The sequence below is a fragment of the Staurois parvus genome, unplaced genomic scaffold (genome assembly GCF_062004578.1).
Source record: "Staurois parvus isolate SC_StPar_1 unplaced genomic scaffold, SC_StPar_1.0 ptg000027l, whole genome shotgun sequence".
NCBI lineage: Eukaryota > Metazoa > Chordata > Amphibia > Anura > Ranidae > Staurois > Staurois parvus.
Window position 1 is genome coordinate 97,011 of NW_028317823.1, and position 130,494 is coordinate 227,504.

At 42.7% G+C, this 130,494-nt stretch overlaps 1 long non-coding RNA gene across 3 annotated transcripts; it reads left to right on the forward strand.

Moving 5' to 3' along the window:
* Positions 1-28,264: 28,264 nt before the first annotated feature.
* On the forward strand, positions 28,265-118,439 carry LOC149471135 (uncharacterized). Of its 3 annotated transcripts, none has more exons than XR_016307224.1 (4): positions 28,265-28,418; positions 46,278-46,434; positions 106,181-106,238; positions 117,747-118,439. It is a non-coding gene; the product is annotated as an uncharacterized LOC149471135 (long non-coding RNA). The 3 variants fall into 3 exon arrangements; XR_016307226.1 differs by having other exon boundaries at positions 28,271-28,440; XR_016307219.1 differs by lacking the exon at positions 46,278-46,434 and having other exon boundaries at positions 28,267-28,418.
* Positions 118,440-130,494: the final 12,055 nt, after the last annotated feature.

The following is a 130,494-nucleotide window of genomic DNA, read 5'->3' on the forward strand; positions in this document are numbered from 1 at the left end:
TAGATTCGTACATCATATGTATAAATCATCATCTAATCTGTCCGATGATATACTGCATGCTGCTCCGTATACTATGGTTTTAAACAATTTTGTGTATTATTTTTTGTAATAAAGTTTTGTGTAATTTTATACTATATCAATTTGTGGTATATCCAGTTTACTATGGCAAATTCAAAGTCCCTTTTTCTATATTCCTATTTTTTCCCCTATATTGGGAAAGGAAAATAAATTTGCTTCTTAACTTTTGAAGAGACCCTGTCACCAAGTTAAAGCTGCAGATCTGGAAACCTGAAATGGAAAAGCAAATGTACTTACCCAATTCTATGCTCCTACAGGCTCCTCCATGATGCTAGACTGGTCCCCGCAGCATCTTCTCCCCTATGCTTATAAGGTACAGATATCATCAAGACCATTAAAGGGTCCATAGCCCTGTATGGATGTGAGCATGTCAAGGGACAGTCTACCACTGGAGAATGGTGGAGTGCCCTCTACTGAGGAAGCAGAGGATCGGGTAAGTAAAATTGCTTTTCCCATCCCCTAGACTAGGAGTCTCTAAACCGTTCAGTATGAGAGCCACATCTTATGTTTAACAAATATCTGCAGGCCACAAGATCCAGATCAGACCCCTTAAATCAGAGTCTTAGCTATCAGAGTCCTCCCTCACACTGAAGTCCTAATCAGAGTACCCCGTATATCAGAAGACGAGATCATAGACAGTCTGTGCCGACCTTAATCCTCAATCAGTGCACATTGAGGATAGGTCACAAACCCTTGCTCCTTGCTGTGGGCCAGATAAAACCTTGTAGATGGCCGAATGTGGCCTGCGGGCCATAGTTTGGTGACCCCTGCCCTAGCCTAAGTGTTTTTCAGGTTTCCCAGAGTTAAGCTTTAAAGCTGAAGTCTGGGATTTTAGCTATGTGCCAACATGGTACAGTACCACTAAAGACGTGTGCCCCACTGGTGGCTGCTACTTCTTTCCTGAAAAATGTTACTTACATACATCTTCTAACGTGCACGCTTCAGAGGTGAAGCTGACAGTCAAGGCTGGAGCACAGTGACCACACTGTATCATGTGTTGCCCAGCTCTTCCATTCAGAAAATGATCTGTATTCATTTCAAAGACTAAAAGGCATCTGGATTGGGCAGGAGGTCTGAGTGTCATGATCTCTCTTTGTCTAATTACAGAATGCCACTCAGCAGATAGTGGCAACAAACTGCAAGGGAATAAATTGGTAGCCACCTTTATTTACGCAGCAAGGGCTACAATAGCTAACTCATGTATTAGCATTTCAATTGTTCATAGATTCTTTGTATATAATCTGAATATCTTTTACAACTGAAGTGGCTGGCCTCAGGTGATACACAGAGATTAAACAAATCTTCCTACCTAAGTTGTACCTGTTTATCTGCAGTCTTCTCTTCAGCCATTCAAAGTGCCAAATTTATGAAGCTTGTCTGAGAGTTCAGAATAAAGGGGAGAGCTGAAAGTGGTATTAAAGCTTCAGTTTTTTTTTTAAATTAAAATAATAAACATATCATACTTACCTGCTCTGTGCAATGCTTTTGCACAGAGCAAACCTGATCCCCCTCTTCTCCTTGGCTCCTCCCTCCCATGCCCAGTGCTCCCATAGAAACCCACTTTCTATGGGGGCACTCGTTCGGGCTTGCTCCCAAGCTGCTCTGTCTGCGTCTATTGACAAAGACCGTGGGGCTTGGCCCTGCCCCCCGCTCCCTTGTCACTGGATTTGATTGACAGGAGAGGGAGCCAATGGCTCCGGCTGCTATCAATTTGCCCAATGAGGAGGGACAGAGCCAGGAGCAGCTCTCATGCATAACACTGCACGCAGATCGGACTCAGGTAAGTATATGGGGGGGGATGCTCTGCAGCAGAAGGTTTTTTACCTTAACGCATTAAGGTAAAAAACCTTAAGGCTTTAAAACCACTTTCAATTACCCTCTGCAGTGCTCAGTGAGAAGAGCTCTGAGAGCTGATTGGAGGGTTGAAACACCCCCCCCCCCCCCTCCACACAGCTCACAGGAACAGAGCTGAGGCTGTCAACCTGCTGGAAGTCCTTCCCTTGTCACCATTTTTCTCTTGGTGTCAGAAAAATGTATCAGAAGTGATTCATGGGGATAGCAGAGGAATGAGGCAGTAGACAGAAATGATACTTAGTGTTCTTAATTGAGACAGGTACACAGTATAGAAAGATGTGCTTTGTCGATATTTCAGAGGTTTTAAACAACTTTAAAATGGTAGTAAAAATACCTTGTTTACTTGTACCTACAGGTAAGCCTTATTTTAGAGGTACAGTAAATATCTCCTAAACGTGCACCATTTAGGAGATATTTACTATAGGAGCAGCCAGTGATGGCGTGCTGTCCATTGACTCCTGCGTGCATGCATGGGAGTGACATCATTGTGACTCAGCCAGTCAAACAGCCAAAGCCCGCAAATTCCGGAAGGAAGATCGCGTGAAGATGGAAGCCCTGTCAGTGGTGACAGCGCTCCGCTGGAGGACTTCATTCTAAGGTAAGTCTTTCAGGCAATTATATTGCAGGGGTCATTTTTTTGCAAATATTTTTTGGCAGTTTGCTACCACTTTAAACACTTCACGCCCACCCTATAGCAGAAATACTGCTACAGGACAGCACAGGTGCACAAAATCACATATATATACGTGATTTTGCAGTTCCGGGTAGGGGGCGCATTCTACCCGTGTTGCCATTCGCGGCCTCGGCTGTCAATCACCGGGTCCTGGCTGGTGATTATTCACCGGCACCCAGTGATCGCTGAGCAAGGGCGGACTGACCATTTGGAAACTTGGGCACTGCCTGAGGGCCCGTGATCAGTAGGGGGCCCCATGAGATGCCCCTGGTACCTTTTTCATAGGCTTTTTTGAGTTTGGGCAAGGACACAGGCTCCCCATGATCTCCTATTGCCTGGGGGCCCCATGAGTTGTTAGTCCGCCCCTGTCGCTGAGTATTACCAACGGGGGAGAGAACTGTATGTAAACAATACAGTTCTCATCCCTGTCAGCTCCTGCACAAAGCAGAGCATAGCAAAGCCATACAAAGCAGTGTGCTTACAGTTGAAACAGCACACAGTAAACTCTTTGATCGCCCCACATGGTAACCCCTTCCTGACCAATGCCATCAGTACAGTGTCAGTGTGTTTTAATAGCATGATCACTGTATTGGTGTCACTTGGGATGCTATAACTTGCACGTAAACCGATTAATTTACACATATTGGGATTTTTATTAGCAAAGACATGTAGCAGAATACATTTTAGCCTAAATTTATGAGAAAATTTGATTTTTTTATTGGACATATTTAGTAGCAAAAAGTCAAAAATATTGTTTTTTCTCAAAATTGTTGGTCTTTTTTTGTTTATTGCACAAACAATAAAAACGCACAGGCAATCAAATACCACAGAAAGAAAGCTTTATTTGTGGGGAAAAAAAGGACATGAATTTCATTTGGGTGCAGCGTTGCATAACCGTACAGTTGTCAGTTAAACGCAGTGCAGTAATGCAAACAAATGGCCTGGTCAGGAAGGGGGGAAATCCTCTGGAGGGCAAGGAGTTATATTACAAGTATAGGCTAGGATAACACAAACAGAAACACCTTCCAGCAGCAGAGGGCAACAAAGAGCCTTTTCTAGAAAAAGCCATACCGCAGCGAAGGCATTTATATGTCTCAATTTATCAAATATTCCCAAAATAGGAGGAGTATTCCCTATTTCATCTCTGTATGTTCCAATGGCCAAGTACACATTCAGTACTGCTGGTGCTTAGTGCAGATGTCGCCTAATATGATACAGCCATTTATTCCAAAGTGCAAGCAGCTGTTTCAGGCTTTTTGGCTATCATACATGCAGTGTATGGAATCCATAGCTTCTAATGAGTAGGCATATGATTTTCATTGTCCTGAAATTAGATATATTCCTCTTATTTTTTTGGATATGAGACTTGTGAATACCTTCTGTTTTAAGTAGTAGACTTTACTTTGTTACATACTGATTCAGTTGTTTTTTTTTAATTCCTTTAGTCCCCTCTCACCATAGCCTGTACGGTTGGGCCTCCTGCACACGGTACTGATGTTTGAACATCAGCATTTCTGGATATATATTTTCTGGCTTTTACTTTAAGCATTTTTTGCATGCATTCATGCCCTCTATTGGCGTGTATTTGTACATATATGCATGTATGGGTGCTGACCAATGATGATTTATTTCTTTTCTTTTTTTTTACTGATCAAAACAATGCCTGTTTGTACAAGCACATTGTAAATGATGGGCTGTATTTTAGATCAGTAAAAAAAACGCTGTATGCCTGAAAACTTAGCCTATTGAAGCAGCTGTGTGCAAGAGGCCTTTTACTGTCTGGAGCAAGTCAACAGGCATTGTTACCTGTGGCTAGTTTTGTAAAGAGAAAGGAGCGAGTACTGTAGTAGCAATTTTTGGAAAATCGTGAAAACTCCGGACTCGGACTCTTAAGGAATACAACTGATTTATTAAAAACAGCGCTGTTTTGACTCAACAGGTGGCTTGTGCTCTCATCTGCTTAGTGAGTTATAGAAAACTTCTTACAAGCGTATATACCAAGGATTACGTCACATGGCATACATTTCTTTCACTTTCTATACACTCAAACTTCTTCCTAAACTCTACTCTAAACATTGGACAGCAGCTACAGATAAGAACACCAGCTAGAAACTGGTACACATTATACTCACAGGAAATAAGGGAGGGGGGAAGATGAGCCAAAAACCTTGCTTTTACAAACACAGGCTGCTAGAAGTGTTAGAGTTTACCACTTCCAGTCCGGACATTTTACCCCCTTCCTGTCCAGGCCAATTTTCAGCTTTCAGCGCTATCACACTTGGAATGACAATTGCGCGGTCATGCAACACTGTACCCATATGAATTTTTTAGCATTTTTTTGAGACAGATAAAGCTTTATTTTGGTGGTATTTATTCACCACTGGGATTTTTATTTTTTTTGCTATGTAAATGAAATGTCCAAAATTTAGAAAAAAAGTGTTTTTCTTATAAAATTTTGCAAATAAATAATATTTCATCATAAATATTGGCCAAAATTTATTCGGTTATCTTTTTAGTAAAAAAAAATAACCCAAATTAGTTTATAACCAAAAATTATAATTTTTAAACATTTATTTTTACATTTTTATTTATTTATATTATTATTTATGGGGTTTTTTTTTTACACACTGTCACCCTAGCAGTACAGTGTCACCATGGTGACACTACTACTTGTGGGGGGTGATGAAGATTTTTTTTTTTTTTTTACACGGATTGTTTTTACACCCATAAAGGCTGTAAAAGCAATCATTTCTCCTTCTCTCTGGCTGCATTCTTGCAGCCATTGAGAAATGCTGTGTGAGCTGTGATTGGTCACAGCTTGTCACATGGTACAAAGCTGTTGTGAATAACCTTGTACCATGTGATCTCTGTGATCATTCACAGATTTCACATGTAGTAAGGTGATTGTAGCCGTATTAGTGCATTTGCGACAGAAACAATTGAGTACTGTCTGTGACTTTTTTTATTTGCACTAACATACAATTTTGAGGACAAGCTTTCAGGGTATGTCCCCTTCTTCAAAGTCCAAACAGTACTATTTAAACTTTGTGATTTGTAATAGTACTGTTTGGACTTTGAAGAAGGGGACATACCCCAAAAGCTTGTCCTCAAAATTGTATGTTAGTGCAAATAAAAAAAGTATCACGGACAGTACTCACATGTAGTAAGCAATGATGTCAGAAATTACATCTTGCTTACTACTCTGCATGTGATCACTGGTTGGCCAATCAGTGATCACATGATCGGGACCTCGCACAGATGATCGGTGTTCCACTGTGTCTGCAGGACACAGCGGGCACCGGACCGCGGTGCTGCGGTCTCCCAAGGAGCGCGCACAAGCAGAGTGCGGGGAGGCTGTTTAGAAATGGCCACCCGCCCTTGCACTGCCACCGTCCGGCCATTTATATACGTCGGATGGGAGGTGGTTAAAGGGGAACTCTACAATATCTAGGTGCTGCCACACAGTACTATGTGCCTGATAAGTTAAAACTGAGGATTAGAGAATGAGAACAAGTGGAGCTGCTCCCTATCCTGACCCGTCAGGTTTCACCTTTCATTTCATGTAAAGATTAAAGGATGAGTTCACCTCTGTTCACTTTTTTTTTCTAAATTCTAGCTTTGTTACCGTCCAGTATAGCATTAATGTACTTCTTTTGCAGAAATTCAAAAGCTTTCCATTTTTTCTATCCACCTTTATGTCAGTGTCCAGATGGCTGTCCAAAAAGCTTCTCCATTACTTCTGCCTTATTTCCTGCAGAGACTTTAGGTCATGACACAGGAAGTAGTTGATCAGCTGACCTCATTAGCACACACCCTGCATCATCTGCTCTCCGACCTCCCACCCACTTCCAGGTGCACGCATATTAAATGAAAAGCAATCAATCAGTGATCACTGTTCTCACTAAATACAATATTTTTCTACTTTAACTTGCATCTTGTATAGATCATTTTGTCAGATTGTGCTGAGAGATCAGATAACAGCCTATGTGGATAGAGCTGTAGTATTGAAAACAGGAGAATTGTGTTCTGGGTTCTGTAAAGTTCACAAACACATTACAATTTGATTGTACAATCACCTTGACACCCAGTTCACATCTAAGCGGGTGGTGCCACTGCGGATCCGCATGAAAATCTGTGCAGCCACACCACCTGCACAGAGAATTGCGGACCCGTGGGCGGGTGCCATTATTTGTAATGGCACGCCGCCCGCACTGGGAAATGCAATCGTACTGGGAACCGAAGTTCCCGTGCGGGCTGTGCTTTCCAAAGTAGTGCAGGGACTTCTTTCCCTGCGTGTCACGGACACGGTAGTCCATTCAAATGAATGGGCTCTCGTGCCCATGCAAAACGCAGCCGCACAGTGTGAACCGGGGGTTAGATCTACAATCAACTATGTAGTGCAAGGACCTGCCTGATTGGATACAGATTGATTGGGTTGACAAGTAGGGTCCTCCTATTCCATAGCTCTGGAAAATCTAAAAGAAATTGTACAGAGATTGTACAATCAGATTGTACAAGCCCATGTGCTCCTTGTGAAGGCCAGTTATTGATTGGGGTAGTGGCTAATTTTTGTACTGTTAATATGCTGGTGAGGGGTTGCACTGGACACCCTGGTTGCCATTGTGCTATATGCTGGGTGTCCAGTACAATCTTGTACCTTTAAGGAGGAGTGGGCTCCCTCAGGCTCACCTGCCATCAGTCTATCTATTTATACATGTACTTCTACTATGAAGGCCCTCGAAATTTTAGGAACTTTTAGGAGTTAGGAACTACAGAATACTGGGGTGCCGTGAAGAGGCTGTGCAGCTTACGCATGTATTTGCAATTGTTTTCTAACTAAACCCCTGTTTTTATTGCAAACTGTTAGACAGGACAATTTGGTTTGTTCTCATGTTGGTCGGTAAGTTGAGGTGGGAATTTTGCTCTTTTATTGTTTGACTTGGGTCACCCTTCCATGTGCTTCTTGCTGTGAAGGCCAGTTATAGACTGGGGCAGTGGCCATTTTTTGTATTGTCTAGTTACTCTTAACAACAACGTCCTTCCCTTCCAAACCATGTTGACTCTTGAAGAGACTGACATCATTCCCCAGTGTGCTTTAACTGAACCAAGCTTCCGGGGTCTATATGTTTGTTGTGCTAGTTACTTTCATACACCCCTTTAGAATGACTTCAGACCAGGCAGGACAACAGTTTAAAAGGCTTTACTGATAAAACTCAGCATAACAGTTTTACAGGCATGAATCTTTTCCCTAACTAATCCTAAATGTGGATCCCCCAGCATACAGATCGGTCCATATATATATTTGGACAGAGGCACAATTTTCATACTTTTGGCTCTGTATGCCACCAGAATAAATTAAAATGAAACAATCCAAATGAATTTGAAGTGCAGACTTTCAGCTTTAATTCAAGGGGTTGAACATAAATATCAAGCACAACTTTTAGGAACTGCAACCATTTTTATACACAGTCCATCCATTTTCAGGGGCTCAAATGTAATTGGACAAATTAATATAAGCATAAATAAAATGTTCATTTTTAATATTTTGTTGAGAATCCTTTTCTGGCAATGACTGCCTGAAGTCTGGAACCCATGGACATTACCAAAGACTGGGCTTCCTCCTTTCTGAAGCTTTGCCAGGCTCTACCTGCAGCTGTCTTCAGTTGTTCTTTGTTTGTTGGTTTTTCTGCCTTTAGTTTTGCCTTCAGCAAGTGAAATGCATGCATTGAGATTAGGTGATTGACTCGGCCATTGCAGAATAGTCCATTTCTTTTTCTTAAAAATCTCCTGGGTTGCTTTTGCAGTGTGTTTTGGATCATTGTCCATCTGTACTGTGAAGCGCCGTCCGATCAACTTTGCTGCATTTGGCTGAATCTGGACTGACAGTATATCTCTAAACATTGCAGAATTCATCCGGTTGCTTCTGTATTCTGTCACATCATCAATAAACACCAATGACCCAGTGCCACTGGAAGCCATGCATGCCCATGCCATCACACTGCCTCCACCATGTTTTACAGATGACGTTGTGTGCTTTGGATCATGAGCTCTTCCAAGCCTTATCCACACTTTTTTCTTCCCATCATTCTGTTACAGATTTATCTTAGTTTCATCCATCCAAAGAATGCTTTTCCAGAACTGGTCTGGCTTTTTTAGATGTTTTTTTGTCAAAGTCTTATCTGCCTTTTCTATTCTTCAGGCTTATGAATGGTTAGCACCTTGTGGTGAACCCTCTGTATTTGCTCTCATGAAGTCTTCTCTTGAGTGTAGACTTTGATAATGATACTCCCACCTCCTGGAGAGTGTCCTTCACTTGTCTGAATGTTGTGAATGGGTTTTTTTTTACCATAGAGAGGATCCTGCGATCATCCACTACTGTTTTCTTCAGTGGATGTCCATGCCTTTTTATGTTGCTGAGCTCACCATTCCTCAGAATGTACCAAACTGTTGATTTAGCAATTTCTAATGTTGTTGCTATCTCTCTGATGGATTTGTTTAGATTTTGAAGCCTTACAATGGCCTGTTTCTCTCTTACTCCAATTTCGATTTACATACCACACATTAAACCTGAGAGTGTGCACTTTCAGCCCATATCCATTGTACAGTATAACTATAGCTTGAATGTTTTAGTGAATACCTGAAAAATCTAAAATTGTGCCTGTGTCCAAATATATATGGATCTAACTGTACCTGCATAGGTAGCGTCCATAAGTGGTAAGTCCAGAATGAACCCCTGTCCCTTTTATAATAACACATGACCAGTGGGTCGGACCCAGAAAAGCACAGGATACTTACAGGATAAGTTCACCTTTTCAAAAAAATTATAAACGCACACTTTTTTGCAGGTAAACTGTTATTTTATTATTTTTGCCTCTAGGAGCTTGGAAACCATTGCACCAGTGATTAGCAGATCTGTCAGAATATCTGCTTGCCATACAGAATGTATGAGCAAGCAGATATACTGACAGGAAGAATCAATGAACTACTACTGTGCTACACAGCGCCATGCTAGTCCATTGAGAACTACAAGCTGACAACCGCTAAGGCTGTCAGGACTTGTAGTCACTCATTCACAGAATGCTGTGAATGAGTGATTTGGCTGGGTGGGCGGAGCTAGCGAGGGGAGAGAAGATGCCCCGCTAGCTGTCGGGGGCCGGTCACATCGTAACATGTTACACCCTAAATATGGGTGTAACATGTTATGAAAGGTAGGTGAACTTATCCTTTAACCAGCAGAAGGTGGAAAAAACACTAACCCCTTCCCCATGGCTAAGGCAGACATAACTAACATACAGTAGGAAATCTACCTACATACCAGATGGAGTGGTCTGTGTGTTAAAGCAATCAATAAATTGTATTTGAGGCTTTTAAATGTTGAGCGGTTCTCCCCTTTTCTTTGGGAATTTGGATATAGGGGTCCCCCAGTGGGGATACTAGTTTTGGTGACAACCAGGAATTTTGCCACTTTAAAGGGATTTCCTCTTGCTTTCTTTTTTGGCTGTGTAATTAGAAAAGCAGATGCTTGCTGTACTTCTTTTGCCGCGTATGAAAAATTAGTTTTGCTAGTACCACTGCTAGATAGTTATGCCATCCTACCAGGGGCGGACTGACCATTGGAGCACTAGGGCACTGCCCGAGGGCCCAGGGTCAATAGGGGGCCCCATGAGATGCCCCTGGTACCTTTCATTGGCTTTTTCATAGGCTTTTTGGGTATGGGCAAGGACAGAGGGTCCCCATGATCCCCTATTGCCCAGGGGCCCCATGATCCCCTATTGCCCAGGGGCCCCATGAATTGTCAGTCCGCCCCTGCATCCTACTAAAGACTGGGTAGAGGAACAGGTTCCTCCTGACTTCTTCTCCTGCTGCAATGCCACTGTGGCTGAGCGCCACCTGCAGTGGAGAAAGGAGACTGCTCCTGCCTACAAGCAAACAAGATTTCTGCCACAGTCCATGGCTGCCCTATTCAGGTAGATGTGCAGCTAGGGAAGGGGGTAGTTTGAGTAGGGCTAAGCAGGGTAGGTAAGTGTACTTTTGTGAGAAGTACACATACACTTTTATCTGAATTTTATATATTTCATTATACATAGGTTCCGTTGACTGTTCACAATGCCTATGGATTGTTTTGCTGGCTCTTGCTAAAGGATTTAGTGTCATGCCCTCTAATCTTTGTGAATTAAAGTAAGTGTTGCTTGGAACCAGAATGCATTGACCACTATGTTTGCAGGTACAGATTCCAGACCATTCCTGATATGAAGATTGCTGGTAGTTGCACAGGCCATTTTGTAATTTACTGTTATTAAAAATGACCTATTTCAATTTGCAGATGCTGCAATTATCATTTATTTTTCCATAATAGCCTAGAGGTTGGTCTGTGGACTGATAGCATACAGAATGTCCACAGAAATCCAATTTTTTTTTGGTGTAAATAGCTCACTGCTTTTCCCAGAAGCTTTCACTCAGATACAATTAAGGCCTCTTCTGCAACAGGGGTTTCCTTTTTGGTGAGATAGGTTCTAAGGGCTCATGTACACTGCAGCTGATAAACTCACATTTAGCAGCTGTTCAGCGTTTTTTTTTTTTCCAGCAGCCCCTGAACTCACCCTAATGTTTTCCTATATGTCCATGTACACATCTTCGTTTACAGTCGTTTACAGGCATTTGAGTTTACAGTCGTTTTTTGAACACAGAAATCGCAGCAAATCATGTTTATCAGCGTTTGAAACATTTTTTTAACTCTTTCAGTTCCCTATGCTGTCCAGAGCCTTTTTTCATCATGAAAAATGCATGCAAAGCGTTTTCAAGGTACTCAGATGAAACACTGAACACAGGATGTTCCTACCAAGCTTGTCACACATTGTAATGACCAATTCACACCTCAGACCTCTCCCACCCTTGGAAACAAAAGATATGTTAATGACCATTCACACCTCAACTTCCTCATGAAGACCCCTTGCCAGGTGACCTTAATGACTCTCCAGACACCTTTCCCACCCTTGGAATTAAAAGAAATGTTAATGAGCAACTCCGACGTAAGCTAATATCAACACATACTGCTGTCTCTGCTTCTACTCTCTGTATTTCTCTGAAACAGGTTGAAGTAGTTAATCATTTACCACTTTGCAGTGCATTCTGGGCATTTGGGAGGTTTTGTGCTTATCTTTAAAAAACGCTTCTAAACGCAAACGCGTATAAACATGTTATGCGAACAAGGCTAAACAGACATTTTTTTAACCTACATTTTCCAGCAGTTAGTTCCCATCGTTCAGAAGTGTCCCGTGTACATGGGGCCTAAGACTTATCCACAGGAATGCAGGCACTGCAGCTTTTCTCATTACACCTCTAAGATCACCAAGGGGCTTCTAATAAGGACAGATCCTTCCACGTAGTGTGTGAAAGCACATGGTAGCAGTTATCAGTTACTAGTTACTCTCCTTGGATTCCTAAGAGTTAAAAATAGCTGGAAGGTGCCGCCTGTCTTGGTGGAACTCCTCCAACATGCTTGTCATTAGTGCATTGATCACATTTGCTGCTGATTTAATGGAACTACAGGAAAAGCAGGACATCAGGAGAACTCTCAGATGAAGATGCCTAGTTAGAGAGCATAAGAAAGCAGGTGTTAGCCGTAAATCAATACTCCGACAGGCCTGAATGCTTCCAGTTTCATAGTCTCAGTGAATGTCATTCAAAAGTAGATTTCCCAACATGACAGTCAAGAAGGTACTCAATTCTTCAGCTGTGCTGACAGATCAGGATTCTCCCTGGGGACTCAAAGCACTTTATCTGCTGTTGGGGCAGACACCTTGGTTGCACTCAGTAGAATATCATACTAGACCAAGTAACACGCCAGCATGTCTTTGGAGCGAGGAAACTGCATGCAGAGAGCACATGGAAACTGAATGCAGATAGTGTCTTGCACCAAGGACCCCCACTGTTGCAAGGCAAATGTACTAATCATTGTGCTGCCATCACTGGGGTGGTCTCTGACTGCTTCATGGCAAGTACATGATATTTTAACAGTGTCCATTTTTTTAGCTTGAGGCCAGTTTACATTACATACGTTTCAGTTGTTATTTAGCATGAGGGCCAGTTCACATTACATGTGTTTCAGTTGCTTTTTTTCTGTATCCAAAATGCACAGAAAGTAGGTTAAATGGTTGTCAGTGTCATAGTTCACATCAGTGCTTTCTCGTTGCAGAAAAAAAAAAAAGTAGAACAGGCTGCATTTTTTTCTGCACAGAACTGTACTGGAACACGGTAATGCTCCGGAACACCACCAAAACACATAAAAAATGCACTGCGACAAATATGTCACTATTTAAATTGAAGAAAAAGAGAGGGGGAAAATTTAACTGGAATGCATAAAAAAAATGCTTCAAAAACGCACCAAAATGCGTCCAAAAAGGCGCATGTGGAAACGCATCCGGAACGCATCTGGACTGCAGTTCTATAGTGTGAACCAGCCCTGAAAGTTTTTACACATGTTTGTGCTTTCTGAAATTCAATTTATTTGTAACTTTTTTCACTTCCTGTGCATATGTGGCACCAACACTACTGCGTTTAATGTTTGGGTGTACTGCAAAAAGGGAACTGCAGAAAAAAATAAACTAGGTAAATAAACGTATTTCACTTTCAGTACATTTTTATTGTTCAAAGGTTCGTCTCAAAATATTCTGTATAAAAATCGTGAAAGTTTTATTCTGACACTTCATCTTAAAAAGAAGTAAGAATAAAATAGTATCATGGGTGACATATCATAGATATGATTAGCACCAACTGGATGTACATTCAAATGTCCCTTCCTATCATCTCATCAGCAAAGGAAATACTCTGAACAAATACTATATGTAAGATGCTTGTATAATGTCAAATTTTGCCAATGCTTTTTAACCATTTCAATACCGTGCAATTTTACACCTTCCTGCCCAAGCCATTTTTCAGGTTTCAGTGCTCTCACACTTTGAATGACAATTGCGCGGTCATACAACATTGTACCCAAACTAAAATTTTATCATTTTCTTCACACAACTAGAGCTTTCTTTTGGTGGTATTTAATCACCACTGGGGTTTTTATTTTTTGCTAAATTAACAAAAAAGTCCAAAAATTTTGAAAAAAAAAACATGTTTTTCTTTGTTTCTGTTATAAAAGTTTGCAAATAAATAATTGTTCTTCATAAATTTAGGCCGAGATGTATTCTACTACATGTCTTTGGTGAAAATAACCCAAATTAGGATGTATTTTTTAGTTTGTAGGAAAGTTATAGAGTTCACAAACTATGGTATAGATCTGAATATTGATCAATCCTGAAGTACTGACAGCCAATCTAATTTCTTGAGGTCCAAGAATGTCAGAATAGTACAGATATCCCCCATATTTTTGCAAAGTAGACAGTCCGACGTACTTCATAAGAGGCATGGCGAGTTTTTGGAAGTTGTATTTTTTTTGTCATAATATTTCGGAAAATGAAAAAATTAAAAAAATTATTTTCACTATTTTTTTTTTACATATTGTCACCAGTGCAGTACAGCGTCATCATATAACTGGCATGGCGGTGATCAGGGACACTGACTGGTGACAGTGTGAAAAAAGAAAATATATATATATTTTTTTTAATTAAATTTTTTTTCTTTTTTTTACGATTTTTTTTTCATATTTCACTTTTTGCAAAGTAGACAGTCCGACGTACTTCATAAGAGGCATGGCGAGTTTTTTGAAGTTGTAATTTTGTTGTCCTACGTTTTCGGAAATTAAGAAATAAAAAAAATTATTTCCACTATTTTTTTTTACATACTGTCACCAGTGCAGTACAGCGTCATCATATAACTGGCATGGCGGTGATCAGGGACACTGACTGGTGACAGTACGAAAAAAAAATTCATCTTTTTTTAATTTTTTCTTTTATTTTACATTTCTTTCTCTTTTTTTTAAGATTTTTTTTCATATTTCACTATGTCCAAAGTAGTACAATGTTACCATAGTAACATTGTACTACTTTAGGGAAGTGATCAGTATTATTATTTTTTTTTTTTTACACAATTTGCTTATAGCAAAGAATTACTTTGCTATAAGCAAGCATTTACCTGAATGACATCGATTCATTCAGGGTTTTTTTTTTTTTGTGCTTAGCTTTGATTTGGCCACAGCTAATCACATGACATGTGCATGTGATTAGGTGTGACCATTCACAGCTAGACACTAGTATACAATGGATGGCATGAATGAAGCCATCCATTGTATACAACTGTCATGTGACCTGCTGTGATTGGTCACAGCAGGTCACATGGTACCGGCAACGGGGGCCGGTACTCAGATCTGTCATCGGCTGTGTCCGAGGTACACGGCCGGTGACAGATCGCGTCACTGCGCGGCTCTGCAAGTGCGCGAACTGCGCATGTGCGGGAGGACATCATATGGCGGCCTCCCGGAAAGCTAATACATTTTTACGAATGCCATTCGACCATAGGCCGGGCGTCAAATGGTTAAAAAAATTATCTTCCTCCGCAGCTGGAGTGACACCTAAATGTTGGTAGACACTTGTACTTATCAGCCATGTACAATGGTAATGTGGAGCTCCAGGTTCCCCCCCCCCCCCAACAAAAAAAAAAACAGTATTTATAGTTGCTGACTTTTAATATAAGGACACTTAGCTGTCCAGAGATCCAGTGATGTCCTCACCTGAGCTGATTATTCAAATGCAGGAGGGTAGCCTGGCCAGTCCAACCCAAAGGGGAGCGTTCTGAAGATGAAGAAGCAGGCCCTACGCTTTTCCTACTGCTCTGGGACCTCTCCCTACCGCTAATGCTGTCCCTGACGGATGGGTGTGTTGTCCCTACAGTAGTGACTTCGTAAATGTGACCAAAACCAGGGCACAGGGACTTAAAAAGACTCTGCGTGACCCAAAATGGCCACCAGGGTCACCTGGATCCAGTATAGCCAACCAGAATGCTGCCCAGGGGAATAAGGGAATCATAGAGAACCCCATTTTCTCTTGACTTCCTCCTCCAGCTGCATTGCTGTTCCTGGACAAGCACCACCTACAGTGGAGAATGTAGACTGCCCTGCCTACAAGTGGGTCTGCACTTGCAAGAACCGAAACAATGTAGACAGTGTAGACTTTGGTGATTACATAGTGCTATATCATCCCTCCAACTTGATGCGTCCTCCTACACACTATATCATCACCAAGGTCCACCCTCTTGTTACCAGTCCTTGGGGTCCTTGCAAGTGCAGACCCAATGGCAGAGTCACTGGCATAGGTGAGGTAGTGCACCCTCCAACCAGGAATGATTTTAACATTGTACATGGCTGATAGGCACTAGAGTCTTGAAACTCGTTGAAAGTTTTTGACACAATACAAGCATTTACATATATGTTCAAAAGTATTTATTTTTAGATAAAAATGATAATAGTGGACATTTGAATGTACATCTAGTTGGTGCTGATTATATGAATGATATGCTAGCCATGATATTATTTTACTCTTATTTATTTTTAAAAATAAGCATGGAAATAGAAATAAAAAAAAAAAAAATCATACTCAATTAGCTGATTGCAACACCGATTCCAGCTGCATCTTTCCCTCACCGACTCTACCTTGAGAGCTGACGATCAGAAACCACTGATCGCTCAGTTCTCCCCTCCACTCTGAGCAGAGAGCTGTGACTGTAAGTCTCCGGCTCTTGGCTCTTCCCCTCCAGTGCTCACTGGAGCGTTGGACTGTGGAGGGGATGGAAGTGGCTGGCTCAGGCTCTCGGTGACATTCCGAAAGGCTGAGCCAGGTGCTGGTCCAGGCATCAGGGTGGATCCAGACTTTAAAGTCAGGATCTTTCCCAAACCTAGCCCAGCTAAGCGACGTCAGCTGATGGCTGAAAACAGGTCACAGGATTGCAGAACGAACTGCACTCCTGTGATCCATAGAAGTGTTAGCTATACTTCTCCTTTAAGATGAAGTGATTTTTATACAATTATTGGTCTGTGAATTTAAAGATGCCTGCAAGGTCCAAAAAAATTAGAATTTTGCTGTATGATACCCAAAATTACAGGGATGTTGACATAAATATTACCTTTCACTTCATAGATAATTGTAACTCAAAAAATTTAATGCAATGAAGAGAGGAGATAGTAAAGGAAACAGTGTTGTAAGAGAACAAAGAAGAATAGGAGAGGTATGGGAGGGGAAAGGGGCACTGGAGCTCTCCATGTATACCCCTCCAAACTATGCCTCCTACAGGGTAGCAAAGGTTTCCAGGGGGAGTGAGAGGTTGGTATACTGAATCCATGGAGTCCATAGCACAAGAAATGTTCTTCCATGCAGAGTTAGTTTATCATTGATAAAAAAAAAATGTGTCAATGCATTGTCAGAGTAAATTAATGTATTGATGTATGCACACATGTTGTATGCAAAATCATTGGCTGAAACCTGCTGACAAACTCATGCTGTGTCCAATCACAGCAAGGGGCGCTCGCATCCGTGCCTGAAAACCCGGGACCGGGCAGCTATGTACGGGTATATACCCTAGCCCAGGGGCGGACTGACAACTCATGGGGCCCCCGGGTAATAGGGGATCATGGGGCCCCTGTGTCCTTGCCCAAACTCAAAAAATCCTATGAAAAAGGTACCAGGGGTATCTCATGGGGTCCCCTACTGACCCCGGGCCCTCGGGCAGTGCCCGAGTTTCCAAATGGTCAGTCCGCCCCTGCCCTAGCCTGTAGCTGGCGCCTGCCTGCAGTAGATGTACTGTGAGCATAATGTTTGTAATGTAAACAAACATTTGTTAAGTCTTGGTCTAGCCACTCGCTGTTTAACAAATAAGGATGTCCCATCATTTGATGGAAATGAAAATTACCAACCTACAGAGGACTGAATTCAAAGACACCCTGAAAATCAAAGTGATAAAATGATGCAGCAGGATAGTCCATTTTGCTGAAATTTCATTGCAGCAACTCAGAATGGTACTCTGTAGTTTGTATGGCCCCCATGTGCTTGTATGCCTGACAACTTCGGGGCATGCTCCTGATGAGATGATGGATGGTGTCCTGGGGGATTTCCTCCCAGATCTGGACCAGGGCATCACTGAGCTCCTGGACAGTCTGAGTTACAACCTGGTGGCATTGAATGGACCAAAACATGATATCGCAGAGGTGTTCTATTGGATTAAGGTCAAGCGAGCGTGGGGGTCATTCAGTGGTATCAATTCCTTCATCCTCCAGGAACTGCCTACACACTCTCGTCACATGAGGCCGGGCATTGTTGTGCACCAGGAGGAACCCAGGACCCACTGCACCAGCGTAGGGTCTGACAATGGGTCCAAGGATTTCATCCCGATACCTAATGGCAGCCAGGGTGCCATTGTCTAGCCTGTAGAGGTTTGTGCGTTCCTCCATGGATATGATGCCTCCCCAGACCATCACTGACCCACCATTAAAACGGTCATGCTGAATGATGTTACAGGCAACATAACGTTCTCCACAGCTTCTCCAGACCCTTTCATGTCTGTCACATGTACTCAGGGTGAACCTGCACTCATCTGTGAAAAACACAGGGTGCCAGTGGTGGACCTGCCAATTCTGGTGGTCAATGGCAAATGCCAATCGAGCTCTATGGGGCCGGGCAGTGAGCACAGGGCCCAATAGAGGACATCAGGCGCTCAAGCCACCCTCATAAAGTCTGTTTCTGATTGTTTGGTCAGACATTCACACCAGTGGCCTGCTGGAGGTCATTTTGTAGGGCTCTGGCAGTGCTCATCCTGTTCCTCCTTGCACAAAGGAGCAGATACCAGTTCTGCTGATGGGTTGAGGACCTTCTATAGTCCTGTCCAGGGCTCTTGAGACTGTGCTGGGAGACACAGCAAACCTTCTGGCAATGGCATGTATTGATGTGCCATCCTGGAGGAGTTGGACTGCCTGCACAACCTCTGGAGGGTCCAGGTATTGCCTCATGCTACCAGTAGTAACACTGACCCTAGCCAAATGCAAAACCAGTGAAAAACAGTCAGAAAAAGATGAGTAGGGAAAAAATGTCAGTGGCCTCCACCTGTAAAACCATTCCTGTTTTGGGGGTTGTCTCACTGTTGCCTATCTAGTGCACCTGTTAATTTCATTAACATCAAAGCAGCTGAAACTGATTAACAACCCCCTCTCTGCTACTTAACTGACCAGATCAACATCCCAGGAGTTTAACTGACTTGATGCTATACTTGATTAAAAATTGTTCCTTTCATTTTTTTTGAGCAGTGTACATGTTAATGGTAGACACAACAAGCGATGAGCATTCATTAGTTTCAATAGAGTAAATTAATATTCTGGCCAACAAAGTGAATGAACGCCTAAATGCGGCTTTAGGTGAGTTTTTGAAGCTTCTTTTCTCCTGGTATTTAGAAGAGTTGGGGCCTTAAAGTGGAACCTCACCTAAAAACGGAAGATTTGCTTTTCCTCCTCTCCCATTTCTGGGTGTTTTTTTTTTTTTTTCAGGGTGTGGGCACCTATTGGTGGCAGGTACCCACTCTCACTTCCGCTCAATAGAAAATTTGCCAATTGGAAAAACCTCAGCCTCTGGATGCAGATGCTGTTTGGATATTCGAACAACTGCTGTTAGACTACAATAACAGCAGCAGGAGATTTGTCCATGCACTCCGTATATCGAAGATGCAGGAAGCTGCTAGATTTGTTTTGTTCGGCTTGCAGAATGAATGAGAAAAATCTGCATGCATTACCATCCTAAGGATAGGTTCATACCTATACAGGTTGCGTTTGATCTGCTTGTGCAGTGCTTTTTGTGTTTTTGAACATGTATTTTTGGCATGTTTTTGATGCGTTTTGTGTTTAGTTTTTTTTTGGCCAACTTGTTGCTGGGCAGATTAAAAACGTAAAATGCAAAACGCATCAAAAACACACTACATGCATTTATGCAGTGTCTCTAGGGAAGTCTATTGAACCAAAACGCAACGTTTTGCATTTAAAAAGTTCCCGACCCTTTCCAAAAATTGCTAAATTGCAAAAGTGAAAACGCAGAGATGTGAATGTGTCCCATTGGAAATTATGTTAACTGGACTGTAGTTCATTTCTGCAAAATGCAAAACGCACAGCAAAACACTTAGGTGGATACCTAACCTCATGAGGACATAAAGCAGCAAGGTGTTGGCCTTTTAGGAAGCGGGCCATCGGAAAGACAAATACATTTAGTCTTCTTTTTTGCAGGTATAGTTTGTATACAAGTTAGGCCCTTTTCACTCGGGCAAAAAACAGACACCCATGTATTTCTGTGGACTAGAGGATGATTATCTGTTTACATCCGTTAATGTCTGCATCCATTAATATCCATTTTTTTGAACGGAAGAAAACCTTATGACTGCTATCACACGGGCGTTCAGTTTTTTTCATCAGTTCAGTCATGTTATTTCCAAGAAAAAACGGATCAGTTCAAATCAGTTTTTCATCAGTTTATATAAGTTTTTCATCAGTTTATATAAGTTTTTCATCAGTTTATATAAGTTTACATCCATTTTTCGTCAGTTTACATTAGTTTTTCATCCGTTTGCATCCATTTACATCAGTTTTTGTCTGTTTACATCCTTTTTTGTCCATTTACATCCGTTTTTGTCTGTTTATATATTTTTTTGTCTGTTTACATCCGTTTTTTGTCTGTTCCAATTGTTTTTAATGGAAGAAAAATAGGGTTTTGTTCCGTTCAAAAAAACAGCTGTTAACAGATGCTGACATAAACGGATGATCATCCGTTTACATCTGCTAGCCCATAGAAATACATGGCTGTCCATTTTTCATCCATAATGGACAGATGAAAAACAGACATACGGGACGCCCGTGTGAAAGGGGCCTATTTTTCTTCCATTAAAAAACCCAGAAGGGATGAAAAACGGATGTAAACATCTGTAAACGGACGGAAATTAGATGTAAATGGACCAAAATGGTTGTAAACACACGTAAAACGGATTTAAACAAACAAATACAGATATAAACGGATGGAAAACATGTAGACAGACAAAAGCAGATGGAAACAGATGGAAAACATGTAAAACGGCTGTAACATGACAGAAACGGCTGTAAACGGACAGAAAACTGATGTAAACAAACAGATGTAAACGGACGGAAAACATGTACACGGACAGAAACATATGTAAACGGACACAAAACTGTTGAAAAACTGATGTAAACGGGTGAAAAACTGATTTGTTTTTTCTTGGAAAAAACGTGACTGAGCTGATGAAAAAAAACGGAACGCCCGTGTGAAATGACCCTTACTGTGCTTATGTACTTGTGCATTAGGGTCCTTTCACACGGGGTAGACCCATCTAGTGGATCCGCTTGCTCAGCAGGGGATCTCTCCACTGATCCCTGCTGAGCAATCGGATGACAGCTCTGTGTCCGTTCCGCTGCTGCAGAGCAGACAAATAGTGCTCCTTAATGGACGGTCAGATGAAAACGGACCAACTGTCTGACGGACGGAAGGGGAATTGAATCCCCACCCGTCCCTTTTTCAGCGTTTTTCTCTGCGGTTGCGGGAAGGCATGTGATTATACACCTTCCCACACCCACTCAGAAGTGAACCTAGCTTACGTGAAGAGGCAGAAATGTTTACCTGGTAATGGCCTGATGCTAAAAAGCCCTAAAGACTTTCGTTAAGCCTAGGTTCACATTTGTGCATTGTAGGAATGTGCGCAAAATTACTCGCTTAACCGCCTGTTTTTACTGCCCCCCCCCAACTGCCTGTGTGAATGAGCCCTATCATAGTGAAGTGAGCTTTAGGCTCCATTCACACCAATACATTTCTTAGTGCTTTTTGCAGGAACGCACTACAGTCCATTTAACATGGTTTCCTATGGAACATGTTCACATCTATGCTTTTTTGAGCCACTGCGTTTTTGGAAAGGGTCAGGAACTTTTTTTAAAAGTAAAAAGCAGTGTTTTTGCTACAATAACGTTCAATGGAAAATCTGCTGAAATGCATGGTAGTGTGTTTGTGCCACATTTTGCATTTTTATTCTGCCCAGCAAAAAAAAAGGACAACGCAGGTTTTATTTATTACGTTTTGCAGTAAATAGAGATTTATATTCTGACATATGGGATTAGTGAGCCAGATTTTAATACATTTGTAAATGAAAACATTGAATCAAAAACTTACTTTTTTGTTACTTTGTTAGAAGTTTTCCTAAGGTCTGGTTAATATCTATAGTTTTCTGCTCAACTACAGCATTTGAATGGGCTGCTGTACCTCCTGAAAAGGGAAAAGATATCTGCACCTTTTTACTGCACTTTCAACCGCCTGTGTGAATGAGCCCTATCATAGTGGAGTGAGCTTTAGGCTCCGTTCACACCAATACATTTTTTTTAGTGCTTTTTGCAGAAACGCAATACCGTTCATTTAACATGGTTTCTTATGGAACATGTTCACATCCAGGGGCGGACTAACCATTTGGAAACTCGGCACTGCCCGAGGGCCCGGGGTCAATAGGGGGCCCCATGAGATGCCCCTGCTACCTTTTTCATAGGCTTTTTTGAGTTTGGGCAAGGACACAGGGGCCCCATGATCCCCTATTGCCCGGGGGCCCCATGAGTTGTCAGTCCGCCCCTGTTCACATCTATGCTTTTTTGAGCTGCTGCCTTTTTGGAAAGGGTCAGGAACTTTTTTAAAAGCAAAAAACAGCGTTTTTGCTACAATAAAGTTCAATGGAAAATCTGCTGAAATGTATGGTAGTGTGTTTTTGCCACATTTTGCATTTTTATTCTGTCCAGCAAAAAAAAAAAATCACAACAAAAACCCCAAAAATGTTAAAAACCGTCAAAACGCGTTAAAAATAAAAAAAAGTGTCAAAAACGCGTGTAGAAAAATGTAAAATGAACTGCGAAAAGCACTGCAAAACGGACAAATTGCATAGGTGTGAACGGAGCCTTAGCCTGGGTTCACATATATGTGGTTTGGTACATTGCATGTGATTTGCACAGGAACCGCACCGCATTCCTGTGCAAATCACATGCGATTTGTGTGTGGTGTGATTGGAGCCATTTTGTATGGCTCTAATTGCACCGGACCCACACCAAAAAGGTGCAGGACCCTTTTTTTGGTCCTCACTAGAGTCAGATCACATGGATATTCACACCCATGCAATCCGATTCTGCACATCGCACTGCATTTTGCAGACCAATTTCGGGGTGTTGTTAACTTAGCATACACACCTGCAGCGGTTCACATGAATGGGGTGCGATTGTGATGCGGTGCGGAAATCGCACAGAAAACACTGCGAATTCTGCAACGCATCAGTGTGAACCCAGGCTTTGGCTACATGCACATGGTCAGAGGGATTTGAAGTATTGAAGCAAAAGGAACATAGCAACTGCCAGGTGGCAAGCATTTCAAGAAGGATCTGCCATCGATGGAAGCCTCCATATTTATCTCATAAAAGGTAAAGCTCTTCTTCTGCTTGTTATCAGTGAAGGATGACATTTTCTAGGCTCAGGGAACCCCTCCCAAAATTAAAGTGATTGTAAATCCTTAGGCTCCATTCACACCTGTGCAGTTTGGATTTTTTGACCATTTTGCAGTGCTTTTCGTAGTTTGTTTTGTGGTTTTCTTCTCGCATTTTTATTACATTTTGCGTTTTGTTCAGCTTTTTTTTTTTTTTTTGAAGTGTAATTTGTTTTTGCGCCGGGCAAAATAAGAATGCAAAACGCAGTAAAAATGCGACAAAACGCACTACCATACATTTTAGCAGACTCGCCATTGAACTCTATTGTAGCAAAACCACTGTTTTTTGCTATTAACCACCTCCCGCCCGCCATATAGTAATATGACGGGCGCAAGGTGGTTCTCTCGTTCTGGGAGGACGTCATATAACGTCCTGCCATTCTCACCGCGCATGCGCGGCTCCCAGAGCTCGCAGCGCGGCAATCGGCGGTGTGCTGTGTCCCTCGGACTCAGCGGATCACCGACCCACGGAAAGAGCCGAAGATGTCGGCTCAGTCATGTGATCAGCTGTGTCCAATCACAGCTGATCACATGTAAACAGGGAAATGCTGCTTATCGGCATTTCTCTCCTCTCGAGCTGTCATGCTGACAGAGGAGAGGAGAGCCGGTAATCGGCATTCCTCGGAGGGGACATGTACACTGATCATCAGGGCACTGATGATCAGTGTGTCTTGATGATCAGTGTAGCCCCAGCCTCGCCACCTGTCAGTGTCCATCAGTGCCAGCTCTCAGTGCTCATCCATGCCACCTGCCAGTGCCCATCAGTGCCACATTTCAGTGCCCATCAGTGCCACGTCAATGCCACATATCAGTGCCCATCTGAGCTGCCTTTCAATGTCACCTATCAGAGCCTGTCAATGCCACCTATCAGTGCCGCCTATCAGTGCCGCCTAACAGTGCTGCCTATCAGTGCCGCCTAACAGTGCTGCCTATCAGTGGCAGTCAGTGCCGCCTATCAGTGTGCATCAGTGCCGCCTATCAGTGCCCGTCAGTGCTGCCTATCAGTGCCGCCTAACAGTGCCAGTCAGTGCCACCTAACAGTGCCAGTCAGTGCCGCATATCAGTGCCCCCTATCAGTGCCATATATGAGTGCTGCCTTTCAGTGCCCATCAGTGATGCCTGTCAATGCCCATCAGTGGCACCTATCAGTGCCCATCAGTGCCACCTATCAGTGCCCATCACTGTAGCCTCATTAGCGCACATCAGTGAAGGAGAAAAATCACATATTTACAAAATTTTATAACAAAAACTAAGAAAAAACTTTTTTTTTTCAAATTTTCAGTGGTTTTTGGTTTGTTTAAGAAAAAATAAAAAACCCAGAGGTGATTAAATACCACCAAAATAAAGCTCTGTCTGTCACAAAAACAATTTCATATGGGTACAGTGTTGCATGACCGCGCAATTGTCATTCAAAGTGCAACAGCGCTGAAAGCTGGAAATTGGCCTGAGCAGGAAGGCGGTATAAGTGCCATGTAGGATAGTGGTTAAAAAAGTCCCTGACCCTTTCCAAAAACACAGCAGTTTGAAAAAGCATAGATGTGAAGATGTTCCATAGGAAACCATGTTAAGTGGACTGTAGTGCATTTCTGCAAAAAAGCACTAAAAGCGCATCGGTGTGAACGGAGCCTTACATATACCCAGCGAAGTGACTGACCTCAGGTGATATACAAAGATGAAACAAATCCTCCTACATAGGTTGTACCTGTTTATCTGCAGCCATTTGTCCTGTACATCCTTGTAAGACTCAAAGATGAAAAGGATATTTCACACTCACAAAACTGGGCGGGGAACTGTAGTAACACACTAGACAATAACTCTAAGAGATGATTGGAGGGAAGGGACACACCCCCCTTCACACAGCATGTAGGAACAGAGCTGAGGCTGTTAATCTGCTGGAGATCCTCCTCTGTCACCATTTTAGCCTTTGGTGTCAGGAAAACCTGTCAGAAGTGACTCATACTGATAACAGAGGAACTAGAAAACATAGAGAAATACCAGTTAGCGCTCTGGGGAGAGACAAGTACACACAACATAAATATGTGCTTTCTTCAGATTTCATGTCTGAGGTTACAACCACTTTAATTAATCAGGCCAGTAGAAAGAAGGTCCCTTACAACAGCGGTCAAGGGTATAAGGCCCTCCATACAGACAGATAAGAAGGTCATGTCATTCCACTGGCTCATGTCATTACACAGTCCTTTGTTAGCCTATGTGTTCATGTAGAGGCAGGGGCATTTAGGGGGAGAAATCTGAATGCACCAAAATTGCGTTCAGGAGAGGAACATTTGGGCAGAAAAAATGGCCGATGCTCCTAAATACATGAAAACTCATCTTAATGTGTCTAAACGCTAGGTGCATTTAGTATCTGAGTGTTCATTCATTTCAATGGCCAGAGTGAATAAATATTCTGGCTAATGAAATGAATGAACGCCCATACGCTTGATGCACCACAACGCATCTACATGTACCTAAACGCTTTTCAGAAACATGGCTTTAGGTGCGTTGTTTTTAATGCTCATTTATCCTGTAAGGAGAAAAGTGTTCAGAAGAGCTTTGTGCCCATGAGGCTTACAGTGGAAAGTGTGGTCTGAATTATTTATTCAACAGAAAAGAGCAGTTCAGAATTTATACATGAACAAAGCAGTGCAGACATTTAGAATATTACTGCAAGGTATCATTGCAAAGTAAGGTCTATATGACCCAATTACAGCTGTCTTTCCTTTCTAGAGGCCAAACAAGAATTCTGGAAGAGACAATAGAAAACTAGTAGGAGGAAAGTGTAGAAAGATGATTGGAAGAGAAAGAATATAGGGGGAAAGAAGAAGAAGAAGAAGACTAGACTAGGACCAATTGGGAAAGAAAAAAAAGGAAGTAGGGATTGTCCAGATACTCCTGTCCCATCTCAATGTCCAAAGAACCAGTTCTGTGTCTCCTCTCAATGCTCAAAGAATGAACTCTATGTCCCCTCTCAATGCCCAAACAACCAACTCCAATTCCCCTCTCAATGTCCAAAGAGCCACTCCGCATCCCCTCTCAATGTCCAAAGAGCCAACTCCGCGTCTCCTCTCAATGTCCAAAGAGCCAACTCCGTGTCCCCTCTCAATGCCCAAAAGCCAACTCAGTGTCCCCAATCAATGCCCAAAGAGCCAAATCCATGTCCTCTCTCAATACCCAAAGAACCAACTCCGTCTCCCCTCTCAATGCCCTAAGAGCCAACTTTGTGTCCGCTCTCAATGCCCAAAGAGCCAAATCCATTTCCCTCTCAATGCAACTCAGTGTCCCCTCTCACCGCCCAAAGAGTCAACTTCGTGTCTCCTCTCAATGCCCAAAGAGCCAACTCCTTGCCCCTTCTCATTTCCAAACTCTGTGAATATTAATGATAACTAGTGCTCAAGGTGAGGCTTCCAATGAGGGAGTGAGGGGAGTCTGGTCTCCGTAGAAAATCCATGGTCTCAATGTTTGCCAGTGTTTCTCATCATGCTCTCTCAAAGCCATAGTGAGCTGCTACATCTGTTGAATTGCAGAACAATTCAGTCGGAGTCGCACTGTCTCTGAAAGTACCTCATGCACTACTTTTTGCAAGTTCAGATGCGACTTGCATAGACATCTGTGCATGAAGTTGCACAGATGTCTTCCAAATCGCACTGACATCCGACTTTGAAGTCGTGCGATTTCAAGTTGCATGTTTTCAGAGCAGGATTTGGTATGATCGAAGGCTAAATCAGTGTAGGCAAGGTAGGGTTGCCACCTCATCCCTTTAAAACCGAACACATACCAATTACACAGGTCCTGAGGCCACCTTTTTGCAGATAGAGCATTACATGAATTTAATGACCACCTTAATCAGCCCCAGAACCTGTGTAATTAATGTGTTCAGTTTTAAAGGGATGAGGTGGCAACCCTAGCGCAATGCGTTCAAATGCACACAAATGCAATACACTGCAAGGCAAACAAGGGGACCCCCCCCAAACACAACGCATGTAAAATGCTCTCCAACGCATTGCAACTAGGTACCAAAAAAGCAACGTAGCGTGCATGGGTTAACGCATGCATTGTGGTGTGAATGAGCCCTAAATGATAAAGAAGCTGCATGCTCAGTAAGTGACCGCTTCCCGTCCGCCCTACAGCAATAACACTGCTACAGGGTGGCAGGGGTGCGCTAAATCACATATATATACGTGATTTTAAATTTCCGGGTAGAATTTTGCAGCCTTGGCTGTCAATCACCGGGTCCCGGCTGGTGATTACTCGCCAGGGCCCGATGATTGAGGAGCATTACCGACAGAGGGAGAGAACTGTGTATAAACAATACAGTTCTCTCCCCTGTCAGCTCCTGCACACTGCTTTGTATGGATCTGCATAGCGCAGCCATACAAAGCAGTGTGCTTACAGTGAAGCACACACACACACACAGCACACAGTAAAACAGCACACAGTTAACCCTTTGATCACCCCAAATGATCACTGTATTGGTGTCACTGGGGATGCCAGTGACACCAAGTCAATTTATCCCCAGTGTCAAAATACCCACCATAATCCCACTATAGGTTGGTGATCACCGCCACTACTATCAAAAAAAGAAAAAAATCCCAGTATGTATACCGCCATTTGTAAACACTATAACTTTCACGTAAACCAATTAATTTACACGTATTGGGATTTGTTTTAGCAAAGGCATGGAACAGAATACATTCTGGCCTAAATTTATGACAAAATTTGATTTTTTTACATTTTTATACTGGACATGTTTAATAGCAAAAAGTCCAAAATATTATTTTTTTCTCAAAATTGTGAGTCTTTTTTTATAACGCAAAAAATAAAAACTGCACAGGCGATCAAATACCACCGAAAGAAAGCTCGATTCATGAGGAAAAAAGTACGTATATTTAATTTGGGTGCAGCGTTGCATGACCATGCAATTGTCAAGTAAAGTAAGGCAGCGAAGTATTTAAAAAAAATGGCTTGGTCAGGAAGGGGGGTAAATCCTCTGGAGGGCAAGAGGGTACTTTAAAAAAAATGTGAGGGTGAAATGTGAGGTGGAGCAGGCAGTGTATGGATAGAGATGGCTGTGTCCATGCTGTACTATGCTCCTGCTGGGGCACACAACAGGTTAACCTGCAGGACTGAGTAGGAGTGGGCGGGGCCTCTCCTAACGCAGCCACGTCAGCCTTGCACTGTGTGACATGAATAAAGTTTAAACAATTTGAACGGCGCGCTGCGCCTGCTGGGAGTTGTAGTCTGCGGCTGATCCGCTCACGGGCTGCAGGCTGGCACCGAGCTGAGCGCAGGACGAGGGGAGCCATCCAGCCGGGGACGGACGGAGCTGTCGGAGGGAGGTAATGCTGCTACATGGGAGAGGTGTGTGCACACAGACGGCGGGGATGGTGTGTGATCGGGGGGGATGGGGTCGGTGCTGGGTCGGGGAGGGGATCGGACAGGAACGGAGTGCGGGGTCCGGTGTAGTTGTGGGAAAGTTATTGGGAGTGACACCCCGCACCCCCTCCCCTCCCCCGCCTCATCTGCTGTACAGGAGAAGTGCGGGGAGAACTTTGCTGGGCTCTGATTGGCTGATGGGGTTTGGTAGCCTGCAGAGCTCTTCCTTAACTTTTAATTCTCCTTAATCCTGGAGAATCATCAGATCCGACCCGATTCCCTATACATGTACAATATAAATCACTCGTGTGCGCTGATTGGCACAGGTCTGACGCAAAGGCACAGAAAAGAAAAAAAAAAAGATCTCTGCGCATTCTAGCATAGCGTAGGCGCGCATCAACGCAACACGCTTCAGGCTTCGTTCACACTTATCACGTTGCAGGCGAAATGGCGTGTTTTCCAACAACGCACCGGACACATGGTGACTCCCCCTACTCCCCATGCATCTTCCTAATACGCGCACCAAAATGCATGGCGGCCTTTTTTGCAACATTGTCACGTATAGGGCGAGCCATTGAAACTAACGGGCAGCCCTAAACGCAAGGCATGAGAGTGCGCAAAAAAAGCGCGTACACGCAGCTGTTGATTTGAAATATAAAGTATTTTAACTCTTGATTTGACCAGTACAGGAAAAACAATGCTTGTCAACGCTCGTCCGTCTTCTGTATAGTGAGCAAGCCCTATGGCCAGGTTCACTACTGCGTTCTGGGAGCGTGTGCAAAATTGTGCACCTCCCCGTCATGCGCAAAAATTCACTGCTCTTTTACAGACACGTTAAAGTGTTTCTAAACCCAGGACCCTGCATTCACTATATCTGCTCTCCCCGGACCCTGCATTCACTATATCTGCTCTCCCCGGACCCTGCATCCACTATATCTGCTCTCCCCGGACCCTGCATTCACTATATCTGCTCTCCCCGGACCCTGCATTCACTATATCTGCTCTCCCCGGACCCTGCATTCACTATAACTGCTCTCCCCGGACCCTGCATTCACCAGATCCGGTCCCCCTGGACCCTGCATTCACCAGATCCAGTCCCCCTGGACCCTGCATTCACCAGATCCGGTCCCCCTGGACCCTGCATTCACCAGATCCGGTCCCCCTGGACCCTGCATTCACCAGATCCGGTCCCCCTGGACCCTGCATTCACTATATCCGCTCTCCCCGGACCCTGCATTCACTATATCCGCTCTCCCCGGACCCTGCATTCACTATATCCGCTCTCCCCGGACCCTGCATTCACTATATCCGCTCTCCCCGGACCCTGCATTCACTATATCTGGTCTCCCAGGATCCTGCATTCATTATATCTGATCTCCCACAGTACACAGGACATGGAAATGCAATTATCTTAGTACATATAAACTGCTAAAATATCTTTTCTCATCAGCAGTTACAGCAGTCTTGTGACTTCTATCAGTGTCCAGCTGAGCACTGGTTAAAGCTTGTAGGAGGGTGTTTTCATTCTCCTCTGACTGTCCTATGAGGCTGCATGACCCTTGACCCTGTGTCTGGACAGTGCTGATTGACCCTGTGCTGATCACATGCACTCTCCCAAGAAAAAAAAAAAACTCTAGCAATCCACACCAGAGTGCTCCCAAGGTTTTGTTCTATCAGCAGATTGATTTGGGGAGAAGACAGCCTTTTAACACAATGCAGAGGATTATTTATTAGTATAGGTACTTATATAGCACCATCAATTTACACAGCGCTTTACACACACACACACACACACACACACACACACACATCTATCTATCTATCTATCTATCTATCTATCTATCTATCTATCTATCTATCTATCTATCTCTAGTGCATTCACATCAGTCCGTAACCCTCAAGGAGTGTACAATCTCAGGTCCCTAACTTACATTCATACACATACTAGGGCCAATTTAGACAGGATCCAATTAACCTACCAGCATGTCTTTGGAGTGTGGGAGGAAACCGGAGTACCTGGAGGAAACCCACGCAAGCACAGGGAGAACATGCAAACTCCAGGTGGGTGGTGCCGTGGTTGGGATTTGAACCAACGACCCTAGTACTGCCAGGTGGAAGGGCTATTCTTTTAGCCACTGTGCTGCCCGACCCCAGAGGTTCCACAGTGAGTATAACAAGCATGCTTTACTGCATATACAGACTGATTGTACTGTTGTGGGTTTAGTAACACTTTAATTCTTATTGACACCCCCATGCATCTTGGTAACATGCGTCAAAGGCACAGCACTCTTTTTGCACATTTCTCAAACATAGGACAGCCCACTGAAATTTCTAGGCAGCCCTAAACATGATGCATGGAGGATGTACTAAAGCGCATGCGCTCTGCCGCAGCTCCATGGTGTGCAGCCTTTGGGCCCCAATCATTCATGTGAATGGTGCGTGAACGGGCTTTTTTTGGTGTTTTTCACAGAAGCGTAGGGCAGAGCTGGCCTACGAATGACAAACGCGCCAATCATGCTCCTGTGACTTTTTGGGTGTTGAGCTTTGGCCTAATGGTGAGTAGAATTAAGGGTCAGAATTAAGGGTCAGAAGTTGTGTAAATTATATGGGGGGCTCACCTTCTTCAAAAATCTGATCTGTATAATTTTCTCCTTCCTTCCTTTTTCTCCTTCCTTCCTTTCTTTTTTCTCCTTCCTTTCTGCCTTCCTTCCTTTTTTCTTCCTTCCTTCCTGCCTTCCTTCCTTTTTTCCTTCCTTCCTTCCTTCCTTCCTTCCTGCCTTCCTTCCTTTCTTTCTTTCTTTCTTTCTTTCTTTCTTTCCTTTCCTTTCCTTCTCTTTCTTTCTTTCTTTCTTTCTTTCTTTCTTTCTTTCTTTCTTTCCTTTCCTTTCCTTTCCTTTCCTTTCGTTCCTTTCCTTCCCTTTCCTTCCCTTTCTTTCCTTCCTTTTTCTCCTTCCTTTTTTTTTCTCCTCCCTTCCTTTCTCCTTCCTTCCTTCTTTCCTTTTTCTCCTTCCTTCCTTACTTTTTTTACCTTCCTTCCTTCTTTTTACCTTCCTTTTTCTTCTTCCTTCCCTTTTTCTTCCTTCCTTTTTTCTTCTTCCTTCCTTTTTTCTCCTTCCTTCCTTCCTTTTTTCTCCTTCCTTCCTTCCTTTTTTCTCCTTCCTTCCTTCCTTTTTTCTCCTTCCTTCCTTCCTTTTTTCTCCTTCCTTCCTTGCTTTTTCTTCCTTCCTTGCTTTTTCTTCCTTCCTTTTTCTTCTTCCTTTTTTCCTTTTTTTCTCCTTCCTTTCTTCCCTTCCATTTTCTCCTTCCTTTCTTCCCTTCCTTTTTCTCCTTCCTTTCTTCCCTTCCTTTTTCTCCTTCCTTTCTTCCCTTCCTTTTTCTCCTTCCTTTCTTCCCTTCCTTTTTCTCCTTCCTTTCTTTCCTTCCTTTTTCTCCTTCCTTTCTTCCCTTCCTTTTTCTCCTTCCTTTCTTCCCTTCCTTCCTCCCTTTTTTTGCCCCCCTTTTTTTTTCTCCTTCCTTCCTTTTTTTTCTCCTTCCTTCCTTTTTTTTCCTCCTCCCTTCCTTTTTTTTCCTCCTCCCTTCCTTTTTTTTCCTCCTCCCTTCCTTTTTTTCCTCCTCCCTTCCTTTTTTTTCCTCCTCCCTTCCTTTTTTTTCCTCCTTCCTTCCTTCCTTCTTTTTACCTTCCTTTTTCTTCTTCCTTCCTTTTTTCTCCTTCCTTCCTTTTTTCTCCTTCCTTCCTTCCTTTTTTTCTCCTTCCTTCCTTCCTTTTTTCTCCTTCCTTCCTTCCATTTTTCTGCTTCCTTGCTTTTTCTTCCTTCCTTGCTTCCTTCCTTCCTTTTTTCTTCTTCCTTTCTTCCTTTTTCTTCTTCCTTTCTTCCCTTCCTTTTTCTCCTTCCTTTCTTCCCTTCCTTTTTCTCCTTCCTTTCTTCCCTTCCTTTTTCTCCTTCCTTTCTTCCCTTCCTTCCTCCCTTTTTTTGCCCCCCTTTTTTTTTCTCCTTCCTTCCTTCCTTTTTTTTTCTCCTTCCTTCCTTTTTTTTCTCCTTCCTTCCTTCCTTTTTTTTCTCCATCCTTCCTTTTTTTTTCTCCTTCTTTCCTTCCTTCCTATTTCTCCATTTTTTTTTCCTTCCTTTTTTTTTCTCCTTCCTCCCTTCCTTCCTTTTTCTACTTCCTTCCTTTCTTTTTTCTCCTTCCTTCCTTTTTTCTCCTTTCTTTTTTTTTCTTCCTTCCTTCCTCCCTTTTTCTCCTTCCTTCCTTCCTTTTTTCTTCTTTCTTCCTTCCTTTTTTTTCTTTCCTTTCTTCCTCCCTTTTTTCGCCTCCCTTTTTTTTTCACCTTCCTTCCTTCCTTTTTTTGCCTGCCTTCCTTCCTTTTTTCCTCATTCCTTCCTTTTTTTTCTCCATTTTTTTCCTCATTCCTTCCTTTTTTTTTCCTTTTCCCTTCCTTCCTTTTTTTTTCCTTTTTCCCTTCCTTCTTTTTTTTCCTTTTTTCTTCCTTCCTTTTTTTTTTTTTTTTCTTTTTTCTTTTTCCTTCCTTCCTTTTTCTCCTTTCTTTCTTTCTTTCTTCCTTCCAGGTTTTCTCCTTCCTTTTTTCTCCTTCCTTCCTTCCTTCGTTTTTTCTCCTTCCTTCCTTCGTTTTTTCTCCTTCCTTCCTTCCTTTTTTTCTCCTTCCTTCCTTCTTTCCTTTTTCTCCTTCCTTCCTTTTTCTCCTTCCTTCCTTCCTTTTTCTCCTTCCTTCCTTCCTTTTTCTCCTTCCTTCCTTCCTTTTTCTCCTTCCTTCCTTCCTTTTTCTCCTTCCTTCCTTCCTTTTTCTCCTTCCTTCCTTTTTCTCCTTCCTTCCTTTTTCTCCTTCCTTCCTTCCCTTTCCTTCCTTCCTTCCTTTTTTTCCTTCCTTCCCTTTTCTCCTTCCTTCCTTTTTTTCCTTCCTTCCTTCCCTTTTCTCCTTCCTTCCTTTTCTCCTTCCTTCCTTTTTTCCTTCCTTCCTTCCTTTTTTCCTTCCTTCCTTCCTTCCTTTTTCCTTCCTTCCTTCCTTCCTTCCTTCCTTCCTTCCTTCCTTTTTCTCCTTCCTTCCTTCCTTTTTCTCCTTCCTTCCTTCTTTCCTTTTTCTCCTTCCTTCCTTCTTTCCTTTTTCTCCTTCCTTCCCTCTTTCCTTTTTCTCCTTCCTTCCCTCTTTCCTTTTTCTCCTTCCTTCCCTCTTTCCTTTTTCTCCTTCCTTCCCTCTTGCCTTTTTCTCCTTCCTTCCCTTTTCTCCTTCCTTCCCTTTTTTCCTTCCTTCCTTCCCTTTTCTCCTTCCTTCCTTTTTTTCCTTCCTTCCTTCCTTTTTTTCCTTCCTTCCTTCCCTTTTCTCCTTTCTTCCTTCCTTTTTCTCCTTCCTTCCTTCCTTCCTTCCTTTTTCTCCTTCCTTCCTTCCTTCCTTTTTCTCCTTCCTTCCTTCCTTCCTTTTTCTCCTTCCTTCCTTCCTTCCTTTTTCTCCTTCCTTCCTTCCTTCCTTTTTCGCCTTCCTTCCTTCCTTCCTTCCTTCCTTTTTCTCCTTCCTTCCTTCCTTCCTTCCTTTTTCTCCTTCCTTCCTTCCTTTTTCTCCTTCCTTCCTTCCTTTTTCTCCTTCCTTCCTTCCTTTTTCCCCTTCCTTCCTTTTTCTCCTTCCTTCCTTCCTTCCTTCCTTTTTCTCCTTTCTTCCTTCCTTCCTTCCTTTTTCTCCTTTCTTCCTTCCTTCCTTCCTTTTTCTTTCTTCCTTTTTCTCCTTTCTTTCTTCCTTTTTCTCCTTTCTTTCTTCCTTTTTCTCCTTTCTTCCTTTTTCTCCTTTCTTCCTTTTTCTCCTTTCTTCCTTCCTTCCTTCCTTCCTTCCTTTTTCTCCTTCCTTCCTTCCTTCCTTCCTTCCTTCCTTTTTCTCCTTCCTTCCTTTTTCTTCCTTCCTTCCTTCCTTTTTCTCTTTTCTTCCTTCCTTCCTTTTTCTCTTTTCTTCCTTCCTTCCTTCCTTTTTCTCTTTTCTTTCTTCCTTCCTTCCTTTTTCTCTTTTCTTTCTTCCTTCCTTCCTTTTTCTCCTTCTTCCTTTTTTTCTCCTTTCTTCCTTCATTCCTTCCTTCCTTTTTCTCCTTTCTTTCTTCCTTCCTTTTTTTTCTCCTTTCTTTCCTTCCTTCCTTTTTCTCCTTCCTCCTGTCCTTTATTTTTTTCCCTCATTTTTTTTTTTTTTTTAAATTTCTCTCTCTACCCACCACTGGAATTAACTTAAAAAACATTATGTGCCTGATTGTTATCAGCTCACTGGATTTATGCTCGGCTTAATGGGCATTTTGTGCACTTATTGATCAGCTAAAACAATTCCAAGGATTTTAACAAACCTTGTCGCAGATTCCTACCTGTTTCTGCTCTGAAGGAATAGTTCTTTGTTTGACTATGTCCTCTGCGCATTGATTTTAAGTGACCTATTAATTTTAATCGCTGGTGCGATTTTCTGCGATCAGATGAGAAACGTTTCAGTGTCTGCATCCCTTTAGCAGTTTTTAACCCTTGGAGAGTATCTCACTGAAATTGACATTTTTGTTGCAGAGGATTCCTAAAACCTGACATGTATCTTAGTGCAGCTTTCTTTACACAAGCTGGAAACAACCTTCTTGAAGGTACACGAACGGTGTACTGAGCGCCTCCAGGTAGTCATATCGCATTGAATTTTACAGTAAATTGCAGCATTGCAGATTGAAACGGGAAGGGAATTTTTAATAATGTCATATCACGATAGGACTTGTGTCACAATTGTATATGCTATATTATACATGTGTGTGTGTACATGTGTATGTATATGTATATGTGTGTGTGTGTGTGTGTGTGTGTGTGTGTGTATATATATGTATATATATCAGGGGCGGACTGACAACTCATGGGGCCCCCGGGCAATAGGGGATCATGGGGCCCCTGTGTCCTTGGCCAAACTCAAAAGAGCCTATGAAAAAGGTACCAGGGGCATCTCATGGTACCCCGTACTGGCCCCGGGCCCACGGCTGTGCCCAAGTTTCCAAATGGTCAGTCCACCCCTGATAGATAGATAGATAGATAGATAGATAGATACACATACATACATACATACATTTTTTATTTTTTTCCATGAAAGTGGAGTCATCTTTTTTAACATTCAATTTTGGAATGAATGGGCTTTACTGAATGAAATCTACATGTTAGAGATTCATTTGTTCAAGAAACAATTTCCCCACAAATTTTCTTGCCGCTGTGGTCAAAAACAAATGTCAATTTGACCCCACTAAGGATTAGAAAATGAAAACATTTTCTTAAAATTATTTTTTTTTTAACAACATTCCAAGGGTGTATAAGCCAGCTTTAGATCACAGTACCTTGTTTCCTCACTATGAGGTTCACCACCCCCATGGTTGTAGTCCTGTACAACCCTCAAATTATTTCCTATGTGATTCTACTCCTTTCTACCTGAATTTTCAAAATATTTCTGCAACTTGATGTCACTTGAATGTGACTTCTGTAACCTACACTTATATAGGCATTGTATTGTCCTTTTCATTCAAATCTCAATAAACCTTTATTACAAATGAGCGCTCGTTTAGCGTGACCCACCATTAAGCTCAGGATGTGGAGTAAGACTTTTGAGATAAATTCAGACCTGACATTTGTCTATCGGCTTTGGCCAGCTGGAGGCTGATGTTGTCATATCTGCGTGGTCTGATGAAACATGGAATACTGCACAGCCCACCACTACATAGAACTGAATACATTCATAAAAATTACTTTAACCACTTGATCTCTGGAAGGTTTTACCCTTTTTTTTGCTATTCAGAACTGTTCTAATTTAATTGGCAATTGCATGACCATGCAACACTGCATCCAAATGAAGTTTATATAATTTTTCTTCACACTTAGGCTCCATGCACACAAGCATTTTTTAAAGCTCCAAGAAGCAACAATTGTTATCCTATGCGTCCATACACACTATTTTAGGCTAGTAGTATTTTTCAAGCTTCTGAATTTAGGAGCAAAAAAAAAATTGTTTTTAGTAGCGTTTTTTATGGCAGAAAAAAATGCTAAACGCTACTAAAATGCTTCCCCCCCCCATATGTACTGTAAAAATGCTTATAATACACTAAAACGCTACTAAAAACTCTATTATCAGCACTTTTTTATCCAGCGATTTTTGAGCTTAATTAAAAAAACTAAATAAAAAAACACTAGTGTGAATGGAGCCAAATAGAGCTTTTTTTATGGTGGTGTATAATCGCCACTGAGTTTTATTTTCATTTATATAAAGGAAAGAAAAACAGAGTATTTAAATTTTTGTTTATATATATATATATATATATATATATATATATATATATATATATATATATTACAGTGGGGATCGAAAGTTTGGGCACCCCAGCTAAAAATTTGTATTAATGTGCATAAAGAAGCCAAGGAAAGATGGAAAAATCTCCAAAAGGCATCAAATTACAGATTAGACATTCTTATAATATGTCAACAAAAGTTAGATTTTATTTCCATCATTTACACTTTCAAAATAACAGAAAACAAAAAAATGGCGTCTGCAAACGTTTGGGCACCCTGCAGAATTAATAGCATGCACTGCCCCCTTTGCAAAGCTGAGACCTGCCAGTGTCATGGATTGTTCTCAATCATCGTCTGGGAAGACCAGGTTATGTCAATCTCAAAGGTTTTAAATGCCCAGACTCATCTGACCTTGCCCCAACAATCAGCACCATGGGTTCTTCTAAGCAGTTGTCTAGAAAACTGAAACTGAAAATAGTTGACGCTCACAAAGCTGGAGAAGGCTATAAGAAGATAGCAAAGCGTTTTCAGATGTCAATATCCTCTGTTCGGAATGTAATTAAGAAATGGCAGTCATCAGGAACAGTGGAAGTTAAAGCAAGATCTGGAAGACCAAGAAAAATATCAGACAGAACAGCTCGCAGGATTGTGAGAAAAACAATTCAAAACCCACGTTTGACTGCACGGTCCCTCCAGAAAGATCTGGCAGACACTGGAGTTGTGGTACACTATTCCACTATAAGGAGATGCTTGTACAAATATAGTCTTCATGGAAGAGTCATCAGAAGAAAACCTTTTCTACGTTCTCACCACAAAAATCATCGTTTGAACTTTGCAAATGAACATATAGACAAGCCTGATGCATTTTGGAAACAAGTTCTGTGGACCGATGAGGTTAAAATTGAACTTTTTGGCCGGAATGAGCAAAGGTACGTTTGGAGAAGAAGGGGCACAGAATTTAATGAAAAGAACCTCTGTCCAACTGTTAAGTATGGGGTTGGATCAATCATGCTTTGGGGTTGTGTTGCAGCCAGTGGTACAGGGAACATCTCATGAGTAGAAGGAAAAATGGATTCAATAAAATTTCAGCAAATTTTGGATGGTAACTTGATGCCATCTGTGAAAAAGCTGAAGTTAAAGAGAGGATGGCTTCTACAAATGGATAATGATCCTAAACACACCTCGAAATCCACGGGGGATTACATCAAGAGGCGTAAACTGAAGGTTTTGCCATGGCCTTCACAATCTCCTGACCTCAACATAATTGAAAATCTATGGATAGACCTTAAAAGAGCAGTGCGTGACAGACAGCCCAGAAATCTCAAAGAACTGGAAGACTTTTGTAAGGAAGAATGGGCAAAGATACCTCAAACAAGAATTGAAAGACTCTTGGCTGGCTACAAAAAGCGTTTACAAGCTGTGATACTTGCCAAAGGGGGCAGTACAAGATATTAACTCTGCAGGGTGCCCAAACTTTTGCAGACGCCATTTTTTTGTTTTCTGTTATTTTGAAAGTGTAAATGATGGAAATAAAATCTAACGTTTGTTGACATATTATAAGAATGTCTAATCTGTAATTTGATGCCTTTTGGAGATTTTTCCATCTTTCCTTGGCTTCTTTATGCACATTAATACAAATTTTTAGCTGGGGTGCCCAAACTTTCGATCCCCACTGTATGTATATATATATATTCTACTTTCTGTTATAAAATACATCCAATCCAATCGCAAATTTAAATTTCTGCATACATTTAGGCCAAAATGTTAAGTGTTTGGTTTGTTTGAAAGTCATAACATCTAAAAACTATGGTGTATATACAGTGAAGGAAATAAGTATTTTGATCCCCTGCTGAAAAAATGACCAGTCTAAAAATCGAATGGTAGGTGTATTGTAACCCTGAGAGACAGAATAGCAACAAAAAATTCAAAAGAAAGGACCTCCGTGATCCAGCGGTGTGACGTCACGGTGTGCAGGCTCCTCCTTCGTGACGTCACGCCCCCGGATCATGGAGGTCCAGTGGCCATATTGGAACTCCAGCTGATCAGTTTACTCAGCAGCTTTATGCTGCATGTATTACCTACTCTTGCCTATGTATGTGGATATATGGCCTTTTAACCTAGAATACCATTAAAGTCATACCTAATTACTACACTATGGGCATATTCCCTTTTTGCTCTGCACCGAGCGCTTAATCCCCCAGCAACTCCTTGGTGACCATCCCAGAGCCTGGTAGAGGTTTATTCACTGTGTCACAGCCTGTCCTTAAAGGGGACCTCTGACTGACTACCATCCTATAATCCAGATGAAGGCCACCTAACTCAGGCTGCATACGGTACCACCTAGAAGGGATTCCTGGCAGACCATCATTTACTGTATACACTGCGCTTTATTAATGCGCATCTGGTGAGTGTGGTGGTATTTTTAGCGCTGCACAATTATCTTTATTTCTTTGAAGGCATATGGTTTTTCTTTTTAGTGCAATAGCTGCTTCTTTAAGTGCTCGCTGAGTCCTTCTATATAAGTATTTGATCCCCTTCACAAAACATGACTTAGTACTTGGTGGCAAATCCCTTTTTGGCAATTTCAGATGTCAGACATTTCCTGTAGTTGGCCACCAGATTTGCACACATCTCAGGAGGGATTTTGGCCCACTCCTCTTGGCAGATCCTCTCCAAGTCATTGAGGTTTGGTGGCTGACATTTGGCACCTCGAACTTTCAGCTCCCTGCACAGATTTTCAATCGGATTAAGGTCTGGAGACTGGCTAGGCCACTTCAGGACCTTAATGTGCTTCTTCTTGAGCCACTCCTTTGTTGCCTTGGCCGTGTGTTTTGGGTCATTGTCATGCTGGAACACCCATCCACGACCCATTTTCAATGCCCTGGCTGAGGAAGAAGGTTCTCACTCAAGATTTGACGGTACATTTCCCCGTCCATTGTCCCTTTTTGATGCGGTGCAGTTGTCCTGTCCCCTTATCAGAAAAACACCCCCAAAGCAGAATGTTTCCACCAAGTTTGACAGTTGGGATGGTGTTCTTGGGGTCATAGGCAGCATTCCTCCTCCTCCAAACACGGCCAGTTGAGTTGATGCCAAAGAGCTTGATTTTGGTCTCATCTGACCACAACACTTTCAACCAGTCCTCCTCTGCATCATTCAGATGTTCAGTGACAAACTTCAGACGGGCCTGGACATGTGCTTTCTTGAGCAGAGGGACCTTGCGGGCACTGCAGGATTTCAATCCTTGTCGGCATAGTGTGTTACCAATTGTTTTCTTGGTGACTGTGGTCCCAGCTGCCTGGAGATCATTGACAAGATCCTCACGTGTAGTTCTGGGATGATTCCTCACTGTTCTCATGATCATTGACACTCCACGAGGTGAGATCTTGCATGGTGCACCAGACCTAGGGAGACTGACAATTGTTTTGTGTTTCTTCCATTTGCGAATGATTGCACCAACTGTTGTCACCTTCTCACCAAGCTACTTGGCGATATTTTGGTAGCCCAGTCCAGCCTTGTGTAGGTCTACAATCTTGTCCCTGACATCCTTGGACAGCTCTTTGGTCTTTGCCATGGTGGAGAGTTTGGAATCTGAGTGTTTGATTGCTCCTGTGGACAGGTGTCTCTTATACAGGTAACAAAATGAGATTAGCAGCACTAACTTAAATAGACTGCTTCTAATCTCAGCTTGTTACCTGTATGAAAGACAGCTGGTAGCCAGAAATCCTGCTGAATGATAGGGGATCAAATACTTATTTCCCTCATAAACATGCAAATCAGTGCATCATTTGTTAGACATGCATTTCTTTAGAATTTTGTGTTGCTATTCTGTCCCTCTGTGTTACAATACACCTATCATTGGATTTTTAGACCGATCATTTCTGTGTGAGTGATCAAACATTCAAAATCAACAAAGGATCAAATACTTATTTCCTTCACTGTATACTGGAATTTACACAGCTATGACGCTATACTGGTAATGGCAGTGATCACTGACTTATAGTGGGACTGTGATACGGCAATCTGACGCTGGCTGGAAGGGACACTAATGGACTAACTGACACTAATACAGTGATCAATGCTAATACTGTACAGTGTACTAATGACAATGGCTGCTGATCTGTGTAGAGCCCTGTGTGTTTGCAAACACAGGGCTCTGCACTGTGACTTGCTACAGCCGATCAGCAGGTCTTGGCGATAAATCATTGGCTGGGACCTGCTGACAAAATTCTGCTGTAGCCAGTGACTGCGGGGGTTAGCAGTGGGTGCGCCCATGCGTGCCCCTAACCCAGAACAGACTGGATGACGTACATAGGCTGGTTCACGTATATCTGTGCCGCCTGCAGTAGATGTACTGTGGGCAGGCTGGGAGCAGTTAACCAAAAGGGGATCGATGTCCTTTTTAAAGGTTGCTTGATGTATGTAATTTCCTTAGGTCCAGTCCCAAAGAATTGATCTCTTTTTACACTTGTGGCCAAGGGGCGGTACAAACAGGCGATTGAGCCTATTTTTACCTCCTCTTTTAAACTGTAAAGGAAGGCTGATGGGGATGTACACAGGCCACGGCAAAAGCGATCCCCCCTTCTTGATTAGAGGACAGGACTGCTGCCAAATGCAACCCATCCAAGTAAACTGATCGATGCTTGCAGTGTGGTGGTTCAGTATTTACAGGGTTAAAAGAGGTGCTAAGGAGGCAACATATCACCTCCCAGCCACCTGTCCAATGCCTCTGAAAAGCGAGCCACTGCAGATTGCTTTCCAAAGTGCAGCAAGTGTAAACTTATGGAGGCCCTAGATGGATGGAAAATTCGAGCAGACAGTTGAATGAAATTTTCACATGGTCGTTCAATAACACATTTGATTCTGCACTCACTGAGTCAAAAAATTTAGAACGAACATCCATACTTTTTCTTTCTGTCTCAAAGCATGGCCTACTGACAAAGTATGACCTGATAGACGTTTTCCATCTGTCGAATAACCTGCTCGCCATTAGAAAATCGCTTGTGCAAAGAAAATTTGCCAGTGTGACTTCATTTTTTTTTCGATTGCAAAGTGGAAACTGATGAGCAAAATAAACACATTAATCATTGGAATAATAAGCGATTGTTCCGACAACAAAAAATGTTGCTATATTTTCCATATATGGCCACCTTTAGCCTAATAGTCGTCATCTCAAAATCTGAGCTTTTAATCCCCATTCACACTCAGCAGGAGTATAGCCCGGCGATTTAAAGTGATTGTAAACCTCAGACATTACTATTATTATTATTATACAGTATTTAAAAAGCGCCAATAGTTCACTCAGCGCTGTACATTACAAAGGGGGACAGAACATGTGACAGAACAATACCAATACAATGCAAAACATGAGGGGATTGAGGGCCCTGCTCTTTCGAGCTTACAATCTAGGAGGGAGGGGATGGTGGCACAGGAGGAGATAGCTGTGGGGGATGGAGTGGTAGGAAGAGTGGAGGAGGTCGGCAAGTTAGCAGGGGGTGGGGTAGGCTTCCCTGAAGAGATGGGTTTTCAGGGTGCGCCTAAAGGAGAGGAGAGTAGGTGATAATCTGATGGGTTGGGGCAGGGAGTTCCAGAGGATGGGTGACACCCTGGAGAAGTCCTGGAGGCGGGCATGGGAGGAGGAGACCAGGGAACTAGAGAGAAGGAGGTCTTGTGAGGAGCTGAGTGTGCGTGCTGGGCGGTACTTGGATATTAGGTCAGTGATGTAGTTCGGGGCAGTATGGTGGACAGTTTTGTATGTTAGTGTTAGGATTTTAAATTTGATCCGTTGCGCAATCTGAAGCCAGTGGAGGGATTGGCAGAGGGGGGTGGCGGAGACGGAGCGGTTGGAAAGGTGAATGAGTCTGGCTGCCGTATTCAGCATCGACTGAAGCGGGGATTGCCAGCGGCGAGGCAGGCCAGTGAGGAGGGAGTTGCAGTAGTCGAGTCGTGATATGATGAGGGAGTGGATGAGCTGTTTAGTGGTTTCTGGGGTTAGGAACGTGCGGATTTTGGCGATGTTGCGGAGGTGGAGTCTGCACGAGTTTGTTAAAGATTGGACTTGGGGCTGGAAGGATAGGTTGGAGGCCAGAATGACACCAAGTACTCTGGCCTGCGGGGCGGGTTTGATGGTGGCGTTGTTGGATGTGACGGAGAAGTCAATGGGGGGGGTGTCAGGGCTGGGGGGAAGACAAGAAACTCGGTTTTGGAGAGGTTCAGTTTAAGGAAGTGGAGCGACATCCAGTCTGATATGTCGCTCAGTAGGTGTGTGATTCGGGCAGATACCGAGGGGGTGAGGTGGGGGGTTGAGAGATAGATTTGTGTGTCGTCGGCATATAGGTGGTAGTTGAAGCCGTGAGAGTGTATGAGTTGGCCAAGGGAGGAGGTGTAGATGGAGAAGAGAAGGGGCTTTTTGTACAGTTTTTGTAGCTGCTGACTTTTATTTTTTACAGCGTGAGTGGAACTCAACTTTATCTGCAGCTCGGCAATACAGCCTGGTCACCTCCCTTTCCCCAGCCTGTGACTGGACAGTGAAGGAGCTTCTACAGGCTGATGGGCTCAGCGCACTTCTGCCTCCTCCAGTCAGCGTGTCCCTAGTTGGTATATTTGCATTTAGCACACCTGACTGGCTTATACTTCCTCCACCCCCCCAGTCTAGCTGCTGCTGTACAAAGGGTGACAAGTCACTGACACAAATCCAAATTCAGGTACTTACAATAGTTGCATATAAAATACCTTTTTATTGATTTTTTTTTTTAAATGTACAACAGCCTAACCCTAGGTTCACACCGACGTGTTTTCTGCAACGTTTTGCAGAAACACAGTGCAGCCCATTTAACATGATTTCCTATGGGACGTGTTCACATCTCAGCGTTTTCACCTGGTGCGTTTTTTTGGAAAGGGTCAGGGATTTTTTTTAACGCAAAAAGTTGCATTTTTGGTTCTATAGACTTCAATGCAAACACTGCAGAAAAGCATTTATTGCGTTTTTTGCTGTGTTTTGCGGTTAAAATCTGCCTAGCTACAAAAGAAAAATAAAAGCTGCAAAATGTGTCAAAAATGCACTGCAGAAATGGATCAAACGCAAACTGAATAGATGTGAACCTAGCTTTACATCGGGTGCGATTTGCATGCCATGTGACTTGCAAATTGTATGTGAAGTCGCACCCTATTGTCCGCTATTAATGCGGTCATATCGGTGCTGTTCTGACTTGGTCAGAGCCGCGCCAATTTCTAAATTAGTGGATGTATTTTTTTTTGTTGCGATTTGCATAGACATCTGTGTCAGACGTCTTGTAAATTGCAACTGAAATTGGCAGGTCACCCAATTTGGAAATCGTGCGACTTCACTGTGAGTCGCACGATTTCAAAATTGGTTTTGATCTGACCGGAGGGTCTTAATCAGTATTCTTGTATCATGTTGGAGTTCAGCGTTAACCTGTTTCCTTCCAGTCCTGTTGCAGTCGGTCTCACACCATACAGATTCTGCCATCGATTCCTTGCTTCTGGTTGTCAGAACTGAATGTAGATTTTCAAGTGTAATATTTCAAAGCTGTATGGGCGGAAATTGCCATAAAAACGGTGTTTATGTCTGCTATTTATACAGTTCCAGCATATTATGCAGTAATACCCTGAATACTTATCCCTTGAAGGAGCTTACGGTCTACAGATCTATACACGCCGCAGTCAGTTTTTATCTGCAGCTAAATGAAGGGGATGTAACATTGACATACATTACGTTCAATGATTTTCTTGTCGTCTGCCTAAGGCTGGCCATACTTTATTAGATTTCCCACGTTCAGCCCTGCTGACAGTGTGGATGGAAGTATCTCCCACTGCTGGATATTATGTTCTGACAGCTCACAGCCATGGCTGTCAGAATACCTAAACCGTGGCTGAACCTGAATGGCTGCAATCTGTGTTCAGCTTTTATTTTTCTGCCCGGCCGTTTGATTCCCAGATTGAAGGCTGTTGGGCAGGAGATGCCAATGGGGCCATCTATGGCTTGAATTGTGGCTGGCTCGCCAAGAATGTGCTCCATGCATAGCCAGATTAAGAGTTTTTATGCAGGTATTTGCTGAATCATATGCCCCCTTCCCGATATTCTGCTCCCTTTTTATTTTCATCTGGTCATTTATCCCCCTTGTGCTGTGCCGTGTTGACCTACAACTGCCAAGGTAAAATCTTTCAGAATGTTACACTGGCTGAAAAAAGACAAAAGTCCATCCAGTTCAACCATAGAAAAAAAAAAAGTTAGAATCCTACACCCACAGTTGATCCAGAGGAAGGCAAAAAAAACCCCAGCAAAGCATGATCCAATTTGCTCCTGCTGGGAAAAAAATTCCTCCCTGATCCCCCGAGAGGCTATCAGATATTCCCTGGATCAACTTTACCTATAAATGTTATATCCAGTTATATTCTGTGTATCTAAGAAACAATCCAGGCCTTTTTTAAAGCAATCCACTGAGCTGGCCAGAACCAACTCTTGATGTATTCTATTCCACATTTTCACAGCTCTCACTGTGAAGAAACCTTTCAGTGTTTGGAGATTAAATATCTTCTCCTCCAGACGTAAAGAGTGCCCCCTTGTCCTCTGTGATGACCTCAGGGTGAATAACTCTACACCGAGTTCACTATATGAACCACTGATGTATTTATACATGTTGATCATATCCCCCCCTAATCTCCTCTTCTCAAGAGAGAATAAATTCAGTTCCTCTAATCTTTCCTCATAGCTGAGCTCCTCCATGCCCCTTATCAGTTTGACTGTCCTTCTCTGTACTTTCTCCAGTTCCCCAATGTTCTTTTTGTGAATTGGTGCCCAAAACTGAACTGCGTATAATGTTCTATCTGTGAACTAAAAATAAAGCATTGTGATATCCCGTGCTACCACCAAAGAATGACCTCCCTATCAAATAAACACGAGTGGCTGCAACCAAATGACAGTGCTCCCACAGTCCTCAAACCCATAAAATACATAACTAGTTTGGCAGCACCTTCCCTAATCAGACAAAATTTGTGTGCACCAGTGATCATGTGAACCAAGAGATGAAATAATTAAACCATAAATACATATATACTGTGTATAGTGAACCACTGTAAATACGAATCATCCCTCCAAATATTATTAATAAAACAAATCTAAAAATATACACATAAATTGTCTCAGTTCATAAATGGCAGTAATCTTCAACTCTCTTGTTCATAATGACATATTCCACCATCTGTGTTTAATAAATGTTATCCATATATAGTGACTCCCACCACCATTCAAAATTGCGCTCACCATTACTTTAGACCTGCTTGCAACCAGGTCAAATGTGCCTTCCCCAGCCCAGGGTAGGACTGAAGAAGTTATGTGACTGTGACGACACACGTTGGGCAGAGCCAGGTGCCGATACTGGAAGTGACGCAGGAGCCATGGCCCCACTGTCTGTTTACAGTAATTTATGTCTTTTTATCTAATTGTGTAAGTGCAATACTTAAATTCATAAAAACTTAGTTTTAGGATACTGCACTATAAATCCCTTGTTTGATGTGCTTGGTTGCAGAGTGGAGATCGTGGCCTTAAAGGGCCATACACCCGGCAAGTGGGGAGTTACCATAGGTGATTTGGAGAGTACCTACCTTCAGTGGAACAAGGTGTGAGTTCTACCCTGGGCTGGGGAAAGTGCATTTGACCTGGTTGCATGCAGGTCTAACTTAATGGTGAGTGCAATTTTGAACAGTGGTGGGAGTCACTATATAAGGATCACATTTATTAACATGGATGGTGGGATGTAACATTATGAACAAAAGCGATGATTGAAGATTACTGCCATTTATGAACTGGGACAATTTATGTGCATATTTTTATATTTGTTTTATTATTAATATTTGGAGGGTTGATTTGTATTTTACAGTGGTTCATTATACACAGTATATATGTATTTATGGTTTAATTGATTCATCTGTTGGTTCACGTGATCACTGGTGCACACTAATTTTGTCTGATTAGGGAAGGTGCTGCCAAACTAGTTATTTATTTTATTTATTGTAGCATCTGTGTGGAGAAACACTATTATGCTAGCTGATTAATTTGGGCAGATTGTGCCAGGATCACTTTGGGGCCAGATGTATAAAAGAGGCCAACAATCATAGAGTTACTACAGTCCTGTGGGGAAAGGGGCACCCAGTGCATGTAGAGTGACAGCCAGGTGTCAAAAGGTGGTGACCAAAAGCAATGGTGGTGAGCATAAAGGGGAAAGTGCCAACATTCCAGCCTACACCCACTTCTTGGGCTAAAGGCAAGAATATCACTGTACATATATGTGGGTGGAAATCCCCTGTAAAGTAATCCTATGCCCAGACTATAGACAATCAATTCTTTGAACTCTTCAACAAGCCCTCACCATCCTTTAAAACTGCGGGCATTGTGGAGAAATTCATCCTCAAAGTTCAAAGAAGTACTAAAATCATTCAAGTCTTTAAATTAGGAAACTCCCCTCTTTTGGAGCTTCTGAGTCACTGCTGGAAGGGGGAGCAGGGCGATCAACTGCTGAGTCTGGGAGAGGGAGCTGGGCTACTGAGTCACCTGAGTGTGAACCGCAGGCAGGCATCCATTCTTCCCATATTATAATGTACCTAGCTCTACCAGTATGCTTTTTGTTTGAATTGTAAAGATGACCTCATGAAAATTCAGTTAGACTTTTCTCCTAAATGGTAAGGATTTTCAAAATTGTATAAATTGTTTAGTGTTTTTTGTGTTGGGGAGGTGTACTAATGTGTGATTTTTTTTTTTCCTATTGTGGAGTTCTTCTTTAAGGAGGAGCAGTTGAGGGGCAGCATGTTTTTACTGCCACTCCGAACTGCAAGTGTAAACAAGCCCTTAGATGTTAGTTCACATTTTCAGAGAAGGTGAACAACCTTCCCACCCCCGGTCCCACCCCCGGTTCATCACCAATGCATTTACATCCATTGGTGATGAACTGTCAATGCACATGAAGCCGGTGCGGCAGTTCAGGGATTTGAAATCCCCGTTCTTGCCCCATTCTTTCTGTATTTCAATGGTTTTTATTAATTTTAAACAGTATAAAACAGAGGCAACAAAACACACCCACGCAGGGGCTATCAATTGCACCGATAAAAAAGGCATAATAGAGCAGACAACGCTCTAATTCCAATAAGGCAAAGCGTATGCCCACGCAGGGGCTATCAATGGCGCATAGGTTACAATAACATCAGTGAAACGCTGACTAACGCAAGTCCCATTCTTTCTGAAGCACTTTGGGATGGATCAGAACGATGCTCTGTGCTGACCAATCAGAATTGCTCTGATCTTCCCACAAGTGCTGCAGAAAGAAGGGGAGAGGAAAGTGCGGGGAATTTCAAAACCATTGAGTGCTGGGCTGGCTGTGTGGGCACTGACAGCTTGCCAACCATGGAGGTAAGTACAGCGGGGGCTGAGGAGTGGGGCTATAGGGTGTTCACCTTTTTTTAATTTTTCTGAAAAGGTGGGCTAATACTTTTAAGGCCAGTTCACACTACATGCTTTTCAGTTGCTTTTTTTCTGCATCCAAAACGCACAGAAAGTAGGTTATATGGTTGTCAATATCATAGTTCACATCAGTGCTTGCAGTTTCAGTGCGTTTCAGTTGCAGAAAAAAAGTAGAACATGCTGCATTTATCCTGCACAGAACTGTACTGGAACATGGTAAAGTGCATAAAAAACACACCGGAACGCACCTGTCCGTATTTAAATTTAAGAAAAAGAGAGGGGAAAAAATGAACTGGAATGCATAAAAAAACGCATCTGGACTGCGTTTCTATAGTGTGAACCGGCCCTAAGGGCCACTTCGCACCAGGAATCGCACAGGTGTGAGTCCAGTGCGTTTTCAGCCTGTTCATTGGAATGGGCTAAAATTGCACTGCACCAAAAGTACTGCATGCACTCCTGTACCATGTGATCCAGTGCAGGCAAGCATACTACATTTGGGGTGTCTTTGACATTGCATTGACACTTACCGCAGATCGCAAGGGCATTGTGTTTTGAACGTGGCGCTGGAAACACGCAAGTCAAATGTGTTTCCTGCTCCATGTTCCGGTAAGAACCAGTCTGGTGTAGTCTTTATGATGTTCTTTTCTTCTTTGTACAGATCTTCTCACTACACTGGGCTGCATATTTTGGATAATTTTTTTGTTACATTTTTGATTGTTTTTTAGATATACAGCTTCTATCTCTGTGTATTGCATGGCTTGAAAAACCCAGCGGTGTGACGTTTGTTAACATTTTTTCAAATGTGACTGACTCCTATCAGGTCTACCGTGACTCGGAAAAATAAGAGCCTTCGCTGACTTGCTACTTTTGGATTTGTTCAGTAAAAAAGGATAACCCAAAAAAGTAGACTTCTCCTTCAAGCAAAGACTGATTAGTGTCCCATAATAGTCTTGTGTATGCTTTCTTAACTACGTCAAGAAGTGATGTGTAATAATGTCATTTACTCAGACATAAGCATTTTATTGTGAGCAGTCAGACACCAGGAAGAGCGGAACGGCAAAATTATTTTTGCATTCTCCGTTTTAATAGAGTTGAACCTCCTTAATAAACTCCTGTGCAAGCGCTGGTTTTGCTGGTCCCTTCAGCACTTACAGCTAAATAGAATTTGTATTTTGCTTGAAATCTGCAGTATCTGCCTCTAACAGCTGTCTCTGGCTTGCTGAAGCAGTAAATTACTTTTGAACTCCGTTTCAATTTAACCTTGATTTTCTCTTTTCCCCTTTTGTTTATTGTCTCTGGGCTTCTGTCCCTGGGCTTATAAAACGATCTCCGGCTTTGATAGCTACAAAGTTTTCACTGCCTTATCAGCCACTCAATATTGGTTGAAATATTGAAAGAATTAAGGGCTCATTCACACTGGCTGGTGCATATATACGGTGTTAAATTGCATTGCAGTGGGTTACATAGTTGGTAATGTTGAATAAAGCTGTGTGTGTGTGTGTGTGTGTGTGTGTGTGTGTGTGTGCGCGCGCGCGCGCATGCTCATGTCACAAATCATATCCCATAATAAAGACACCAGTCCATCCAGTTCAACGTGTGTGCGCATGTGCTCGTGTCAACAATCATATCCCTGTATCCTTTGTAAACTTTCAAAGTAAAGGACCATTTTACGGTTCTTCAGACTGTAGTGGGGCCGGATCGTGGCCAGTGGAAGTAGAAAATTAATCGGCGACAGTGGGAGTGAGAAATTTCCCAGGCTTGGTAGTCAGTAGGTGTAAAAAAAATACATTGTGTATGTGGTTAGTAGGAGGAGGGATAGTGCCCCATCATTGGCATTGGTGGGGGGAATAGTGCCCCATCATTGGTATCGGTGGGAGGAATAGTGCCCCATCATTTGTATCAGTGGGAGGAATAGTGTCTTATCATTGGTATCAGTGGGAGGAGTAGTGTCTTATCATTGGTATCAGTGGGAGGAATAGTGTCTTATCATTGGTATCAGTGGGAGGACTAGTGCCCCATCATTGGTATCTGTGGTAGGAATAGTGTCTAGTCATTGGTATTGCTGGGAGGAATAGTGCCCCATCATTGGCATCTGTGGGAGGAATAGTGCCCCATCATTGGCATCTGTGGGAGGATTAGTGTCTTATCATTGGTATCAGTGGGAGGAATAGTGCCCCATCATTGGTATCAGTGGGAGGAATAGTGTCTTATCATTGGTATTGTTGGGAGGAATAGTACCCCATAATTGATATTGCTGGGAGGAATAGTGCCCCATGAGTGGGAGGAATAGTACCCAATCATTGGTGTCAGTGGAAGAAATAGTGCCCCATCATTGGTATTGTTGGGAGGTATAGTGCCCCATCATTGCTATCAGTGGGAGGAATAGTGCCTCATTATTGGTATCGGTGGGAGGAATAGTGCCCCATCATTGGTATCGGTGGGAGGAATAGTGTTATCATTGGTATTGCTGGGAGGAATAGTGCCCCATCATTGATATCAGTGGGAGGAATAGTGCCCCATCAGTGGGAGGAATAGTACCCAATCATTGGTGTCAGTGGAATAAATAGTGCCCCATCATTGGTATTGTTGGGAGGAATAGTGCCCCATCATTGCTATCGGTGGGAGGAATAGTAACCAATCATTGGTGTCAGTGGAAGAAATAGTGCCCCATCATTGGTATCAGTGGGATGAACAGTGTCCCATCATTGGAAATCAGTGGGAGGAATAGTGCCCCATCATTGGTATCGGTGGGAGGACTAGCGCCCCATCATTGGTAATGGTGGGAGGACTAGTGCCCCATCATTGGTATCGGTGGGGGGAACAGTGCCCCATCATTGGTATCGGTGGGAGGACTAGCGCCCCATCATTGGTATCGGTGGGAGGACTAGCGCCCCATCATTGGTATCGGTGGGAGGACTAGCGCCCCATCATTGGTATCGGTGGGAGGACTAGCGCCCCATCATTGGTATCGGTGGGAGGACTAGCGCCCCATCATTGGTATCGGTGGGAGGACTAGCGCCCCATCATTGGTATCGGTGGGAGGACTAGCGCCCCATCATTGGTATCGGTGGGAGGACTAGCGCCCCATCATTGGTATCGGTGGGAGGACTAGCGCCCCTTCATTGGTATCGGTGGGAGGACTAGCGCCCCTTCATTGGTATCGGTGGGAGGACCAGCGCCCCATCATTGGTATCGGTGGGAGGACTAGCGCCCCATCATTGGTATCGGTGGGAGGACTAGCGCCCCATCATTGGTATCGGTGGGAGGACTAGCGCCCTATCATTGCTATCGGTGGGAGGACTAGCGCCCCATCATTGGTATCGGTGGGAGGACTAGCGCCCCATCATTGGTATCGGTGGGAGGATTAGCGCCCCATCATTGCACTTCCACTGAAACCTATTTTTGGTTTCAGTGGAAGAAATTATACCTTACTACTGGTGTCCGTGGAAGGAATGGTTCCTCAACCTTGTTGACAGTGGGAGGAATAGTGTCTTGTGTCAGCGGGAGAAACAGTGACCCAAAAGCCAGAAAAAGGCAAGCAAAGGGCTGCAGTTTGGAGACCACTGCTGTATATTGTGTTCGCTAAGATGCCCTTCTAAGAGTTTTTTTTTTAACGATCAATACTTCCCGCTGACATCACCGATTGTGGAAGTGAGTTCCACATCCTTCTGCCTTGACAGTGAAAAACTTCCTGTGCAGTTTAAGGTTAAACCGCTTCTCCTCCAATTTCATTGAGTGTCCCTGTGGCTTCTTGTACTCCCTGAGAATGAATAGTTTATTTTCTATGCTAGAATCACCATTGAGGTATTTGTATACGGCTATCATATCTCCTCTCAAGCGTCTCTTCTCCAGGGAGAATAAGTTTAATGTTAGCAGTCGTTCCTCGTAACTGAGGTCCTCCAGTCCCCTTATTAATTTTGTTGCTCTTCTCTGGACTTTCTCCAGCTCCAGCACATCCTTCTTTAGGATTGGTGACCAGAACTGGATGGCATACTCCAGATATGGCCGAACCTGAGTTTTATAAAGTGGCAGGATTATAGTTTTATCTCTTGAGTAGATACCCCTTTTTATGCATGTTAATATTCTGCTAGCATTTTTAGCATTACTTTTTTTATTTTAACATTCTATTTGCATGGCAGCTTGTCATCATATATTCCAGTCTGGGGAATACGCTGTGTAAAAATGCAACATATCCTGTGGTTAGTTCACATGCAAAGCAGCTCAATCCTGTGAGGTAAGGCAAGCCCTAGAGGATGCAATTTTTTTTCCCTGCAACCATGAGAAAACAAAGAAGATGAGGAGCAAGATTGCTGGCGGGGAAACCCCAAGAAGAGGGGGTTCAGGGACACTCTGTGCAAAACCATTGCACAAGGCAGGTGAGTATACAGCATGTTTTTTTTATTGTAGAAAAAAAAATTAATTTCTAGTGTCATTGTAACCGCTTCCCTGTTGCCCCATAGCACAAATACTGCAGGGCCGCCAAAATCACGTGTGTGTGTGTGTGTGTGTGTGTGTGTGTATATATATATACAGTTGTGTTCAAAATAATAGCAGTCAGACATCACTAACCTGATCAATCACTGTTTTTGGTAGAAATGATATTTCTACATGGCAAATAATTTACTAGCAAGGTGTAGTAGAGTAATAGAAATCCAACAGACCCAACAGTCATGACATGCATGCTGCTGATTCTGTGTAATTGAATCACTCATTGAAAGGGGCGTGTTCAAAATAATAGCAGTGTGGAGTTCTATTAGTGAGGCCATTCATTCTTTGAAAAACAGGTGGCAATTATTGCCCTTATTTAAGGAAGGAAGGCAGCAAATGTTGTACATGCTGGTTACAGTGCATTTCTCACTGAAATTCTGAGGAAAATGGGTCGTTCCAGACATTGTTCAGAAGAACAGCGTACCTTGATTAAAAAGTTGATTGGAGAGGGGAAAACATATAAAGAAGTGCAGAAAATGATAGGCCGCTCAGCTAAAATGATTGCAAATGCTTTAAAATTTCAACCAAAACCTAAAAGACGTGGAAGAAAGCGAAAAACTACCATTCGAATGGTTAGAAGAATAGCTAAAATGGCAAGGACTCTGCCAACAATCAGCTCCAGGAAGATGAAAGAAGGTGTAAAGTTCCCTGTGAGTACTGTTACAATTAGAAGATGCCTATGTGAAGCCAAGCTATCTGCAAGAAGCCCCCGCAAAGTCCCACTGTTGAAAAAAAGTCATGTGCTGAAGAGGTTACAATTTGCCAAAGAGCACATTGACTGGCCTAAAGAGAAATGGCGCAACATTTTGTGGACTGATGAAAGTAAGATTGTTCTTTTTGGGTCTAGTGGCCGGAGACAGTTTGTCAGACGACCCCCAAACACTGAATTCAAGCCACAGTACACTGTGAAGACAGTGAAGCATGTTGGTGCAAGCATCATGATATGGGGATGTTTCTCATACTACGGTGTTGGGCCTATTTATCGCATACCAGGGATCATGGATCAGTTTGAATACATCAGAATACTTGAAGAGGTCATGCTGCCTTATGCTGAAGAGGAAATGCCCTTGAAATGGGTGTTCCAACAAGACAACGACCCCAAACACACCAGTAAACGTGCAACATCTTGGTTCCAGACCAACAAGATTGACGTTATGGAGTGGCCAGCCCAATCCCCGGATCTTAATCCAATAGAAAACTTGTGGGGTGACATCAAAAATGCAGTTTCTGAGGCAAACCAAGAAATAGAGAAGAGCTGTGGAATGTAGTCCAATCATCCTGGGCTGGAATACCTGTTCACAGGGGCCAGAAGTTGGTTGACTCCATGCAACACAGATGTACAGCAGTTCTCAGAAACAGTGCTTATACAACCAAATATTACTTAAGTGATTCAAAGGAAAGCAAAATCTTCAAACATTTTTCAGTTTATATAGTGAATGTTTGAGTTTGTAAAGAAGAATACAAACACTGCTATTTTTTTGAACCGTCTAATATTCACTTTTCTTCATTTTTTTTAGAGGAACAACACAAATTTGATCTATTTTTCTAAATGCTTTGATTTGGAATAGAATGTGTAGTGTTCCCAATGCATTTGTGTGTATGGAAATAAAAGCTACTAGAAGGATTTTGAGCTTTATTCACTTTTTTCAACACACTGCTATTATTTTGAACACAACTGTGTGTGTGTGTGTGTATATCTATATATATATATATATATATATATATATATATATATATAAAGTATGTATGTATGTATGTGTATATATATATATATATATAATATGTATGTATGTGATTTTGTATGTCCGAGTAGGGGGCACACGCCGCCATTGGTAGCTATGGCTATCGATCACCAGGTCCCGGCCGGAGATTCCCCACTGGCTCCCGACGATCACCGAAGACCACTGACAGAGGAGAGGTCTGTACTGTATGTAAACAATACAGATCCCTCCCCTGTCAGCTCCAGCATGCTGCTTTGTTTTTTGCTCTGCATAGCAGAGCAATACAAAGCAGCCTGCTTACACAGTAAATAACACATAGTAAAACCGCACACAGTTAACCCTTTGATCGCCCCAGATGTTAACCCCTTCCTGCCCAGTGTCATTAGTACAGTGTCAGTGCTTTTTTTTTTTTTCCTTGGCACTAATCACTTGTCACTGGGGATGTCTGTGTCATTTAGTGTCAGAATGCTCGCCAAAGTCCCACTATAAGTCGCTGATCGCCGTCATTACTAGTATACAAAAAAAATTCCAGTGTATAACGCCATTTGTAGACACTATAACTTTTCACATAAACCAATTCATTTACATCATGAATAAAAATGATCCACATGGAACAAAACATAAATTAGGATAAAAACGGAGTACCAAGATGGCTGCGGCTCCGACCTCCGGCAGCGTGACGTCACGCTGCCAAAGGTCGGAGCGGTGGCCATCTTGGTACTGTTTTTATCCTCATTTATGTTTTGTTCCACGTGGATCATTTTTATTCATGCTGCAATAAAATACTACACTGTATACCATCTCTTCTCTCCCGTGATGAGCTATTCTTCCTAGCAGAAGGTCTACCTTCATTTTGCCTGTGGCGGATCTGTCCAAGTTAGAGTCTTCTGGCTGTTTTCTGTTTCTCTGGTGTGATGTGCATACATGCTATTTACCAGTAGCTTTCTGGTGAGTTTACATCTGGCAGAGGTGGTGGATTCCCTCACTGGATCATTATCACAGTTTTATCCTTCACTGTGATTGCTGTGTCTTGTAGTCCCATGGACACTAATACACTTTTTGTATATTTTATGGACTATATTTACTTCACTTTATATGTTGCACTTGACTGCTTCACGATATTATAATAATCATTTGTTTAGCACTGCACCTTTATACCATATACTTTATAAGGGGTTGTTACCTTTACCTTGTGTGCTAGCTGCTTTATATTTGCTCCCAGCGCTCGCCTCTATACAATATATTTACAATTCATTTAACATGTATTGGAATTTTTTTTAGCAAAGACATGTAGCGGAATACATTTTGGCCTAAATTTATGCCAAAATTAGATTTTTAACACTTTTTTTACTGGATATGTTTTTTTAGCAAAAAGTAAAAAGCATTGTTTCTTTTTTGTTCAAAATTTTTAGTCTTTTTTTGTTTATAGCGCAAAAAATAAAAAAGGCAGAGGCAATCAAATACCACAGAAAGAAAGCCCTATTCGTGTGGGAAAAAAAGGACATACATTTCTTTTGGGTGCAGTGTTGCATGACCGCGCAATTGTCAGTTAAAATAGTGCAAAAAAATGGTCTGGTCAGGAAGGGGGGATAAATCCTCTGGAGGGCAAGTGGTTAAATCTTCATGCATGCTACACAGTGCTCTGCAGCTCTTGCAGTCTGACAGTTGATCCCGCCAGCTGTCAAAATACCCAAACAGTGCCTTCATCTGTTGTGATGCATGCACTGTGTGGCAGACAATTTATCACCGGCAACTTTGATTTTTCACTTGAGGATTGTTGGGTGCCCAGTGGCCGACGGGGTTGCGCACTAATGAAATTTAGCCTGGTTCATCAGGAACCGGTCAAAGTTCGCTCCACATATGGCCAGCTTTAGAGTTTGCATTGCAGAGTCTTTTTTGTTTTTAATCCGCTTTGAAATACAAGAATCTGGAGTTTTCTCTGTGTACATACACTATATGGGCGAACGATTTGTGGACACCTGACTGTTATACATATATGAGCTGTTTGAATATACTCTTCTAGGCTAATGGCCAATTATATGGAGTTGCTGGTGTAACAGCCCCCATTCTTGTAGGATGGCTTTCTACTAGACTTTGGAGGGTTTCTGGGGAAATGTCTGCCCATTTAGCCAAAAAGGCACTTGTTGGGTCAGATACTGCTGTTGGAGGAGGAGATATGGCTCACAATAGGCGTTTGGTTTGTCCAAAAGGTGTTCAGTAGGGTTGTGGTCAGGGCTCTGTGCAGGTTCCTCCATACTAAATTCATCAAACCGTGTCTTCGTGGAGCTGGCTTTGTGTATAGGGATACAGGCATGGTGGAACAGAAAAGAGCCTTCACCAAACTTCAACCTCATGGTTTAAAGCTCAGTTATCTGAAATGTCTTCGTATGCTATAGCATATTTCACTGGGAATACACCTGAACATGGTCATTTTTGGAGAGGTTTCCACGCAGTTTTAGCCAGGGTCTGTTTTTTTTTTTCTTTGCCAGTGGTTGGAAAATAACAGTTTTGTATTATAAGAGAAGCCTTAAAGTTGAACTTTAGTCAGAAAATGAAGTCCTGCTAGATTACTTTAAGTTTGCCCCCTTTGCAGGTATAGCTGTGTAAAACATAATAAGTGCCTGTGCTGTTTAAAATCCAGTAATGCACTGTCTCACCCTGCTATGCACACACTCAGTTGCTGTCTGTTTCTCGTCATTGTGCCGAAAATCTAGAGGCTGATCTGCTGACAGCCTAAAGATTTATTGCTGCTCAGGGCGGTGGACTTCAACAATATGGCAGCCTTCAGCAAGAGGACACAGGAACAATGCTGAAGGCAATTTACAGCACATACTAATTTTGGTAGCATAATTATTAAAGTGAAATGTATGTTTCTTACTAAAGAACATTATTTTTTTATCAAGTTGTTATGGGTAAAGGTCTCCATTAAAGTGTTACTAATCCCAGGATCCTGATTTCCTGTGCTTATGACACTTCAGATAAAGAGGAAATGAGAAGAAGCCTCCAAATTGGAGACAAAGATAGCAATATCTGGTCTGGTAGATATAGCAATATCTATATCTGGTCTCTCACAGTACACAGAACATGGAAATGCAATTATTTTAGTAAAAATAAACCGCTAAATACATTTTCTCATCAGCAGTTAGAGCAGTCTTGTGACTTCTATCAGTGTTCAGCTGAGCACTGGTTAAAGCTTGTAGGAGGAGTTTTCTCTAGGAGCCCCTGACCTCTCTCTGGACAGTGCTGATTGACCCTGTGCTAATCACATGTACTTTCCCAAGAAAAAAAAAACCTCTTTAGCAATACACTCCAAACTGAGCATGTGCAGTGTCTCCACATGGTATGCCTTAGCAGGAGATAAGAGGTAGACACTGGAAAAAGGGGAGGATCAGACAAGACAGGATCAAACAGCCTTTTTACACAATGCAGAGGATTAACCCCTTTGGTTCCACAGTGAGTATAACAAGCATGCTTTACTGCATATACAGACTGATTTTTCTGTTGTGGGTTTAGTAACACTTTTGAAGTAGGCTTTATTTGCTTTCCTCATGCTCCCCAACTAATGGATGTTTGCAGAGATACTAAACCATCTCCACTCTACCCAGAAGGGGAGACAATATAATTATTAAAGTGATACACACACACTGTTTCATTTACCGTATTTTTCGCACCATAAGACGCACTTTTTTCCCCCAAAAAAAGGGGGGAAAATGTCAGTGCGTCTTATGGAGCGAATATGGAGCAGCCGGTCCGCTATTTCCACTGCCGCCGTGTCAGAATACCGGGCCGGCCGCTCAGCTCTACAGCGGGACCTTATAGAGATGACTGCTGACCTTTGGGGAGGGAGGGGGAGCGGGTACCTGAATTTGACAGATACCCGCTCCCACTTCCGTGGAGTTGTTCTTTCATCTTACCCGTTCCTCTATCCAGCGGCGCGGTCTTCCCGGCTTCTGTAGTGTGGGCATGACAGCCGGGTGCCAAGTGCGCATGCGCAGGAAGCGGTGCTTTTTGTGAATGGTAAGGCGGCACCTGGGACACATGACAGATCCCAGAAGCCGCCGGACCAATCACAAAGCGCAAGTGCTTCTCGCTCATGCGCACTGGGCACCCGGCTGTCATGCCGAGCGCCATTACAGAAGCCGGGAAGACAGCGCGCGGCTGGATAGAGGAACAGGTAAGATGAAAGAACAACTCCGCGGAAGTGGGAGCGGGTATCTGTCAAATTCAGGTACCCGCTCCCCCCCCTCCCCAAAGGTCAGCAGTCATCTGTGCTGTCCGCAGTCTCTGGTCATCCCTGTGCTGTCCGCAGTCTCTGGTCATCCCTGTGCTGTCCGCAGTCTCTGGTCATCCCTGTGCTGTCCGCAGTCTCTGGTCATCCCTGTGCTGTCCGCAGTCTCTGGTCATCCCTGTGCTGTCCGCAGTCTCTGGTCATCCCCTGTACTATGTCCGCAGTCTCTGGTCATCCCTGTACTGTCCGCAGTCTCTGGTCATCTCCTGTACTATGTCCGCAGTCTCTGGTCATCTCCTGTACTATGTCCGCAGTCTCTGGGCATCCCTGTACTGTCCGCAGTCTCTGGTCATCCTTGTGCTGTCCGCAGTCTCTGGTCATCCCTGTGCTGTCCGCAGTCTCTGGTCATCCCTGTGCTGTCCGCAGTCTCTGGTCATCCCTGTGCTGTCCGCAGTCTCTGGTCATCCCTGTGCTGTCCGCAGTCTCTGGTCATCCCTGTGCTGTCCGCAGTCTCTGGTCATCCCTGTGCTGTCCGCAGTCTCTGGTCATCCCTGTGCTGTCCGCAGTCTCTGGTCATCCCTGTGCTGTCCGCAGTCTCTGGTCATCCCTGTGCTGTCCGCAGTCTCTGGTCATCCCTGTGCTGTCCGCAGTCTCTGGTCATCCCCTGTACTGTGTCCGCAGTCTCTGGTCATCCCCTGTACTGTGTCCGCAGTCTCTGGTCATCCCCTGTACTGTGTCCGCAGTCTCTGGTCATCCCCTGTACTGTGTCCGCAGTCTCTGGTCATCCCCTGTACTGTATCCGCAGTCTCTGGTCATCCCCTGTACTGTGTCCGCAGTCTCTGGTCATCCCCTGTACTGTGTCCGCAGTCTCTGGTCATCCCCTGTACTGTGTCCGCAGTCTCTGGTCATCCCCTGTACTGTGTCCGCAGTCTCTGGTCATCCCCTGTACTGTGTCCGCAGTCTCTGGTCATCCCCTGTACTGTGTCCGCAGTCTCTGGTCATCCCCTGTACTGTGTCCGCAGTCTCTGGTCATCCCCTGTACTGTGTCCGCAGTCTCTGGTCATCCCCTGTACTGTGTCCGCAGTCTCTGGTCATCCCCTGTACTGTGTCCGCAGTCTCTGGTCATCCCCTGTACTGTGTCCGCAGTCTCTGGTCATCCCCTGTACTGTGTCCGCAGTCTCTGGTCATCCCCTGTACTGTGTCCGCAGTCTCTGGTCATCCCCTGTACTGTGTCCGCAGTCTCTGGTCATCCCCTGTACTGTGTCCGCAGTCTCTGGTCATCCCCTGTACTGTGTCCGCAGTCTCTGGTCATCTCCTGTACTGTGTCCGCAGTCTCTGGTCATCTCCTGTACTGTGTCTGCAGTCCATTAGTTCAGAATTTTTTTTTCCTGTTTTCTGCCTCTAAAACCTAGGTGCGTCTTATGGTCAGGTGCGTCTTATGGAGCGAAAAATACGGTAAATTATCCCTACTCTTTCTGTATGGGGTTGAAGTACCTTTTTCCTAATCAATAAATAGCTGTCACATGACCCAGCTCTCTCCCAACCTGTCTACAGGGAAACATAAGCAGGAGGAGCTTTTAGTCCTCTGCTGCTGGTCATTTGTTCAAAATTACAAAAAAAAAACAAAAAAACAAAACAGCCTTTCGGATACAGAGTAAAAATAAATAATATCAATAAACTGTTTAAATTGTCATACAAATATATATTTTTGATAATGAATATTTATTACTTGTTGGCAATAACGTGTGTCTGCCAGTCACAGTCCAGCCTATGTCTCAGAAAAACGGGGGTGAAAACTCCATCAATCTAAGATGTAATAACCCACCCACATTGTTTTTAGCTGGTTAGTGGGCATGGAGGAGGAGGGAGGGAGTGAGCTGTCATTTATCACTGTGTATACGCCCACAGGTGTGACTCTATAGTCACATGGGCTGCTCAGAAGTGATGGGGGGGGGGGATGATGAGCAGAGAAACTCACTGAAAACTGAGCATGTGCAGTAGCTGCCAACACTGCTCTGCAAAATCCCCAACTGCATTGGGGACATGGACAGAATGAGGATATATAAAACATCAGGATCAACCAGGTTATTTGCAGAATACAGAAAACAAAGAGTATGAACAGCATGTAATACAGTGTTTATTGATAGATTTTTATAATGTGGGTTTAGACACGTTAGACATTTTTTGCAATTGTACAAATTTCTGTCTTTGCAATTCTAACTTGAATGCTTATTAGAATATCGTGAAGCAGTCAAGTGCAACATATAAAGTGAAGTAAATATAGTCCATACAATATACAAAAAGTGTATTAGTACACAATAAGTGTAGGTGAGATGTTGTGTTTTTTTTTTTTGGGCAGTACATATCGTTTAAAATGGAACTTCACCCTTATAAATATTTAGTATTAGCAATCTATAAACAGATACTTGCAGGCTTTTTATTCTTTGCATCCCTTATTTTTCTTTTCCTCCCCATTCTTCTCATTCTTCTCATGCTGGCCAATTTAATTAAAGTAGTATTACACGATTGGCATTATTTAGTATAATTTAGTAGAACGTATTGAGCACAATAAATAAACCTTCCCAAGTAAACTTATTCTTGCACTTACAGTTTACAACTTCCAGTGCTTCTGATTCCTGTTGTCTCAGTGCTGCTTCCCTGAACTTCTGATGTTCATAAGAAAGATGAAACAGTGGAGCGCAGTCTAGAATCAGTTTGCTAGCTTGGAGTAAGAAGAAGGATGGAGGAGCAGGCGAGTGTCTTGCCACCCTAGGCTATGGGGCTGTGCGTCTAATAAAGTGGAAGTTCAGCCTATTTATAACTAAGCTTAACCCCTTAACTCTGCGCCTCCCAGCCCTTTAAGAAGTTTCAGATACCAGGAGGCGGGGTTTATGATCATGTGACCACTGTGATGGCTGTCACGTGATCAGAAAGCTCCCGTTTGCAAGTAGAGATTGGATCTTTCCGTTAGGCGTAGGCAACTGTGCTGGGAGCGCGCAGGGCGTGCACACTCTCTGTACAGGTTTATTTACATTTGGGTATGCAAATATGCTGCCTCTTGGCGTCAATGCCCACCTGAGAGGCTGCATATTTGCGTAGGGGTTAAACAAGCTCCCACCCCCTTCTAAACCCTATTCTATCTACCCTGTGAAAGGTAACTGTGTATTCTTACCTAGCTTGCTATGGGGGCACCCAAGCATGCGCACTCCCCAGTCGCTGCTCCATGTGTCCATTCACACACGGAGCCGCAGCTCGGCCCTTCCCGCTCTCTCTTCTCATTTGCTCACTGGCAGTGATTGACAGCCAATGGCTCCTGCTGCTGTTTCAGCCAATGAGGAGAGGAGTGCCTGGGATAGCCGAGACTCTAGTGTACATCGCTGGGTTGAGAGGGGGCTTAGGTGAGTATTAGGGGGGCTGGGGAGATGCTGCACACAGAAGGTTTTAAACTTCATGCATAGAATGCATGAAGTTTAAAAAACCTTCAGCCTTTACAACCACTTTAAACGTCCCTCTCCTGAATGCTGAAGAATTGCCTTCAGGAGAGGAACATTTTATCCAAAAAATGCTAAACGTGGCAAAACGCGTCTAAACGTGCCTAAGTGCTAACCACGTTTGGTCGTTTATTCATTTCCATGGCAAGTACTCTGGCTAACAAAATGAATAAACATCCAAGTGCTAAATATGGTACTGCGTTTGCACGCATTTTTGCCGCATTTAACGATTTTCTGATGCTAGTAGAATAAACGTTCTGATGTACATGGCGCCTAATGCATAGAATGCCACTTTAGGGCACTGCAATGGGGACTTTTAAGCATAAACACCTTCTTGCTAAAGTTGGCTATGAAGGCTCCATGCACATGGGGTGCTTTTAATAACGCTGGTAGCGTTCGCTGTGTAAAGTCATGTTAAAAACTTTAACGTGAGTTCTTTAGCGTTTTTGGTGTTTTGCCACGTTTTTCCACGCTTGTTTTATTTAGCGTTTTTTTTTTTTTAACCCAAAAAATTTTTTGCTAAAAAAAAAAGTCCACAAACGCCGGTCTTCCGAGTTTTACTGCTTTTTGCAGCGTTTAGAACATTTTTTTACAGCTAAAAAACTCCTCTAGAAACCTACTAGTTATGCGGTTTTTTTCCAGCCAAAAAACACCCCTGCCAAAAAGTGCTGCTTACAGCCATTGTGTGCATGGACACATAGGATAACATGCTGGGGAGTTTACTAGCTGTAGAAAAAAACACCAAAAGCCAAAAACAGCCGCTCTGCATGAAGACAAAAACTTAAAACTTTTACCAAAACTCTTCTTTCAGTTTCTGAAGCTGGAAATAATCACTTGGCTGACCTCCAAAGCCTGCCATCCAGAATAATATATAGTAGGGGTGTTTGACCTGCTTTAGAATTCTTCTACATGTGATGATAGTTGGATTCTTGTCAACTTCTAAAATTTCTTTTTTCTTTTTTTTTTGTGGTTTGTGAAAAAAAAAAAATTCCCCCATTTGAATTATATGAGTCAATGTTGGGTTACTATTATTGCTGTGAATAGCACTTAGCACACTTTAAATCACACCAGCACATTCAAGCCTCTATGTATTATTGTGCCCATTGATCTTCTCACTCAGCGTACAGTGTTGCTGGGATTCGAATGTTCGGGTGACATTGTAAATGCAGTTTGTACAAATGTCCTTGCTCTGCGAAGCCATTAACAATTTTATTCATGTGTCTGTTGGGATTAATTTACTTGAGTGTTAAACCAGGGATTACAGAAATCAGTGTCAGATGGCACATGATTCTAAAGAGAACACGCATCCCCTTTGTGTGTTCTCATTTAGTGGATAGCACGGCATTGGCAAAGTGATTTAACACTTTGTTGTCTTACCTGTAGGATTTAAAGGAGAGCCATGGTCCAATGCAGTCTTATACAGCAAAAATGGATAGTATAACCAGTCCTCCAATGGGCCGATTCTGACATTGCTCCTCTACATGTAAAAATCAGTACTTTTTTTGTAAGAAAACTACTTTTGTGAGAACCCCCAAACATTATTTATGTGTATATATATATATATATATATATATATATATATATATAAATAATTTTTTTTTTTTTAGCAAAGGCTCTAGAGAATAACATGGTGGGTGTTGCAATTTTTCATGTCACATGGTGTTTGTGTAGCATTTTTTTTTTTCAATTGCAATTTTGTTTTTTGGAAAAAGAGAAACTTAAATTAATTTTATTTCACACAAACACCTAATGCCTAATTTTTTTTTTTTAAATATAAAAGATGATGTTATGCCGAGTAAATAGATAACAAACATGTTACGCTTTAAAATTGTGTACGCCTGTGGAGTGGTGCCAAACTAGGGTACCCAAAAATCCCCATAGATGAAACTTTAAGAGCATTTACAGGTTACTATTTTAGAGTTACATAGGAGGTCTGGAGCTAAAGCTATTGTTTTTGCTGTGACTTTCGTGACGATACCTCACAAGTCTGGTGCAATCCCCGTTTACATACTTGCATATGTATTTGTGAGTAGGTACAGGGGTAGGGGGCCCTTTAAATTTTTTTTTTTTAATTATTTATTTTATTTGAAACTTGCCCTGTGAAAGCATGTGCCATGACAGGTCCTCTTTAAGGAGAGATTTGGGGTCTATTAGACCCAAAATCTCCTCTGGTCTCCAGTGCAGCCAATCAGACACAGATCGGTCTGATCAGCTGCTTTCCTGGCTGCTGACAGCCAGGTAAACGAAGAGCTGAAGCCGCAAGTGCCAAAATCCTTGTCTCTTCTGGTTTACGGGGTCACAGATAGGGAGGAATGACATCAGTGTGTCTATCTCGGTCTAGTGCCGCCAGTCGTAGTGGTCCCGGCTCTGTGATCGGACAGGAGAGCCCAGGAAAGGTGGCCAGGGGGGGTTGTGGGAAACGACAACATTCCACCACCTGCAGAAATGATCAAGTGGCTGTTCAGCAACTCGAATCACTTCTGCCGAAAAGTCAATTGGCAGCAGAAAATTTTGATACCGGTAACTGGTACATTGTACCAGTTTGGATCAGCGTAACTATGTATCTCCCATGCATGTGGGAGCCCCTCAGAAACTGGGAATCACTGTTGGGTTCACACATGCAGAAACCTCTCTCAAAGTGAGGCCGCGCCTGTGCAGGGACTGCTGCTCAGCCATGCATTAGTTGTCCATGCAGACGCAGTATAGAGCTACAAGGAGGAGCACCTGGCACAACAGTACCACCTCAGCCTCCCTGACCCCATTTGGGGGTGGGAGACCAGTTAATCTCACCCCCAAAGGGGAAAAGAGTATTGGGCTCCCTGGAACTTTAAAATATTCTAAAGGTTGTATTAAAAAAAAGCAAACATGTTATACTTACCTCCTCCATGCAATAGTTTGTCCTGAGTTCAAGATTGGCATAAGGCTGCTGAACTCGCCTGCCATCAATGAACTGCAAGGGCTCAGGTTGTCTCTGTAGCACTGGATGACCCTTCTCCAGGGGTTCCCGGTCAGGATCTTATTGGCCATTGATACCACTGTGGCCTTTGTCCACTACCTAGGCGACACTGGATGTGTGGCAGCAGCATTGGAGGCTTCCTGCTTTTGGCATCGGGCAGATCGGCATGTTCTGGTTCCTCGCTGTGCACATTCTCTGCGTCAAGCAATTGACAGGTGGATTACCCCAGTCATCTGCTGGACCAGGGGGCGTGGTTCCGGCACCCGAATGTATTTCTCCAGATCTGCCACGGATGTGGCTCTTTTGCCATACTCCTCAACTGGGTGGTGCCATGGTTTGTGGTGAGAGGCAGGAACTCCTGTCGGATGCAACGAGCACACTGGTTGCATCATGGGACCATTATCTTCTCATTTGTGCTTTTCTTCCTCTCCAGCTGCTCCATCGTCTGCTGTTCCGCCTTGCAGGATATTGACAAAAGGAGTTCTGGTCATTCTGGTAACTCCACACTGGTCTGGGTACATAGACATGCAGCTGGTCGAGGATGCTGCCTGGTGGTTGCTTCTTTGGGAGCAATGCCTGTCCCAGGGTCTAGTCTATCACCCTGCGTTACTCGCCTTTGACGTTGATGGCATGGCTATTGCAAGCCATGCCATGCCAAGGGAGTTGTCAGGTTTGGTGCAGGCTTGCGGGTCTTCCTCTTGGAAGACACTTCAACGAGCCTACAGGGTCCCTCTTGCGGGGTGCAAGGCTTTTGGGTGTCCATGCACGATTCTACTTGGTGCCTCAGGTTTTGGTCGTTCTTCATCAGGACGTTTCAACAATGACTTGCCTTGCGTACCATTAAGGGTCAGATATTTGCCCTTGCTGTCCCTTTTCAGTGCCCCTTGGTCACACTCTTCCTGCTTCGCATCTTTATATTACAGGGTTTGTTGTCTGGAGCCCCTTGTGCGCTCCCTGATGCCACCCTGGGCCTTGAACATGAATGATGTTCTTGTGTTTTCAGGGAGCCTTCATTTGGGGAGTATTTTGCGATAATCTGCTGGCTCTATCTCCAATATTTGCTTTCTTACCCCTGCTTTCGGAGGTGGTTTTTGGATTTCTATCTGACCGAGGGTATTGTCCTGCCTTTCTTTTTTCCCACAGCTGTCGCATCCTAAGGAGGTTGCGTTGCATTCCTTGGATGTGGTTCGGTGCACCAGTCCACTGTGTCCTTTTGCAAGAGGTCAGATTCATACGCTATTATGGAGGGCCCCCCCTTCCCTATTTAGGCACTCTCCACCTGCCCCTGGGCCCTCTGGCATTGGCCATCTGTGTCCTAGGTTTCCATGGCGGCTCCCTTGTCCTCTGCACATTTTTTTTGCTTTTTTTTTTTTGCATCTTCGGATGCTTGTTTTGACCGCAGGGTTGCAGGCTGCTTTTAAGGCTCCCTGTTGCCCCTTAGGGGTTGTTTGAGCGATTGGCGTGTGTACCTAGTTGCTCCAGTTGTTTTCTAGTTTGCCCACCCCTCAATGCGGCACTCCTTTGGCACATCCCTATGGTAAAGATTCAGAAGAGCAGTGTCTGTTAATGTAAGCAAAAACGGGATTTTGTTTTTTACTCACCATAAAATCATTTTCTCTTGAGTTCATTGACAGACACAACACCCACCCCTCTACTGGAGCTTATGCTTCTGATATTGCTTTGTACCTAACTGGATTGCCTATAGCAGAAAAGGTGTTTTATACCAGCTAGGACAGCCCATAGGCAGTGCTGTGTTTCTTTTCTGCCTAGGGTCCTACTCCTGTAGGTGGTGATATAATCCTATGATCAATATACAGAAAATCTGTGTTTGTCAATGAACTCAGAGAGAGATTTTACAGTAACAAAAAAATCCATTTTTTTTTTCTGGAAAAATTCAATTTTTTGGAAAAAGTGAAAAAAAGAATTCAGTGTGGAGTAGTCTTATAAATTGAAAGTCATTATGTTACACTGCAAATTTCAGCTTTGCTCTCAGCAGAAATTGCATTGTGGAATTGTTTCCAAACTCTAGATCAGGGTTTTACGTGAATCGATGTTAAATTGAACTCGACATATTACACAATTGGTGTATGGAACCTTTTATGTTAGTCTTTGATATATCTGCATAAATAATTGTCATTACTGTGCTGTCCTGCAGTTGTAACAGATCCAAAAATCTCAGTATGCCGTGCAAACCGACTTGAGAGGACGGAAGGTTCCTCATTGAGTAAACATTAATTGATGCTTGTCTACGACAAGCTGCTTGAACATTCAGTTTCGATCATTGACGTCAGGTGCTCAAAAGTCAAGTTTGTTATGATCTTAAAGTGTGCATACCGCTACCAGTAAACTTCTTTGATTTGTTCCTATGCCATCTGTTAAACTTTCCATTGAGAGTACTGTCTATTGTTATATATTGTTCATAATTGCAAAGAATAAGTGTTAATTTCACCAGAATTCCAGTATTCTCTGTGTGATCTACAGTCCTATTCCATGAAGTCTTATTAAGCCTGTTCAATTCACTTTTGTGGGCTACAAAGCACACCCCTTCATATATACGTACACACACACACACCCACACACACACGCAGTCCTGCACAACAGTTCCAAAAGGATTCGATGTCATCCAGGGTTACTATTTACACAGGTTTTGCTGTTTTTCTCAAGTATTGGTATCTCCTAGATTTGGTTCTGGAACCCAGAGGCTTTGTAGAGACTTGGGGAGGATGAAGCCTCAAACCTTGGGGAACCCAGCCTCCTGATTGTGCAGGTGTGCACAGCCTTTTTTGGTATGGGGGCTGTCTTGTAGTTCAGGTCCTTTCTTGGATACCAACTGCTGTACAAGCAGTGTGTGTGAACAGATACTTGGAGAGTGAAATTTAATTCACTGGGTGGACTGAAGTTCATGGAAGGCTCTACACTTGAGCGAGTCCCTACAATAAACATATATATTAGAGACAGCACAGCGGACCTGATTTATACACTCTCTCTGATTGAAGAGGCATGTAATGGATGAGCCTCTGCTCTAAATTTCAGCTTGAGCTTTTCAGATCAGTTTAGATGTTTGTTTTTCTCCTAGCAGGAACAGTGTACAATCTTTTGTAATAGTTGTGCACGAGGCCCCAAATTCTTGAAGATGGTATAGCTGTCTATTTGTCTTGGAAAAATACCTCCAGGTCATGCAAAGCCTTTGGTCATCGTGAATGAACCACACGTTTGAGATCTCCCCAGAGAGGCTCGATGATATTAAAGTCAGGAGACTTTGATGACCATTCCAGATCCTTCACCTTCTGCTGTAGCCACTGGAGGGTCAACTTGGCCTTCTGCTTAGGGTCATTGTTGTGCTGGAAAGTCCAAGAGTATCCCATGTGCAGCTTTTTTGAAGAAGAATGCAAATTGGCTGCCAGTATATCCTGATAGCATGCTGTATTCATCTTGCTATCTTTTTTATCACAATATTCCCCATGCCTTTAGAGCTCACACACCCCCAAAACATCAGTGAGCCACCACCATGCTTCACAGTGGGGATGGTATTCTTGTCGCTATAGACCTTGTTGACCCCTCTCCAAACATAGGGCTTATGGTTGTGACCATAAAGCTCTATTTTGGTCTCTTCACTCCAGATTAGTGTGTCAGACGCTGTGAGGCATGTCAAGGTGTTGTCTGGCATATGGTAACTGGGCTTTTTTGTGGCATTGGCACAATAAAGGCTTCTTTTTGGCAACTTGACTATGCAGCAAATTTTTGTTCAAGCATTCTGCTCCTTGAAACAACCACCTTGTCTTTTTCCAGAGCAGCCTATGTTTCTCCTGAGGTTACCTGTGGGTTTTTCTTTGTATCTCGAGGAATTCTTCTGGCAGCTGTGGCCGCCATTGTTTTTGTTCTACCTGACGTTGGCTTGGTATTAATGGATCCATGATTTTTCCACTTCTTAATAAGTAATTGAACAGTATTGAAGGCTTTGGATATCTTATATTCTTTTCCATCTTTATAAAGTTCCATTGCCTTGTTATGCAGGTCTTTTGGCAGTTGTTTTCTGCTCCCCATGGATCAGTATCTAGCCTGCTCAGTGCTTTTGTGTGAGAAATAACAAACTCACTATTTATACATAGACACTAATTGCAATTTAAAAAGCCAGAGATGTGGGAAATTAGCTTTTAGTTGTCATTTTTAACCTGTGTGTGTCACCTTCTGTGTCTGTACCAAGGCCAAACATTCCAGGGGATGGACACTTTTGATCATGACCATTTGGGTGATTTCTGTTATTATGTTTTAAAAGGGAGTCAAACAACTATGTGATAGTAAATGGCTTCATATGGTTACTATCCTTAACCACTTGCCGTCCGGCCCTTGTCGATAAACGGCCGGAGGGAGCGTTGCCACTGCAGGTGGATGTTTCTAAACGCCCCACCCCCCCGCATCCATTGCCTGTGCGCGCTCCCTGGGAACACGTGGCACTGTAATCGAACACAGATCGCTGTACAGGACCTCTGTGTGAGGTCCCGATTCATGTGATCACTGATTGGCCAATCAGTGATCACATGGATAATAGTAAACAAGATGTAACTTCCTGACATCATTGCTTACTACTTGTGAACGATCACAGAGGTCACCTGGTACAAGGCTATTCACAGCAGCCTTGTACCATGTGACAAGCTGTGACCAATCACAGCTCGCACAGTATTTCTCAGTTGCTGCAGGAATGCAGCCAGAAAGAAGGAAAAATTATTGCTTTTATAGCCTTTATGGGTGTAAAAGCAATCCGTGTAAAAAAAGAAAAAAAAATCATCACCCCCGACAAGTAGTACAGTGTCCTTATGGTGACACTGTACTGCTAGGGGTACAGTATGTTAAAAAAAAAAAAACATAAATGAGAATATAAAAAACAAAATACAAATGTAAAAATAAATTTGAAAAATTTATAATTTTTGGTTATAAACTAATTTGGGTTTCTTTTTTTATGAAGAAAGATTACCGTATTTTTCGCTCCATAAGACGCACCTGACCATAAGACGCACCTAGGTTTTAGAGGCAGAAAACAGGAAAAAAAATTCTGAACTAATGGACTGCAGACATAGTACAGGGATGACCAGAGACTGCGGACAGCACAGGGATGACCAGAGACTGCGGACAGCACAGGGATGACCAGAGACTGCGGACAGCACAGGGATGACCAGAGACTGCGGACAGTACAGATGACTGCTGACCTTTGGGGAGGTGGGGAGCGGGTACCTGAATTTGACAGGTACCCGCTCTTACTTCCGCAGAGTTTTGGTTTGATCTTACCTGTTCCTCGATCCAGCCGCGCGCTGTCTTCCCGGCTTCTGTAGTGTGGGTGCTCGGCATGACAGCCGGGTGCCCAGTGCGCATGAGCGAGAAGCACTTGCGCTTTGTGATTGGTCCGGCGGCTTCTGGGATCTGTCATGTGTCCCAGGTACCGCCTTACCATTCACAAAAAGCACTGTTTCTTGCGCATGCGCACTTGGCACCCGGCTGTCATGCCCAGTGCCCACACTACAGAAGCCGGAAGACAGCGCGCCGCTGGATAGAGGAACAGGTAAGGTCCCGCTGCAGAGCTGAGCGGCCGGCCCGGTATTCTGACACGGCCGCGGTGGAAATACCGGACCGGCCGCTCCATATTCGCTCCATAAGACGCACTGACATTTTCCCCCCTTTTTTGAGGGGAAAAAAGTGCGTCTTATGGAGCGAAAAATACGGTATTTATTTGCAAACTTTTTTAAGAAAAACTTTTTATTCAAAATTTTTGGACTTTTTCATTTATATAGAAAAAAAATTTAAATACCAGTGGTGAATAAATACCACCAAAATAAAGTTTTTTTTACCGGTCTCAAAAAAATGCTAAAATATTCATATGGGTACAGTGTTGCATGACTGCACAATTGTCATTCAAAGTGTGATAGCGCTGAAAGCTAAAAATTGGCCTGGACAGGAAGGGGGTAAAAGTGTCCGGACTTGAAGTGGTTGAGGACCAAGGGACGTATTTGTCCCAAGTTTTTAATTGCCTGTATCATCTGATTAAGAACTTAAAATACTTTTTTTTTTTTTTGGTTTGGGTCAAAATATTAGTTCTTATCAACAAATGGATCTAGCTTTTTGCCAATTATTTCATGAAATTGCTTAGTTACAGCAACTGAAGTGTACGAACTTTAAAAACAAAAATTTGATTCTTTTGGCGTTCCGTAATCTTATGGTCCTTAAAGGGTTAAAGGACAAGTTCACCTTTTTGGGCGGAATTTCACTTCTCATAATAAATAGAGTTTTCCGATGTCATTTCTGGCCCAGCCATCCCAATTAAAATCTTGTCCGTTTATTTGAATTTATTAAATGATTTTCAGATTCCATCACTTCCGGTAGATCATTTCCCAGAAGCCTTCACTTCCTTGTTGCATCACAGGAGAGGGCGTGATAAGGCATGTTCATCACTCTGGACCACACCTCCCTCATTACAATCCTCAATACAATTACCTTCCACCCACTTCCTATACAGTCTGATTGTATAATCTCCTTTAGATCTCCCATCGGCTATGTAGTACAAGGGCCTGTCTGATTTGATACAGATTGAATAGATTGTTCAGATGTGTCCTCCTGTTCCAAAGGTCTTGTAAATCTGAGATTACAGAGATTGTACAATCAGAGTGCATAGTGTATGGTCATCTTTATGCAAGTACATAGGAGGGATTGGACGGAGACACTTAGTTGTCAGGCCCCGTTCACATCTCCACGTAGCAAAAACTCCCATTTTCGCATGTGTTTTGGATGTTTTGGAGCTTTTTCACTTGTCACACATAGGGCAGCCTATTCACTTGAATGGGCTGCCCTGAACGCAACACCCCAGAAAAGCTCCAGAACTTTTTTTGGAGCGGAGCACGGTGCATATCTGCAGTTTTTGATGATCTTGCCACCCTTGGGGTGCCTTTACCATGTAATGACAACACAAACACAATGCACATTTGCAGCGTGTTTCTGAAACGCGTGGCGAAGCGTGCATTTTCTGTGCAGTGTGCCATGCGTTTGGAAACGTACAGATGTGAATGGAGCCTTGTTCTGTGTAAACAAACCAATTTCACTTTCAGGCCCCATTCACACCCAGAGTTGTTGGAATTCATGTTTTTTGGCTCATTTTTCCAGTGGCACACAAAGGGCAGCTCGTTTATTTCAATGGGCTGTGCTACATGTGGCAAAGTAGCTCATGGGACATCATGGCGTGATGCTGGTTGCACGTTTTTTACTGTCCTGCATTTGTCACTTAAGATGAATTAGTTGTGCTTTCAGTGTCATTAACCCCTTCACGCCGGCCACGCGCAAATGTGCGGCCTCCCGGCATCTGGGCCTAGACGCCGAGTGGCCGCACATTTGTGTTCATGTATCAAAAAACATATGTGCTGAGATCACGCGCCCTGTGCGCTCCCAGCACACATGAGGTACTCACGGAATGGTCCCGGTCCGCTCTTTCGATCGGGACCTTTCCCGATCATGTGGCGGCCACATGACACTAAGCCCCACCCCGACCCGCCCACCTCCCGGCGCAGGGACTCCTCTTCACGCCGGGACGATCCGGCGTGAAGGGGTTAAAGGTGGCCGTACACCGTACAGTCTGATTGTACAATCTCTTTATGATATTTACATTTACCAAAAACTATATCATAGGACACCCCATCTGTCCAATCACTCTGTATCCAATCAGGCAGGCTCTTGCACTACATAGTTCAGGGCTCAGAATTTTAAGTCCTGAGCTACTAGCCAGGCCTTACGATTTACTCGCCACCAGTAGCCCCACCCCTAACTCTGCCCCTAAAGACGCCCTCGTAAATTATCTCCTGCAATGACACTGTTAAGTGTTTTATGCAGAATAAAGGTACAAAAATAAATATTAACAACAACTTTTAACAATATTATCAAAAAGCAATGTAAACATGAGAGGAAAATAAGTGCTTTAGATCAACAGGGAAACAAAATGACGCACAGTGCTGAGGTCAGGGGTGTGACGCATAGTGCAGGGGGAGGGGTACAGACTCTAGGAGGAGAGGGAAGAGGGAAGGAAGGTAGGTCAGACTCACATGGCTCTGTCATCACAGGGCTGCTGGCTGTTCTGTATATTTCCTGCCCACACATTCTCTTCTGAGAAGCTGCACAGTCTGGAATGTGGCTGGGCACAGGGGGGAAGCAGAGGATGGGGGGAGGGGCTGGGCACTGAGGAAGGGCCTAGAAAAAAACAAAAATCAGACAGGTGGGGATGATCGGTGCAGCAGTGGGGGCAGTTACAAGCAGTGATCTCCCTGTATGGCTTTCAATGAAGCAGCTGGAAGCCAATTCTCCTCCTTTCCCTCCTGCGACTTTCAGTTGCCTCCACCGCCGCCTCTCCTACCCACCTACTAGTCCCCCACATAATATCCACACGCCCAATGCGAGCAGGCGAGTGGAAATTTTGAGGGCTGACATAGTTGATGGCAGATTTAAAAGAGATTGTATAGTGTATGGTTTGCTTTACAGAACCCAGGATACACTTCTACGGTGTTCAATACTACAGCTCTGTCCACATAGGTGGTTATCTGATCTTTCCTCTCCTGCACACTCTGCTAAATTAATGATCTTCGCTAGATGAAATTAAGTTCGAAAAAAATGATGCCTGTGTATTTAGGCTCCATTCATACTTCAAAATCGTACGATTTTCATTGCAATTTTACAATGCGACTATGGATGAGTGCAACTTTGGCTTAACCATGGATGATTTTGTGCTCTACAAAGTCGCATGTATATCATTCCCATGCAACTTTCGAGGGTTTACATTGAAGTCTATGGCCCTCAAGTCACATGAAAGTCAGACCAAAGTAGTGCAGGAACTACTTTCAAATTGCACAGATATGAATGGTGTTCATTGAGAAACATGGGGTGCGACTTGTCATGGGACTTTTGACCCCAAAGTTGCATGACAAGTCGCACAAGTGTGAATGGTGCCTTAGTGATTAGAGTAATCACTGAATAATTGCACTGAAAACCCGTGCACCTCAAAGTGGGTGGTAGTGATTTGCTGGAAGGGGCGAAGGCAGCCAGAGGTGTGTGCTAATGAGGTCAGCTGATGAAATCCTTACTGGTTTTTCTGTCCTAAATCTGCATACCAGCAAGTGATGAAGCTTTCTAAGAAATACAGCAAGGACTAAGGTTCTCAAAATCAAAGAGCTTTTTTTTCTGCAACAGAAGTACATTAATAGTATATTGATACATAGGGGAACTGAAATTTAGAAAAAAAAAAAGGTGAACAGCCTTTAAATAAAAAATGTTTTTGGCATGATCAGTCATATTTTCAATATCCATGCCACAATTTCACAATTTCTGCCGGTGTGCAAACTTTTGAGCACAACTGTATTATATTTATATTGTTTGTGTGTATAATAAATATATGTGTGTGTGTATTATGTATATGTGTGTGTGTGATGTCCCCGGGTGGCCCCGCCCCTTACCTATTTAACCACTTCCAGTCCAGACACTTTTACCCCCTTCCTGACCAGGGCAATTTTCAGCTTTCAGCGCTATCACACTTTGAATGACAATTGTGCGGTCATGCAACACTGTACCCATATGAATTTTTTACCATTTTTTTTGAGACAGATAAAACTTTATTTTGGTGGTATTTATTCACCGCTGGGATTTTTATTTTTTTTTGCTTTGTAAATGAAAATGTCCAAAAATTTTTAAAAAAGTGTTTTTCTTATAAAATTTTGCAAATAAATAATATTTCATCTTAAATCTTGGCCAAAATTTATTCCGTTTATCTTTTTAGTGAAAAAAAAAAAATAAGCCAAATTAGTTTATAACCAAAAAATAATTTTTAAACTTTTTTTTTTACATTTTTATTTTTTTTTTATATTATTTATTTTATTATTATTATTTTTTACATACTGTCACCCTAGCAGTACTACTTTTGGGGGGTGATGATTTTTTTTTTTTTTTTTTTTACACTGATTGCTTTTACACCCATATAGGATGTAAAAACAATCATTTCTTTTTTTCTCTGTCTGCATTCTTGCAGCCATTGAGAACTACTGAGTGAGCTGTGATTAGTCACAGCTTGTCACATGGTACAAGGCTGTTGTGAATAGCTTTGTACCATGTGACCTCTGTGATCATTCACAGATTTCACACGTAGTAAGCAATGATGTCAGAAGTGACATCTTGCTTACTACTTTCCATGTGATCACTGATTGGCCAATCAGTGATCACATGATCGGGACCTTGTACAGAGGTCCCCTCCGACTATCGATGTTTCACTGTGTCCGGAGGACACAGCGGGCACCGGATCGCAGTGCTGCGCGCTCCCGGGGAGCACGCACAAGCAGGGTGCGGGGAGGCCGTTTATAGACGGCCACCCAACCCTGCAGTGCCACCGTCCGGCCGTTTATATACAACGGCCGGTCGGGAAGTGGTTAAGAACTGTCAAACCACCAGAGCAGGCAGACAGTGGGAGCCATCGTCGGAAGCGGAGCCTTTTTTTTTTTAAATTATGTTTTTTGGGGCGGCAGCGGGCATCGTGATTGATGTTGGATCTACTGTGGGGGACATTCTTTTAGTTTTTTCTTTTAATAAAGGACTTGTCAAAGACCGTGTCCTGTCTTTTGTACACTTTTTGTTTTTTGTGAATGAGTATCGGGACCATGTACCCCATACTCATTCACATTGGGGGGGGCAGGATCTGGGGGACCCCTTGTTAAAGGGAGCTAACAGATTCCGATAAGCCCCCTGGCTGCAGGCCCCCACAACCACCGGCCAGGGTTGTGGGGAAGAGGCCCTTGTTCCCATCAACATGGAGACAAGGTGCTTTGGAGGGGCAGCCTCCCCTGCCCCAAAGCACCCCCCCATGTTAAGGGCATGTGCCCTGGTATGGTTCTGGCGCGGGGGGGTGCACTTGCTCGGCCGTCCGTCCCCCCCATTCCTGACCTGCTGAGCTGCATGCTCAGATAATGGTCTGGTATGGATTTTGGGGGGGACCTCCACGCCATTTTATTTTTTTTTCAATTTTGGTGTGGGAGTTCCCCTCCAAAATCCATACCAGACCCGAAGGGCTTGGTATGGATGGGAGGGGGGACCCCACGCCGTGTTTTATTTATTATGGTGTTGTTTTTTAAATGTAATTACCGCTTTTTTTTTTCTTCACTATAGCTCAGAAATTCAGCTGTCACTTTCCCCCCAGCTAAAAGAGAGAAAATTTCCTTTTAGATAATTCCCCAGTTAAAAGAAACAATGTTTCCTTTTAGTTTCTTAAAAGAAGCAAAGTTTCCTTTAACTCCAGGGAAAGTGACAGCTAATACTGTGAGCTGTAGTGAAGAAAAAAAAAAGCCAACAATTGCATTTAAAAATCGGTATATACACTTCCTATTGCAAAAAAAATTTGTAAACCGAGGCATTATTTTCAATGGATTTTCATTCGTAAACCAAAAATTACGTTAACTGAGGCGTTTGTAAACCGAGGTACACCTGTATATGTATGTGTGTGTATGTACTGTATGTGTGTGTACTATGTGTGTGTGTGTGTGTATATATATATATATATATATGTATGTATGTATCTGTTTGCCTGGAGTGCAGCCTTAGTTTATATGATTCAGTCATAAATACGTGCAGCCAAATCTATGATTCAGCTCATAGTTGGCTTTAGATGTCTGAGCACTTGCAGATTTGCACATCAAAGAGCAATGGTGATGTGCAGGAATGAATGGTTGCTATAGACTGCACTGGATCCTCGGTCTCTGTGCTAACATACTGAACAAGCAGGCTGATGAATTCTACCAGAGCATGCTGGGATGTGTTGTTTCAGCACCACAGAGAAAAACCGCTTGTGCAGACGAGTTGATGTTTGCTAACTTCTCCATCTGCAATGTTCACTTTATAACCCTACATCATGTTGCCTCAGGGCCTGACAAGAGAATAGATTTTTGTTTTGTTTTTTTGTTTTTTTGTTTTTTTTTTGCATCCTGAAATTTCTTAGCTTTTGCCTACTTGCAGCTATTCACCCTGAAAGCAGTAGTAAACCTAAAAAAAAAAAAAAAAAAGATTTTCCCCTGCAAGGGAATGTCCTAATGTGCTAGTATTTTTTTAGTTGGTATTATGAAAGACTTACCTGAGAAGGAAGCCCTCAAGTGGCGCTCTATCACTGCTGCAGAGACTTCTATATTCATGTAGTCCTTTTGGGTTCCCAGGCTGTGGCCACTTGAATGGCCGAAGCCGCGATGACGTCGCTAGGGTTGTGGCACACAGCTTTGAAGGAACGGCATGGGTCCCATGGCTGCAGCTCGCTAGAATATGTCCTAAACGGTGCACGTTTAAGAGATATTAATTTTACCTACAGGTAAACTTTATTATAAGCTGACCTGTAGGTAAAAGTATAAAAAATTAGTTTACTACCGCTCTAAACCAAATATTTGTTGTAATAAAAACAAGAGCACCCATTAGAGAAAACCCCTTATACCAGCCTGTCTTAACCATTTGCCGCCCAGCCAATAGCCGTTTAGCGGCGGCAAAAATGCTTTACCTTTCCGGGTGCACGCCATTTGGCGTGCTTCTGCACATGCGCAATTCGCGTGGTTGCAGAGCCGCGCAGAGGCGCGATCTGTCACCGGCCGTGTACCTCAGACACGGCCGATGACAGATCTGAGTACCGACCCCGTTGCCGGTGCCATGTGACCTGCTGTGACCAATCACAGCAGATCACATGACAGTTGTATACAATGGATGGCTTCATTCATGCCATCCATTGTATACTAGTGCCTAGCTGTGAATGGTCACAGCAGGTCACATGCACATGTCATGTGATTAGCTGTGGCCAAATCACAGCTAAGCACAAAAAAAAAAACCCCTGAATGAATCGATTTCATTCTGGTAAATGCTTGCTTATAGCAAAGTAATTCTTTGCTATAAGCAAATTGTGTAAAAAAAAAAATACTGATCACTTTCCCAAAGTAGTACAATGTTACTATGGTAACATTGTACTACTTTGCTCATAGTAAAATATGAAAAAAAATCTTAAAAAAAAAAAAAAAATGTAATAAAAAATATTAAAAATAATAAAAAAATTAAAAAAATATGTATATATATTTTTTTTCATACTGTCACCAGTCAGTGTCCCTGTTCACCGCCATGCCAGTTATATGATGACGCTGTACTGCACTGGTGACAGTATGTAAAAAAAATATAGTGAAAATTAATTTTTTTAATTGTTTCATTTTCCAAAAAATTATGACAAATAAAATACAACTTCAAAAAACGCGCCATGCCTCTTATGAAGTACGTCAGACTGTCTACTTTGCAAAAAGGGGTCATTTGGGGGATATCTGTACTATTCTGACATTCTTGGACCTCAAGAAATTAGATTGGCCGTCAGTACTTCAGGATTGATCAATTTTCAGATCTATACCATAGTTTGTGAACTCTATAACTTTCCTACAAACTAAAAAATACATCCTAATTTGGGTTATTTTCACCAAAGACATGTAGCAGAATACATCTCGGCCTAAATTTATGAAGAACACTTATTTATTTACAAACTTTTATAACAGAAACAAAGAAAAACTGTTTTTTTTTTCAAAATTTTTGGTCTTTTTTTGTTAATTTAGCAAAAAATAAAAACCCCAGCGGTGATTAAATACCACCAAAAGAAAGCTCTAGTTGTGTGAAGAAAATGATAAAATTTTAGTTTGGGTACAATGTTGTATGACCGCGCAATTGTCATTCAAAGTGTGAGAGCGCTGAAACCTGAAAAATGGCCTGGGCAGGAAGGGGGTAAAATTGCCCGGTATTGAATTGGTTAAAGCCTGTTTAAAACTTTGCTCTTTGCAGAGCAAAGCCACCACAAGGATCTTCACATTTGGCATAGTTCTGTCTATGTTGGATGGCTGTGTCCTGCTTCTCGGTTTTGGCATAGTTCTGTCTATGTTGGATGGCTGTGTCCTGCTTCTCGGTTTTGGCATAGTTCTGTCTATGTTGGATGGCTGTGTCCTGCTTCTCGGTTTTGGCATACTTCTGTCTATGTTGAATGGTTGTGTCCTACTTCTCGGTTTTGGCATAGTTCTGTCTGTTGAATTCATGTGTCCTACTTCTCGGTTTTGGCATAGTTCTGTCTATGTTGGATGGCTGTGTCCTGCTTCTCGGTTTTGGCATAGTTCTGTCTATGTTGGATGGCTGTGTCCTGCTTCTCGGTTTTGGCATACTTCTGTCTATGTTGAATTCCTGTGTCCTACTTCTCGGTTTTGGCATACTTCTGTCTATGTTGGATGGCTGTGTCCTGCTTCTCGGTTTTGGCATACTTCTGTCTATGTTGAATGCCTGTGTCCTGCTTCTCGGTTTTGGCATAGTTCTGTCTATGTTGGATGGCTGTGTCCTGCTTCTCGGTTTTGGCATACTTCTGTCTATGTTGAATGGTTGTGTCCTACTTCTCGGTTTTGGCATAGTTCTGTCTGTTGAATTCATGTGTCCTACTTCTCGGTTTTGGCATAGTTCTGTCTATGTTGGATGGCTGTGTCCTGCTTCTCGGTTTTGGCATAGTTCTGTCTGTGTTGGATGGCTGTGTCCTGCTTCTCGGTTTTGGCATACTTCTGTCTATGTTGAATGGTTGTGTCCTACTTCTCGGTTTTGGCATACTTCTGTCTATGTTGAATGGTTGTGTCCTACTTCTCGGTTTTGGCATAGTTCTGTCTGTGTTGGATGGCTGTGTCCTGCTTCTCGGTTTTGGCATAGTTCTGTCTATGTTGAATTCCTGTGTCCTGCTTCTCGGTTTTGGCATACTTCTGTCTATGTTGAATGCCTGTGTCCAGCTTCTCGGTTTTGGCATAGTTCTGTCTATGTTGAATGCCTGTGTCCAGCTTCTCGGTTTTGGCATAGTTCTGTCTATGTTGAATTCCTGTGTCCTGCTTCTCGGTTTTGGCATACTTCTGTCTATATTGAATGCCTGTGTCCAGCTTCTCGGTTTTGGCATACTTCTGTCTATGTTGAATGCCTGTGTCCAGCTTCTCGGTTTTGGCATAGTTCTGTCTATGTTGAATGCCTGTGTCCAGCTTCTCGGTTTTGGCATAGTTCTGTCTATGTTGGATGGCTGTGTCCTGCTTCTCGGTTTTGGCATAGTTCTGTCTATGTTGGATGGCTGTGTCCTGCTTCTCGGTTTTGGCATAGTTCTGTCTATGTTGGATGGCTGTGTCCTCCTTCTCGGTTTTGGCATAGTTCTTTCTGTTGGATGCCTGTGTCCTGCTCCATGGCTTTGCTACATGACTGATGAAGGGTCCCTGCGGGGTTCCAAAATGTCTTCATATGTGATCATGCAATAAAGAAGAGCTTTGTACTTTGAAACAAGCTTCTCATTTTGCTGACAACATGTCCTATCCATGTTATCTTAGTATCTTAGTTGTTGCAGCACCCTTTAAACATGGTTGATTCCAGTATGGTGTGTGAAAAGGGAAAATATTCTGTCACTACAGGACACAGCACTGGCATAGTGTGTGGCAGGAATAATCAGAGCTCCACTTTTTTTATAAGTATTTACCTCCCAGGTTCCAATGTTCTCAAAGTTTTTCATGGTGGGACTCCTCTTGTGACATCTGATCCTGTGGGATGAACCAAAGCGCTCCTCTTACTGATATTTTTAGCATCCAGGTTCCAGCGCGCTCTAAATTGTCCCTTAGTGGGTCTCCCTTTGTGACATTGGGTCTGTTTGGAAGAACCCAAGAGCTCCCCTTTTACTAATATTCCAGGTTCCCAGTGCTCTCCAAAAGTGCACCCTCGTTGGTCTCCTCTTGTGACATCAGGTCCAAGAAGAACTACAGTGATCACATGATCAGAAGCCAGTTTCATCTGGCTACTGATCTTTACCCCAGACTGAGAGCTGTCTTGGTGCTGAGATTGCACAGTGAACATGCTCTCAGCATGTAAACATCGGCCACCCAGAGGCCTGCCCACTAGTTTCCAGTGCTTCCCAAAAGTGACCCAGTGTAGGTCAACTGTGGACATCGGGTCAAGTAGGAAGAACCATACAGCTCCTCTTTTACTAATATTTTCCTTACAGGTTCCAGTGCTTTTGAAACGTGTCTTTGGATTGGTCTCCTCTTGTGACATCGCTGGGCCATATTTGCCTACGTAAAGTGATGTCACAAGAAAATCTAGAAGATGATTCCTCAAAGTTTCTTGCAGAATATAGTGTGCTACTATCGTGCTGCTATCCAGGTCCAACACATTGCTTAACTAGTTAGAGGTCTCGGTTTGAGGGTGAGAAGGTCTTGATCTTGTGGCACCTGGCGTAAGTAAAAGCCGGGTTCCTGACTGCATTCTGCACTGATACTTTTGAAGTACACATCAATTATGAAGGATGTATAATCTGATATCAGCATGGCGGGGGGGGGGGGGGGGGTATGCACCCTTGTTGCTCCCTTGCTATGGGGATATTGGCCCACACACCTGGTTGGTGTACCAGGCTGTTAAAAAGCAAGACAACTTTTTTTTACATTTTTTTAATAGTTTTTTTTTCTTGCCTGATTCTGATTTTGCACTCTTCATAGACCCTCTGAAAATGTAATACTTTGACAGTGAGTCTGGCAGTGAAGACCACCTCCTTTTAAAGAATAGGTTTTCCAGACATCAGGAAATGTAAATTTTGTTGACCAATGTCCACTAATTGTGCTTTAACGCAGTAGGGTGAATGTTTCCTGAAGAATTGTCATAGAATATTGGGAAAATTGGTCATCGGTTCAAAAATAGACCCCCTTATTGCTTTTGGCCATCTTTTATTTTTGTAATCTTTTTCTAATTTTTTTTTCAATTTTGGTTGCTTTTAAAACTGCTTGAATGCAGCAGTCAATGTTTTTTGAAGACACTGATTACTAACATTCCCGCTCTGTCCTTTCCATAGTTTGCTTGACATATAGAAAAACATTATGGTTACATAACCTCAGCTTGAAACCTTTCATTTATGTCAAACAGGAGGCCCGAGAATGGTACTTACTGTCTGCTGGCAGTAATTTAGATGAGTGCGGCTGTGTATTTTGGAATTGGCAGTGTGATGCCTGCAAAGAGACGGGGCGATTGATATTTATAATTTAAGGCATTCTGTAAATCATTGCTTCGATTGTGTGCAGGCATGGTGTGCGTCATTTTCTAAAGCCTTCCACCAAATATAAATTTATTTTTATTGATCTTGAAAAATCGCTTGCAGGTATTTTTTTTTTTCCTCCCTTCTGTTTGCTACTGGCTTTTTTCTAAAAAGCCAAATTGCTTGTAACATACAAGTTTTGAAATCTGACAGATGTGAGGTGCAAAACAAAAGGACTAAAAGAAGATGGGGTATTATTGCTAAATTTTAATTAAAATTCTAATTTGACCTTCCAATTTTGTAACGCAGGGGACTCTGTCCCTCCTCGGTCTTTAATATATATACGCTTGACTGCCTTGTCACTTGCTGCTGAAATTAGTGTTGTGGTACAGCACTAAAATACAAAAGTTCAAAATTAGACCTTCTAAATGTCTTCATTTATTACTGTTCGAAATGAGGAAAAAAGCTTTGTATGTAGTTGGTTTTTCATATAATACCATACTAGATTTACTGATGCCAGTGTCTAGTCACAATTATGGGTGTATTTATAAACCATTCTCACAGCAATTCACCAAGTGAAAGTGCATGTACATTCTGTGTTCTGTGTTAGGCTATTTCCTAAGCTGCCCGACTGTTTTCCATTGATTTAAAACCACCAACACCACATTTGACCACTAGGTGGTGTGAAGTACCAAACACATTTTCTATTATACACCATGCCATCTAGTGGCCAAATGAAGTATTTTTTGTTTTAAAACAATGGAAAACATTTGACCAGCACAGAAAATAAAATATTAATCTATTTTTCACCACAATTAGCAAAGAATGATTGTATATGTGGAAAAATAAATAAATTAAAATATATGTCTATATATAGTATCTCACAGAAGTGAGTCCACGCCTCACATTTTTGTAAATATATTGTTATATCTTTTTATGTGACAGCACTCAAGGAAATTATACTTTGCTACAATGTAAAGTAGTGAGCGTACAACTTGTATAACAGTGTAAATCTGCTGTCCCCTCAATATAACTGAACACACAGCCATTAATGTCTAAACCGCTGGCAACAAGTGAGTACACTCCTAAGTGAAAATGTCCAAATTGGGCCCAATTAGCCATTTTCCCTCCCCTGTGTCATGTGACTCGTTAGTGTTACAAGGTCTCACGTGTGAATGGGGAGCAGGTGTGTTAGTTATCGCTCTCACTCTCTCATACTGGTCATTGGAAGTTCAACATGGCACCTCATGGCAAAGAACTCTCTGAGGATCTGAAAAAAAGAATTGTTGTTCTACATAAAGATGGCCTAGGCTATAAGAAGATTGCCAACACCCTGAAACTGAGCTGCAGCACGGTGGCCAAGACCATACAGCAGTTTAATAGGACAGGTTCCACTCAGAACAGGGCTCACCATGGTCAACCAAACAAGTTGTGTGCACATGCTCAGCATCATATCCAGAGGTTGTCTTTGGGAAATAGATGTATGAGTGATGCCAGCATTGCTGCAGAGGTTGAAGGGGTGGGGGGTCAGCCTGTCAGTGCTCAGACCATACGCCACACACTGCATCAAATTGGTCTGCATGGTTGTCGTCCCAGAAGGAAGCCTCTTCTAAAGAGGATGCACAAGAAAGCCTGCAAACAGTTTGCAAAAGTGTGTCTTCCTTACAGTCGAGCATATTGGCGGGAGTGTCATGGTCTGGGGCTGCATGAGTGCTGCCGGCACTGGAGAGCTACAGTTCATTGAGGGAACCATGAATGCCAACATGTACTGTGACATACTGAAGCAGAGCATGATCCCCTCCCTTCAGAGAGTGGACCACAGGGCAATATTCCAACATAACGACCCCAAACACACATCCAAGATGACCACTGCCTTGGTCAGTCCATCACATTTACCCTCAGCTTCTTTACCAAGTATGTCTCCAGACCTAAACCCTATTGAGTATCTGTGGGGCATCCTCAAATGGAAGATGGAGGAGCGCAAGGTCTCTAACATCCACCAGCTACATGATGTCATCATGGAGGAATGGAAGAGGACTCCAGTGGCAACCTGTGAAACTCTGGTGAACTCCATGCCCAAGAGGGTTAAGGCAGTGCTGGAAAATAATGGTGGCCACACAAAATATTGACACTTTGGGTCCAATTTGGACTCTCGCTTAGGGGTGGACTCACTTTTGTTGCCAGCAGTTTAGACATTAATGGCTGTGTGTTGAGTTATTTTGAGGGGACAGCAAATTTACATGTTATACAAGCTGTACACTCACTACGTCACATTGTAGCAACGTGTCATTTCTTCAGTGTTGTCACATGAAAAGATAGAATACGATTTTATATTTAGGTTTTTTTTTTTTTCTGGGTGAATTGCTATACATTCATAGTCTTCATACATTCATTGTATTCTGGAACTGCCACGTGAGATAAGCATGTCTTTCTTGCTGCCATGTGAGACTTTAAAATCAGTGTATAGCTGAGGTGGGGGATACAGCTCACATCACTTAGCTAGCAGACCAGGTAGCTTTATTATTGCTTTGCCAGGCTCAGGGCCAAGATAAAGCTGAACCTCAGGATAAGCAAATATTGTTGAATCACAAAAGTCCTGTGTATTCCTCCTTGAATCTTGGTGTGTGTTGTCTATGTCTTCCAGATATGAGCAGTAATCCAGTGTGAAATTTTATCACAGGAAGTTCCTGCACACAGGCAAAGACTGGGTACTGCTGCGCTCTCTTCTTGGGCAGGGTGACTGGTCTGGTCTCCGCCCACTCCTGTGGTTTTCCGCAGGCAGCCTATAGTGGGTGGGGTCTGCTGGGTCCTCCCCAGAGTTCTGCTCTTTGGACAGGCTTTATACAGCACATTGATGATATCATTACTAATTTTACAAGGTCATATCTGGGTTTGCCAAGTCACTTGATGTTCACAAAGTGAAATTATATCCATTTTGACAACTGAGGAATTTATTTAAATGAAAGTGGTTATCCCTGGATTTCAGCTTTCAAGTCAAGAATGTGAAGTGGATAAGAACCAGAACATAATACAGGCAATATTCTTAGTGAATCACACAAAAGTGATATTGTAGTTCTAGGTGGAGCCTGATGTGGTGTGTCACCCCTGGCTTCATATACTGAATATTGTCGGAAATGCAGTGACAAGATTGTCTCACCATAACTCTTGGCTTTTCTCTGGGAGTTTTGTGTTTTCCCTATTACCTTTGAATGTTCCAGCTCCTCCTGTTATGTTCCCCATAATATACATTTAAACATTCCAGCAGTGTGTATGGGCACCACCTGCCTGGAGTTGCCATGTTCTCCCTGTGCCTGCATGGGTTTTCTGCAGTTACTCCAGTTTCCTCCCACACTCCAAAGACATGCTGGTAGGTGAATTGGATCCTGTCTAAATTGGTATGTGTATGTATGAATGTGAGTTAGGGACCTTAGATTGTACGCCCCTTGAGGGTTAGGGACTAATGTGAATGTACAATATATATATGTAAAGTGTTGCGTAAATTGACGGCTCTATATAAGTACCTAGAATAAATAAAATAAATATTCCTGAAGCAAAAACAAAAGCCTTGGACTGGCACTCGATGTCTTGGTGTCACAGCCACACAGGGAGCACATTGATTTCAATAAGTCAGCCAACTCATAGGTTTGCAGTTTGTGAAGGAGCTGCACAGCAGAATGGTTGTGTAACATTACTTAGCAGGAAGCAGAAGTTGCAAATGTAACAAATATGGCTGCCCATGTGTACATAACATACACAGGGCGTTCAAGTCAAACCGGGATGTTTGAATCTATATAATAATAGAACAAATTTCAAAGAGTGGAAACTGCATTTATTTTTCAACATACTGCCCTGCTACATTTATACACTTATCCCAGCATTTAACTAAGGCTCCATGTACACGGGACATTTTGAAAACACTTCTGAACGATGGAAACTGACTGCTGGAAAACGTAGGTTAAAAATTGTCTGTTTAGCCGCGTTTGCATACCGCGTTTATGAGCGTTTGCGTTTAGAAGCGCTTTTTAAAGATAACCTTAGGAGACCTTCCAAAATGCCCAGAATGCACTAAAAAATAATAAAAAATTAACTATTTTAGACATGAGAGAAATAGAGAGCAGAAGCAGAGAGAGCAGTATTTGTTGAGATTAGCTGTCTTTTTGTGTGGTGTTTGGATGTGTTCCAGCTCATTTCTGTGCAGAAATTATTGCAGCAGTGTCTAACATATTTTCTTTGATGTGAAACCTCAAATTATGGTGTACCGGGTCCATTTGAGTACCGGGAAAACGCTTTGCATGCATTTTTCATGATGAAAAAAAGCTCTGGACAGCATCTGTAAATGGAAGCGTTAAAAAAAATTTCCAAACGCTTATAAACGCGGTTAGCCGCATTCACAAGCATTTGGCGTTTGAAACGCTGATAAAATCTACTCCTGAACGCAAGTTATTGCGTTAAAAAAATGACTGTAAACTCAACTATAAACGACGATGTGTACATGGACACATAGGAAAACATTAGGGAGAGTTCAGGGGCTGCTGAAAAAAACGCAGAAAAGCTCCTGAATGTCCGTTTATCAGCTGCAGTGTACATGGGGCCTAAAGCTTCAGCATAGAAAGAGTTCTCAGTACGCCTGAACCATCCCAGGACAGCTGGTGCCATTTCATCATCATTGTGTTCACCGTTCCCAAAGAAAGATTTTTCTCTTGTGCAATTTCTGGACAGGTTATGTGTCGATTATCCAGGATCAGGCGTTCCACGTGCTGAATGTTCACAGGAATGATTGTTGTGGGCTTGGAACCACCATGGCCGGGATCATTACTGATGAACGTGCGGCCATCTTTGAAACATTTACACCATTCAGATGTCTTACTGCGGCTGAGCGTCTCATCACCGTACTGAGCTTGAAGTCTTCTGTAGATATCCGCGAGTTTTACGCCTACGTTCACAACTTCATCACCACACACTGTTCCATTCATACACTAACACTGTTGTCTGCCATCTTGGTTAACCACTTCTAGTCCAGACACTTTTACCCCCTTCCTGTCCAGGCCAATTTTCAGCTTTCAGTGCTATCACACTTTGAATGACAATTGCGCGGTCATGCAACACTGTACCCATATGACATTTTTTGCATTTTTTTGAGACAGATAAAGCTTCATTTTGGTGGTATTTATTCACCAATGGGATTTTTATTTTATTTTTTTGCTATGTAAATGAAATTGTCCAAAAATTTTGAAAAGTGTTTTTTCTTATAAAATTTTGCAAATAAATAATGTTTCATCATAAATCTTGGTCAAAATTTATTCTGTTATCTTTTTAGTAAAAAAAAAATAACCCAACTTAATTTATAACCAAAAATTATAATTTTTAAACATTTTTTTTTTTTTTACATTTTTATTTTATTTTTTTATTATTTTTACATACTGTCACCCTAACTTGTGGGGGGTGATGACATTTTTTTTTTTTTTTTACACTGATTGCTTATACACCCATAAAGGCTGTAAAAGCAATCCTTTCTCCTTCTCTCTAGCTGCATTCTTGCAGCCATTGAGAACTACTGTGTGAGCTGTGATTGGTCACAGCTTGTCACATGGTACAAGGCTGTTGTGAATAGCCTTGTACCATGTGACCTCTGTGATCATTCACAGATTTCACATGTAGTAAGCAATTATGTTGGGCAGCACAGCGGCTAAATGGTTAGCACTTCCGCCTGGCAGTACTAGGGTCATTGGTTCAAATCCCAGCCACGGCACCTCCTGCCTTGAGTTTGCATGTTCTCCCTGTGCCTGCGTGGGTTTCCTCCGGGTACTCCGATTTCCTCCCACACTCCAAAGACTTGCTTGTAGGTTCATTGGCTCCTGTCTAAATTTGTCCCTAGTATGTGTATGTATGATTGTGAGTTAGGGACCTTAGATTGTACGCCCCTTGAGGGTTATGGACTGATGTGAATGTACAATATATGTAAAACGCTGCGTAAATTGACGGCGCTATATATGTACCTGTAATAAATAAATATGTCAGAAGTGACATCTTGCTTACTACTCTGCATGTGATCACTGATTGGCCAGTCAGTGATCACATGATCGGGACCTCGCAGAGAGGTCCCGTAGGACGATCGGTGTTCTATTATGTCCAGAGGACACAGTGGGCACCGGATCGTTGTGCTGCGCACTCCCAGGGAGCATGTACAAGCTGGGAGCAGGGAGGCCGTTTATAAACGGCCACCTGACCCTGTACTGCCACCATCCGGCCATTTTTATACAACAGCCGGACGGGAGGTGATTAAAGGTCTCTGGACTGGCCTGCAACATGTGTGCCGCCTATCAATATTAGGACGCACTTACCATTTACTACTGCATGTAGTACCGCCACCGCTAGCATCCCTTTTTATACCTGGAAAATGAAAAGTCCCGCTTTGACTTGAATGCCCCTTGCAAAATATGCACAAAAAGAAATGAAAGAACTTTTTTATGGCTTTACAAGTCGGCATGAATCCATTCCTAATGTATTACAATATACAGGCACCGTAATGGTTTTCTTCAAAATAAACACTGTTGCATGGGAATACCTACTGGTTGAATGGACCAGCTTGCAAATTTCTAACTTGAAAACAAGGCAATGTAGCACAAATCTGGCTGCACTGTTAAACCAAACATTTGGTATGTTATTTAACACCAAACCCTTTATACAACATTAAAGCGGAACTACGCTGCATCTGAGCACCATAAACCAAAAAAGCTATTTAATTCATTTTTAATATTCAAAGCAAACTTCCCCATCCATCCATGCCTCCATCCTTTATGTTGCTGAAAAATCACTTTAAACCCAACCATCCCACCCACCCCCACCCCCTAGCATTTATGGCCATGTCCATCTTGAGTAAGGGCAGATGATTCATGTAGCATTTAATTCCTGGAATCCATCTGCCCTTAGCTCATGCATGCATGCAGGAGAGTGTTCTTAGCTGATAAAACCCCTCCTCCCCTCCTGGGATGGATGACATCATTTGCCTAGGCCTGGAAACAAGTAAATATGATATACTTTCCTATCCATTTACTAATTCTAGTATAAGGATTAAAAATAGTCAATGTTGATTGAGAGAATGAAGTGTGGCTTTAATGACAGGTTCTTTTAAATTTTGGCATCTACATAGATAGCTAATGCTGCATAATTATAGGCAATTATTTTTAAGCTTTTGCTGATTTTTGCACTTCTGGCAATGCAAATGTAATAGGATTATTTTTCCCTTTCTGCCATTTTTTAGAAATATATGTATTTAATCAGGGTGTTGTAGTGGATCATGTGACCGACTAAACGTGCTGAAAATGTCCTTCTAATGCATTTCACTTTAATGGGACGTCTGTTGCCAATTCAGGCATTTAAATCTCCCCGCTCCTATCCAAGAAAAGCCCTGATATGTTAAGTCTGGACACAGGCCAGGCGCTAAGTCTAATCAAACTGCATAATTAACCGCACTGTCCTCTACTGATCCTGCATGCTTGCGCATTTTCTCTTTTTTTTTTTTTTTAAAGGGACACCATAAAGCTTGTATTAGCTATCCCATATCTCTGTATGTCAGGGGTCTCCAAACTTTCTAAACAAAGGGTCAGTCAGTTCTTCAGGCTTTAAGGGGGCCAGACTATGTGTCAGTGGGAGTAGAAGGGGCAAACTCGATGGACCACTCTGTCTTTTTCAGACGTCACTTTTCTATGCTCTAGAACAGTGGTCGGCAAGCCGCGGCTCGCGAGCCACATGCGGCTCTTTACCCAGTCTAATGCGGCTCTTCTGTGTGCCGGGCGCCTGCTCCCCTCCCTCCTCTCGGTCGGCCGCTCCCCTGCCTCCTCTCGGTTGGCAGCCCCAAAAGTCCGCGCGGACCTTTTAATCCGGCTTGCGGATGTGGCTGTCAGGATGTGTGTAGGCGGGGCAGCGTGCCGAACGTGAGGGGAGGGGAGCTAGGCTCCTCTCACAGTCCGCCCTGAAGACCCGAACGGCGCGGGAAGACAGCGAGAGGAACGCAAAAGGTAAGTGAATTGACACGGGGGACTTGGCTTACTAGAAGGGGGGGGGGGGAATAGTACTGTGGGGGATGAAATACTATATGAGGGATGAATTACTTTATGAGGGATGAAATACTATATGGGGGGATGAAATACTATATGGGGGATGAATTACTATATCAGGGATGAATTACTATATGAGGGATGAAATACTATATGGGGGGATGAAATACTATATGGGGGGATGAAATACTATATGGGGGGATGAATTACTATATGAGGGATGAAATACTATATGGGGGGATGAAATACTATATGAGGGATGAAATACTATATGGGGGATGAATTACTATATGAGGGATGAATTACTGTATGAGGGATGAAATACTATATGGGGGGATGAAATACTATATGAGGGATGAAATACTATATGAGGGGATGAAATACTATATGGGGGGATGAAATACTATATGGGGGGATGAAATACTATATGGGGGATGAAATACTATATGAGGGATGAAATACTATATGAGGGATGAAATACTATATGAGGGATGAATTACTATATGAGGGATGAAATACTATATGGGGGGATGAAATACTATATGGGGGGATGAAATACTATATGAGGGATGAATTACTATATGAGGGATGAAATACTATATGGGGGGATGAAATACTATATGGGGGGATGAAATACTATATGAGGGATGAATTACTATATGGGGGGATGAAATACTATATGAGGGATGAATTACTATATGAGGGATGAAATACTATATGAGGGATGAAATACTATATGGGGGGATGAAATACTATATGAGGGATGAAATACTATATGGGGGGATGAAATACTATATGAGGGATGAAATACTATATGAGGGATGAATTACTATATGGGGGATGAAATACTATATGAGGGATGAAATACTATATGGGGGATGAAATACTATATGGGGGATGAAATACTATACGGGGGATGAAATACTATACGGGGGATGAAATACTATACGAGGGATGAAATACTATACGGGGGATGAATTGCTATGGGGGATGAATTACTATATGGGGGATGAATTACTATGGGGGATGAATTACTATATGGAGGATGAATTACTATATGGGGGATGAATTACTATATGGGGGATGAATTACTATGGGGGATGAATTACTATGGGGGATGAATTACACTATGGGGGATGAATTACACTATGGGGGATGAATTACTATATGGGGGATGAATTACTATATGGGGGATGAATTACTATATGGGAGATGTATTTTCAGTTTTAAAAATGTGGCTCTCAAAATAAATTTCAATCATGGTTTTGGCGAGATTTGGCTCAGTTGAAAAAAAAGGTTGCCCACCACTGCTCTAGAATGACTGGAACTAAAAAAATGCCCCATCATTGGTTTTAATGAGAGGAATACTGTAGTGACCGATTCCATCAGTTGGAGGAATGGTGCCCCATCATTGGTGCCAGTGGGAGGAATGGTGCCCCATAATTGATACCGATTCCATCAGTTGGAGGAATGGTGCCCCATCATTGGTGTCAGTGGATGGAATGGTGAACTATCATTGGTGTCACTGGGTGGAATTGCGCTCCTTCATTGATGTCAGTGGATGGATAGGTGCCCCATAATTGATGTCAATGGATGAAATGGTGCTCCATCATTGGTGTCAGTGGATGGAATGGTGAACTATCATTGATGTCAATGGATGAAATGGTGCCCCATCATTGGTGTCAGTGGATGGAATGGTGAACTATCATTGATATCAATGGATGAAATGGTGCCCCAAGGGCCATATATAGGCAAGTAAAGGGCCACATCCAGCCCACGGACCGCAGTTTGGAGACCACTGATCTAAATCACAAACCTTGATGACGCTAATGGACAATATAGGGTGGGGTCAGTTGACAAAGATGTGTACGTGATTTGGACTGCGTTTTGATGTTTTGCAGTTGTTTTTTTACCAAAATGGTAATTTCTTTTTCCAAAATGTTTTATAGATGTGCGGCAGTTAATTTGTGAAATGGTTATTTAAAGGGTATGTCTAACCATTCCCTAAAAGTGACCCCCAAACCTTCCTTTCCCCCACGAAATACATCCCACCCTTGTTTCTGTAATTAGAAAACAATTCTTTTAAATTTTTGCTGATTTTCTCTCACTGTGATTCATATTTCTGTAATGGGGGGAGGGGACAGTGGTCATTGGGACATGTTAGTTAACTGTTATAACTAAGATATAGACAACAGAGCCATAAGTATGCCACTTAACCACTTCCAGTCCGGACACTTTCACCCCCTTCCTGTCCAGGCCAATTTTCAGCTTTCAGCGCTATCACACCTTGAATGACAATTGCGCGGTCATGCAACACTCTACACATATGAATTGTTTATCATTTTTTGAGACCGATAAACCTTTATTTTGGTGGTATTTATTCACCACTGGGATTTGTATTTTTTTTGCTGTAGAAATGAAAAAGTCCAACATTTTTTTAAAAATAGTTTTTCTTATAAAATTTTGCAAATAAATAATCTTTCTTCATAAATCTTGGCCAAAATGTATTCATCTATCTTTTTAGTAAAAAAAATAACCCAAATTAGTTTCTAACCAAAAATTATAATTTTTCAAAAAATGTTTTACATTTTTTTTTTTTTTTTTAACATACTGTCAACCTAGCAGTACAGTGTCACCATAGTGACACTGTACTACTTGTGGGGGTTGATAAAGATTTTTTTTTTTTTTTCACACTGATTTCTTTTACATCCATAAAGGCTGTAAAAGCAATAATTTCTCCTTCTCTCTTGCTGCATTCTTGCAGTCATTGGGAAATAATGTGTGAGCTGTGATTGGTCACAGCTTGTCACATGGTACAAGGCTATTGTGAATAGCCTTGTACCATGTGATCTCTGTGATCATTCACAGATTTCACATGTAGTAAGCAATGATGTCAGAAGTGAGATCTTGCTTACTATTTATGTGATCACTGATTGGCCAATCAGTGATCACATGATCGGGACCTCTCACAGAGGTCCCGTACAACGATCGGTGCTCCACTGTGTCCAGAGGACACAGCGGGCACCAGATTGCGGTGCTGCATGCTCCCAGGGAGTGCGCACAAGCAGGGAGGATGTTTATAAATGGCCACCCGACCCTGCACTGCCACCGTCTGGCCGTTTATATACATGGGCCGGATGAGAGGTGGTTAATGCCTTGATTGGTGGATAACATAATGTAAGGTGTGAAGTGTGGCACCTCCATGTTTATGTCCTCAATGATTGGGTGGGTGTGCAGCTGAAATTCTGGGTGGGATGGGCATCTTGAAATGTTTGTAGGTGCTTCCTGATAAAGAACCTCAAAGGTGTCAGTGCCTCTTTTGTTCCCCCTATCTCCCTCCCCCATGCCGTCTGTATAGCACAATTTGATGGCGGTCCCGACTCTACACTCTGCCCCTCCCCTGATATCACAAGTCCAATGAAAGCACCAATATCGGTCTTCAATGGGGTTTTTTTTTGCTGGAAAGAATTGATGTCATTTTAACTGGTTTTTGATCTATGAAGTAAGTAGGACTTGAAATGGCCCCTTTTAAAGCTTGGCTTGTTAAAATGAGATTGCTCATATATATAATCTGTAATGTCACCTTGTTGATAACCTGGGTGAGTAACCTTTAGAAATCACATCTCTATCAAGCTGGGACGTAAAGAGCTTTTTCTATACTTAACAACCACAAGACATCCTCGATGATCAGCACGGGCGGCAGTGCTATTATCCAGAGCTTTATAGCTGTTTAATAGATAGCCACTTATGAGAAATTTAAAATCAATTTACAAAGCGTAAATAGGTTTCAAGCTGCATCTGTGTAGTATCTCTGCCAAGCTCCAATAAATACAAATGCCAATAAATAGAGCCATTATTGGTTGGAATCCAGGCTGAGAATGGAGCAATGATTAGGGTCCTGATGCATCAACCTATTATTTCATGTTCCTACGCTAAGCCATAATAACACACACATTTACAGGTATTTAAGGGTAAATGCAGCTGGAAATGGAGATACCTTAACCTTTCGCTCCCTCATTTGACAGCGGTGATTGGCCCAGTGCTGTCACGTAGATCAGTCCCACTCCATGCCTGGAAGTAGTGTTCATTTCTATTTATTCCAGTGATGCTCTGCAGGCTCCCTTTCCAACTCTGACCTCTTCCTTGGTCTTCTTCTGGGTTTGACATCTTCAGCCATGTTATTTAATTAACTCCCATTCATAAAATTCATCCGAGCCCCGTGGCATGTTGAGTACACTAAGCTGTGCATACAGGGTAATACATTGAGCATGACGTTAAGAAGGTTTTGTATAAAAAAACACAGTATGTTTCTTCTGCAATAAAAAAAGCCTTCTTGTTTATATATTTTTTTTTTTAAATCGAGTTAAAGTTCCATTTTTTTAAGCAAGTATGAACACTCCCTATCCCCCTACCTAAGCATGTTGCAGACGCATGCCAGGTCATCTCACCATTTAAAGAACACTTGAATAGGCCATTCAAGGCAAGGCAACAGCCTCTTTTATTAGCCTGCAAGCTCTTCTGTGGATACTAGCTCACCCATAAGAGCAAAATGAAATACCAAGTACTTCTGGGTATGCAGAGATGGCAAACTAACAGGCATAACAGATGCTAGAGTGTGTACATGCCCAGACAGTTTACAAAAAGCAGAGCGTGACAGATTCAGTGGTAGGCTAATGGTCGGATCAGACTTAGACAAAATCCAAAGTCCATGTTGCAGACAGGTAGACATGGCCCAGATTAAAGCGAATCTAAAGGTTTTTTTTTTTTAAATAATAAACATGTGTATGCTTACCTGCTTTGTGTAGTGGTTTTGCACAGAGCAGCCTGAATCTTCCTCTTCTCGGGTCCCCCACAGGCTCTCCTGGCTCCTCCTGTCTGTCGGGTGCCTCCACAGCAAGTAGCTTGCTATGGGGGCAGCCGCTGCTCCATGTGCCCATTCACACACTGAGCCGTGGTTTTGCCCCGACACCTCTCTCTCCTCATTGGCTGACTGACTGTGATTGACAGCAGCAGGAGCCAATGGCTCCCGTTTGATGTCTCAGCCAATGAGGAGGCAGAGACTCGGGACAGCCAAGGCTGTTATTCACATCGCTGGATCACGATGAGGCTCAGGTAAGTATTGAGGGGGATGGGGGAGCTGCTACACACAGGGTATTTACCTTCATGCATAGAATGCATGAAGATAAAAAACTTGTGGCCGTTAGAACCACTTTAACAGTTGCCGAGACTGATGGTTAGGATAACCACAAACCAGAGCACTTACTTGATCCAAACAGTAGCTAGAGAAATCCAGAGCATGACCAGACTGAGCATGATCAGGCACAGGTTGAAAGTCTAACTGTCAGGAATGGACTCGCCACTGGTGGTGGGACTCACCTGCCGTGTGGGCTGCAGTACCAGGGCTGGCCAGCGGGTGCTCTCAGCAGCCAGAAGCTCACTCCTGCAATCAAGTCATCACCTGAGGCTGATTGCAGGAGGTGTATTTAAGGAGTCGCCAGGCTTGCAGTCAGTGCCTTGGTGTATAGTTTCCCTTGGCCCCTGTATCCTGATCCTGCCTGCTTGAATCCTGACTCTGCACGAACTCTGCCTGTACTGACCTCGGTTGTTCCTGACTACTCTTCCACCTGCTCCTTGTACCTTGCCTGCCTGTTTGCTACTGACCCGGCCTGCCCGACTACGTTTAGTATTGTTCTTATTGTTATCTGTTGGAGGTTTGGTTTGTTTGCACTGTTTATGTTTAGTCTTGCACTGCGTTTATGTATTGTTTTAGTCTTTAATAAATTGTATTGTTTATACTATACCTGAAGCCTGCGTTTCCCTGTGTCAGTCCACACATCTCTGGTCATACCTGGAGCCCGACACTAGCAGTCTGCTTGAGCATTGCTAATTAGGGCTGATGTGCACTGTAGAGACCTAAGCTTTGCTTGGTAACGACTAGCAGATGACAAAGATTCAAGGCTAGTTGCTACAGAGGCATGTGAATCATGATACAGCAATAGTTGCCCAAAGCCAGGCATGAGCTCTGTCATGTGGAGGCAGAGGATGGCCCTTTAACCCATGTCCTAGTCCTAACCAGACCAGCATGGACACAGAGCTTACAGAAGGTAAGTATCACTTTTAGGTGAACCAATACTTGGGATGCACCGATAACGTTTTTTTTTTACCAGCGAGCACGAGTAACGATACTTTCGGTCAAGTACTTGCCGACACTGAGTACCGATACCTTTGCGGTGTGATTTGAGCAAATACAAAATTAATGGGCTCAAATTGCACTACTGTCCAAATTGCTTGCAGTTTCTCGCACACCTCCTGCGTGAACCCAGGCTGGTCATAGTGACTTTGAGCCAACAGAGGCCGCGGCTTGGGCTCCTCCTGCATCTCCCATAGCTCTCTCCCCCCAGCCTTCAGCGGCTCTCTTCCCCCATCCTCCAGTGGTTCCATCCATGCACTGAAAACCCCCCCCCCCCCATTCCCACTGTACCAGATTGCTTATCCCCCGCTGTCAGACAACCAAAAGCCACTTCACAGGTCTGGGGATTTGAAATCCCCATGGCTTTCTCTCCTCTCCTCGCAGTACTGACAGTGCGAACTAGAGGAATTCTGATTGGTCAACGCCATCACATGAATGCGCTGACCAATCATAAGCTGACAATACTGTCAGCACTACAAGGAGAAGAGTGAAAGCAGGAATTTTAAATGCCCGGACCTGTGAAGCAACTTTTCGTTGTCTGACAGCGGGGGATCGGCAGTCTGGTACAGCGAAACCTGGGGGAGAATGGGCAGGGGAACCGCTGGAGGCTGTGGGGAGAGGGCCATGGGAGAGGCAGGAGGGGAGCCCAAGCCGCTGCCTCTGATGTCTACAGTGGGTTCGGGAGCTAGAGCTGGTGGAACCCATCATGCAGGGAGGTTTCCCGCACTGCTCCTGTGTGAACTCGGGCTCAAAGTCTCTATGACAAGCCTGAGTTCAGACAGAAGCTGTGCGGGAAACTGTATGCAATTTGAACAGGAATGTGGTGTGATTCCTGTCTGAATCACATGCAAATTGCTTTGCACCGCAAAGGTATCAGTTTCTGTATTGGGAACATTTGCATGAATACGAGTGCTTGTGCAGTATCGGCACTGATGCAACCCTAACCAGTACTCCATTGCATGCTTTTTAAATGAAGTTCTAAGAGCAGAAGCTGCTTTTGTGTCCCTCTCTGATTTAGACATTATAATACGTGAAAGTGAATATGTGAAATTAGTTAATGACTTTTTATTTCCATTGTGCCAAAGTGAGAGTTGTAACAATAGATAATAAAGTGGTTGTAAGCTCTTTTCTTTTTAGGACCACCCAGGTGGGTTATGCCACAATGTGCCAGTATGCATGGCATATTAGTACATCATGGCAGACTTACCTGTCAAATGGTGACCTCCAGCGCTGCGGTAAGATCGATCCAGCAAGCCCCCGGTGCTTCCGTCTTTGCCTGGTCTTCCTTCTGGGTCCTGTGCCTTCCGCCTTTCAATAGGCCGGGCCACGATGACGTCACTCCTGTGCATGCACATCGGAGTCACATCGCCGCTGCACAGATCAGGGCTTTGATGGGAGTCACGGGGGCCCATGGAACCCATCTCACTTTGGAGAGGTGGGGAAACCCCTGTCTCAGCTCCCCATATCCCTCTTATGTGTAAATCACCCTGTGCCTGTTAGGGGTACAGGGTGATCTGTCCTAATATTGGGTGGGCTTTGTCTCAGACTGTGTAGACATGTTTAAGAGATAGGTGGGGTGGGGGTTGTTGATTGTTTAATGTCATGTGGCTGCATCCCATTGTTCTATTGTTTGTCTGGCTTGGGAGCAAACTATTATGGGATGTACGTGTTTATGTGTATTAGTAGTGGGGGGGAGTCTCCAGCAGCCCTTCCTCCTGATGGTACTGTCTGCTGGTGTGAAGTTTGAATACCTGTGTGTCTCTTGTTACTAAATGTAGATTGCCCTGCCCTGTGTCATTATGCAGGGAGGGGGGATTGTCCCCTGAGTGTATATATTGTGTATCTGTGTTCAAATAAACGAGTCTACCTTCTGGCTTACTTTAAGACAGGTGTCGTCTAGTCTTGTATGGTCGGCTGTGGTGTCTGTTGTCGGTGTTCGGACCAGGAAGCGGTATTCTAACGGAAGTACTCAAGTGCAGTCTGGGTTGGTTCCATTACTAGGGCTGTAAATTTTCACTGAGCTGCGAATGCGCGGATCGGTTGTACATGATGGCTGGCAGGCAGGAGGATACATTTATGGCAGAAGAGACCAATAGGGTCTCTTTCGTCATAAATACCCTGCATGTCAACAATTTTTTAAAAATGTACTTTACTTCCACTTTAAGTTGTTCAGGTGACTCGTTGCTCAAGGTCTCTCATGAGCTGCTAAGAGGGACTTCAGCTTCTTATAACCTGGTTCTTTGCACTAAAACATCTTCTCACTTTAGGAAACTAAGAAGTGAATTTGGTAATGTCCAGCAGACACATGTATACAATTCCACATTAAGTGCTTTCATGTTCTTGTGGCCCATGTCACACTTGGGATCCTGTAACTGGCAGCAACCCTGGGAGGATTTTAAAGTACTCCATTTCCTTTAAGTGTACTGGGGTGCACTTTAATACAGAAATAAAATCTGCGTTTCCTGATTTACTTTTGCAGATTTTAGATGGCCTCAAAAGCCTGCAGATTTTTTCTGGATAGATGGTAATTATTGCAGTGAACCCATGGCAATGGCACTGCAAGTCAAGAATTCATACCACTTAAAGCGGAGTTCCACTCACTCTGTAAAAAAATAAAATCAGCAGCTACAAAAACTAGCTGCTGATGAAAAAGACAGCCACTCACTTGTCCCGCGTTTCCCCCGCCGCAGCGCGTTCTACCTTCTGTCCTGTATTCCAGGCGCCGGCATCTTCAGTGTGGGCACCCGGCTGTGACAGCTTGCAGCAAAGTAGATCTGTGACTTGCAACAGCATGATCTAAGCCCCAATTCACACTAGAATGCGGTGCAGGAAACCCGCAATCCCTGTGAGTTTCCCGTTCAAAAGACATTTCCCTTGCAATCTGCAGCGGGTGTCAGTGCAATATTACCGACACCCCAATTGCAGGTCACAAAAGCAGTGCGTTTGCCTGCACAGGATCGCACAGTACTAAACTACCATGCGATCTGGTTGCAGTGCACTACGTTTGGTAAATTGCACAGGAATGGGCTATGCATTCCTGTGTGAACCTAGGCTAAAGCATTTTTTTTTTTTGGTTAGACATCAGACAACCTCTTTGGAGGAGGCTCCCTTCCCACCCTCAGGCCCCATAGCAATCATACGGTTTGCTATGGTTCTAGTTGCCCCCACTGGTTGCTTGCGTTAACCCCTAGTATGTGCATATATAAAGCAAATGCATGCCATGTCTTTGCGTCATTGCTGCTCAGCCAATCAGAAGTTTTCTTAATTTTCCAAGGCAATAATGGCGGTTCTGGTAATGCCGGCCATACATGGGTTGAAATTTGACCGACTTTTCGTCTGAAAATCGGCACTAAGAATAATCGGCCAATTTTCGCTCTGTTAGTGGGTCCGATTTTCGTGGTTCCTCCCCTTTTCGGTGATCGGGCATGCTCGAAAATTCATGAAAAATGACCGATTTTTCAACTCGATGATGGTCAAATCATACGATCGTTTTTCTGAAAAGAATATGCGAATGAGCCGTGACCTGGAAGGAACAGAAGTTTCACCTGTTATATGGGGTGAACTTTACGACTTAATCGGCCAATTTTTGAAATCATTGATGGTATCGGATTACCGAGCGAATGGCGTTTTCGATTTTCGGTGAAAAACCTTTCGGAATTCTACCCATGTATGGCCTGCATAAGTCTTCTTGCCTTCCTTTTTGCTTGGTTTATCCCCTGGTCCTCATGTATAAAACAAAGGCTTGCTATGCTTTCACATCATTACCCAATTAGAGGCAATTCTGGTTATCTGTTACATTTCTTCCAGTTCTATTATTTAGTGGGTTGTTTTTTTTTTTTTTCCCTTTTTGTTTTTTTTTTTTTGCTTAAAAGATAAGGATTTAATGAGGAATATGATTGCTAGTCTTAGGAAAATGAGGTTTGCTTAGTGTCTTCAGTGATATGAATAAATGTAATAATGAGGATCACACCACAAGTCTTGTTTAGAATATTATTTTTCTGTGCTTTGTTGGGAAAATTATTTTGAAAATGAGATAGAAGTTAGTACAAAATCAGCAATTTTGTATCCATGTTGTCAGCGTTTTTTAAAAGGGTATAGGCTTCATTCACACCTATGTAGGTGCGAGGGGATGCACATATTTGTGTCTATGGCAACCCATTTATTTCAATGGACTGCCTTATGTGAGAAAAATTTCACAAAAGAAATGCACGTGCCTCTTCCTTTTGTTTTTTTAGGGTTTTTTTTTTTTTAACCAGTACACTGCACCAAAATAAGGGATTAATTAGGATTATTGGTACGGCTGCACACATGCAAGAGGGATGTGTGAGTTGTGTATGTATGTATGTATGTATGTGTGTATATATATATGTATGTATGTGTGTGTGTGTGTGTGTGTGTGTGTGTGTGTGTGTGTGCGTGTGTGCGCAGTCAGGTCCATAAATATTGGGACATCGACACAATTCTTACATTTTTGGCTCTATACACCACCACAATGGATTTGAAATGAAACAAACAAGATGTGCTTTAACTGCATACTGTCAGCTTTAATTTGAGGGTATTTACATCCAAATCAGGTGAACGGTGTAGGAATTACAACAGTTTGCATATGTGCCTCCCACTTGTTAAGGGACCAAAAGTAATGGGACAGAATAATAATCATAAATAAAACTTTCACTTTTTAATACTTGGTTGCAAATCCTTTGCAGTCAATTACAGCCTGAAGTCTGGAATGCATAGACATCACCAGACGCTGGGTTTCATCCCTGGTGATGCTCTGTCAGGCCTCTACTGCAACTGTCTTCAGTTCCTGCTTGTTCTTGGGGCATTTTCCCTTCAGTTTTGTCTTCAGCAAGTGAAATGCATGCTCAATCGGATTCAGGTCAGTTGATTGACTTGGCCATTGCATAACATTCCATTTCTTTCCCTTAAAAAACTCTTTAGTTGCTTTTGCAGTATGCTTTGGGTCATTGTCCATCTGCACTGTGAAGCGGCGTCCAATGAGTTCTGAAGCATTTGGCTGAATATGAGCAGATAATATTGCCCGAAACACTTCAGAATTCATCCTGCTGCTTTTGTCAGCAGTCACATCATCAATAAATACAAGAGAACCAGTTCCATTGGCAGCCATACATGCCCACGCCATGACACTATTACTATTATTATTATTATACAGTATTTATAAAGCTATAATAGTTTGCTCAGCGCTGTACATTACAAAGGGGGACAGAACATGTGACAGAACAATACCAATACAATGCAAAACAAGAGGGGATCGAGGGCCCTGCTCTTTCGAGCTTACAATCTAGGAGGGAGGGGATGGTGGCACAGGAGGAGATAGCTGAGGGGGATGGAGTGGTAGGAAGAGTGGAGGTGGTCGGCAAGTTAGCAGGGGGTGGGGTAGGCTTCCCTGAAGAGATGGGTTTTCAGGGTGCGCCTAAAGGAGTGCGCCTAAAGGAGAGGAGAGTAGGTGTTAAGCTGATGGGTTGGGGCAGGGAGTTCCAGAGGATGGGTGACACCCTGGAGAAGTCCTGGAGGCGGGCATGGGAGGAGGGGACCAGGGAACTAGAGAGAAGGAGGTCTTGTGAGGAGCGGAGTGTGCGTGCTGGGCGGTACTTGGATATTAGGTCAGTGATGTAGTTCGGGGCAGTGTGGTGGACAGCTTTGTACGTCAGTGTTAGGATTTTAAATTTGATCCGTTGCGCAATCGGAAGCCAGTGGAGGGATTGGCAGAGGGGGGTGGCGGAAACGGAGCGGTTGGAAAGGTGAATGAGTCTGGCAACCGTATTCAGCATCGACTGAAGCGGGGATAGCCAGCGGCGAGGCAGGCCAGTGAGGAGGGAGTTGCAGTGATCGAGTTGTGATATGATGAGGGAGTGGATGAGCTGTTTAGTGTTTTCTGGGGTTAGGAACGTGCGGATTTTGGCGATGTTGAGGAGGTGGAGTCTGCATGAGTTTGTTAAAGATTGGACTTGGGGCTTGAAGGATAGGTTGGTGTCCAGAATGACACCAAGTACTCTGGCCTGCAGGGCAGGTTTGATGGTGGTGTTGTTGGATGTGATGATGAAGTCAATGGGGGGTGGTGTCCGGGCTGGGGGGAAGACAAGAAATGGACACTACCACCACCATGCTTCACTGATGAGGTGGTATGCTTAGGATCATGAGCAGTTCCTTTCCTTCTCCATACTCTTCTCTTCCCATCACTCTGGTACAAGTTGATCTTGGTCTCATCTGTCCATAGGATGTTGTTCCAGAACTGTGAAGGCTTTTTTAGATGTCATTTGGCAAACTCTAATCTGGCCTTCCTGTTTTTGAGGCTCACCAATGGTTTACATCTTGTGGTGAACCCTCTGTATTCACTCTGGTGAAGTCTTCTCTTTATTGTTGACTTTGACACACATACACCTACCTCCTGGAGAGTGTTCTTGATCTGGCCAACTGTTGTGAAGGGTGTTTTCTTCACCAGGGAAAGAATTCTTTGGTCATCCACCACAGTTGTTTCTGTGGTCTTCGGGGTCTTTTGGTGTTGCTGAGCTCACCGGTGCGTTCCTTCTTTTTAAGAATGTTCCAAACAGTTGTTTTGGCCACGCCTAATGTTTTTGCTATCTCTCTGATGGGTTTGTTTTGTTTTTTCAGCCTAATGATGGCTTGCTTCACTGATAGTGACAGCTCTTTGGATCTCATCTTAAGTGTTGACAGCAACAGATTCCAAATGCAAATAGCACACTTGAAATGAACTCTGGAGCTTTTATCTGCTCATTGTAATTGGGATAATGAGGGAATAACACACACCTGCCCATGGAACAGCTGAGAAGCCAAGTGTCCCATTACTTTTGGTCCCTTAACAAGTAGGAGGCATATATGCAAACTGTTGTAATTCCTACACCGTTCACCTGATTTGGATGTAAATACCCTCAAATTAAAGCTGACAGTCTGCAGTTAAAGCACATCTTGTTCGTTTCATTTCAAATCCATTGTGGTGGTGTATAGAGCCAAAAATGTTAGAATTGTGTTGATGTCCCAATATTTATGGACCTGACTGTATATATGTGTATATATGTGTGTGTGTGTGTGTGTGTGTGTGTGTGTGTGTGTGTATATATATATATATATATATATAGAGTTAGAAGGTTAAGTTTAAGGGTTAATTACTATTTATTATTACGTATTATTAACCACTTGCCTTCCAGAGGATTTACCCCCCTTCCTGACCAGGCCATTTTTTGCGACACGGCGCTGCGTTATTTTAACTGACAATTGCGTGGTCATGCAATGCTGCACCATAATGAAATTTTATTTAAAATATTATATTTTTTCCACAAAAGGAGCTTTCTTTTGGTGGTATTTGATCGCCTGTTTGTTTTAATTTTTTGTGCTATAAACAAAAAAGACCAACCATATAAAAAAAACTACAATATTTTTGACGGTCGGGAAGCTGTTAATGTATTTTATTTTATATTTATTTATGATGGTTTTAATTTATCTGTGTATTTATTTTACTTTTTTTACATTTATTTATACATATATTATTACAATTTTTAAAAAATATTTTTTATTTTTGAGCAGAAAATCGCGTACAAACGCGAATCGTGCATTTCCATTTTTATTTCTATGGAATAAAAAATGCTGCCCGAAAATCTGTCTGAATTGAGTGACAAAAAAAGCTCCAGAATTTGTTTGCGCTTCGGGTGTTTGGCTTCAGGTGACTTGGAGTGGAGATGTGAACCATCTCCTTTGAGAATAATTGATTTTTTTTCTCCTCCAAGCATTTTTGAGCTTCAAGCTACAAATTGCTCAAGTGTGAATCCAGCCCAAGGGAGGAGAAACAGAAGTCCACTGATCTTCCCAGAGAAAGGGTGTGTGTGTGTGGGGGGAGTCTGATCATTGAAGGAGAGTAGGCTGAGTTCCCAGCACAGCTAGAGAATTGACCACACTGTGTTCTTATGTCTAGAGTGGTCAGTTTTTAACCACTTGCCTACTGGGCGCTTATACCCCCTTCATGCCCAGGTCAATTTTCAGCTTTCAGCGCTGCCGCATTTTGAATGACAATTGTGCGGTCATGCAACACTGTACCCATACAAAATTTTTATATTTTTTTCACACAAATAGAGCTTTCTTTTGGTGGTATTTACTCGCCACTGGGTGTTTTATTTTTTGTGCTATAAACAAAAAAAAATAGAAACAAAAAAACTTTTTTTTTTTCAGTTTTTTTGCGATTATAAAAATTTGCAAACAGGTAATTTTTCTCCTTCACTGATGTGCGTTAATGAGGCTGCACTGATGGTCACTGACAGGCGGCACTGATAAGATGACAATGATGGGCATTGACGGGTGGCACTGACTGGTTGCACTGCAGGGTACTGCTGGGCAGCACTGATGGGGGGCACTGGTGGGTGGCACTGCTTGTCACTGATGGGCACAGGTGGGTGGCACTGATGGGCACAGGTGGGTGGCACTGGTTATCAGGGCACTGATGATCAGTGCCGATCTGTCACGCTGTGACAGTGTGAGGAAAGTGCAGCTGATAACCAGCAACTGTAGTACTCAGTGATCTGCTGTGTGATTGGACACAGCTGATCACGTGGTAAAAGGCCGCTGTGATTGGCCTTTTATCTCATCATGGAGATCACTGGGGGCGCTCGGGAGGGTGCGTTCTAGGAGGACATAATATGACGTCCTCCTAGAACTGGACAACTGCGCTATAGCCATCATTTGGCTATAGCCCGGTTGGCAAGTGGTTAATCAGTACAGTTTTCGTCTGAAAATACATGACATCACTTCCGAATTTTCTTTCTGTTCTACGAGAAGTTTTGTAACCTTTTCATTATCGATACTAGCATGGCTAGACTTGGCTCGTTTGTCACACCACTAAGCAGGAAACAGAGCCTTGTGTATGTAAGGGGCAAACATGGCTGCCCCCGTGTAGTCCGCTCCCATTGAGGAGATTACATAAACGTTGACCAGAAGTCATATGCTGTATGTGATTTTAGGATCCTTCTGCTCCTCTTCCAAAAAGCCAAAGCCATGAAATACTTACCTGTCAGCTGGTGTGGGCTTACTGGTTACTGGGTTCACTTCCATTTCTATGGTGTGTGAGGAGTTGATTGGCTGCTAAGGCAGCAAAGGAGAGAAGGTAAAGATGGCGGTCAGTGGGAATGGACATTCCTCTTAGCTGGGGCGTGTTGAGTATTTCAATGCTTCTTTTTGGAATCTGTGGAACAGCAGAACCAAAATCTGCTTTACATGGACCTAAATACGAATACTGACCATGTATACATGTATGTTTTCAGGGGTAGTAAGCCATAAATACATTGATTTACATCTAAGTTTCTGGAAGTGTGAGACATGTATTGCTGGTGGGCTCTCCGCAGTGGTGGGACTCTGAATGGCTCTGGACTGTGGCCACACTCTTCTAATTGGGGAATCTGATAAATCTTGTGTCAGCCACTAGTGGTAGATTTACTAAAACTGGAGAGTGCAAAATCTGGTGCAGCTCTGCATAGAAACCAATCCGCTTCCACGTTTTATTGCCAAAACTTAACTGAACAAGCTGGCGTTAGAAGCTGATTGGTTACAACAGGGATGTCCCTAGGGGGGGAAATGTGTGTTTTTGTGTTTTTTTTTTTTTTTTTGTTCTTTTTTTTTTTCCGAACAAGTTTACTACTGCTTTAAATATGACTGCCTTTGGAACCTTAGAAGGCATATTGATCTTGTTATCTTTACAACATCCAAAGGGCTGTCTGAGTAATTCACATTTTTTTTCATTATAGACAACAAGAAGAGAAGTTGTGGAAACTTGAAGGAAGGCTAATAACCAAACTATCTGAGGTATGTATAATATAAGGATTGACTCCCTGAAAAGTGAAATGTTGCATTTAAAAAAGCCTATGCAAACCCTAAGGGCTCATATACACAGGACGTTTGTAAAACTCTTCTCAACTATGGAAACTGACTGCTGGAAAACGTAGGTTAACAAAACGTCTGTTTAGCTGCGTTTGCATACCGCGTTTATGCAGCGTTTTGCGTTTAGAAGCGGTTTTTTTAAGATAACCTCAGGAGACCTTCCAAAATTACGAAAAACAGTTAAAAATTAACTATTTCAGACATTTTGAGAGGAATAGAGAGAGCAGAAGCAGAGAGAGCAGTATGTGTTGAGATGACCTATCTTTTCTGGTTGTATTCACTATGGATCCCATCATGTACATAATGCGGCACGTTCTACCATTTTTTCCTTCACGTGAAACCTGGAACTGACTGCGCTGGTGTACCGGGTCCATTTGAATACATGGAAAATGCTTTGCATGCATTTCTGATGGTGAAAAAAGGCTCTGGACAGCATCTGGATATGGAACAGTTAAAACACAATTCTAAACGCAAACGCTTATAAACGCAGTTAACTGCGTTTACACTAGTTTACAAGCATTTGGCGTTTGAAACGCTGATAAAATCTACTCCTGAACGCAAGTTTGGTGCGTTCCAAGAAACGACTGTAAACTCAACTGCCTGTAAACGACTGTAAACGACGATGTGTACATGGACACACAGGAAAACATTAGGGAGAGTTCAGGGGCTGCTGAAAAAAACGCAGAAAAGCTCCTAAACGTCAGTTTATCAGTTGCAGTGTACATGGGGCCTAACATTGAACTTCTTGGTTTTTTTTTTGGTATGTTAAATATACCATTGAAAGGATATGTTCACCTTTTTTGTAAATAAATCAATAAATGCCAATCTTTTTGCAAGTAACTGTACATGACAGGGAGGATCATTGAACTGTTTAGAGTGCTCAATAGCGTGCTGGTATTTCATTGAGAAATACAAGTCGTCAGCTGTAAAAGATGACCATATTTGTAGTTCTTCCATTCACCGAACTCTGTAAATGAAAGATGCGGCCGGGTGGGCAGAGCCCCACACAAATGCATTTTTTTTTTTTTAAGTGACAACAGGAGCAGGGAGAAGATCCCCGTCTTGCTGTCACAGAGAGACAGTAGATCGGGGAGAGGCTGCAGGAGTGGGAACATGTTTATGCTTTTTGTTTTATGCTCCACGTGGCTTCTTAGTGATTTTAATAAAATACTACACTAAATGCCGCTGTCTCTGGGCTCTATTATGTGAGCTCCTTCTTAGGATGTGCCATATTTGGATCGATCACTGACCGGCGCAGGGGAGGTTCATTAGCAAGAATGTACATATAAGAGCCCATATAGTGGACGTCATTTGGTCATTTCTCTATTTCCTGCACTGGATGGATACATCTTTTGGAGGGATTTCTATACAGAGCCTGTTTATTTCTTGCTTCTGGTGAGTGCATAGAGGTGGAGGATTGTCACAGAAGTCACTTTACATCTCTGATCACCATAGATTCACACAGTATTGTTGGACACTGCAATATTGGACTTTATGATAGTCAATAATATTCACACATTTGTTTTTTGTTCATTTATTAACGCTGCATCTGTATTTATGTGTATATGTAGTGGAATAGGAGGGTCTGCCACTTTGTGCTTGCTGCTCATTTATATCTTTGCACTCATGTTACATGTTCCACTCGTTTTTTTAGGGTGGAACATGTAACATGGTCCCAATGCTGTAGCTGCTGCCCACCGCCCCCCTCTCTGTGACAGAAGTACGGGGAGAAGTTCCCTGCACTAGCTGTCACTTTTTAAAAATAGTGAGGCTCCACCCACACAGTGTCCTGTGAACGAATGAGCTACAAGTTCCAACAGCCTTTGCGGCTGTCGGCTTGTAGTTCTCAATAAACAATCACAGTGCTGTAGAGCGCCATGGTAGGTGATTGATTCTTCCTGCTCCTACATCCCATACTGGCAAGCAGATATACTTACAAGTCTGCAGGAGACCTGATCTGCTGATTGCTGGTGCAATGCTTTTACAGGCTCCTGCAATCAAAAATAATAAATGCACATTTTTTTCCCTGCAAAAAAATGTGCATTTTTATTATATGTGATCAAAAGGTGAACTAATCCTTTAACCACTTCAAGTCCGGACACTTTTACCCCCTTCCTGTCCAGGCCAATTTTCAGCTTTCACTGCTATCACACTTTGAATGACAATTGCGCGGTCATGCAACACTGTACCCATATGAATTTTTTAGCATTTTTTTGAGACCGATAAAACTTTATTTTGGTGGTATTTATTCACCACTGGGATTTTAATTTTTTTCCTATATAAATGAAAAAGTCCAAACATTTTGAAAAAGTGTTTTTCTTATAAAATTTTGCAAAGAAATAATCTTTATTCATAAATCTTGGCCAAAATGTATTCATCTATCTTTTTAGTAAAAAAAATAAAAAAATAACCCAAATTAGTTTATAACCAAAAATGTATAATTTAAAAAAAAATATTTTTACATTTTTATTTTACCTCTTTCTTCCTGGACGCCCGTACCTCTTTCTTCCTGGACGCCCGTACCTCTTTCTTCCTGGACGCCCGTACCTCTTTCTTCCTGGACGCCCGCGCCTCTTTCTTCCAGGACGCCCGCACCTCTTTCTTCCAGGACGCTCGCACCTCTTTCTTCCAGGACGCCCGCACCTCTTTCTTCCAGGACGCCCGCACCTCTTTCTTCCAGGACGCCCGCACCTCTTTCTTCCAGGACTCCCGCACTTTTCTTTCTGGACGCCCGCACCTTTTTTTTCAAGGGTACTCGTACCTCTTTCTTCAGGGGTAACCGTACCTCTTTCTTCTAGGACACCATAGCGGAAGAATCCTTAGATGTGCTTCTCATTGACATCACGTTGGCTATGTGCAGCTATGTCTGGACCAGTGGCCAGGATATTTGAAGTTACTCTTTAACTATAAGGGATATGTAACCCCTAACAACAAGCTTCTCCTATTTGGTCCCCTTTGGTTTGTTTAAAGTGATATTAAAGGCGATATAAAAAAAAAAAAAAAACATGTCATCCTTACCTCCTCTGTGCAGTAGTTTTGCACATAGCAGCCCCGATCCTCCTTTTCTCCTGTTCCCCCACCAGAGCTCTGGGCCCCTCCCTCCTGCCAAGTGCTCCCAGAGCAAGCAGCTTGCTATGGAGGCACCCAAGCAGGCTCGCTCCCAAGCTGCTGCTCTGTGTGTCCATTTACACATAGAGCCGTGGCTTGGCCCTGCCCGCTCTCTCTCCTCATTGGCTTACTGGCTGTGATTGAAAGCAGCAAAAGCCAATGGCTTTCTCAACCAATTAATAGGGAGATTCCCTGAAGAGCTGAGGCTCTTGTGCACATCGCTGGATCGAGATGGGGCTTAGGTAAGTATAAGGGGGTCTGAGGGGGCTGCTGCACACAGACTTTTTTTATATTCTTGCATAGAATGCTTGTAGGTAAAAAAAAACCTTGAGCCTTTAATGTCCCATTAAGAGACTTGATACCTGTTGGTCTTGCCAGTAATCTTGTCTGCTGATGACTTTCTGTGCTTCACTCTTATCAGTTCCCAGCTGTCTCTGAGGACTAAAGAACCCCTCCCTTTGTTATGAAGAGGATGGAGGTGTTCTATAGTCCCGTCCTAGCATGACAAACACTGCTGCATAGTACAATATGGTGAATGAGTGTTGTCGTACTATGACAAGTATGTGACTGGCAAGATCACCAGTTGAAAAAAAAAAACTAATGCAGCCACCACATCCAAGAACTGCTAATCTGCAGTATATGAAAAAATATTTGTTCTTGTTAGATATTCTTTAAAGCCGGACTAAACCCTTCTATCCTTTACAGCCCAGGAAGCTGCCATCTTAGCCTCTGATGGTGCTGCACATGGGACCAGCAATGGCACTAGCCGTTTGATGGGTTTACAGTTCAGTTAAAGGGTTAGTTCAGCTTTTACCAAACAATACCTATGCAGGTAAGAGGCACCTGTAGATAAGAAAAACTGCAACTTTGCCTAAAGCTGAAGAATGCCCTTGCTATAGGTGTAGGCCATTTATGTACCTCGTGAAGCCTGACAAGAATACTCCCAGGACATTGCTAAGAAAGGTATAGTTGTCGTTCACCTCCACCTTCACAGGAATGATTTGTCCAATTCAAACCCCTCACATGTTCTTTCTGTCCCCTGATGCAGTAGCTCTGAGCCCACAGTTTCCGAGCTCACTCCTGTGATGGTGGAGGTGAGCAGTAATAGCTGGGCCTCACTTAGCATTGTCCTGGATGTTTCCAGTCCCACTTAAATGGCTTACATGTATAGCAAGGACAATATTCAACTGTAGTCTGAGCTGCAGGGTTTGTTTTTCATCTACAGACGCCCCATACCTGCATAGGCAGTTTTTTCTAAAGGTGAACTAACCCTTTAAGAAACTGACACAAGCACACTGACTATTATTATTATTATTACATCGAGTTTATATAGCGCCAAAGGGTTTGCTCAGCGCTGTACAATATAGGGGGGACAATACATGGCACAGTACAACAATAACAAACAACGTACGAGGGGTAAGAGGGCCCTACTCTTTCGAGCTTACAATCTAGGAGGGAGGGGGTAGTGGTACAGTAGGAAGTGGCTGAGGGGAATGAAGTGGTGGGAGGAATCAGGGAGAATGGCCGTTAGGTGAGGGTGGGGTAGGCTTCCCTGAAGAGATGGGTTTTGAGGGAGCGCCTGAATGTGAGGAGAGAAGGTGACAGTCTGATGGATTGGGGCAGTGAGTTCCAGAGGATGGGGGAGGACCTGGAGAAGTCTTGCAGTCGTGCATGGGAGGAGGAGACCAGGGAGCAGGATAGAAGGAGGTCCTCTGAGGAGCGAAGGGTACGGGTAGGGCGGTACTTGGGGATCAGGTTGGTGAGGTAGTCAGGGGCAGTGTTGTGAATGGCTTTGTAGGTCAGGGTTAGAAGTTTAAATTTGATGCGTTGGGCAATCGGGAGCCAGTGGAGGGAGAGGCAGAGGTGGAGCGGTTGGTGAGGTGGATGAGGCTATGCTGGTTATTATTCAAGGCATACCTTGGAATTAATGGTTTTAGGAAAACGTTAAATCGGTGGCTTTAGTTCTTTAGGTCACAATTAGGGATTGATTTACTTAAACTGGAGCGTGCAAAATCTGGTGCAGCTCTGCATAGAAACCAGTCAGCTTCCAGGTTTTATTGCCAAAAATGAATAGAACAAGCTGGAGTTAGAAGCTGATTGGCTACCATGCACAGCTGCACTCCCCAGTTTTCGTGTCATTGTTGTAATAAGAAAAGGCTAAAGCCCCCGGCAGCCGTTTTCCAAAGATGAAAATCCATCTCAAGTGGGTAGTCTATGTGGGTAGACCCGTAAGAAGACAGAATACAGTTGTTGCTGTGGTTGGAGGAAAGAGACGTTGAATAAAGAACATTTTTGTAGGATTAGTGATCGGAGCAGACTGCTGCATGTTTATAAGCACATTGGTACATTCTGAAAAAGAACTTGTCCAGTGTCTTTTAATTGTCCTCTCTGCTGCCACTTCCTATGGATTAGAGTGTCGGCCTGTCCTCCAATCTGTCACTCGTCATTCTGTTCCGTGTCTGCAGAGTTCCGCCAGGAAAAGGTTAATGTATTTGTAGAGAGAACATCAGTGAAAGAGAAAATCATAGTGCGTAATGTGGGATCTGCTGGATGGGCTCTGGATAGATAAATGGTATTTAGGAGCAAATTGGTGGTTCTGACAGCCGCACAAAATCATTTGTATCTGTTCTATAACGAAGATGGCTTTGTCACTGGGCATGTCCTCGAAAGGTACACTATATTGCCAGCCCTCCAAATCATTGGATTCAGGTGTTCCAATCACTTCCTTGGCCACAGATGTGTAAAATCAAGCATCTAGGCATGCAGACTGCTTCTACAAACATTTGAGAAATAATGGGTCACTCTCGGGAGCTCAGGGACTTCAAGCATGGTACCGTGATAGGTTGCCACCTGTGTAATAAGTCCATCCGTGACATTTCCTTGCTACTAAATATTCCACGGTCAACTGTTAGTGGTATTATAATAAAGTGGAAGCAACTGGGAACAAGAGCAACTCAGCTGAAGCGCACAGTGCGCAGAAGTCACCAGCTGTCTGAAGAGTCAATAGTTAAAGACCTCCAAACTTCATGTGGCCTATAGATTAGCACAACAGTGTGTAGAGAGTTTCATGGAATGGGTTTCTATGGCCGAGCAGTTGCATCCATGCCTTATATCACCAAGTGCAATGCAAAGTGTCGGATGCCGTAGTGTAAAGAATGCCGCCACTGGACTCCAGACATGTTCTCTGGAGTGACGAATTGCGCTTCTCTGTCTGGCAATCCGATGGATGTGTCTGGGTTTGGCAATTGCCAGGAGAATGGTACCTGCCTGACTGCATTATTATTATACAGGATTTATATAGCGCCAACAGTTTGCTCAGCGCTTTACAATATAAAGGGAGACAATACAGCAACAATACAGTTCAATACAAGAGGGATAGGAGGGCCCTGCTCCTCGGAGCTTACAATCTAGGTGCCCAGTGTAAAGTTTGGTGGAGGGGGGATTATGGTGAGGGGTTCTTTTCAGGGGTTGGCCTTGGCCCCTTAGTTCCAGTGAAGGGAACTCTTAAGGCATCAGCATACCAAGACATTTTGGACAATTTCATGCTCCCAACTTGCTTTTAGTGCCTATTCACACCAGGTCATGGTGCTGGAAAGGCACGTTCCTTTTCCCTCACCACATTCAAAATGCTCTGCCTTAGCGATCTGCTGCGAGTGCTAGTATATTGTTAATAGCACCCCAAACGCAGTGTGTTTTGGGGTACCAGACCGCATGTTACCCCAGTACCATGCAATTTGGTGTGGCATGTTTTTCAAAAGTCGTGTATGCACTACTTTTTGTACATTCCAATGTGATTTGCAGCTTATTCAAAAGAATGGGCTGCAAAATCGCACTACAGGGGAACGCAAAAGAATCACACAGGCACGTGGATCGCATGCAATGGCAGAACTGAGGATGATCTGTATATGGAAAAAGGAGAATTGTACCAGCAGGCAGTGTGGCATTTATATTAATTGATATTTTTTCCTGCTTTTTTTTTTCTTAATGCATTAATGAAACGTAATATCCCTCCTGCAAATCTCTGTTATCTGTTTGCTTATTAGATGGGATCTAAGTCTGCCTCCAGTCTGAGGTATCCTTTACAACACAGGTACATTATGTAGACTTTTGTTTACTAGGATTAGAGCGATGAATATTTAATATCACTGTGTAGTTATCTATCCATTTGGGTTTAAAGGCAGATTACGGTCTAGTTTCCCGGTAGCTCCTTTGAAGCCGCTATGTAAGATCTCCACTGAATAAGAATTAGAGCTTATTATTGATATAAAGTGGTCATGAGGGCTTATTCAAACCACCATAACCCATGCATGTCAACATATGCCGAACGCATTGTTTGTGCAATGAGGCACATGACATTAAGCAGCATGTTCATTTTTAATGAGCTGTCACAAGTGAAAAATGGGCCCTGCCCCCATTTTTTTAAAATTTAATTTAAATTAATTCATTCCTTTTATTTATTAACTCCTTTGCATCGTAAGGCATAGAACAGTTGCACATGTGAAACTAATAAATGCAACACAGATACAGTGCGTTACCCGACAATTCATGGCGGGAATGAGCCCCCGAGTTTGTGAAAATAACTGCAAACATTTCAGATTTTCATACATTTTTTGGGGTTAGGAAGCTCTTGGTGTTGAATACATTCCTGTTTGGTCAGGTTTGATACATGTGCCATTAGTTTATGTTGTACCTAATAAAACTTAGCAGGGATCTATTTTCTTTGATTTTTGGCTTAGGACTCAAGCACTCCGTGTTTTAGCCCCGGTGCACGAAATCCCGGCATTTTAGGTGTGGGCGGAAGACATAGGTGCACCGTCCAGCCCCACCACCTGCAGCATGTGAAACTGAGAAGCTGAAAATTGCTGTGGCTGGAAAAGTGCACCAAGTTAATGTTTAGGGCATTATATACCCAGAGACGAATGTCCGCAATGCAGACTGCTTGTGTTCACACGTTCATTCCTGGGTGCATACTGCCCTAGACGCTAGTACCACACAGTGCACTGTTCATCCACAGCAGCTTTAAACCTCAGAGTTTTACAGGCTGCCAGCAGTGGGGGCAAAAAACCTCAATCATGGATATGTACAGTATGAGATTTCATGTCAGGAAAAAAAAAAAAAATACATTTGTGTGTGTGTATGTATGTACAGTCAGGTCCATAAATATTGGGACATCAACACAATTCTAACATTTTTGGCTTTATACACCACCACAATGGATTTGAAATGAAACAAACAAGATGTGCTTTAACTGCAGACTGTCAGCTTTAATTTGAGGGTATTTACATCCAAATCAGGTGAACGGTGTAGGAATTACAACAGTTTGCATATGTGCCTCTCACTTTTTAAGGGACCAAAAGTAATGGGACAATTGGCTTCTCAGCTGTTCCATGGCCAGGTGTGTGTTATTCCCTCATTATCCCAATTACAATGAGCAGATAAAAGGTCCAGAGTTCATTTCAAGTGTGCTATTTGCATTTGGAATCTGTTGCTGTCAACTCTCAAGATGAGATCCAAAGAGCTGTCACTATCAGTGGAGCAAGCCATCATTAGGCTGAAAAAACAAAACAAACCCATCAGAGAGATAGCAAAAACATTAGGCGTGGCCAAAACAACTGTTTGGAACATTCTTAAAAAGAAGGAACGCACCGGTGAGCTCAGCAACACCAAAAAACCTGGAAGACCACGGAAAACAACTGTGGTGGATGACCAAAGAATTCTTTCCCTGGTGAAGAAAACACCCTTCACAACAGTTGGCCAGATCAAGAACACACTCCAGGAGGTAGGTGTATATGTGTCAAAGTCAACAATCAAGAGAAGACTTCACCAGAGTGAATACAGAGGGTTCACCACAAGATGGAAACCATTGGTGAGCCTCAAAAACAGGAAGGCCAGATTAGAGTTTGCCAAACGACATGTAAAAAAGCCTTCACAGTTCTGGAACAACATCCTATGGACAGATGAGACCAAGATCAACTTGTACCAGAGTGATGGAAAGAGAAGAGTATGGAGAAGGAAAGGAACTGCTCATGATCCTAAGCATACCACCTCATCAGTGAAGCATGGTGGTGGTAGTGTCATGGCGTGGGCATGTATGGCTGCCAATGGAACTGGTTCCCTTGTATTTATTGATGATGTGACTGCTGACAAAAGCAGCAGGATGAATTCTGAAGTGTTTCGGGCAATATTATCTACTCATATTCAGCCAAATGCTTCACAACTCATTGGACGCCGCTTCACAGTGCAGATGGACAATGACCCAAAGCAGACTGCAATAGCAACCAAAGAGTTTTTTAAGGGAAAGAAGTGGAATGTTATGCAATGGCCAAGTCAGTCACCTGACCTGAATCCGATTGAGCATGCATTTCACTTGCTGAAGACAAAACTGAAGGGAAAATGCCCCAAGAACAAGCAAGAACTGAAGACAGTTGCAGTAGAGGCCTGGCAGAGCATCACCAGGGATGAAACCCAGCGTCTGGTGATGTCTATGTGTTCCAGACTTCAGGCTGTAATTGACTGCAAAGGATTTGCAACCAAGTATTAAAAAGTGAAAGTTTGATTTATGATTATTATTCTGTCCCATTACTTTTGGTCCCTTGTCAAGTGGGAGGCACATATGCAAAGTGTTGTCATTCCTACACCGTTCACCTGATTTGGATGTAAATACCCTCAAATTAAAGCTGACAGTCTGCAGTTAAAGCACATCTTGTTTGTTTCATTTCAAATCCATTGTGGTGGTGTATAGAGCCAAAAATGTTAGAATTGTGTCTATGTCCCAATATTTATGGACCTGACTGTATATGTCTATACACACACACACAACGTGTGTAATTTTTTTTTTTTAAATACCTGTGTGCCGTTCACAGGGCTGCTGTTAGAAATCACAGGGCCCCATAAAGCCAACCCCTCCAATGCTTCAGTTGCTATGCATCAGTTATGAATGAATACAGTGAGTGATTGGCACAAATCACTCATTGTGTTCGTTCAGGAAAGGAATGGGTAGTAAATGTGATATATTTACGGAACCCCTCCCTCATCTCTTCATCCTTCAGGATCTTATGTTGTTGCAGCTGTTAGTGGGAAAGATAGGAGGAAAGTGGGTGATGGGTGCGGCAGAGGGAAGCAATTACTGGAACCGAACCCCTGTATGGCTCTCTTTGCAGCAGCTGAAAGCCAGCGGGAGGGAGAGGAGAAGAAGGCAACTTTCAGCTGCTGCTGAGAGAACCATACAGGGGTTCGGGTCCAGTAATTGCCTTACCTCCCCCCACCACCACCATGCCAATCACCCTCCCTGCGCATATGCAATTCACCCAGCTGCCTGGGCCCTGTACAGGAGGACTGGTTGTACCTCCATATCCAAGGCCCTGGCCGTTGACCACTTGTATTCTCTCCCTGGCTGAGCAGAGATGTTGGCATGGTATAGAATAGTTTACTATGTATTTTACAGCTGCTGGTATGTGCGTGGTTGTGTTGTTTGTTTTTCACCACAAAAAAGTTGAACTATGATGGAAAAAAAAATGGCCCAAACCCCCCACAATGGAAGGGATTATGGTCAAATTAACCAGGACAATGAAAAAATTGGTAGTAGGTCCAGTTTTATGGCCATAGAGACTCTATTCTCTTTTGTGTGTGTTCAGTGCAATGCACATTCTATAATGTGCCAGGACAATGTAACCTGTGCACAGGCACCAGAGTTGCTTCTTCATTGGTCACCAAATGGCAGAATACAGAAAACTCCAGATCTGATAGAACACCAGGAGAGGTTGGTAATGGCAACAATGGAGTCTTGCATGAGTGCAGACCTTGCTGGAGGAGGAGGACACACTAAAAGGGTACGTTTGCCATAATGTGCAACTTTTATGGCATCAGATAGGGGTCCATGTGTGGATACAGTTCTGCTTTAAGGTTAACTAACTAATGTACAGTTCTATAAATGTGTTTTTAAACTGTAACATTCATTTGAATTGAAGAAAAAGAAGTAATAAGAATAAACATTACTATAAAGTATATATGATCGCAGCCTTCAGTCATACTTTTATTGAGCAGAGCAGCCAGGAAGCACCAGGCATACAAGGTGCTTGGATGACATGTATTTTTCGGGGTGGAAAGGAGCTTCAATCGATCATGTGATCACAGGAATGTAGTTTACAATATTATATACAGTCTATTGCATGTGTGTATGGGGGGAAAAAATACAAAATTTGATTAAAAATGCAATTTTATTGTGTAAAAAAAAAAAAAAAAAAATTCCTTTCCAGAATACCATCTACTACAGAATGAAAGTTGAACATTGGTTTAATGAACTAACTGATTCTCCATTATGCCTAGGTCTCCATCCCATCAGCCAACTTGCCTGATCAGAGATTCTTCATCTACAGTCTTTGGAACAAACTAGCGCTGTGACTTGAGGTCACCACAATGCGGCAGCTAAAGGGAAAACCCAAGAAAGAGTCCTCCAAAGACAAGAAGGAGAGAAAGCAAGCCATGCAGGAAGCTCGTCAGCAAATCACCACTGTAGTGCTTCCCACGCTGGCCATCGTGGTGGTATTAATCGTCGTGTTTGTCTATGTGGCGACTCGTCCAAACACAATCGAGTAACCTGTCCTCTTTTTTTTTTTTTTTTTTTCTTCTATGGGTACAATGCCTTGTGCCAAAAAAAAGAACCAAATATGAATTTTTCTACCTTCAGCATTGACGGTTTATAAGAAGGATTCTGTCCACTCCAGTGTTTTTATCAGATTCTCCTTTTAATGAATGTTTAAAAAAGGAAATGTGCCAATCATTGTGTGTCAAGCAATGCTACAGTTGTGCCTTTAAAAAATGTTTTTAAAAAAGACCAGCTGAAACCGAAACTGGGAATTGTAAATCTGGGAGTGGGAAGGGATCTCTGTTATTCTGATGTATAACACTGTTGCTGTATACTGTCATATTTGCCAAAGGACTACTTTCTGGTAATGTCAGTCTAATATATTGTACCGCACACCCCCAGTATTTATTTTTTAAATAAAGTATGAAACAATCCGTGGTGTGTGTGATTGTATTTTTGTTTGGACAAACCTCTGCAGCCTGGTACCCAATGTCCTCAAGAAGTACAAAGGTGGTAGATCAATACCCTTATAATTGAGGAGCAGCATTTTGAATGTTCTAGATCTCGCAACATTGTTTTTTGTTGTTTTGTGTTTTTATTTCCTCATCACCAAGCTACCTTTTGCAGTCCTAAATCTTTTATATTGCTCGGGACGATGTCCAGACAGTCTCTTCTCCAAGATCTTTCCTTGTTACTAGAACTTGCATAGGCTAAAACAAGCCATACACCAGCAGAATTTGTGTTTGAAATATTTTGTTCATTCAATTTGCTAATGGTTAGTCGGGTCAAATTTGATGTTTATTTTCAACTGTAGTGAGAAGAAAAATTTCTCATTCTGCTGCTTTGAAATTTCTAAACGAGTGAAATTCTGACTGTGAATGTGGTTGTTGCTCTGGAAAAATCCTACATATTGTAATGAAACCAGTTTAATGGGAATCCATTAAAATAGTAGGTCTAGATGAAATTTTAAGGGCTGTTGAACAAAATCAGTGGACTCGATGGCAAGAAAGAATTTTCTGATAAACGTTCAAATGAAAATCAAAGCTTTAGGCTTTCCCACTTCATGACAGTTCTTGGGCCCACCAATAGGCCACTCCATTACATGTGAGGGAGAGGGGTGCATGCCCACTACCATACTGCAAGTTGGGATATTTTGGGAAGTTTTTTGACGGTGTGGTCAAAAATATTTAGACAACAAAGGTGCAATATGCTAGTAAACGTGTACAAGGAGGATGTGTCTTGGATCACCTTCCCCTTTGAAGAAAATGCCAGGTAACTAGAATCTTCAAAGTCACTGAAAACAAATGCAGAGCAGTAGCCTAACTTGAATCTGACTTCAGTTGTGGAATACTTGTTCAGGGTTGCTGACATAAAAAGTATGAAAGACCTGAATCAACAGAATCAGCATGGCAGGGAGTCCACTAGCATTTCTGGAAGTTGACCAGCAATGGTGAGCCTTTTTTTTTTCTCAGTACAGCAAGGTTATCAAACTCCATTTCATTGCAGGCAGCATCAGAATCGGGTCTGGAGGAGGACTGGCGTCTGCTGCTGGAGTCTGTACGCTAAGACCAGGGGAGGCAGAGATGAGGGGGTGCTGTGATGGCAGCAGAGAGGAAGACAGAACTACAGATCCCACACTTCTTTGTGTAGACTTGCTGAGAAGCCTCTCTGCAGATACATGGGAAAAGTGCAGGATCTGTTAGAGGAGTTCTGTCTTCCTTTTTATAAAGCTATAACAACCATTTTAGGTTAATGGGACTTTGGATATGCCTCCGAAGGTTTCACATACAATAATTCAAAATGTTTAAAAGATTAACTTATCTTTATTTGTACACTTAGAAACATAAAAGTGTACATGTAAATTAAGTAATATATGTAATCAGACGCCAATATTACAACTTGTTTTGTCTTTTTTTTTTTCTCTCCCCCTCTTTCCCCTTCCTTTGCTCCCTCTCTTCCTCTTTTGAATGCTTGAATGGTTTTAGGTTATTTTGAATATTGCTGTATTAAATTGGTGATTTACTACAATTTTCGTTAAATTTCTATTTTGTATTTTTAACATTTGTTTGTAGTGACTACTTTATCTACAGGATATTTGAGATCTAAGGTCCTGATGAAGCTGGTCTCCTGTGAAACGCATCAACCTATGTTAAGTGATCTCTGAGGACTTCACAACTTTAGTTCTACTAATTATATGACAAAGCAAGTGGTAGTATTAAAAGATGTAATATTACTTATTTTACATGTACAGTTGTATGTTTTTAAAAGCACAAATAAAGATATGTTGATCTTTTTTAAACCTTTTAAATTCTTGTATGTACAACCATTGGAGGTATATCCAAAGTCCCATTACCTATATATGGTCTTTATAGCTTTACGGTTCCAAAGAGATGATGCTCTCCAATGGTATAAATTGGTGAAGTGACCTGGCAGGCCTTTGTGTTTGATACATGTGCAAAACAGGTTTGCTGTAAGTAAACCTTAAAATTATTTTCATGAAAAACCTATTCTCTGTTCACAGTAGTTACTATGCTTTAATATCTCATTGCTGCTTTTTCTTACAATCCCATTCTGCATTATGCTTGAACAAGGCTTTTTCCCTCTTCTTGTTATTGAATGTCACCAGTCCAAAAGCATTATCATAAACCTTTTCTACAATCCTTCCCCAAATCTCAAATCCTACCCCACATTCCCAATATATCCAAAAATGTCCACAATGCAAAGTCCAAAATTATAAGAAACCTTTTCTTCAATCCCTCAATTCCCTTCCTTAAATCTCAATAAATTCAAAATCAAAAGTCCACCACAAGTCCACACTAATATAAGATCTTCAAGCGTTGAAAATTGTCCCATTCATCACTTCAAATCCAGGAAACCTCAAATAAAATAAACTAAATATAGTGCATTAACTTTTAACAACAATCAAATATTGTGATACTGTGCAAAAGTCACTCGTGAGAGAAAAAAAAAAATATTTTAAATTGTTACTTTTCATGTATCTCATGTGTAAAATACTATAAATAAAATTAGGGTGAATACACCTACACAGCCCATTCATGAGGTGAATCCACTGCAAAATAACCAAACTTGTGATATATGTGCAAAAAGTGCCAACATTTCAACAAGTAAATACACAGCAAGTGCTCAACTTGTGAGTATGTATAATCCACAATCCAAAAATAAGTGCCCCCACTCTGGTAGGATTAAAAACTATTACCCTTTTTCATCTCTCATAGGCATTTAAATGCTCCAGGGTACAACAGCTTTCTCCTTGCAGATAACTAAGCATTGTTCCCCGATCCTCACAGGGCAAGAAAGAGCAAGATTCAGCGGGATGTATAAGTAATAAAACAAATTTTTATTGCTGCTTACATTCAATAAAACGAATGTCCATCCTGTTCCAGCATAAACATAGCTGAACCAGCAACAAAGATGGCCGCGCTGCTCCTTCCGGTTTTGCGTCTGACGTCACGATGCTGACGCGTTTCGTCACTTCCAACTTTTTCTCAAGGGATTGAAGAAAAGGGATTGAAGAAAAGGTTTCTTATAATTTTGGACTTTGCATTGTGGACATTTTTGGATATATTGGGAATGTGGGGTAGGATTTGAGTTTTGAGGAAGGATTGTAGAAAACGTTTATGATATTTGCACTTTCAAGGGTGAAAGATTTACTTTTCTTTGGGGATTCACAGAGATTTTGATTTCATAGTCCAAAAGCATTGTCATCGGAGGGCACGCCTGCCCAGAGAGAACTCCAAGCCAACTGCCAATACATCTTGCTGACAGTTACTGCTGTGCAATGCACAGAAGGCCATGCTAGATGAAAGCTTAAGCCTGCCCACTCCAGAACATGATTGACAGCTCCCCCTGCTTCTGCCTTCTGAAATCAACATCTCAAATATCACCTGCCTATGGAGGCCAAACATGCGCACTTGAGACGACCTCAGTTTGCAGGAAAATGGTAGTTGTATGAGTTTTCTCAGGAACAGTGTAGCACTGTTGGTGTACATGGGTACATTGACAGAAGCGTGGGTGTACATTGATGGAAGTAATAGAAATAACATCCAAGGAGCTAAGGTTTTTTAACATTAAAAGTGTGTTTGCTTTTCTAGAGTTGCTGCAAGCTCCTTATTGCTCTCTCTCTCTTGTCACCACTCTAGTAATCCCTTGATAGCAGCTATGACAAATATGTGTAAAAACTTTACCTTTAAAAATCTGAACTGCATTAATTGTCTGCGAGCAATATCCATCTGTAATATCACCCATACCACATAAGAATGCTAATCCACCCTGCACTGCTATATGGTAATCTATACTGCTTTTAAATTCCACCTCTAACTGAAGTTGATTCATAACTATCAATGTTCTTATTGGTCATTCTAACTGCTTCAAAAATATTTAACTCTGGTCCATATTACTGTGATATTTATTTTGCTCTTATTGTCGAATTCAAATTTATGAGCTGATCCTAATATTTGCCCTCCTGCTCTCTTGTTGTCTCTTGTAGTCCTCCTCTGGTATGAGAAGTTTCCCCTGCTAGCCATGTGTCTCTGCTAAGCATTCCTAATTGATTAATTGGCAATTCCCCCACCCAACTCAGTATAAATTTAGGCCTTCCTTAGGGGAGGCATAGCCAGGGGCATCATTGGCAACTATCATCATGGATAAAGTATTGATCTTGGATTAAGTATTGCACTTCAGCAAATGCACAAAGTGAGAAACCACAGCTGACAACTTAAAATACTACTCAGACTACAGGTGACCTTTTCCCCATCCAGCTCTTATTCAGCCTGCTTCATCTCCACTCTGTAATATGCACTCCCTACTCCTCCTTCTCACAGTTGTGTCCTCTCTCTCCTTCACTCCTCTTCTCCACCCTACAGCTTATATATACCTCCCTCACTCCTTTCTTCACCTTACTACTGTACTCATCAACTCCTGCTAATTCTGTACCCACACACTAATAAAACCTCCAGGACACTAGAACCTGTCCCTCCATATAAGTCATACTCCCATATTACCTCCCTCACCCTTCTGCTTCTCCTGACATCTGGAGACATTTCCCCAAATCCTGGGCTACCATCATTTTCCTTTGATCATTACACCCAGCACCCCCTATCCTCCAACAATTGCAATCCACACAATCTGGTTACTATTCCTCTTCTTCCTAGAACCAGCTTCCCCTTTTCCTGTGCCCTCTGGAATGCCCACTCTGTCTGTAACAAACTCGCCTCTGTCCATGACCTTTTTGTCACAAACTGCTTTAACTTGCAATTACGGAAACCTGGCTTCATGAATCTGACTTTCCCTCTCCTGTTGCCTTTTCCCATGGTGGTCTCCTCTGGACTCACTCTCCCAGGCCTAGTGGACGGAAAGGAGGTGGAGTAGGAATCCTCCTTTCCCCTAAAAGCACTTTTCAGGTCCTCCATTCACCTCCTTCTCTGTCCCTCTCCTCATTTGAAGTTCACTGTATTTGTCTGTTCTCTCCAGTTTCTTTAAGAATTGCTGTGATGTATCGACCTCCTTGATGACTTCTCTGCCTGGCTGCCTTACTTTCTCTCTTCTGAAATTCCCACTATCATTCTTGGTGACTTCAACATCCCTGTTAATCTTAACACTCCTGCTACCACTAAACTTCTGAGCCTAACCACTTCTTTTGGCCTAAAACAATGGACACATGCTTCTGCTCACTCCAATGGTAACTGCCTCAACCTTGTATTCTCCTACCTATGCACCCCTTGCAACCTCACCAACTTTCCTCTTCCTCTCTCTGATCACTCCCTTAATAGCTCCTTGTCTTCCAACTACCAAACAGTTACCCATAGAAACCTTTGTTATCTTAACCCTTCTCTTCTTTTTTCGGCAACAGATTGTCTCTATGACATAATCTCAGCCCTGTCCTGCCCCAACCTGGCCACTTCTGTCTACAATAGTTTACTGTTAGCCACCCTGGACACATTGGCCCCCCCTCATTACACACAGAATTAGGCCCTGGCAAACAGACAATACCAGATGCCTCAAAAAACGTAGCCGTGCTCTTGAGTGTTTATGGCATAAGACTAAGACCTAGCAAGACTTTGACCAATATAAATCTGCCCTTCAAAAATACAATTCTTGTCTCCACACTGCCAAACAGACCTATTTTATCATTCACATTAACACCCTCTCACGCAATCCCCATCAACGCTTTTCTAACTTTAACTCTCTACTTCGTCCTTCTTTACCTCCACCCGCTAACTCACTCACTGCCCAGGAGATTGCTAATCACTTCAAAAATAAAATTGATACAATTTGTGACAAGATCTCCACTGTACAGATATCTCTACACTCCTTGTCCACCTGCACAATCTATACTTCCCTTGTTTAACCCAGCTACTATAGGAGGAGGTTGGTAAACAGTTTTCTAAAGCCCACCTAACCCCCTGCCCCTGGACCCTGTTCCCTTGCAAATACTACGACCACCCTCTGGCTCTATACTTCATTCTTTAGCTGATATCTTCACCCCCATACCTGAAAAAGTCTCACTGGACCCTGCAAATCTTAGCAACCTAAGACCCATTTCCTTATTCCTTTTTGCCTCCAAACTCCTTGAACGTCTAGTCTACAACCAGCTGAGCTGCCACCTTATTGAAAATAACCTTCTTGATCCCCTTCAGTCTGGATTTCACCCACAAGACAACTTACTAACCGCTAAAACCATTGGTCACTATTCCGTACTCTTGCTCTTGGACCTCTCCGCTGCCTTTGACACAGTTGACCACCCCCTCCCAACGCAAAAAACTCTACTTGGTTTCCGTGACTGTACTCTCCATTGGTTCGAATCTTACCTATCTCACCGCATCTTCAGTGTCACTAACAACTCTACTTCCTCCTTTCCTACTCCTCTTACTGTCAGGGCCCCCAAGGTTCTGTCCCTGGACCTCTCCTATTCTCCATCTACACTTCTTCCTTCGGTCAGCTGATAGCTTCCCATGGTTTCCAATACCATTTCTATGCTGATGACACACAAATCTATCTCTCTGCTCCTCAGCTCACCCCCTCAGTTTCCACATGCATCACCAATTTACTAACAAACATATCAGACTGGCTGTTCCTAAACCCAATCTATCCAAAACTGAGCTCATAATATTTCCTCCCCCATGTGCCTCTTCCCCTGATTTCTCAGTCAGGATCAATAGCACCACTATCAACCCATCCCTGCATGCCAGGGTGCGAGGTGTAAACCTAGATTCTGAACTATCCTTTCAGGCCCACATCCAATCCCTGTCCAAATCATGCCACCTCAACCTCCGCAACATCTCCAGCATATGTCCCTTTTTAACCAATGATACCATAAAGCTCCTAATTCACTCCCTGGTCATCTATCGCCTCAACTACTGCAACTCCCTCCTCATTGGCTTACCTTTACATTGGCTATCCCCCCCCTAAAGTTCATCATGAATACTGCTGCCAGGCTCATCCACCTTACCAACCGTACAGTGTCTGCTACCCCTCTCTGCCAATCCCTCCACTGGCTTCCACTTGCCCAATTAACAAAATTCAAAATACTAACAACAACTTACAAAGCCATCCACAACTCTGCCCCCAGTTCAAGACCTTCTGATCTCTAGTTACCATGTCATCTCCTCCCATGCTCGCCTCCAGGACTTCTCCCGAGCTTCTCCCATCCTATGTCTAATCTAATTAGAAGATCTCTGAAAACCTCTCTTTAACTGGTTCCCGCCTGGCCTATGGCCAAATAGCAGCCGGCAAAAACCCTCACTGCTCTGGATGGACGCCATATGGCGTCCTTTCGGGCATGCGCAGTTTGCATGCCCACAGAACCGCGCAGATGCGCGATCTCTCACCGGCCTTGTACCTCGGACACGGCCGATGACATATCTGAGTACCAGCCCTGTTGCCGGTACCATGTGACCTGCTGTGACCAATCACAGCAGGTCACATGACAGTTGTATACAATGGATGGCTTCCTATTTATTTATTTCAGGTACTTATATAGCGCTGTCAATTTACATAATTTACGCTTTATCATGCCATCCATTGTATACAAGTGTGGCTAGCTGTGAATGGTCACAGCAATCATATGCACAAGCTGGGCCAATCACAGCCCAACTGTGTCATGTGATTAGCCATGGCCAAATCACAGTTAAGAAAAAAACAAAATCCTGAATGAATCAATTTCATTCAGGTATAAGCAAATTGTGTAAAAAAAAAAAAAAAAAATAGATCACTTCCCCAAAGTAGTACAATGTTACTATGGTAACATTATACTACTTTAGTCATGGTGAAATATGAAAAAAAATCTTAAAAAAAAGAGAAAAAAATGTAATATAAAATAAAAAATTAAAATTTTTTTTTTCGTACTGTCACCAGTCAGTGTCCCTGATCACCGCCATGCCAGTTATATGATGACGCTGTACAGCACTGGTGACAGTATGTAAAAAAAAATAGTGGAAATCATTTTTTTTATTTCTTAATTTCCGAAAACGTATGACAAAAAAATTACAACTTCAAAAAACTCGCCATGCCTGTTATGAAGTACGTCAGACTGTCTACTCTGCAAAAAGGGGTCATTTGGGGGATATCTGTACTGTTCCGACATTCTTGAACCTTAAGAAATTAGATTGGCTGTCAGTACTTCAGGATTGATCAATTTTCAGATCTATACCATAGTTTGTGAACTCTATAACTTTCCTACAAACTAAATAATACATCCTAATTTGGGTTATTTTCACCAAAGGCATGTAGTAGAATACATTTTGGCCTAAATTTATGAAAAACAATTATTTATTTGCAAACTTTTATAACAGAAACAAAGAAAACGTGTTTTTTTCTTCAAAATTGTTGGTCTTTTTTTGTTAATTTAGCAAAAAATAAAAACGCCAGCGGTGCTTAAATACCACCAAAAGAAAGCTCTAGTTGTGTGAAGAAAATGATAAAATTTTAGTTTGGGTACAATATTGTATGACCGTGCAATTGTCATTCAAAGTGTGAGAGCGCTGAAACCTGAAAATTGGCCTGGGCAGGAAGGGGGGTAAAAGTGCCCGGTATGGATGAGGTTAAAGAAGTCTATCCTGCTTCTACCTAGTAAACTACCATATATTTCCTCCATCAGCTCATCCCCCCACAGATATTACCTTTTGTATCACTCAACCCTTCCTCCTAGATTGTAAGCTCTAACGAGCCGGGCCCTCTGTTTCCTCTTGTACCAAATTATATTGTAACTGTAATGTCTACCTTCATTTTGTAAAGAGCTGCGCAAACTGTTGGCGCTATATAAATCCTGTATAATAATAATAATTGTGTCTGATTACAGTGACATTATCCCTCCATTCCCTATTATACATTTTTACTTATTGGTTGTGCTTTATAGTACAACTTGGATAAACAAAACAAAAAAAGGGTCACATTGTGCATCTCTACAGATCCAGCTGGTTACCTTCCCTATAGTGTTCTATCATTCTACAGCACAAAAGACACAACTACACCCAGAAAACCAGAGTTTATGGGAAAGCCACCTTCCCGCACCTATAAATCTAGGTACTGCTGCACTTTGCTGATAGATTCTTGTTGGTGCGAATCATTTAATACCCTGCCAAGAGAAAGATAATGAATACAATAGCCTAACCGAGTTTCTAATTTGACAGCTGTTATGGGAGATTTAAAACAATTATTTAAAGTATTAATCTCATGCTCAGCAATTATTATAATGAATAATCACAACACTAAGTAATTAACTGACAGTATTAACCGTGCAGGGAATGTCAAGCTGCTTAAGAAATTAACAATTTTCTTTTACATGTGGCTTTTATTTAAATATTTTTTTTCTAAATGAAAAACCAGATATCAAATACAAGGCAGATGTATTAAATTAAAGGCATTACAAACCTTCCTACCTGTACCTTGTGGTTTTCACCATCACAAGATGTGCATTGATCATGTACTGTAGTTTTATTTTGTCATTTGTTGCCTTGTACACACAGCCATAGTAGAGTAAATCGTCATATACCGGTATTAGAAGTTTCTGTTTTTGTGCAAATATGAGGTAAGCAGCATGGCACTGCACAGGTTAATGCATGATCTCTGTCTATAGACTGAGAAGTGACACTTCCAGAGAAGAAACTACATATCCCACAATCCCTGGGTCTCTCACAGTCTAGTGCCCTGCAGTGAATGCTGCATAGTAATTACAACTGATACAGACACAAGCAAGCTGAGCAATAAAGGTGAGCGGTATGTTTTCATCACATTACCACTTTCACATTGGTGATGTAACACAGATGACAAGGCATGCACTGAATGCTGTGTGACCTGAAGAGGTTGCTTTAGTGAGTAGGGACAAGCTATGTGAATGAATACATGGACATAGGGGAATCGATCCACCATGACACTACAAAAACTGCAAGGACAAGTCAGCCCATCAATACAAGGTGAGGCAAACAAACAATGCAGGTAATATAACTACACTAATACCTATTGAAAACTTTTGAAAGTGTACAATACCTTTAGGCTCCATTCACGCTTAGACATTTCAAATCACGGGCGGAATTGCTGCAATTCTGTGCTGCGAAAATGTGAAAAGGCACATTCGCGTATTCAGGTGCCATTCATTTCGCATCCGTGGCGTGTTTTTCCACGAGACTAACGCACTGCGATTGCGGGGAAAAAAAAGCGCAGGACACATGATGCTCAAAAAAAGTTCTGGAACTGCTTTTGGCCATTGCGCACCCCGCAATTTTGTTTGCAATTGAAATTAATAGCACCTGAATGCACCTTTTCACAGCGCATTTTCAAATCGCGGGTAGAATCGTGGTGATTCCACCCGTGATTTGAAACGCCTAAGTGTGAATAAAGCCTTAAAGTGATGTTAAACTGAAAAACGTAATACTGTATATTTATAAACAGTGACTAAAAGAAGTACACATAAACAGCGCTAAGTTAAAACACAATATCCAATTAATATAAAAGGATAAAAGAAAGAAAAAACTTCCACCAAAAAAAATAAAATTATAATGTGAAAAGTTCAATTCATTCCAGTGGTCAGTGTCTCTTTAAGACAAAGTGATCCACCATCCATGTGATCCTGCAGTGATTAACACCCCATTGGATTCAACACTCACCAGAAGCTGGTGAGTAACCAGCAGTAGAAAATTAGTAGGAATTCAATCAATCTCCTTAATAATGAGTGGTTGTGAAATCTCGAACTTGATAATCAGCCAGCAGCCCAAAAGGACCTCTAATCAATAGATTATTAGTATCTCATACTCCGATCTCCTCCTCATTCAGATTGGGAAATATCAATTCCATAATAAAACAGCCACATAGCGTGATACTGTAAAATCAATCATTTATTGCCATAGAAAACCTCCCTTAAGAAAAGCACATTGAGTAACATGGTAATGCATATTGTATAAATACTTCCAATAAGATGGCCACCGCCCAAAGCAGCTAGTGACTGTCTCACCGCACACTGATAACTAAGATCTTAAACAACGATCACATGTTCTCACCACGTGGTCCCAGCGTGCGTGATGACGTCACGGATGGTCTTAACACTATTAAGTGGAAGGACAGTTATATTCTGGCTACAGCAGATGTGGTCTCTCTTTATACCATCATTTCACATGAACATGGGAGAGAGGCTGTGGATTGCTTCCTCCAGAGGAATGTTACCCTAAAAGGACAACAACGGGAGTTTATTCTTTCTCTACTAGACTTTGCGATGGGTCATAACTATTTCTGGTTTAAGGGCTCATATTTTTTGCAAAATAAGGGAGTGGCCATGGGCGCGACATTTGCTCCTAGTATGGCCAATTTGTTTATGGCCAAATAAGAGGAGGACGTCATCTATATGGAACAGAGGCCCGAGTTGGTGCTCTGGAAGAGGTATATAGATTGGCAGTTAGGTGAGGGTGGGGTAGGCTTCCCTGAAGAGATGGGTTTTCAGGGTGCGTCTAAAGGTGAGGAGGGTAGGTGACAGTCTGATGGATTGGGGTAGTGAGTTCCAGAGGATGGGGGAAGTCCTGGAGAAGTCCTGCAGTCGGGCGTGGGAGGTGGAGAACACGGAGCTAGAAAGTAGGAGGTCTTGTGAGGAGCGAAGATTACGGGTTGGGTGGTGTTTGGGTATCAGGTCGGTGAGGTAGTTTGGGGCAGCGTTTTGAATGGCTTTGTATGTCAGTGTTAGTAGTATGAATTTGATGCGTTGGGCAATCGGGAGCCAATAGAGGGAATGACAGAGGGGGGTGGCAGAAGAGGAGCGGTTGGTAAGGTGGATGAGTCTGGCCGCTGAGTTCAGGATAGACTGAAGCGGGGATAGTCTGTGATGAGGTAGGCCGGTGAGGAGGGAGTTGCAGTAGTCCAGACGTGAGATAATAAGCGAGTGAACGAGTTGTTTAGTAGTGTCTGGGGTTAGGAACGTACGTATCTTGGAGATGTTGCGGAGGTGGAGCCTTCATGAGCTTGCTAACGATTGGACATGGGGTTGGAAGG